At 43.5% G+C, this 144,179-nt stretch overlaps 1 protein-coding gene across 3 annotated transcripts; it reads left to right on the top strand.

Moving 5' to 3' along the window:
• The first annotated feature begins 62,089 nt into the window (after positions 1 to 62,089).
• NEDD9 (neural precursor cell expressed, developmentally down-regulated 9) lies at positions 62,090 to 140,043 on the top strand. 3 transcript variants are annotated; one of them, XM_049824003.1, is made up of 7 exons: positions 62,090 to 62,290; positions 114,713 to 115,153; positions 132,523 to 132,624; positions 133,827 to 133,928; positions 134,369 to 135,592; positions 135,930 to 136,019; positions 137,375 to 140,043. In XM_049824003.1, the coding sequence occupies exons 1-7, from the start codon at positions 62,288 to 62,290 to the stop codon at positions 137,882 to 137,884; spliced, it is 2,472 nt and encodes an 823-aa protein (XP_049679960.1). In that variant the 5' UTR covers positions 62,090 to 62,287; the 3' UTR covers positions 137,885 to 140,043. The 3 variants fall into 3 exon arrangements, with proteins under 3 accessions (XP_049679960.1, XP_049679958.1, XP_049679961.1); XM_049824001.1 differs by lacking the exon at positions 62,090 to 62,290 and adding an exon at positions 97,361 to 97,448; XM_049824004.1 differs by lacking the exons at positions 62,090 to 62,290; positions 132,523 to 132,624 and adding an exon at positions 97,361 to 97,448.
• Positions 140,044 to 144,179: the final 4,136 nt, after the last annotated feature.

The following is a 144,179-nucleotide window of genomic DNA, read 5'->3' as shown; positions in this document are numbered from 1 at the left end:
ATTTGTTCACTGCTTTAATCCAGATGAATTCAAAGGAAGTTGAAAGAGTGAAGGGGAGTCCATTATATGCTTAGGAGAGGAAGGCTCTGTAACAGTTTACTGGCTTGTATTCACCCCCTGCAATTTTTTGACTTAGTCACTGTTAAAGTATTAACAAGATGCATATTGACACACTTACTGCAGATACAGGTGACCTTGCTTCTGTCATACATATTTGTTCCAAGCAGTGCCTTGCTATGTGTCCATTGTCACTTAATGCCTTAACTGCACGGGAGTACTTCTGAAACAGGACGTAGGGTGAGTAAAACCCATGGTATCTGGTCCAGAGGAGGAATCTAAGGAAGTACATCTAAAATATCCAGCTGAAAAATAAGCTTATTTGAGGATAAAGCAAACAAGCATCAATAACTGGTTTGGGGTTTTTTTGTTTTCCCAGGCTTTGCTTCTGATGGATGGATATTTATAGCTGCAGTTTTCAACTATTTTTTTAGGTTGATGCAAGAGGGAATACCCTTTGCTAACCTAAGGAATAGCTAGAAGACCTAAATCATGTTTAACGCTAAAACACTTCCTTAGCCTAGGCCATCAGCACCTGCCACCTGTTATATTAAAAGAGGCAAAACAACCTAACTAAAGTAACCATAAACCAGGGGTGGAGATGGGAGGGTGGGGGTGTTAAACCAACCTACACCTGTGATTTCTATCATGGACAACATCACTCAACACTTAAAGGGTAAAGAAAGCAGGAACATAACCAGGCTACCATGAGATTAAAAGAACTTCAGAGTGCAGCAGACTGGCTAAGGAAAGTCTTCTCTGTCCTCACTCCCTGTTCTTCCTCCTGCCATCAAAGCAGATTTGCACAGCCAAAAGCATTCACGTAGGAAAAGATCAGTGGAAGAGATGAGGCTAGTGGAAAATAACACAAATACAAAGGCCATTTGATGGTGGATGTGGCACATCACGCATACTTTTCTCAGGAAGAGGAAAAATGAAGAAGAGCCTGTTGTCTCTGTTTTTTTACATCTAACCCTTCCTCAGGCATTTACTTTCAAAGCATCCTTTGCACTCACCTATGGTCTTACAAATCCTGTGCAGATCATTTGGCTGGCAAATGCTAGCCTGGAAAAACATTAGCTCTCACCTCTTTCTTATAGCAGCCAAAAGTCCTTTTTGCTGCCCTATCCTTAACTCCTTCATAAAATACAAGACAAATTAAAGTCACCATTCTTACCATCCCAAGATTATTAGTGCTACCAAGTAATACCTAGTTCATGGCTACAAGTTTGTTATTCTATTACCCCTTTTTTGCTAGTTGGTTGACTGGACTCCATTGTGACATTGTGTTCTTTCAGATTAGCCCTGCTGGGAGGATCTTAATCAGAGAAGTAAGCGTATTCTTCATTATATTTTCAGACTGCAAAGAGTAAGTATGAGGGTGATGATGCATGGCACAATGGACTGTGGTCAAAGGGTAAAGCAAGCTGCCAAATCAAGACTACAGAGAAGTGAAAGAGTAGTTTTGGTTAATGCAGCTCTACTTCTTGTCCTATTCTGCTGCCATTGTAGTACTTGATTGTGGGCTAGCCCTGCTCTTCCCACTGGGAGCTGATGCTAGCCCCACTCACCAAGAAGTGGTAAAGGAGCTTATTTCTGAAAAGCATACTGTAAAGATTAATTAACTCTGGTTTGCAGATGTCAGTGCATTACCTGAGATCTTCCCTTGCATTATTTAAGCAATAAGGTTTGGGGTTTTTTATGCTGGCTTTGAGAAACTGGAAAAAAATATATTTTTTTTATAATGACTTGCTAATTGTGAGAGGGTTCAATCCAGCCAGAAACTTTGTTCAAACTTTAACTGTTGCTTGTGAGGCTGCGCATGCAGGTGTCACAGTTTACACCAACAGAACCCAGCTCTACTAGGAATGTGACTTCAGAAGATTACAGTTTTGAAATGCAAAGGTCACTTCTGCAAACATAACCCTTGATTTAAGAACTGTCAGAAAATGTTCTTCCGCCTTTACAGGTAGCAACTGTTATGACAAATTGTACTGCTTAAAATCTTCTCAAAAAATATAATCAAACTGCCTTTGAATTTTGTAACTTTACTACTTTAGAATTACATAAAGCATGCTGATATTGGGTAACACTATAATCCATCTTCCCCAATTTTTTTAAGTAATCAGAAATACATAAGGAAGCTTACAAAATTTTTCAGGTATGTGCCAACACAGTGAAGAAATTATCTAGCTTTTCAGGAAGTCTGCTTTGTATGGCAGTCTTTCAGACTCCTTTTGACACACTCAGTAACTTACTACATTCCCACTACTGCTATTTTCCTGTTTGTTTCCCCCACCCCGAATTCCAACTGCTAAAACCAAAACTTTATGTCAGAACTGCTGTAGGCATCCCCCCCATTGCCACGTCCCTTCAAGGCAGAGGGTAAAGACCCACACAGCAAAACATGCTGGAACTGGTCAGATTTAACTAGTGAAACTTCTTCCTGGAGGCACAACATTTTCATGATGAAGGGCTCCATTTTAATTTAGCAGTACTAGAGCAGAGAAACCTTCCATGGCAGTATTTTCCTGGGGCTTCCTTTCCTCAAGGGCTTTCTTTCCCCAAGGGAGAATCAATACAGAAGAGCCAGCTCAGTTTAAAAACCAAACAAATCAACACAAATTCCAAATACTTAATCAGAGCAGCTCATAGAGCATGGATACCCAAAGCTCTGTTACTTCATGATTCAGGTTTTTGCCCACACTGGACCAGAGATACAGCCTCCATCAAGTGCACTGGAATTTCTACTGTAGGCTTAGGTGTCTTCTGCAGCATCTAATGCTGGATACACAGGGGCATTATCAGAAGAACAACAAGTAAGAAATCAGTGCTTCAGGAAACACAGTAAGAAGAATAACTTGCCAGTTGATATTATTGGATGTGTACAATGCAAGCATTCTCTAACTGCTAGGAGCCACTCAAAATTGCTTTCTTAACAGAAAGTTTCATCAACGCTTACACACATCTTACCCCACACCTACAAAAGCTCTGTCAGTTGTAGGGACTCGTGAATTTTGCTGGAAGCAAAGCCACAGACTATCCCTTTTAAGGCATTCTATCTGTAGCCTTAGGGCATCATCAAACATTGTATCTCCAGGAGGAAAGAGTCCAGGTTTTGGGTAGCTCTAACCCAACACCTGTAGCACAAAAAGGGTCAAATCCAAGCATCGCTGTTTCCTTGGGGGAAAAAGAGGGCACACAGCATGGTCCTGTTTTGCAGTCAAGACAATTATTTGCCACTCTAAAGAACTCTTACTGCCTAGAACATGGCACAATCTGACACAAAACCACATACCACCTCCTCACAGAAGGTAGCACCACAATGCTAGAATTGTAACCCGCTCCCTTTACAAAGTCTCCTTCTGTTTTGCTGTGGTGGGCTGATGCAACTGATTTGACCTGGAAACTGTCGTACTTACTTAGAAGGCAAGGGAGAGGATTTCTGTAAATCATGATGTTTTTTCTTCAGTCTAGTCTTGACTTACAAGTCATTAAAAATTACCTTGATTTGAAACAGGAATTTTTCCAATATTTTGGATTTCCTCCCTCAAAAGCCTGCTCTGTCCCTTCAGGCTTACCACATAGCCTCAGAGGGCCTTCTGTTTCCAGTAGTGTTCATACTGGCAGAACACATGAAAAGCAGCCTTGATGGTGGGTGGCTTTCAGTTGTGAAGTGTGACACCAACCTCCGCCTTCCTCTGGCACTCACACCTGCTCCATATAATTCACATCATGCTCCTAAAATGAGTTCAGAAAATCCTTTGATACAAGTTCATCAAGGTCTTACTCAGCTAGAGGGATACATACAATTTACTCACAATGAACCTGCCAAGACACCAGTCTGCTCAGTACAAAGGGCTGTAGTTGTGCACCAGTGGATTTCAGCTGAGAACCAAACAGGTGTAATGAATCAGGCACAATGTGCCCACCACATCAAAAACAGACACCTCCTGAATAATAAATAGGTCATGGGAACCTTATAAAGCTCTCTATTTGTGTCTTACTGAATGCAATAGATATATTGACACAGCATATTATTGCATTTTGGCCAAAAAGAAACCCAAACCCAACAACAATAACAACAAAAAAGAAGAGAGACAGGCTCTGGCCTGATCCTTCTTCCATTAAAGTCAAACAGGAGTTTTGCTGTGTGCATCAAAGCAGTTTAGCCCTTCATATCACAGAGGGGTTTTCTTTCCCCCACATCACCTGCTTAAAATATCAGTAAGAGACAGCAGGTCAGTTTGAGTAGGGAGGGGAAGGAAGACAGGCCACAATGAAAAGAGAGAGAGAAGGTATTAAAACTTCCCAGGAGTCATTTCAGGTGTATCAACCTTACATCAATTTACAACTAATAGTGAAGCAGGATGATAGGAGTCTGACTCATATGTTCTGTGAACGTAAAATAAGCTAGGTAGGTAGGTATTTGAAGATGCCTGAAGTGTCAGGCTGAAACTGATGCCAGTAATAATTTGAAAAAGGATTAAATCTGTTTCTGAATAATACCTGGAGTAACACAGTAGATTTCTGTAGGTTTTCCAGGGAATATGACTCAACGCCTGTGAGCAATAAATTAGGAATCATAACGATGATTGTCCTCTTAAATTTGCAAAGTAGATTGCCTCTAGACTCATAACTTGTTTCTCTTCCTAGAATATGCTTTCCTCATTCAATTAGCAGATGTTGTTCACTGCATGATCACACCTAGTGTACAATTAAGAACTATTTCTAATTGTTTATATGTAAAAAGATTCAAATTAAAACAAGCTTCTCTTAACCTTGCAGTTCTTAACTTTCAAGCTTCCACCATTTCTTCAATGAATAAACTGATTTCTTAGGACCTGGGGAGAGGGAGGAGGGACCCCCACTCTATTCCTTAAATGCTTGATGAATCTTTTTGCCATTTTTCTGCCTTTCTTCTCACATGCTCCCTCTCTGTCCAGTGCCTTTGCTGAGTGAATTTAAGCACTTTTCCACCAATTCCAAGTCCCACTTTCCTTCTGATCTTCCCCAGCAGTTTCCAACCTCAGATTTCAAGGGGGTCACCAAATTTTCTCCTTGTGAACAAAATTCTCTTTTGCCTCCTCTCTCCCCTGTACTAGCAGTGTCTCAGCCCTTCAGGCTGGCAATGAATCTACTTCTAAAACCAAGCCTGAGGCATGTGTCCCCTGCCGCAGAGAACATTTGGCCAAAAAGCAGATCTGGTGAAAAATATCATAATTTCTCAACAGGCTTAGCCAAAGGCAGAATGAGGGTTTACAGTAGGTTTTGCAGGAACTGGTGCCATGTATTAACTCAGTCAGTCAGGAAGAATTAACCCAGAGTCAGCAAGGTACCAGCTAATTGTACCCAGGCAGTTTCCCACTGATGTAAGGGAACATGCACAGCTGGCTGAAATGAGCCTGTTCTCTCTGACAAACATTCAGTAATGGATTTGCTGCACCTAAAGCAAAGCTTTATTTCAACACCTATTTTTAAAAAGCAGCAACCGGTTGTCCACACCCCAGTGATCTGCGTAATTTGAGTTCATGACATAATATCACAATGTTTACTAAGAAAGTGGCAGATGGTAGTTTTTGTGTTTTTTTTTTAAAAAAGGGCACATACGTATTTCATGATTATACTCAGGGTATTCCTGTTGAAAACAACACGTCTTTAATTTAGTAGAGGATATTAAAGTTTGTTTAAAAAACATATGCTCCATGAGAAGAGTGGCAGATGGAGTTAACAAGCTCACCTGCTGTTTTACTTAAAAACATTGTCTAATAAGAGGTCGTGTGTTTTAAAAAAATGAATTCACGCCATAATTTGTAATTCTTTCCTGGGGAAAGGACATAAACACTCTGAGGAAGGTGGCATGGCTCTGAGGGGAAGGCACTTCTCCAAGGCAGAAGGGCTAGACTTGGAAAAAAGAAAGGTTGGATCTTTATAGAAATAGCTGCTGAATCGCAAAGGGAGAGAGAAATATGGGCAGCCACATCATGCAGGTTTATGCTCAGCTCCATCAAAACAACAGATACAAAGGAGGCACATCTCAGTTGCAAGGTGCCCATAAAGGGCAGAGAATTTGAGGGTGCCTTTGGGCATTTACAAGGACAAACTCCTGAGAGGGAAGTAACTGTCTGAGTAAATCCATAGTGAAATTGCACTGGGCAAAAATTGCACAACTTGCCCTATGCTTGTCCTGGCTCTTCCAGTTACAAGCACCTGTCTGATGGACTGTATTTTCTTAGCAGGTCCAACTAGAAATGCAAAAGCCACCTTTCTAGGGGCCAAGATGTGGTCAGGATCAAAAAGCAGCAGCTTCAGACTGCTTCTTCTGAGTAGTGTTTTGCCACATACCGTAGGACACATGACAGATTGTGTAAATTGCATAGATCTTGGGTCTGCAGACCCTTCTTGTTCCTCAATGATGCAGATGGGTCTGCTCTTTGACAGTCACTGATTCATCTCTTTCTTCCTTCGGCCTCAGTGGACAAAACTGTTCAAACCCCCTCAGGCTGTTTCCATTTGTCCCAGACTGCATTCCCCCTTCCCTGGCCCACAGCAGCTGGTGGATGGAGGCAGTCTCCCCAGTGTTGCCAGCACGCTCATCTTGGTGGCCGAGTGTGTCAGCAACTGCTTTTGGTAACTACTTTTCCACAGATATGCAAGAATGGTGCAGGTGTGGGGTAATTATTTGTACTCCAGAGGCAGATAGTGTAACAGTGGTCAGACAAAGTTATATTGAAAAAAATGTGGAAAATCACATATTATATAATACCATTTTGAGAAAGCTTTCAAGAAGATGCTGATAAAAAGTTGATTAATGTGACCCTATAGGTGGCAAGAAGTTAACGGAATACGTTTTCTACCTTGAGCATTTAAGATGCAATTGCTATTCCAGCCTGGGCTACATATTGCAACATAGGATCAGCATTTCCTGCCATGAAATCAGTGAAAATAATTCAGAAAGCTGGAAGCAGAGAAGATGGCAATGAGAAGACTATCCTTTTATTTTCTTTAAATGACGCAGATGTAACAGAGAAGTATGACACTGTGTTTATGAAAACATCTCAGTTTGATGCTGCACCTGCTTACGTGCAGGCAACAAGAGTATTTCCTTTCTATTACGCCAGCTGGTGCTTACTGCCAGCGCTTGCTTTGCAGTGGAACACGGCTGTCTGCAAAACTTTTGGCTCAGTTAAGTAACATGGAGTTCAGCCTTCAGAGTCCATGTGTTTGTGTATGTATAATGAACCCAAACGGTGGATCTGAACTAATACAAGCTTTTATGAAGACTCAATATGCTTTGTTCCTTTCTGAACTGAACAGTTCACTGAAGACTAGACTTATATAAATAAACCTTAACATCCTTGGAGTAAGAACTGGGGCCTACAACGAGTATTTAACCACCACATAGGCAGAGTCTGTCTTTTGTGTGTGTCTGTACCTTCATAATTGGACATGTAATTACTTTAAGCCTAGAAGAGTTGTAACAAAGAGAGTACCACTTCAGGATACTCTCTAGTTAGCTGCTTACCACATTCTCCGTGGAAGCAAGATACACAAATTCAAATGTACTTGGGTGGTAAAGAGATGTGAGTGTTATTCTCTCTCCTTTCAAAAATGAGTGGATAAAAAGCAGCCACCACCTTTTCATGCAGAGCTCTGATAGAATTGCTGAGGCCTGGAGCTAGGTTTTCAGGTCCCCTAGGACAGCAAAGAGGTTCTAGGGATCTGTGTTTAGACAGAAGCATCTCAAACCAACATTAGGTACCTGAATCCTTTCAGAAAAGAGCCCTTTGTCTACCACCTTAGTCATAACTGTTTCCCTAGGTGAGGCAGATGCTGCTAAAGTAGGGCCTGAGTAAAACCTGAAACATTTTAATTTCAGTGATTTGATTTTTAGAAAGCAAAGATGGAGAGAACCTGTACTACTTTCATTAAACAGTTTTCTTTTAAAAACAGCTCTGCATTCAGCAGCATCCTGTGCTCCATTTAGTGAGCTTCTATTTTTCAGTTTTGCAGATTAGTAATTGCTTGAATTACCAAAAAATGCACTTTAATGGATGGCTCCAAGACAAAGGCAGTGCTGTGCCCATCTGAGTTGCTAGTGAGCAGCAAGAGGGTGTCAAGTGCATGACAGGAGCCATGACTTTGCTGGCAGAAAAGTAAACCCAGCAGGCAAGACTCTGCATGCTGGGCTATTCTTTGATACTAAAAAAATTGAATAAATACAAGCACTTTTAATATTACTTTTAAGGAAAAAAGTAACAGTGGGTGTTGACAGGGAACAGACTGGCTGCCCAAACACTTCAGCAACATCGAAGGAGATGAAAAGCAGAAACTGGAAAAACACCCAGCCTATATCTGATGTGGCTAATGACAACTATTCATTCTATATGGAAGTTGGACATTTGGGTTTTTGCTGTCTTTGCCACCATCTCAGGAACTTGCCTGTGAAGCTTTGGTGGCTTATCACAGCTGCTAGGACAGCACAAGGATGCCAGGACTGAAAGGACAGACTCCAGGGACTGTGAATGAATGTGCCACCTCCGCTGCAGCACTCGCCGCTCTGGTCCAGGGCAGTAAGCATGCAATTACTCACCTGCTCTTATTTTGAGACCAAAGGCTACTGTCTCTAGAGCTCAGTCCATCTCTGACAGGCATTACCTTGGGGCTTGCTGTTGGAGGAGACTTGGGGGAAGAAGATAGGAGTGGAAGTGGGACTTAAGAACTTGAAAGTAATTTGGAAAAGAAAAAAAAAAAGACTTGCTCCATCTGAGTTCAGTTCTGACATTTGTCAATATATGTAAATGGAAACAATAAAATTGAAATAATTTACTTACAAGTTTAGTACAGTCATTCACTATTACAAAAATCAAGTATTTTAGACATCACTGTATAAAAATAGCCCATGACATCAGCTCTGTTTTCCATCAGCTCCAGAAAAAGCTGTGGGCCGTGAGGGATATGTGTGGGTTTTGAGGGGTTTTTTTGGGTTGCATATCAAGGACTGTTGGGAATAAACTTGGTACTAAGTCTGGCTCATTCATGCAGGGAACAAAATTTACTACAGGGGAAGGGAGAAAGCAGAAGCAGCTAATTTCTCTCACACCACCATGCTTTAGACACTTCACCTGCATTGCCAAATGGAGAGAGAGAAGTGGCAGCTCCCTCTGGAAGAGCCAATTCATGTTTTCTCTCAGCTGACCTTTAAGGGAGCCTGGAAAGACTAAACAAGGCTGGAAGAATTCAGGCTCAGAGGCTAAACAGAGAAAACTTTCCAAAGAGCCCCAAAAGCCACACGGTTCCAGCAGCCCCACTGACAGCAGTGTTAGCTGTAAATATCCCATGCCAGATTTTTATTCCCTCCTCCTCCTCACCTTCTCCTCTCCCACAGAAACAAACTGTGTGTGACCTTTTAGGAGCTATTTTCTGTCATGTTCCTGAGCTTTAAGAGATTCAGATTTTCAAGTCTTTATCTACAGCTGCAGTAACTAGGGACTTGGACAACAAATTCTGAAGCCATGTAATAGAAAGACTGAATAAAACTTAGAGCTACACCTTCCATAAAAAAAAAAAAAAGTAGCAAGTCATTACAGTACTTGATTTGTAATGTAATTGATAGCACACAGCACAAGCCTGTTTCATTAGTGAGAAAACAACCACAGTAATAAAAAGACATCTTACTGAATCACTAATCTCCCGTTAAGGGAGAGCTGTGTGTTTTCATGGAAGACATCAGTCCAAGTACTAGTTGATATCACAGTGTATCCATGTACAAAGTTTTAAATCAATTTATGAGAAAGCACGAGCAGGTTGTAATTGCATTTTTGTTCCCTGCAGGAAGCTTCAAAATAATGAGACACATTTTTCAGAATATGTTATGCGAATAGTCTTAAAATAGGAGCTATGGGAGAAAGTAAAGTTGCTAAAGGAAAAGAGCTGTCGCAGTTTGCAGATTATTTTATCAAGGAAGTAACTGCGGACAAAATTAGCTCAGTATACCTCTATTACAGTTACCTTTTGCATGTAGTGCTTAGCTCATGATTTTACGTGCCAAATACCCTGTCTGCACCGAGAGTACTTCTGCGTGCACACCAGATAACAGCTGAGGACAAAGAGGAGTTGTTATCACGCTTCTGACCTGCCAGAAGTCCCACTGCTGCCTGCTCCGCCAGCTGTGAGTCACACACCGACAGAGTCCAGGTGTCACACCCCAACACCCCACCATGCCAAGCTGCAGGTTGTGCTCAAGGCTGGGTTTTTGCTTCCGTCTACCTTATCTTAATTGTCACGCACTAGTGTAAAACCTGGTGGTGCGTGACTCAGTCGCACGGAGGGATAACTGATGTCAAGTATAGCAAACAGCCTCAGAACAGCCCATTTAGTAAACCAGTCAGCAAATACCTACAAATAAGGGAAGAGCTTAAAGGAGTCAGGAATTCCCTGCAAATGAATCACAAACACTAAAACCTGTCCAAATTTAGCGAGTAATATTTTCCAAGCTGAAGTAGCATACCCACGTGAAACAATCAAAGTTTGCAAATGCAACTCACCCCCAGCACTTTTTCACAGATAGCTCTCAAAGCACTTTGCCAAATAGGTCGATGTCATTACACTCCCTTTTAAGCGGGGCGAGAGAGGCTGGCCTGAATAAGGTCAGCCTGCAAGCAAGAAGCACAGCCAAGAGCAAAACAAAGGTCTCCTTTGTCACCCGATAGTAACCTTCCAGTCTCAAAATCCAGATACTCTCTTTTGTTGGGGAGGGGAGGGAAGGAGATTGTTTCAACTTCAGATTTGTGCTTTGAATTTAATATGCTTTGAACTTAATTAATTTAATTATTCAAATTCTAAAGGTTTTTTCCCTTATCAAACGTATATTAGGAAAAACTTCATAAGAGAATCTGTTTAAACCAAACCCAATCACACCTGCTGTAATTAGTCCTTAGGTCCCTCAGGCAGGTAGCCAACAGTTAATATTTAAATGGCCTGTCCACCCTCTTATCAGAATTATGAAAACAGACCATGAACAATTTCATACAATCCTACTGCTGAACGCCACAACAGAATTGTCATAGGACACAGGGACCTTGCAGAAGCCGGAGGAGACGCTGGAAGTGTCCGTCTGTTACCATTCCCCAGCGAAAGGCTGGTTTGTGAGCAATGGAAGTATGACAAAGTACCAGCAGAGCTATGGGAGAGAAGGCAGGAGCAGGGACAGGGCAAGTTATCACAACCTTGGCTTCAGAGAATACCCCACACAGCACATCATAACGGTGACTCCTCTCACCCAGACCTCTTCTCTGGAGCAGACTCCTCCAAGACCACTGTCACCAAGGAAAACGGAGAAAAGTGCAATCAGGCAAAATGCTTGAGAGGTGAAGGATGGGTCTACTGTATTTGTCTTCCTCAGCTGCTGAGAGCAGGAACACAGAATAATTAAAGTAACTCTATGAAATCTGCCAGCAAAACTTTTAACAGTGACTTCTTTGTTTCACTTACTACATGTTACAGAAACTCATGGTGGTGATGGTGAGACTGTAGTACATGAGCAAGATACTCTATCTCTCCACGTTCCCTTTAAATAAGGCTTTCCCAGGAGCTACATTGGTACTGCAGCACGTGTTACTTCATGTGATGTCCAAAGTTGCCTATTTTAGTTTACTGTTTCCACCTTTTCCAGTCCAGATTATTACCATGTTAGACAAATTGCCCATCAAGCATTGATGGTACAAATGGAAAAAGCCCACCGTCCTGCCTCCAGTAGAACTTCTGACTTGGCCATCAGCCTTACGAATGGTTTTACTCCGAGTTTCCTGAGAAGCAGTATCAACAACATCTAGTCCAGCATTAGGTACATTATGTGATTCCTTCCATTATGAAAAGTAAGAGAAACAGTTGGGATTTTTAATGGAAAGTTAAAGTCCATGACTCCCTCTGAATCAAAGCCATCAGAAAGAGCAAATGAATCTTGCTTTTCTAAACCGTATCGGTGGGAACAGCACCACAGCTTGCTTACAGTGTGAAAACATGCTCTTCTCCAACATCAAGTCTATCTTCCTCACAAGCAAGGGAGGGGAGGAAGGGTCTTGTGGACTCTGTATGTTTTGTGCACTCAGAACTAGCCAGGAACTGCTTGAAAAATAACATGTAAAATCCTTCCTTCAGCCAGCTTCAAAGGGGTTAGCGTATTTGTCTGGTATACGAATGAGTGGTCTTTTAGACACAGTTTAATCTACAAAGTAAGAGAGACACAGGTTTTATACAGTGACAGTCACATTTCTGCTCCCAGAAAGGCTGACTGTGCCACCAGGGAAGGTTGTCAGCATCAGAAAAAAAGACAACACTTCCTCCTCTAAAAGACAAGCACCATCCTAGCAACAAACAACTGTGTGGTTTGTTTTGTTTCCTTTTTTTTTTTTTTTTTTTAACTCCTGGCCATTATCAGCTGTCTCGGCAGTATTTATCTAATCTCTGTTTATGATCAGAGGTTTATAATATATTGTAGCACACCAATATAAGTAGATGCAAGACTTGGACCTTAGCCAATGTAGAGTTCAAGGACTTAACCTTCATCCGTTGCTTTTATTGATAGTTGCGATGAACTACACCAGTCAGAAGCAGAAACTTTAAGCTTCCACTAGGAATGGAAAACCACCAGCATGGCAATCCTTATGCTAGCGATCATCAGCTTTTGGGGTAAGAGCATACCAAAAGGGTGCAAAACAGGCCAGGGAAGAGTCACCACTGCTTTTCTCTAATGCTCTCACTCTGCTTTCCAAACACTGTAAGAGAGGGAGTCTCTGAGCTTACAGACTTGCTTGCCCTGTGCCTGGCTCCCTTTCAGCTGGGGAAGCACATGAATACAGCAGCTGGAGACATGAGAAGACTCTGGACAAAGAAAAGAGGTTAACCAGGGACTGTTTAAACTCCTTTTTTACAGCTTGAAGCAATCCCTTGCTAAGGGCCTGAAACCAGGGACTGCAGAACTTCTAAGGGCTCCTTTTGTACAATTCCCAGCCCAGAATATTTGTCCTCCATCTTTGTCACAGAACACAGGAGGGAGAGGATTTTGCTGCTAGATTGACAAAAGACCTTACCACTCTACCAATTTCCAAAGGTTCTGCTGTAATTGGGACAAATTCTTCCTTTAGGCCATCCCAGGGCAGTGCTATTCTCAACAACATCTGCAGATAACGTACAAAGCTGCCTCCCTGCCGGCTGCTTTGCTTTGCTTTGCTGCTCCCTGCGCTAATTCCCTGCAGCTGCAAGGGGAGCTGTGCGGTGCTGCCAGCCTGTGGAAACCATGTGTCTCTTTTCAGTGCCTAGCTGAGGGTTTCCTTTGAAAATTATGGCCATAATCATTATTTGGTGGTTTAGAAAAGCCACACTAAACGTTTCCCTGAAAAGTCAGGAAGTTCGTTGTTACTCGCTGATAAATACTCATCAACCATTAATAATTGTGTTTTGCAATAACCCAGGGCAAGGCAGCAGCATCTCCCTGGTGTTAAGGGCTTTAGAAGTACAGGCATGCCCAACCCAACGCAGCACGAAGCAAACACCGAGTATCTTGCCCTTGTTGGAGGGTCTAATGACAGGTGCATTTCTGACGGGGCTCCCCCCACCTCTCCACAAGCTAGGGGCTGTTAGGGATGAGGCTAACGCACGACAAGGGTGCAGCACGATGTGGCTTTGAGGTGCTTATGAAGCCCCCTCCCCAGCCCCACTCAGGAAAGTGCCTTAAAAAAATCTAGAGGCAAGCTACAGGAGGCCAGTGTTTGGTGCAGCACCCAAGGACCCACCTAGGGGCTTGGCCTGCTATATTTCTTCATTATTTTGCAAAGAAAATGGGATCCCTTTGTTTTTTCAAGCGTCACACCTCCTACTGCCCCAGTTCCCCTCTGTAACTGCTCACTCAGGGGAGCAGCTGGGCAGGTCGGGTTCAGCTGATCTCCCCCAGGCTGCCAGGACAGGGAGCAATACGGGGTTTTAGACCTATGTCAGAGCTTTTGACCACAAAAGTCCTCCAAACCCCATCATCCAAAACAAAACCAGCTAACAACAACAAAAAAATCAAATCCCAGAGCACATTAAAGCAAACTAAAAAGGATAATATTTAAGCTAGTCTCGAGCTGTTATGAAATCAAAAGTGGAGAGCAGCAGCTCGCTGTGAGCAAAGCAAATGAATTGGCCCTTGGGGGTTTGTCCCACGTGCAGAGTCAGAACCAATTCCCTTTTCTATGCTGTTATGAACACGCTGGAATCTAAAAAAAGAATAACTTTAAAAGTTATCAGAAATATCTTCATCTCCCTGCGTGAGGGCTGATATGAAACATTGTGAGTGAAATTTGCTATCAGTGCTTTTGTAAAAATCATTTAGCACAGACAATGATAGGAGGACGAAGTAAAAATCCAGTCCGCTTTGCTTAGATTCTAACTTAATAACTGCTACAATTTCATGCAATGCAGTCCACAAACTTATTCTCTCACTGAGTTTGTAGATTGCCTGTAAACAGCTGAAAAAATAATAGATCTGAGCGAGTTCTTTATTCAGAATGATTTCCCTAAAATTTCTAACAGGAATCCTTGAGCTCTATATGCTTTGTAATAGCATTGCTGTGAATAGTCAGTATTCAAAGTACAAGGCAGACTGGTTAAGTCTGAATGGCCTGATGGGTCACATGAAATGATTTCTGAATAATTTTTGTTTACGCATCTCAGCTGCACATTGCAAAGGAAAGCCCCATTAAGAATAGAAGGTCATAACAGCTATAGAAAAATTACAGCGTGAAAAATAATAAGATAGTCATAGAACACTTGTTCAGTTAAAAAATACTGCTGACTTGACCGATTTTAGACATCAAATCAATATATGCTATAGTGGAAATCAGTATCAATAGATTACCTCCCAGGAGAGTCCTGCGTGTATGAGCAGTCCCAGCAACTAATGTATTTTCCAGTGCCTACGACACACTGGTGTAGAAGGCATGCCCTTCCTCAAAAAGGAAAGCTGGAGAAACTTGGTACCAACCGCATCCCCTGCTGCTGGGGCTCAACCAGCTCCTACCGCTGCGTCTGACATTGCTTCTCTGCTGTGGCAGGGGCAGGAGCAGCGGGGACAGCAGACCGTGGAGCAGAAGTAGCAGAGGTTCGTAATGTCACTGTATAAAATACATCTGAATCCGAAGTCCCTCTTACCCCTTCCATTTCGGGGAGAAATATTGCACCTGTTGTATCAATAAATCTGTAATCTGAATGATATAAAGTAACTGCTGGTGTCAGTACCTGAAGGTGTTTTATTGCATGCTTAAATGCAAATCTATGCTAATAGGACATTATTTAGTTTACAAAGCTGCGGATTTAGAAGTAAAGAAATGCCAATAGGAAGATTGCTTTTGCAATTTGAGATAGCGTCTCTTACGTATGCAGGCACGGGCACACATCAGCATGAGACTGCTTGTAACTCAAGCTCTCTAAGGCTTATCAGAGATACAGGGTATCTCACGTATTGCCTCTATCCTTCAACATAAAAGGCCAGCAGTGAGAATCACACTTTGCTATCTGCTGGGAAAGGGATGGAGTAAGTCCTAGCCAAGATAAAACTTACCGGTAGAAGAAATATTTTTCATTAACCCAATTAGTATAGCTACAGAAAGGAGAAAAACTCCTAGGCAGACAACTCCTTTTATGGGTCAGAAACAGAAATAGCAAATTCCCAAATAAAGTTGCAGGCATTTGCTCTAAAAAACCAGGCAAAAAACCCCTCTACAACCCTGGGATCTGAGCTCCACAGAAGCAACAACTTCTCCTCAGCAGCGGATGCAAACCTCTGTAAGATGTTTGCTTACCTGCCGCGGAGGCAGACCTTGCCGAGACCTGCTTTCCGCCCACGAGCGTTGCTACCTGTCTGGGAGAGGCCCTTGCTCCACGGCAAGCCCTGACTGCAGCCGCAGATGCAGCAGGAGAGCAAAAGCAGGCTCCCTGGCTGCTCTGGGTGGGAGAACAGTTATTGCACGAGCCACAGGAGGATGGGGAGGAAGGAACTAATCCCCCTGCGACAAGTCAGGGCAGCTCCACAACCCGGCCCCAAAATAGGAAACCCTGCAAGACAGGTTATATCCACCCAGGTCTGGGTCCCGAGCTCCCTCCCCACCTAAATCACCTACAGCCAGCCTGACGACGGCCAAAAGGTCTAAGGATTGCCTGTGCTGCATTAAGAAAAAAACCCAACTAGGTGAGTGGAATGGCTAAATGAAAACGTCACCAAAGTGACAGGCCAGGTGCACCAGATGACGAGGTGGGTCTGTTAGCAGTTTGGGCTGCTGTTCTCATTTAGGAAGGCCTAAGCTTGTACCAAGAGTTTCAGATCACAAGTGAATTATCAGGGATTTACTGGAGGGCAGTGGCTGACCTGCCTGCCTCACCAATTTTTTTGCTGAAGTTGCAGTATCCAAATAGTAATTCTTTTCACCTTATCCCTTCCTCTAAACTTCTTCTAAGTATACATGCTTGCAAGTCACCTCAGTGTAGCTTTGTCAGAATAATGACAGATCATTCCATATACCCAGGTTTTGGCTTTTCTGAATTCCCTTGCATGTTGAAAGCTATTAAGTTGACATGTTTTCCTCCATGTGATTCTCCTGGTATGGCTTTGTGGTGGCCTGATGTCATACCTAACCACAAAAGACCATGATCTAATATACCATAACTGTTAAAAAATATAGTGTCCGACACATTGGTTTCCTAACCTCACGGGGAAAATATTTATGCTATAAAACTTCTTAACTTTTAAAAAAGAAGGGCCCTGAAAGATGGTATTTAAAATACCATATGGTATATATGGGGAGTAGGAATATTAAATGGGTGAGTTTGCTTCTTTGTTTTTTTTTATTTTGAGAAAACAGAAGTACTTGGTACTTCTGTAGAGTATGGAAAATATTCTAGAGACAGGAAAGGATGTTTCTTTAACGTCCAGGTCTCTTTTATACCACGCTGGCAGTTCAGCAGTTTGACATTGCTGGAGCGGTACAAAGCAGCCTCTGGGTGAGAATTCAGTTCAGGCAGCATGGAATTGCAATTTAAAAAGTCAATTGTTTGCAGGCTTGAACTGAAGAAAAGACTTACAGGAAAAGACACGCAAAAATGCAGTTCATCAGCTGCAAAATGCTGTTGGTGAGGGTAAGGCAGCAGAAGGCATTTTCAGGACATTATGTACAGACAGGAGACTTTGAAGGGACAAAAGCATAAAAAAAGGCAAACCGCCAAGACGCAGACTTCAGCATCGCTACTAATCACTGTTTTGTTTTCAGCAACTGAGATTCTGTGCCGTTTTACAAACATGCCATTTGTGTTTAGAGCTAAATCAATTCATCTTGAAATGCAGCCCTTTTCCTGAGGGCTTGTGGCCTGTAAAGCTTTCAGCCTTCTTTACATTTTTTTTTTTTTTTTTTTTTTTTCCCCTGGGCCTAGCAATGGCATATAACCACATATAGCTAAGGTGCAAGCTGGCAGCCCCCCACCCTGAGGCAGGGGAAGGGCAGGATTTCCCAGGTCATGCTCAGGAATCCAGCCTTCTGCAAGGCATGGGACACTACCTCTAAGCAGGAAAGATGCTTACAGCTGCTTTCTGGTCTCTGAGACAAGTTTAATAACGTCACTGTTGAAATTAATTCATTCTCTGCAGACCAAGAAATGCAAACTCTGCTACCACTGGTGATCTTTAATGCATGCACTTCCATTTCCCCCTCCCCGCAACAAGGCAAGGAACGGCTGGTGTTCATTTCTTTCCTCGCCGACATCTGGTCGGTGACGGTCCTGCAGCTGGTTGTGGCACCTCAGGGACCCCAAATCCAGAGGTGAAGGCGTGGGGGCGCCCGGGGGGCTTCTGGTCGCGGTTCGGGTCTGGCCGAAGCTTTGCGGGGTGGGTGCAGGCGTTCCGAGCGATTCCTCACTCGCCCCGCTCCGACCCCAGGCTGCAGACCTGGGCTGATGCAGACGAAGATTTGGAAAAAATACCCTGCCTCAGGCCAGCTCCAGTTCCAGTGCCCTCGGGGGGCAGCCTGGGGCTGCATAAGCTGGGAAATCAGTCTAAAAATAGGTGTTTCAGTAAAAGTTTGTTTTTCAGCTCTGTTTTCCTGCCCTACAGAGCATCACGCTAGAAATGCGGGCAAGCGGTTTCTGGTACCGAGAGCTGCCTTTTCATTTTAAAAGAATGTCACCACCAACCACATCCCCATGTAAGGAAAAAGCAGCAACTTACTGGTAAAGCTGTTAAGTGGGAAGGCAGAATTACATTCTCCGTTAAACCTTACTGTCATTTAAGTGGGGCTTCAATAGCTCCTTACCGGGAGTGACGGAGTGACGTGCGCACGGAGGTCAGCACACACCCATCTTTGGGCTGCTAAAAAGCAGGAGCCTTGCAAGGCTGCCAGGCAGTTTCTCTTTACTCCCTGGTGTCTTGTGGTTGTTTAGGTCTGTGTGTTTACCTAAATCAGAGAAAGCGTGGGATGAAATACTCCTTCATCAAGGCACGCTGCGCTGCAGCTGGGGTCTTGCTTTCCGAGTTATTGGCTAGTCTGGCATAACTAACGTTTTGCATTTATTACTTTTTGACTGAAGGAGGAATGTCCCCCTCACAAACTGGAATGCATAGAGAACGTTACAGAAAAAGGTGAAAAGAAAAGTTTCTCTTGCCTCGTATGGAAAGTGTGTCATTTGCAGCTTGATACGTCAGCCGAGGGAAGAGATATAAGCTGATAGGGAAACTTAAAGGTTCAGGAGCACAAGACAGTCACTGCTGGGTATTTGGATGAATAAAATATTGATTATTATCCAAGTGTGACCCTGAAAAGAAATAAAAAAAAAGGTGGAATAGTTTTTATTCTGATTTCGTAGCTAAATTCTGTTTTTATAATGGAACAATCTCAAATTCCAGAATCTGGGGAAACAAAAAAACAAAAGGAAAATTTTGGGAGATACAAAATCTGGACACGGGATGGCATTTTGGAACACAGATTCATCTACTGTTAAAAACAAAACCAAATGCTGAACTCTTTAACCCAACCATAGCATCCCGCTGATTCAAGAAGCCCCTCTGTTCAAAGAATGTAAACTCTGCTATGACAGGAGCCAAGAGCTCTCTTTTATGGAGAGCAGGAAACTTTTCTAAAGGGCCAGTTTATGACCTGGCTGGAGAGCTGGAAATAATTAAGTGTTCTTGTCAAAGGTCAAAGTCATAGGGTTAAATTCCTAGGAACTCAAAACAACCCCCGATGACTGCACCAAGACTGATCATTTGGCCCTTTTCTGCCCGCAAGTGGGAAGGCAGCAAGCAGCCTGGGACTGGAGTGAGCCATGGCTCAGTTATCTGCCCTTTCCAATTCCATGTCTGACATTTTGAGACTCATCACACACTCGTGGTCTAAAAAAGCGTAGCTGAGGTTAAAAAAAAAAATAAATCTGGAAATAAGAATTGCAGCCAAACGGCCTATTTATAGCAACACCAAATACGAACTAAACGCCAAATGACAAACTAAGATACTGATTCATATTCTACTTCTGATGTAACCCTACTGAATTCAATGGGGCATTAGACTCTGCAGCAAGAACCTGCCTCCAGACGAAAACAGCAGCACTGGTCTGGCCCTTGGGGAGCTGTCACGCTCTGCTGTACACATGAAAGCTGCAAAACGGTCTGTGTAGGGATCTTGGTACTTAAATGTGAAGCTGTGCATGGTGTTAGTACTGAGCGGTGCTCAAAACCATAATGAGCTGGAAGGGGGGGATTAACTCATTGGGTGCTTTCTTACCAAATGACAACATTAGCCTCTCGGAGGAGCAATAGTCTGTCTCCCTTTGTGAAACTTAGCTTAAACATGACGCAATAACGAGTAGCTTGAGTTTGCCAACGTCCCTAATGCAAGCTATAAGCACTTCCTCGTGAGACCTACGGAGCGCGGCTCCATTCAGCGCACTCACCGGCCTGAAAGCAGAAAGGCAAGCAGAAGGCAGAGGTGGAGAGGACCGATACCTCCCCCACACACTGTGCGCTGGGGGGAGACATGCGTTGCGTTATTGCCCTGGGAGTTGCTTTCCCCATTGCCTTTCATTCCAAGTCCTTTGCCCTGGCCCCTCCAAAAAATATTTGACTCTTGCTAATGTCCTTTTTGGGGAAAATGAGCATCTTTATAAGGCAAAGAATGCCCCCCAAATCTCTCGGAAAGTGTTTCTCAGCTCTAGTTTCCTATGGGGTCAAATTGTCTGTTATAGGCCAAGCAGATTTTCCTGCTACACCAGGACAGCAGACTTGTAGTTTTACCCCAGTGTTTTAAGTTCAAAAGCATCTTTATTCATCTTTGTGCGAGGAATCAGGTCATTCTCTGTTTGTCTGAGCCTGTTGCTTGATTCAAAGCAAACTATCTGGTATCAAATTTCCCCATAAAATAAAGTAAAAAGTTTCAGGTTGGATCCGAAATCTAAACTTGGTGGACATCTTGCTTCACAATGGGATGAACTGAGGCCAAATTACAACTACTGGTGAGATTTTGGGATGGTCCAGGTCCTGGCACAGTGGGACGCATCAACCTCTACTGCACATGGCCCTTCTGCCTATGCCTCTTCTTGCTCTGCCAGTCTGCAGGCAATCCTGCTCCGTCAATTCATCCTTGTTCATCCCCCCCTCCTTCCTCCCTGTTCAAATTTCTAAACCCAAAGAGCAACTGAGACCATGCACTGACCTTCTGCACCAACTGCTCTGCCTTTTGTGAATCTAAATTGATTTTCCTTGCATGGGAACATCCAGGATCTACCCTTTGACCTTCAGCCTGAGGTTGTGTATTAGGAGTAAGAGAGAATGCGAAAGCGGCATTCGACTGTCAGCATTGGCAAGAAATATGAGCCACCTTCTACTAGAAAACAGTCTGTTTCTGTCCAGTGCCTGGAAATAAGGGAATTGCCAGATTTGCTTAGACACAATATCCTGTCTCTGATGCTAGCCAGCACCAGATGCTTCAGAGAAAGGTCTGAGAAGCCTGTAGCTGGCCGATACGGGATAATCCCATTCTTATCTTCCAGCTTTGGAGAAGAGTATAGCCAGCACGCACACAAGTACAGGCACATACGTGCACACTAGAAACCGCCTGCCTCGGAGAACTCTCTTCCTGGAAATACTGCAGTATTCTGTGTCACCTCAGGTATTGTAAAATACCCATTGCAATAGTGTGAAACTGACCCCAAGGACTCAGCTCTGTTAAGGAAGGGAATGAATAAGACAAGGAATGCTGAGGATTCAGCAACTGTATTTAGCACTTGGCTTTCTATAATCGGTATACAGCTAACAATTCAACCAAAAATGGCCAATAAATGGAACCCTGTTCACCAGCCCAGAGCCAGCAGTCCAGACAGGAGCTAAAATACCATCATTTTGACAGAAGGACAAGGTTGTTGGAAGAAATTGCCAACCCTTCACCCATGTTCCTTTAATCTGGGCATATTCTTGAGCATGATTTAGCGTCCCTTTCCCACCCCTCCAGGGTCAGCTGTTAGGCTTCCTGATGACTTTAGGCAAGTAGTCAATGTTCTTCAAGTCTCTAAGGTGTGCTCAACTCGCAGTAGTGCTCCTCCCAGCACCTTCCTACTGGAAGGAAGACAAAGCGGGACCAGGCTGAGCTCGGATATGTTTCTACACTGCCTTGAACAGATCGCCCTTTCTACCTACAATTTAATAACGTTTTTTTTGCAATGACACTGATCCACAGGGGGAAAATAGGCTTTCTTCACGTAAAGCTGCAGCTGGGGATTTGACGTGAGGTTTGTCAGGGATTCTGGAAAGCTACTGGAACAGCCACTGTGGATTTCCTGGCCCAGTTTCTTTCTGTGTTTTGAGTTTATCTGCTGTTACCTAAATCAGATGATTATAAAAACATTACACTGTTCAATACCCACAGCTCAGATGAAAGGGGGAGGAGGAAGTTTTTGTTGAGACAAAACAAAAACTTGTTTTGTTCTCTGTTAGAGAATTTTGTTACTGACACAGTTCAGGAAAACAGAGATCTCAGCACACATTGCTTGTTTAATTAGTGTCTGTTTCTAAGCCTCAGACGTCCCACAGAACTCTTTCTGTACAAGTAATTAAAATGCATAAAACTGTAGAGCGCTAGAAGATGATAATCCAAATTATCTGATACTGCCGCTATTTGATAGCTCTTCAAACAAAGTACAAAGCAACCTTGATCTTCCTAATGCTCTTTACTTAGAAAGAGGCCCAACACAAAGGGACTTACAAGTCTGCTTTCTAAAATCAGCGGGCATAAAAAATCAGATTGCAGTTTCTTGGCAAAAAAAAGTGTTTCCTTAGTATTAATGGAGTAAGCTATTTTTAGTTTTGTTCTGAAGTCTTTGTGAGGGGCCTCTCTGAAACAGTTCAAAACACAGAAAGTCCCCTTCCTTAATCTGGAGAATATCATACTCCCTCTCTCTTGCAACGTGTGTTATTGAACAGTGAAAGAAAAATCTCACAGGCAGCTTTTTTTGGAAAGGTTCCTTAAATAAAAGCTCCCCCTGCCCTCCCCCGTCCTTTACAGACACCCGTCCATCCAGGGGTTACTAGCCCCTCTGCAAGCAAAGGAGAGCCCTGCAGAGAGCGAGTGCTGAGCCCCAGGGTTAACTCTCTCCTAGGGCGGCTGCGTGCAAGTCCTCAGTCCCCAGCAGGCAAACTCATCCTCTCGTTCTCTCCCTCCTCCTCCCCATCCTTTCTGCAAGTGCAGGCGATCAGCAGAGCTGCTTTTTTCAGGCAGGGCACAGTTTAGGAGAAACAGTCGATTCAGATACTGCTAGTCCCGTATGTGAAACTGCGCGATGGCAAAAGCTGATCTGACATCAATACAATCTGCTGGCTCAAGCTGGTTAAAAAGTGTTGCTGGCTACTTTTGCGTTGGCAAGATTCATGCTGGAGCAGACCTTGCCATCAGCACAAAGCCACCACAAGAGCATGAAATCAGGATAAACCCTGTGCTGCAGGTTCTAGTTGACTTAGCAGGGTCTGGCCTGCCCATCGCATCCAAATGTCACTGCGTGTCCCTCCCTGGTGGGGATCGAGTTGGTATGGATGAGTGACTGCTCCACACAGCCTTGCAACAACAAACCATGGCGTTGGGTGGTCCAGGGCCTCGGCAGGCTTAGCAGCGCTGTCCATCACAGCATGCTGCACCTCTGTGCAGTGATTGCGGGAGGGGAAAGCTTGATGCCCGCTGAGCAGAACACCCTTCCTCACGCCAAGCCGTGGCTGGATGTCTCGGCCAACTGCCCCCCATCGGGTAGAGACAGATGCCCAACGCGTATTGCCCTGCAATACTGGTGCTCGGTATAACCCTCAGCTTACAACCAAGCAACCTCTCCTTAGGGCTCCGTTGATCTTGCCTTCCCCAGGGCGCACAGTCCAGCGCTGGTCCCTTGCCGCTCCTCTGCCAGAAAAGCCGAGCCTCGCCGGTTCAGAGACTGTTTTCTGAGCAGCCCCACGAAGCTGTTTGGCAGCGGCTGCCCTATAACCGATCCCACCAGGCTTGGCACGGCAGGCCTGGGCTTTCCAAAGAGAGCAACCTCAGGATGTAACAGGAGAAATTAGGGGGCCTCACAGGCTCAGAGCCAGTGCCGTGCTGGCTCCGAGGATGCTGTTCCATGTGGTCGATCCCTGCAGCTATTAAGGAATAAATGGCTATATAAAGTCATGCTGCAGCCGAGCAGAGCCTCAGGAACACGACGGTCACCGGAGAGCTGTTTGAGTCCTGGTAGCTACTTGCTGGCTGTTAGAAACACTGCCGAGGTTATAAAAGCTTACAAGGAAAACATAACCCTCCGTAAGCCCTGCCGCTGGGGCTGAGGCTGCGTTAGGTACCTGGTCCTCCTGCCGCGCGGCCTGTCGCCTGCTCTTTGAGCTGAAACAAAACCTTTTTCCACTGCAAATGGTTTCCTATGGAAAAATCAGGGGTTTGGTTAAATGAAATTATCCATCGTGTACACGTAAAATATTACCATTTGGGCAAAAATACCCCATATGCTCCCAAACTCAAAAAAGTTCAGCCAAAATACTGCAGGTTTTGACACGCTGCCCAACTCAGTGTTTTCCATGCAAAATGTTAAAAAAAGAATTAGCGTCTGGTCTGGAGGGACCCTCCACCTTCCTATTTTCTCATCAAATGGTCAGGATCATACCACTGTTTTACTGTTAGCAGGGAAACAAAAGTTTTGTAGGCTGTTCAGAAGCAGCCTTTCTTCTGTTTGTACATTCATGATAAACCATACTTTGAAAAAAAATGAAGGTTTATGATTGTGGAATTGGTTGGTTTGGTTTGGGGATTTTTTTTAACCTGGAAGAAAATAGAGAAAATTGCTTTCTTCTCACCTTGAAATAAGCCTTTTTCCCTGGAGATTGCTGGAAGAATTTCCTGTATTTTTCTGTTAGCAATGCCCTGCTCCACGCTTTTCCGTGGTGCTCCGTTCTCTGGGGCCACATTCACCCCCGTACCAAAGCCCTGCCTTTCTGCCTTCCAGCTTCCTCACTAACTTCACAGAGCTGCAGGAATTAGGTGGCGTAACTGAGAAAGGTGGTTTGGTCCTTAGTCCTGTAAAGTTTTCTTTCAGCGAGTTGAATATCTTTCATGGCTGATGAGGTGAAATGGTTCTCTTAAATTCAGATGATGTCTCCTGAAGAACATCACTCCATCTGTGCTCCCCATCCATCTCTTTTTACCCCTCACCCTTCTCCCTGCCAAGTGAGTCCTGCCCTAAGGATAGTAATAACTTTAGTTTGAATTAAAGAATAACTGCTCCTTTTGTTACCTGTGCCGTTTCCAGAGTCTCAGTTGATTTCTAACTTTTACTGAGCCTGGAAGTTCTTAAACTACAGAAACAAGAACATATATGAAAACTGCAGTGCTCTGTTCTAAACAAAGCCCAAACGCATATTCCTCATTTCTTTATAGCACCATAGTGATACTATTGAAGCTATCACCAAAGTATAACTTGACACTGAAGAATGGCCATTATTAGCAGTACCCCACTGTGGTTTTTGGGAACGAACATCCTTCACACAAACATAAAATGTGAATAATGAAGATACTTGCAGGTATGCACTCTCAAAAGAAAAGCAAGGGTCCAAAAGCACTGCACGTAACTTTTTTTCCTGAAAGTGATTAAATGCAGATGGCTACCAGGAAAGCCGGGTTTTGCAACAGCAGTCATATAGGACCCTTCAGACTATTTGGCTAGTAATTTAAGTTAGGAAAGCTATTCGCAGAATGCGACCCCTGGAACGTAGTTATTCCAGGAAGATGTAACATATTATCAGGGAGTGAATTCCAGGACTGAGTTATTTCTGGTAACAATTGAACGATGACAAAAATATTTACAACTAACGTATAAAACATTCAAATATTTGTCAAGGCGTTTATTTACAATGAACAATTTCTGCAGATCTCATCAGTTTCTACTTAGGAGAGAAATAAATGGATAGAGACATTGGAAATGATCCTATATGTTCATTTACAAGATACATACAACTCCCATTAATTTTAAACATCGGGGTAATAAACCGCAAAGACTAACAAGACACGCAACCCACAGAACTGCCACAAGTGCCCTTGCACATACTTCAGCCGTTCACAAAAGCTCTCCATTCCTTCACAGCTGGTCTCCATATGAACCAAGAGCTCAGTCTCGATGCAGACTTTTACTCTTGCCCAAAGAAACCCAAAGCAAGGGTAAGTCAGAACAATGGCACTCTACAGCTCTTTGCACAGGAGCACAAAACCGTGCAAGCACAAGGCATTAAAAATATGAGGGAAGATCTTAAATACTTCCCATGTTAAACTGCCCACCAACTAAAAAGCTTCTGTTCTCGCCACCAGATATTGTAAACCCTGCTGCAAATGGGGACATAAGATTGGAAAGGACTTCCCTGTCCCAGTCACACAATGCCTTTCCATCTGCACCTTCAAATGAGGTTTTGTTTTATCACACCAATACTCCCTTCTTTACCTTCTCCCAAGGGTAGAGGTCTCCTTCCAGGGCCGGCATGAGCACTTGAGGTTCGTTCGTTCTTGTGTCAGAGCTCTCCGTTAGCTTAAACAGCTCGCTCTTGCTGGTGTGTATTTGCTGAAGTATCTATAGACAGCAGTTGTATCCCCTTAAAGCTTTTGTTTTGCTAAGCTAAACAAACCAGAAGGCTTTTTAATACCTTTCCCTAACAAAAAAACAACCCCTAATCATTTACTTAATGAACCTAATGACCTGTCTCTGCATCTGTCCCAGTATGAACTGATTTTTCTTGGAAGTAGGTGACTAGACTTCTCCATGACATCTTGCTGGTGCTTTACGAAATAGCACTGATATTTCTATGCCCCTCCTGGTAATTCACGTTGACACCACATTTCCCTGTTTTTTTAAGGGCCAGTCATGCTAGTGACTCAGGGTGATCTTGTGATCAACTAGTACACAACTAGTGTACTCACACCTCTCCTTTCCCTGTGTACAAAACCCAAGAACGGAGATTGCACAAGTCACGTTCAGGCTGCCCCACCAATTCCTTCCTCTAAAGCTCCCCTGACACCCTACGCCAGCCTTGGCCCAGAAATGCAGCTCTGGTGGGATGTAGAATATTCCACCCAAAACAAATCTTTGCCTGTGAGCACCTCCCAGTCGTTAACAACCCACAGACCTTAATGCGTGCCACATCCACATTTTTCCCATTTTCTCTTCCGTGCACGCTACTATCTGACGCTTCCCCCAAAACAGGCCTCCCACCCACCCTGCTCACCCCTGTCTTGTCAGAACAACGTACACACGTCAGCCGCTGCACCCAGTCATCCGTGGAGTCAGGTTTGGTCCTGCCTCAGGGCCAGCCTTGGCTGCTTTTCCTAGCACCAAGGAAAAGGGCAAGTGCTTTACTCCCAGATATTCTCTACTGCTCGGCCCTCTTCCTACTACACTAAAAAATACTGAAACAATATCATAAACTCCTGCTCAAGCAATGCCAGTTACGTACTTTGTTATTTTAGGGAAAACATTTTGCAGTAGCTAAAGATAGTCCTTGGGTTTTATGTTATTTACTTAAGTGCATGTTGAGCAATCTAACCTTAGCACAGACAAAGAAAGCATCCCAGAGAAATTTTAGTGAAATAATCTATCTGTCCTGAAAGTCGTGCGTCAGAAGCTTTCAGTTAGAAAGCAGTAAAAAAGGAATTTAAAGTGCAGCTGACTATAAATTATGAAGCTGATCCCAGTCTACCATTTTACAGTAACTTATTTCTATTATTTCTTTTGACTGCAAGCATCCCAAAGGTGGGAGATGAATCAGGACCCTGAGCATAATTGAAATGGATCTATAAGGCCAGTCGCAATGGCTTGGCTTGTGCTATACCTTCTCTCCCCACTGGTCCCAGCCCTGTCTCATTTGCGAAGCACAGCAGCAGCCCTGTCGAGCCGAGACTGCTCTGCACCGTTTGCACTCTCATGCAAACTGCTCCTGTGTTTAATTCACCCTGGCACCGAGATGCAGCAGAAAGGGCTCTGCTTCCCCTTTTATAACCCAGCAGCGTGTCCCTCAACGTGACTGTTTAGACCATGCCCAGAACCCACCTCTTGGACGTGTATTTTCAGTTTTGTAAAAAACACCCAGAAGCCACTGTTGTCTTTTCTCTCAGAGCCACCACTTTAGTCAGCTTCCAAACCAAGACAAGTCTGGGCTATTCTGTTTCTACTGGGTGAAAAACAGCCTTCCTGGCAAGACACAAAACTCTAAATTGTACCCATTTTCAGATTGCAATGTCAAACCAGATGTGGGACCAGATTTACTGTAAAAGGCGGCTTCTGGGCCATAAATCTTCCAGCAAATCTCTAACGCCCCGAGCACAATTTTGAGCAATTATTATAGCCTCACTCGTAAGCCCAGTGAGACTTATCATTTAACGTAATTTTGACATGAGCCCCGTTGAAACTCAGTGGATGGTTTTACTTTTCGGTATCTGCTGGTGCTTCAAGACAGCTTCATTCCCTCAGCAGAGAAGTGAACTCAGTGCCTTGAAACGAGAGGGAGACCCAAGGCAGACAGTTTGTACCTGGTTTCAATATCTCTACATTTGGGATTCTTCCAACGTAGATTTTTGTTCTGATGAAAGAGAAAAGAGCTTTTTGGAGTGTTTGGTAGGGTCAGACTCAAACCCCTGAAACAGATGTCTAAAACAAAAGTTTTTTCAGGAAAACCAAAGGAAGCTGCGCCCAAGATCTCCCTGATACACACTGATGCAACTGCAGATGTCCATGAAACCTAATTGGTGTTTCTTAGGACCAAGCGTCTCTAGTTCCTTCCTCTTTATTGCTGTCATTATTCAAGGTTTGTACTGAGGATCACTTTAAATATGTCCATCTAATGTACAGGCCAGGGGGAGAGGAAGCAGGCTTTAATGGCGCTGAAAAAAAAATAAGCCAAAAGTCAATCGTGATGCAAAGGGACTCTGCAGTTGATATTGCCAAGGAGAAGAGGAGAAAGAAGGTATTGACAGGGTGCCAGAATATCTTATCAGAGACCACACTCCATGGCAGAGCTGGGAAAAGAGCCACAAGCACTTTTGGCTTTCAGTCCACTGCCTTAAAAACCTTTGTGAACCTCTGTGAACCCCCCAGCTTACATCAGAGCAGCACATCCCCCTCTCCCTGAGTATTTGTCCTGCTCGCAAGCTTCGTCACAGGTGAATTTAAGGCAAAGCAACTCCTAGAAGAAAAAAAAAAAAAAACCAACAAAAAGACACAAGCCACAACCAGAGGCTTGCTCTGTTAAGCTTAACTAGCTAAGAAGTGCTCCAGGAGCAGCTCAGAGATTGCAGACCCCAGCTCAGAGGAGCATGGGGCTAAACAGGAGCGCCTGCCAGGATGGCTGCATGCCAGAGACAGGGAAGATGGGAAAGGAGCAAAAGTCCTCAGGCCTGCTGCATCATTTTGTGCAACATTTGTTTCATGTCAGGTTTCATGCAACAACTGTGCTATGTAAAAGCAATTTACGTAAAACATCCTTTTCCTGAGGAACTGGGGTGCAAATACATAGACAGCTTCAGGGGCTGAAGCTCAGACAAAACTTGAGGAGTCTAAGAATTACAAGGCATTAATTACCTCAAAGGGGGCTATAAACATACAGATTCATGGCACTGTTGGAAGATAATTTGGCAAGAGAAGGATCTTTAGAAAAATAGAAAGAGATGACCACCGGACTTAGGGAAAATGATTCCAGATTACTATAGCAGGGGTGCAAGCTACTATCTGGGAGAATAAATGGACCCATTGGACCAGTGCTGAATAGGGAAAGGATTTCTTCTTAAGGTGGAATACCTCTGGAAACAACTTTTGCACTGTAGGCTGTGAGAGTAAAAGAATTAACAGAAAGCAAATTGTTCAATAGTGAACTCACTGGCATTTGTACCAGGAATCTCTCTGGAAGGAGAAGGTTCTGCGAGTCAAAACACAGCAGTAGCTGATGTCTGTAATGTGGATGCAGCCTGAAACGTGCTGAGGCTGCCTGAAAGCAGGAGTCTGTTTTCTTTTGCAACACTTTGTTGGCATTTTTCACCAACTCGGTGACCATCAGGAAGGACTGCTAAATTTCTTTTTGGGACAAGTAAGCCTGGAACTATTATTCAACAAAAAGTTTTGGAAAATAATGGGTTTCACATATGGAAGGACAAACTGATTTACATGTCCATCCCAAGTAACAAGACACACAGCTGTCATACCCAAAAAGGGGGAGCACCAATCTGGACACACAGCATCAGTCTGTCTAGCTGAGAAAAATGAGAAGCTGGGAATGAAGACCTTGTCTTGAAAGAGATAGGAAAAACCCGAGTAATTATTTTGATATGCTCAACACACTGCAGCAAAAGCATTTGGTTCTTCCCTTTTGTCTAAAGTTAACCTTTCATTTCTGGATGCAGGAGGGCCCTCAGATATGTTTCCTTGGATTTACTGTAAGATATCTATTATTTGACTTACCAGGAGCATTTATCCACATCCCAGCTGGGATTTCCTATTTGAAATTACCACAGAGAGTTTACAAACCTATGATGAGAATTACGAGGACCTGGCAAATGCTTCACCTCTCCACTGACACAGAAACAGCAATCTTCCCAGTGCAGCAGAAATTAATATGAAAAGGCTCATACGTGCATGCAAAAATATGACCAGTTTTCACCAGTAAGAGGCACCTTTTGTCAATATGTCACAGTTTGCCCCGAGGACTGGGTAGGTTAAGAAAATAATACTCATACCTCATCAGAATAACAACTCCAGCCTGTTCAGGTGTGACGTAGTCTAACTAGTTGGATTTTCTAGGGTTTCCCAATGCCTGAGGACCCCTTCTTTTGGAGGTAGCACGCACACACAGCACTAGTGCATGGCTGCAACTCCTGTCTTTGCTGAGGAAGGTTCATTTCTGCGGGAAGCAGGCTTTCCAAACACGGCCCACAGAGGCACTGAGCTGCCTGCAGGCTCTGGTTTGCTGTCCGAGGAGGAAAAGGTGCAAAAGCTGGAGGATTCCTTGTTGCTCGAGCTTGACACCTGCCCCTGCTTCAGCCACAGCAGCCCAGTGCAGCAGGGATCGCAACCCAGAAAGCTCAGCTAATATGTTCTGCGGCCAGGTTGAAGCTGACGCAAGTCCCTTCGGTACACACGGTCATAACTAGGAACGTAGGAGCAGATATGTTAGCCAGGCTGCTGCTTCTGCAGAGGTGATAACCTCTGGACCAGGGTAAGGCAGGCAATCCATTTTTGTGGACCTGAACCTGAAGTCCTGACCTTGCCACCTTGAAATAAATTAGCAGATACTAGCACCCCTGGAGTTAGGAGCTGCAGCCAGCTTGGCTCATGAAGCACAAGAGAAATACAACTTCAGGAAGGAGACCAGCATGACCGGCTGCTGGCTATTAGTGAGCGCAGAGCTTGGTCTGGATCCTCCTATCTCAGGTGCAAAGACCGCTCTTTGGCAAAATGTTCCACCAGCAATTTAACAACTGTGTTTACGTAGGTGAGCAGCCGATTAGTCTGGAGATGAGAAGTATTTGTCAATGTTAAAAATATGTTATGGGCAGAAAAAGCTAGGACTAACAAACAGGCTGTTTAGATAAAAATGTAAAGAGTGCTTGCTTCGTAAGGTAACTGATCAATCAGCTTTGTCTGCTTACCCCTTTTCCAGCAGAATAGACCTGGGGACAGATTGAGAGGCTTCTTTGTAGCTGTGAGGCATACAGAAATTGATAAATTTACCTTTTGTATGACCTTCCCCCAGGAAGGGCTTCAGCACGTACCCCACTCTGAATTCGTGTGCACTGACACTGAGAAGCTGAAGTGCAACGAATTAGCCTTTCTCTCTTTCTCACCTCTCCTTCTCTTGCTAACTCCAGCTTTCTTGCCTGCAGCCCATCCGACCCTGGTGCCTCTCACTTCCCCCCTGCCCACCACTTTTGACCTCAGAGGTCTGGCTCAATTTTCCCACTCATTGACAGCGCTTTTTGGATCTTGTCTTGACAAACAAATTTGTATAACTTCTTTTTTACTGTTTCACATCATCACTTTCTCTCTTTCCATACCACCCTCTCTCTCCCTTCAGCCATGCTCCATCACACAACGAGGAGAGTTTAGAGACTCCTCAATGCTGACTGATATTTCAATATGGAGAGATCAGTTAGTATTATTTGCATGATAGACATTAGTGCCTTTCTCCTGAGTTAATTAGGTTTACCCCTGCCTGCTTGGCCAGGCTGGTAGAAGGGCAACATGGTTGTATGGCCCCTGCTTGACAGCTTGTTCCCTTCAGGCCCTGCAAAGAGCCCCTGAAAAGCCTACGATCAGCATCGCATTACAGCTGTTGCTTCTCTAGAAATTACGAGCACCTGTGGTCAGGACGCCCAAAACACCTGCGGCAATGTCTCATAGGACACGGCAGCTTCCCTCACACTCCCTCCTCCATTAGACGTTCTTTGCTTTGTGACTGACGGGAATTTTGCCATCGGAGAAAGGGGTAACGTACCTAATTGTACTTTCCCACTTTGTGGTTTTAGATGAACACCCAGCTCCACACCAAACCTCCATCACTCCTGATCCATACCTCCATGGGAAGGAAACCTCTGTCTGCAGCAATCCCACTACTCCTTAACTTCATTTTTTAAAGCAACTCAGGCTCTTGGCTTCTTAATTTTTTGCAGCAACGACAGCAAGTGTCCTGAAGCACAGAGGCATTTCTTACTGCCCACGACTGTAATCCATGGAGGTGCTGAGCTGTTGGAGCCAGCAGCCGTCTCACCACGCACAGTACCGCTGGGCTGTGGCATGGAAAGCTTGAAGGCCACAATCTGATTTTCCAGAGCTACAAAGCTCTTTTTTAGCACTGAAGGAAGGTTAGAAATATCCTTAGGAACTGGGACTACCAAGTAAATCATCGCAATAAAATGAAATTATTACTCAGCATAGCTCCACTGAATTTGGTCCCTACAAGACAGCCACAGACCACCACTGAACTTTCCCTGGGAGTTCTCTTGTTAAAGGATCACTCAGGCTGAATATCTGAGAGATCCTGTCAAAAACTAAGGTTTGCCAAGTGGAGGGGAAATGACTAAAACCGGAAGAAAAACATATGTAGTTTCTCTTTTACAAGAAAGAGGGGAGACGGAGTAAAAAAGTACTCCGACAACCAAGCCTTCCCTAACGAGCCAATGGGCAGACGTGGTTTCCTTGGCCACGTTAACCTTACCGAGGACGTGAGAAACCTGACGAGAGGGGTTGGTGGAGGGCATTAGGAGCAGCGTCCCTGGCAAGGTAAGTGCTGCCCAGCGAAACCTCTCCGTTGTGATTGTTGGTGTTTTGGAAAGGTGCTGCTGTCTGATACCTGAGCCTGCAAGTCTATAAACAGTCTGGTCCCTTTTCATTTAGTTATGCAGTGACCTTCTTGATTTTTTTGAACAGCTCTATCAATTAGTTTGAACTCTACGCTTGTTAAAGGCTAAATTAATTGCTGATTTACTCCTATGGGCTTTTTTTTGTTGAAATAATATTTTCTGTGTAACAACTGACCATTGCAATTTACCTCCTCTGACTATTTGGATGCTGGTAAGTACTTTAATGAATGTGCATTTCATGAGAAATCAGACAAGTCCTGCCCCATTTCCTAAGGCAAATCAGGAAGTTGGCTGGCAGCAGTGAGTTTATCTGTAGAGTTGCCACTTGTGTTCAAGAAAGGGCCAAAACCCACATACCCACTGTTTCCCGAGAAGAAACACATTATAAACTCTTTTGGAGAAAGACCATCCTAACTCTAAGCTATCTTTCACGAATTCTTTGCTTTATTTAGGCAATTCATAGTGATGGAGGAACGTAACATGATTGCTATTTTGCTGGTCTGTGGTGGTGGACAAGCTGTTTTCTAGGGCTGGTGGCATTTGATTTAAGAAGCAAAAAAAATTTGGCAAGAAAGCATCCGTGAACATTATTTGAATAACGACTACAAATCTGTGTCAGCAGTACATGACCCTCTTTCACTTTCTGCAGCTGTTCACAACTGATCTGTGATTGTACAGAGACCAAGCACAAATACCTGGGAAATATTACATGGTGGCCCATACCAGGCAGCCCAGCCTCTTTGAGATACACGTTCAGGGTGCGATAGGATATGACGAAAGGATCTCATTTGAGTCACATTGCACACTGTAAGCAGAAAATGAATTGTTCTGTCCTCTTTTGGCCTATCTGAAGGAATCATTTCCTGGGTTAAAAAACACGCTTGGATAAGATGCTTGTAAATTCAGCTAAGTAATTTGCAACACCCTCTGAATTTTTAAAGAGGGACTATTGCTTCTCCTGCACCAAACTGTTCCCCAGTACTTCTCTTTTTGAGACCTGTCCCTGTTCAGCCAGGAGGACAAGGAAAGGCTGGAGACACCTGTGTAGTGGCCAAACCTCACTAAAAGCAACCCTCAGCAGCCTCCCTGTAGGTCTCTGAAGTCCAATCTACCAGATGGCCGTCTCTAAGCCAGGAAACAACAGACAGAAAATCCAACTCAGTGCTGAGGCTTCCTCTGAAGCAATGTTGCTTCACAGGGTCAGTTAAAAAAAGTTATCCATGCTGGTAAAAGCATCACAGAAACAGTAGGCAAAGCTTAACCAAGGATAGACATGGGATTGTTGTGCTGAGGCTAAGTGTCTGGAACATGAAATTTTTTGTCTGCTTCTCAGGAAAACAAAACAAGGCTGATAATAGCAACATGTGTTTCATCAGACAAGCCACACTGCCCCTTGGAAAGAGCTTTGACTCTCCTTTAGAGCCAGGGGCCCACTGTGGCTTAGAGGGCTAGACCGCACCTGATAGCAGAGATAAATGAACACGTTGGGACCAAGCTCTGAAGGTGGGCGAGACGATGCCTCGCAGCAGGAGCATTCAAAATTCAGGCCTGTGACAGAGGAGTTGAGTTGCAAATAAGGAAGGAGGAATCTGGTGTTTCAAGGGGGAAGGGAGATGAGGAAGGGTGAAGTAGTTTGGGGAAGGTAGGGCATTCTCCATCACCCTCTTAACAGCCCATGAACTCCTTTTGCCAGTCGTCCTGCCTATCCTTTCCCCAAAAGTGAATTTTCTCCTTGCCACTACACCATGCGTTTTGATCTGCTTGGTTTCCCAGAGAGCACAAACTTGAAGGGGCTATTACATAAAAATGTACCGATTGCTGCACTAGCACCCCCTAAAGCACTAAACTACATAGCTAGCCTATCCTCCTAAGTCCAAATTTACGGGCTTTCTCTGCTCCTGGAGAGTTTGTCCCCAGTAATCAAGGTGGGCTAATTGCTAATGGTAGTTAAGATGATTCCATAACTCCTCAGAATATCATTAATTGTAGGTTACATGTTTGTGTTTTTTTTAAAAAACAAACCACAAAAAATTTAATTAGCTTTCTCTCAGCTAAATTTGTTCTTTCGGAGCAAAGCATTCTCTGAGTGCTCTACTATACAAGCTTAGTGGCAGACATTTTATCAGAAGCAGCAGATTTTAAACAAATATTGGCATTTGAAAGAAATTTTAAAGTTGTACTTTCAAGAATTGAAACTGGAAACTGTTGTTCTGGTCACTCAGTGGAAAAACAATTTGAATGAATCAAATCCTAACCAAAGAGTATGTCATGAATACCAAATACTGAAAACACTCCCAACAGTGTCTGGGGAAATAGCCTGAAAAGCAGAGACTCTTCTGTCTGTGAGTGGCATAGCAAAGGGCATAATACATGCCATTACTTGGTTTGAAGCATATAGTCAGCTGTGCTCAGACCCTCTGACATCCTATGACCAAATCAACAGTTCTCCTCTGTCAGCAGTAAAAGAAGAGATCTAAACAACCAGATTCCCAGAAGATTTAGGCAGACCAGTACATTATGGGGCAAAAATCAATGATCTTCAATTAATCTTTGCAATCCCTGTGATCTAAAACTCAGTGGTTGCATCTACATGGCAGGCCAGAAAAAAAGCTGTAAGTGCAAGGTGCCCCATAATTCATCCACCCTGTATTCTTGTTGGAGAGACTCTCAAGGTACTGCATAGACATCTTCCCTGCAGTAAGGAGCAAGCAGAGATCAAAACCAGATGTATATTTGTGTTCTTCCCTCTGTCAAATTACTGATCAAGGTCCTCCTGTCCTGTGCCTGAAGTGCACTGGGATCCTTGCCCAAAAGGGCATCCAAACAAGTGCCCATTGCTGTATCTTCTCCTTATCTTTCATAGACAGCCTAGTGTTGGTCTCTGGATCTTACTTGTTTTTATGGAAATGACTGCAATATCCATGCATTCAGCATGAGCAGGGAATGCTCCACAGGATTTTGTGGCCTTTAGGGATGCTTAAACCAGAGCTGGTCTAAGCTCTGTGGCATTTTCCCCTTCCCTAAGGTAGCTTCTAAACCTGTTGGCTCCCTCCCGCTGGCTGTCTGCTATTAGAGAGGGACCAAAGGGATCTTCTAGAGAGTGACAAGGAGTACTAGGGACTGAAATATCTGAGGAGAGGATATTTGTTCACGTGGTCATGGAAAGAATTAAAGAAAGGAAAAGGAATCTTACTTTATAAAATCATCTGAACTGCAAGAAATTACCTCTGTTATCGTGATTCATAGGTTGAGGGAGGCTGCCTTGGCTAGCTGGGCACCGGCGCATCATTTCGTCACAAGTTTCACATGAGGTGTTGAGACACACCACCCCCCACAACGGTCTGGTGCCAGAACTCAGCCATAGGGAAGTAGGGAGTAGGTGGCCATGAAGCACCCACATCCCTATCCCCCTCTTTGCCCCAAGACCACAAGGAAACAAATCCGCTTTCACTAACTACTCCCTCCGAGTAATGGTTTGTTCCACCAGTGCCATTTCTATCCGAGTAGATGAACTCTTGTTTGCCAATACAGCATCTCTAAATGTCTCACACAGGACACTTCAGCAAGACTTTATTTTGCCTTATATTACTGTTGTATGGCTTTCTCAAAATAGGACACCCTTCTGTAATGATAGCACTGATTGTTTCTACTCACTTTTCTGATTCAAAGCAGTACAAAAAAGATTTTCTAAGCTGTAACCAAACAGACCATTGTTGAAGAAGAAGGAAAGAAATGCCTAAGCAGATTTCCTGCCACAATAATTGTTGAGTTTAGACCCCTGCAGCCTGGTTTAAATATCAGAAAGCGATCTTGTGAGCTGCACACCCTCAATGCTGTGCTGAACTCTTATTTTGAGCATAAGTACTCTGGGTAAGAAGCCATCACTGATGATGAACTATCCCACATGTATTTCCTAGGAGGAGCTGTGCTTCAGAAAATCAAGGTTTCTTCTTCCTCTAGCATGAACAGTTCGGTGTTGCTAGACATCAGTAGCAAATTATGCTGTTCCCACACTAATTAAACAGCAAATTAAAGGTGGCACAGAGCTAGGACTCCTGTCACTCCCTGCCCAGGCCCTACAAAAACGTTCCTCTTAACCCAGGACACCTTGATCCGAGGTGCGAGAGGAAGAGGAGGAGGAGATTTTACGGTTATTTAAGCCGCCGTGCAGGTACACAGCTCACTTTGCAGCCCAGCTAGGGATGTGGCCCACTTCAACGGAGATGAGAAAAGGGCTCCTTTTTTGCCTTTAGCGAGACAGACATTCTTCAATTTATTTTATGGCCACAGATGACATAGCTGTCTAGAGGCACTCTGGTGAGGAGAAGCGAGGAGGACAAGAGCCAGTGTGGGGGTGGAGAGCTGCAGCTCTACCCCTCCTTTTGATGTGGTCTCTTTTAAAGGTCACCCACTGGGACCTGACATCAGTCAAACTATTTTTGTAAAAACAACAGTGATCCCAATGAAGATTTATATAACACATTTGTGCTATAGCTCTTGGTTCCTTTTTCTTAAATTACTTAAAGCAATATAATAACTTTCGCAGGCATATCGTAGGAGACTGCCAACATTTCAAACATTTCCTTGATGTAGGATGATCACAATTGAAAGGAATGTGAATTTTATCCAGCCGTCGGTAAGGTTTTGTTTTCCTTAATCCCTGAGACTAAATCATTGGATAGTTTTTAGCCTCCAAACTAAATCTTAATTGAGGCTTGCTGTCATTTAGGTTACTGCATGACTCTTCTAACCAAAGCACCAGGGCACCTTTGAGGAAGGGCTGGGACAGGGACCCTTAGCACTTCTCATTGCTGCGAGCTGGTTGTGCAAGAGAGCTCTTTGATACTTAGGAAAAAGCAGTCAAAGTTTCTTTTCAGTAGTAAAGTTTCTTTGTTTGAAGAGCTCTCCTAGTCAAACCTGTGAACAGTGTAACCCAGCCAAAATTCCCACAGACTGGAAATAAAACTGGTGGTTTGTGTCCCAGAACGCTGTCATTTTGCTTTGTGCTGGGTGATTTTCCCGCCCCCCACAAGAGAGTTCAGTTTCTCTCTCAAGAACTGTACAAAACAAACCCCAAAACCTTCCATCCCCCACCAAAACTCACTAGCAGGTGGGTTTCATCTAGTTTGTGGAGGTGTTGAAGAAAACAAGCAGTTCAGCTGTATGACTGTCACCGAAATTAGTAGTAAAGACCCTGACACAGGGGAGAAAAATCAAGGGTATTTTAGTGCCATTTCTACTGAAATAACTTGGGATACCTCCAAGCACTCTGGCAGCTAAACGGCAACATTTTCCCCAGCAAAAAAAGGTTAGGTCCCTTTTCAACAGGAGCAGAGGGCAGTTTCTTTCCCCATCGCCAGGATCATCCACAGATGCGAGGAGACGGGAATGGAAACACCAAGTACAAGCCCCTGTTTGTCTCCCCAGTGGCAGCGAACCCATGCCAACACCAACGGAGGGCAAATGTCCTGCCAAAGGCGGAAGCGAGGGAGGAGGAGAAGAGCCTGTTTGCCATCTCCCTGAGCCCCCCTCCTTCTCCCCCACCCCCCGACCTCCATGGCATCCCTCAGGCAACATGAGGGATGGGCTGGAGGCTTTGTTTAATTTGGAGGAAAACCTAGAAGCATTCACAGTTCTCCGTGACTAGTCTGGGGGAGAAGCACTTAAATGGTAAGGCCAAGGGTTAGCTTTAACTAGGATTTTAGCCCCAGATCTTGGTTAAAGACTAACAATTTAGACTGACTGCTCAGGTTCTGCCAGCGTCAGTGAAGACAGGCCATTTCTCACCCTGAAACAAGCAGGGAAGAGATAAAATCCAGGAACCTCTGGAGGGACCCGTTTCTCCCTTTCTAGAAGGATTGTGGGTTGCTAGCCTGGGACTGCCTGTCTAACTTTGTGTAATTAAATCAGGTCAGAGGTGTCTGGGTTTCTGCACCACAGCTTCTCCCTTTTAAACAGCGAGTGTAACTCATTCCTCCTTCGCAAGGGAGTCACAAGGTTGAAAGCAACAGCGGGCACACATTGGGCACACAGTGCACTACCAAGTGCTGAAAAGAAAATAAAAAGCCTGTACACAACCAGCCTGAGTACCTCGGCGCTTCACAGCTTTCATTCCAAACAGCACCAGCATCTCCCAGTAATATAATTCACTTTTCTTTTTGAGCGGTTGAGAGTTCCCACATCAGATTCTTACTTCTATTTTGTACTGGGATTCAGCTAAATAATGAATCCCAGGGAGCATTTTGCTTTAGGGAAGTATTCCCAATAAATAACAATGGACTTTGGATTTTTTTAAGCTATTCTAAACGCATGGCTTAATGATAATTAGTAATAAGATTGACTGCTACTTCTTAGCACAGCTCTCAATCGCTACAAAATTTCTGCCAAAATCCCGCTAGGTTGGGGAGCAACTGGCTGCTGCAAAGGATGCGGGAGCCCTGGCAGAGAGTCGGTCACACACGTGCCAGCAGCACGCACCAGCAGCAACAAAAGTGAACCGAGCACTGGGCTGCACCGACAGGAACACGGCCAGCAGGTATGGGGAAATGGTTATTCCCCTTCGCTCTGTGCCCATTAGAGCACATCTAGACTCTGTGTCCAGTTTCACGTACCGCACCCCCGATACAGGAAAGACACCGATAGCCATGGGCAAGTTCTGTGCGGGGCCACCACCTTGGTCACGGCTGGAGCACCTAACCTGTAAAGGGAGGCTGAGGGTTCAGGGCTCATTTGGCCTGGAGAAGCGACGGCTTTGGGGTGGTCTATCCGCAGCCCTACAGTACCTGCGAGAAGGTTGTCACGAAGACTGAGCCAGGCTGTTCAGAGGCGCACGGTGGGAGGACAAGACACAAAGGTTGTACATCGCAACAACGGAGTTTCCGACTTGACGTGAAGAAAGTCGTCCTCCCCATGAGGATAGACAAGCAGCAGAGCATGAAGTCTCCATCCTTGGAGGCATTCAAGACCAACTAGACAAAGCCCTGAGTGACCTGGGCTGATCCCATAGCTGGCCCTGCTTTGAGGAGGAGGGTGGGCTAGGTGAGCTCAAGAGGTCCCTTTCTTACCTGAATTATTCTGAGATTTTCATATTGTAAACTCTCATTTGTCACTGAAGGTATAGAAATGTTGTCAGTCATCACTGGATAGCTCTTGAGAGCACACAGGGCACTTAAACTATAATAACCTGTGGGCCTTCTCTCCAATAGCATCATATCCATTTAGTTAGAGATCCTCTGAGGCAAGAACTCAAAGGTTATCATCTTTATAACTACGTGAGTGGTCATGACTAAATAAACGCTGATCTGCCAAGACCTGGTCTGGAGCCAAGTGAAGCAACTGGAAAGTTTGAGGGTACACATCAGCTGACTTGAGATGTAGATATCCAACCCTGAACTCATTACTGGCAGCTGAATTACTCTCTGTGAAAAGACATAAGTCCACATACTTAGGCAGAAAGCTAAAATAGGTCAGACTGATTAGTGCCAAAACACATTTACTCTTATCTGACTACAAAGGGAGTCTGACTACTCCAGGTATAGCTGCGTATAGTGTACACCTGTACTACCCCTGTTGACTTCAGTGGAGGCGGGGGGAGAGGGATTATGCTTGGAGCCTATCAAGGTCAGCACAGACTCAGCAGTAAAATATATAAACTCCATGCAGAAATACATTTCTGGTGCATTTTCCAATTTAGAGTTTTATTCCCACAACTTTGTGTTCACAATGGTTATTTATTGGGGAGATAGTTTCCTCTTTGACTATCAGGATAGAACAGTCTTGAGGACTATAAGAAGAGATTGGGTGAAATTTCATAGTGAAAAGCATGAGGAAAGCAGAAGAGAAAAATACCCGACTCCACTAGCATATCTTACAAGTTATGAATGTACTGCAGGATCCAATAACTTTTCACTGAAGCCTACGTACATTGTGCCGGGCTGCTTCCCGAGTCCACGACAAAGGCAATAGGAGCCTGTCCTCAAGTGCCAAAGCAGTGGAAAAGGCTGGTCCCATCTTCCACGTTGCCAGGGGAGATGTTTCTAGCAGAGGGGGATGAGCTGCCCAGGGCGAGAAGGGCTGCGGGGAGCCTGAACAAGTTGGGGTTAACTCTGTAGTTTCACAGCCTGTTTCTATTGGCAGAAGAAGGAGGCCACAGGGTGAACTGAGACACCGACCCGGGTTAAAAATAACGGCAGGAGAGGGGAGGGAGGTTGGAGGGTGAGGAGAGGAGGGCAGCAACCGGCTCTGCTCCCAGCCAGGCGAACGCCCGGGAGGCGGCGGCAGCCCCGATGGGAGCGGGATGAAGGGTGGGATTGCTGCTCTCGGCAGCCCCCAGCCCATGCTGGCTGAGACCCGCTGCGGTGGAAACCCAGCACACGGAGGAGCTGAGCCTGGGCGAGGGAAGGTGGAGGAGAGTCCGACTGCTGCCCAAAAAAACCCCCAGTAGGGAAACACAGCAGAAAAGAGCGAGGGACCAAAGATGAAAGACAATGTTGTTCCCACACCCTGAAAATATGTCTATCCTGGTCAGTAATACGTGTAGGTTGGAAATGAGAATGAGGTTTCATTTCCTCTTCATTTCACTTATTTTCTTCAGTCTTCAGCATTTTTGCCTCCACAAATAAAACAATGCCCAAACCAGAATCCCTTCGGTATCCGCCCACCGTTAACATTCCCTGCAAAATGACTTCTCTGCCAGCAACCTAGTGACAGGCAGAGCCACAGTAGCACAAGGATGTAAATGACAAATGTCTCAGAGAAGCAATAGCTTGCGTTAGGCAAACGGAAATTAAGAAAACAACAGACAAGCTTTCAAGTACACAGGTCTGAAGAAATGCTGCATGCCCAAATCTTACTTGTTTTCTCTTAGCAAATATGCCAGCCTACTAAAATTGTGGACTACCTCTATCAGCCTTCCCTCTCTTTTCAGTGTTGTTTAGTTTCCAGCTCCCACTGTCCTTGTTTCCATTTTATTTTACTTAGTTTTATAGTGGCTGATCACTCCATTCTTCATATGTTTACCAAGCCACCTCCAGGCACCCACCACCTCTGTACTCACACAATGGAGCTCATGAGAGAAAGCATTAAAATGGGAAAGACACGATCAGGAGGGACGGCATGAGCCATAAAGGTCCTCCGTGCAGCCAAGACATTTGTCTTTCATACTTTGAAAATCCTTCGATACAGATCGGTCCCTCAGTGTTCAGGTCTCATCTCCAGCTTTCTCCCTGCAGGTTTTCCCCCTCTCCTCCTGCTGGTATGAGAGCAGATAATCCCTGACATTTGCTCTGTAAGTAGCTGGCAGCAGCCGCCCAAGAAACTGTGGCTTGTGCTGCAGACATAGCCACAGAAAAACACACACTGATAAGCCACATATCTAGAAACACCCCCCACCCAAAGGAAAGTATTACAATCACCGTCATTAGCCACTGCCTCATGTGGCTCTCAACTCCCAAACTCCCGGTAGAAAATTCAGATCCATTTCAGACCCTCTCTTCCCACTTTTAGAAAGTAGCTTTGCAATTCTTGTGTAATTACTCAGGAGAAAAAAAAAGAAAAAAAGAAAAAACCCAACCACCAAAAAAACCCCAACCAATTATCTTCTTCTTGAGTCATGCCACTTGCTGGCTGAGTGCTGCCGAGCAGCAGGCTGAATTCCCCAACAGACCCAAATGAGATGGCTCTGTGGAAAGCTGACACGGTGTTTGGGAATGCCAAGCCAAGCAAGCAAGCAGTTTATCAAAACAAGCTTTTCTAAACCTGTCCCATGAAGCAGAACAAACATGTGGGCAATGCCCTTGCTATGAAAGGAAGACATGTAGGACCCCAGTCCTCAAACCTACTCCATACTTTGGCTCCAGCATAGCTGTGAAAATGAATACATTAAAAAAATCACCCCATAAAAAATCTTGATCATATCGAAGGCCCCAGTGTAGATGCAATCATACAAACACCAGAAGTTCTTCTTCTGGTGGTAGAGTTTATTCCATTTGGGAAATCAATCTGAGCTACAAATGGATGTAAAGTCAAGGTTCTTCCAGCCTCCCAAGAAGTCAAAGTACATCAAACAAACACGAGATGCGTTACTCACTGCCTGTGCAAAAAAGCCTTGCTCTGCAGTGTTTGTGCTGGAAGTAAGGGAAAGGCCTTACAGTAGGAATCAAGAGCTTTTTGAGTGTATTTATGCTGCAGACACTCACTCCTGGCCCATGGCACCTTAAGCAGGGTTGTTCAGGTGCAAAGCACTCACATACAGGATGGGTACTCACACGCACACATTTTACTGCACCACTGCAGCTCACGTGTGCAGGACAAGTGTCCTAAATTGCCCATGCTGACTTCTGTGGTAGTGGAGGGAGATCCTTTATGAGAAAGCCAGTTATCTCTACATTAAGTAATGACCCTCTATGCCTCTCATTCAACTCCTGTCTCCCTATCTAAGTGATTAGTGAACCCCTGCCCCTCACTCCTACTTTACCCCCACCACACATCACACTCTCCAGGGTGCAATTACTTCATATAAACCATATCATGAAGCTAGGTGTGCCTGTTAGCCTATTCCTTCCAGTCCCCTAAGTTAGCAAGGAATAGATTTTCAGGCTGCATATGCTACCTAACATAAAATGCCTCTTCTTGCATCCAAGTGCAGCCAAATGTCTAACATTTCTTTTCCTACTGCACCTATGGAGGAAGGTTGGTGATAATGATTCTTACTTTACATGCATCCAAGCCAGTACTTTCAGTCACTTACAGGTTCCTGCTGTCCCCAAAATAGGATTCAGATCCCACAGTAGACCCAGAAATTCATCTTGATCTAGACTTTCCTACGTATATACATACAGTACATCTGTTACCTCTCAGTCTTTAATGTATTTATGCACAGTTTGCCCAATATTGTGTTCTACATGATTTATATTCTGATGATACACGAAATTTGAAAACCAGTTGTAAGTTGACATAAACATTCAGTGCCTCGTGGACCCACAAAAGAGCCATCCTGCTATTTTCCTTCGCATTCCTTTGCATCGGAGATCCCGATCTCATCCTTGTTCGTGTTTTGAACAGATTTGAGATACTGACCCAAAATCTGGCTTACCCTCTCTCCAGGGAATTTAATCACTAGTCTAGCATAAAGCATCCATAGGGCCAGACCTTCCTCCCTTAAGGCTCCCACATTGCTACCGCCGAACCATCCCAGCGACCCTTCTGCTGGGTCTTCTCACACCTTACAGCTCCTGAGCACAGGACACCCTTCCTCGAGGGACCAAGGGAAAGCAGCCCTAAGTTAAGGACACAGGGGGGTACCCTGCCTGGGTATGGCACCGAGTTAGCAGGTGAACTAAGCCAAACACGGAGTACTGGATGGCTCGGTGGTGGTTACTGGCAGCGCCCCAGAGGAGCTTTGCGCTTGGTTGGCAAGCTGAAAGGTGACACTCCCTGCCTGCTCTGCCCTTTCCACCGGAGATGCTCAGATCAAACCAAGCTGCCCTACACTACTGCCTGCAACAATCGAACATTTGATTGTTTCCAGGCATTCGGTGGTTTTCCTCCAAATTGCTAAAATTATGTGGGAGAAATCAGTTCTTTCTGTCTAGAGCCACTGAAACTAGTAAATTCACTTAGACTGACCTGCTTCAACATTAACAGCCATAGTATTTTTATCACAACGCTCGTGCCTCAGACAAACTCTTGTTTACCAGCATCCTATCTTTTTGAAAAAGATTCAGTGCTTGCTTAGACTTCATGTAACAGGCAAGCCCCACATCCTGACTTAAGTGGTTAGCTTCTGACACTGAAAGCAAAAAGCATTTTTAGTTGCCTGTCTTCTAATCTGAATTTGCCCACCTTCAGCACCTAACCACCTTGCTATATCCAGAGACAGTTTTCAATTATTAATTGTCTCTTTGCTTTCAGGTGCTAGTGGAAGAATACAAAATCTCATCTTCGACAAAATAAATTGATTTATCTTCTCTTGCCTCTCTTTAGACAGCATGGTTCGACGTATGCTTGTGCTGCTCAGCCGTTCTCTGTTCTGTGCCCATCTGTTAAGATCCTTTTAAAAGCGTAAACACCCAGAGCGGACTCAGTATTTCAGTAATGTTCTCATTAATGCTGTACACATGGAAATATCACCTCCTTGACCTTTACTCAGCAATCTGCTCTAATCCGAGATAGTAGCCTTTGCTTTCAGGTATACGGTATCACACAGGGAGCACGTGTTTAGCTGATTATCCATTATAACAATGAGCCTGAGTCACTGGTTTCCAAAACACAATCTCGCAGTCAAATGGCATGGCTCTAAAAGTGTATTTTTGGTCTAGAAGTACCTTGAATTTGACTGAAGATTTAAATAATTATTTTTTTTTTAATGAGATTAGTTTATCAGACAATCCAGAAGACCCTGAAGAACAGTTCTGTCCTTGACATTGTCCTTTATTACTTCATCAATGGTTGCATCATCATCATCATTGTCTTTGCCTAATGAAATATGACATGTGCTCTCAAGTCAAAAGCCAAGTGACTGAATAGCTCTGAGCCTAAGAATGAGCCCTTTGGTATATCTGTCAGGACCAGCCACTCTGAATGCCTCCTCATTTATAATTACTTTAGAAAGTGTGACTATTAGCCAGATTGCAATTAATTTAATGTTTTTAATTAGTCTTATATATTTATAGTTATGGGGTTTACTCAGAATCACGCGGAACAAAATCATATGCCTTATAGAAATTTCAATAGATGTGTGTTAAGTAGATATCAAAACCATTACCTCTACCAACCAAACAGATAGCATCTTACAAAAATTACATGGCAATTATTTGACAAGACAGTTTTCATAAAACCACATTGATCACCATGAATTTTCCTACCTTCTTCTAACCCCTTCCTAACTTCAACTCCACATCAGCCTTCTTGTGCTTTGGCCTAGAATTTATCAGGTTGCCACCTGCTCTTCCACTATTTGAGTCATCCCTCCCCTCTTTTCCTTATTTGACTGAGCTGGCTGGTTTTGGCTTCAATGTCTTGACAACCAACTTCATTATTTTCCAAATCTTGGTGCTGAAATATGTTGGAGGTACCTATGTAGTAAACGACAACACATTCTTCCTCAGACCACAGTAGAGAAAATGGTGATTTTGTCTTGGCCATTCTGACTTCCTCTACCCATTGTCCCCTTTGCCAGGTTAGAAATAAAATTTCTGCACACAAGCGCAAGCATGGTCACTCTTAAAAAAAAAAAAAAAGTAGAAAACTTGGTTAAAACTCTCAAAACTTTCACTTTTGCTCTTCTTTTGGTCAGGGGAAGGAGCCTGCTGTGAGAGGTGCAGGTGGAATCTACCCCTTCTCACATCAACCTCTTACCGAGTTTACTTGAAGTGATGCAACTCCATCACTTCAAACCACGTCATTTGTTAAGCTTTGTGCAGCACCTAAGACAAAGCAAGCCCAATCTGACAGATCCCTTCAGCAGCGCTGCAGTGCATGTGACCAGTAACAAGATGATAACCCTCCTGCACTCTGTCAGCACCTTCTTTCCCCAAGAGAAGCCACGGGTTTGCTCAGGGCAAGGAAAGGTGGCAGAAGCATTACGGAAAGAAAAAGCTTCCCTCTCTAAGCATCTCAGCCTTTGATTCCTCTGGTTCTTTCAGGATAACCTCTCCATTGCACGCACTAGGCAAGGCAGGCACTGAAGGTAGAAGGAAGGGACGACTGACCTTCAGGAGATGTCCATGTGTGCTTGGTGCATCTCTGTGCATTGCCATTACCCTGGGTCTGCCCAGCTTGTGCTATTTAAGGAAGGGATAAAGCTGTGATAATTTGAGAATGGCTGCCTGTGTAAAATGATAGCAAGTGACAAGAACATCCCAGCTTGGGCCCAGTAAGATGGATTAGTAAAGGCCAGTATCCCAAATTCCAGGCTGGAGTCTGCTGCTGTTTCTAATTACACAAATGGGAACACCATGCTATCTATCAATTCACATACCAGTTAGCATTGCTACCTCACACTAACTCACCGCTAAATGCCTGCAACGGGAGCTCAGGTGACCTTCCAAATCCAGGTGGAAGGTTTTAAGAACTGAATTATTACTTACATACCACAGGAAAGTAACTGATACTCTGGAGTGTCTTTGACTAATATATTTTGCCTAACATTTCATCTGCCCCAAAAGTGTGTCCGATTTATCACTTCTGGCAAGAAATAGGATCGCCTGTGTGGCAAACTTTACTGATTACGGTTGAAAACAATTTGTACAATGTTATTGCCACCTGTATTGAAGAAGAAACAGCTGCTACCCCTCACACCAGCTTTAAAGGGTAAAGACGGATGGCTAGAAAGCTGCAACCACATTCACGTGGGAAGCACGAGGAAGGGAAAATGCTGGCAAGACCCATGCTATAAGCACATCTGGGCTCAGAGAACAGACATCCACTATTTAAGGAATGGCTCCCTGATGCTCAGCTTTGAAAATGGAACAAATATTTAGTGCTGGCTCTGAATTTTCCAGCTTTCAAGTTTAAAACAACATGAAACGGCCTTTGCAGCATGGAGCCATTCCACACCGATTTGCTCATTGGGTTTAGCTTATGGAGCTACTCTGGGAATGGCCAACCTTCAAGAGGTGATCCACTATGCCTTGGCTGGCTCCAGAGTCAAGCCACCAGAGATCAACTCAAGGTTTCCAGAAGCCCCAAGAGCACTTGGTTTAAGCACCATTTTCTTGCTGATGGCAACACTTGGGAAACTAAGTAAGAGTTGAGGACTTCCTGGAATTAAACAGGAGACACCAGGGGTGTGACACAAGATGATTTAAGGGGCTTTTGGGAGGTGGCCTCGCGCAAAGTCTTGGTCTCCACCTTCTTCTTCCTCTTCGTCAGGGGTATGCTTCCTCTCCCACAACCTGCCCTGGCATTTTCCCCTTGACAAACACGCTCACTCCCAGCAGGAAGGGCAGCAACAGCTATCGCAACAGGAGAGCCGCTCATGGGCAGGGAAAACTTGCACTGAGCTAAGTTGTTTGACATAAGGCTTGTTTATCAAGAAGCAGCAAGCATGCTGACCTGCTGGAAGGGACCTCTTTGGTCAGCCTTTTTTAATTCAGGAAAGGGTGAGGACCACTCCTCTGAAGTGTCAGGGGAAGCTGGAGAGAGCAGGATTACATAAAGCCTCTTTCAACCCAGCCTGTGCTGTCGTCTCTGAGCAAGTCCTCTGGGACTTCCCCAGCAGCTCTACTGCCATGCTCCCACCTCTGAGATACTCCTCCAAAAGTTTAAGTTGGAAATTTAAAAACTTCAATACGGAATAAATAACAAAGCAGCCCATAATTGCAGCGATGGGTGGATTTACTCGGGCTCTGTTCACAGCAAGTCCTAGGCTGTGACTGTTCTTATCATTGGCTCTCAAAACACAAAAGCAGCAGAAAGCAGGCAGGGGAAAAATGGTAAGAATAAAACTATGAAGGAGGGAAACAGAGTGGAATAAAGCACCAAAGCAAAGGGACAGAGAGAAGAGTTCTTGAAATCTAGTCCTACAGGAGGTGGGTGAGCGGAGGAGTAGATCAGCCTCTACCACCTTCGTCCCCATCAGCAAACAAGTCATCACTGCCAGGACCTTGTCCAGATTATTCACAAGCCCGTCTCCCAGTGGTGCCAGCAACCCTACAGACCACACAGTGTTACTGGTGGCTGCGGGACAAGAAGCAGGCAGGGAAGGTGAATTATTTCAATCCCACTTGGTGATCCTGGACTGTTGAAAAACCCTTAAATGTGGGACACCACTGGCACTACAGCCTACTTGAAAAGCCTTATGTCCATCACAGAGATGCTCCACCTTACCGATATGCATCTTTTATGGTGTGTGGGGAAAACACCTCCAGTTGTTTCACCCCACTCCTCAGCGTGGCACAAGAGGGTCTGGGCACAGCTATTATGGCTGGGTCCCCAGTACCTCCAGGGAGGTCTCGTCTCTTCTCCCTTCCTGTAGGGTGAGAATTTCAGAAAAGGCTGGAGGGAGAAAGAGCCACTAGAAGAGAGCAGTGGAGGTAGAATCGGGGTGGAGCTCAACAAAACTCAGTTTTCATTTTGCCCAGCCTCCAGGTACATGGTCACGCATTCAGCGGCGATCCACCACACAGCCCAAACCTCTCCACACCCTTCTGTTCAGAGATGCCATCCCTTCTTCTTTATGAGTGCTGTCTGGAAAGCATCAGAGAGAAAGCAGATGCCCATAATATCATGTAGGAAAGGCCTCTGGTTTGAGTAATTCTACTAAGAGACTGGGTCAGATCTCCTTCCCTCCTCAAACAGTATTTGCAAGGTTATCTATTGTGGAAGACACAGCTTTACTACTGAATCCATAATAAACTGGACTAGAAACTATCATCCTATATGGGGGAAAATATTTGAGGCTTTGAGAGAATTATTCCAAAGAAAAACCTAGATTTACAAAAATTGAAAATCTGAAACACACTTATCCCTTCTTTCACCCACTGTGGTTTTCTTTAAGCTTTGAGAACTTAAAAATATTTTTAATTTTTTCTTGTTTCAAGGTTCTTATAACTAAGTCAAATGTTAAAATGAAGGTAGTTTTGAGCTAGAGTTTTAGTTTTGAGCTATATTTTTCTACCCCAAAATATCAAAACAGGGTATTTAAATTAAAAAAAATCTGAAATATTTACAGCTAAGTCTCTTATAATTGTTAATTCTCACGAAAAGGGTTAGGTTTAGACAAAGTAGGATTTTCTTCTGTTACAAAAATGATTTGGAGAAAAACATTCCTAAACAACTTATCTCTAACAAGGCTGTCAAATGCCTTGTGTTCGTGTCCCAGGGAAACTGTTTTGTAAACTGAAACTTACTGCTATTGCAAAAGCAGGAAGAGACTCCTCTGACCTCCCCAGCTTCCACGCTTAGAAAAGCACGTTCCAGTGCCACCAAAAAAAAATGACCTGTCATAACACTCCTTTGAATGCACGATCTCCTCCTCTGTCATCCGTCCAACAAAAAAAATGATTATATGCAACTATGAGTCTGTGACCGCTAGCAAACTGAAGCAGATATGCTGAAACTGCTTTCTGATTGCCCCTGCATGCATCTGAGTGCTACCAAGGCCACCAGAAGATTATGGATCCCAATCTTTTCCAGTGTTAATCACTTCGCACATTTGAAAAACGTGCCATCTGACAAAGGGCAAATCCATGTCCTCTCTCCCAAGGTTTGAATCTGCTGCCAGAGCTGGCACAAGCAATGGGATTCCCTCCTCTTAAGGCAGACGATCCCTACAGAACCAGCGGAACAACTCAAGAAAACATTGAGAAGTGATATTTTATACCCGTTTCCCATTTATTGCATGTAAGGGCAATCACACGTTTTTATGGATGCAGCCAGGGCAGCTGAGACAAGCAAACAGATTGCCACTTTTTCTTTTCATTTGCTACCAACTTTTTCCTTTCAAATCAGTCTCTGCTGCCACCGAAGACATGGTTTCCAGAGGCAGATCTCTGGAGGAGGGAAACCACAACTCTCCACAGTGCTGCAGTAGGTGACTTTTTCCTCCACTGAACCGTTTGCAATGGAGACATGACACCCTGTTCGAGGTTCTGCCCCGATTAGTTGCCCACAGCTATATTGCAATGAACTGATCGGTTATCAGATTTATGGGTAGCCGTGGACCACATGAAATAACTCTTCCACACACAAATCACTGTTCAAACTGAGTCCAAATGGCCCAGAGATCAGAGCAACAGGTACAACAGCTCTTATTCCCGCTCGGAATAACGTGGCCGCGTGTGGTCCTGAACACACCAGGTGAAAGGGACGGTCCTGCCCCGTAAGAGGAGCAGAGGACCTCTGCGGCATACTGCCGGACTGAGCCCTGAAGACCCCATTCTGCCACGCGCCAACGTATACGTGGAGTAGGGTCATTGACCTGGCAAGGGAAATACCCTGGTTTGATTATCGGACTCTGAGTGATTACAGATTCGCACTGCTGTGGGTGAGAGCCGTGTTGGCCCCACGCTGGGCCGCGGCCAGGGCTCTCACGAGCTGAATTCCCCTGGAGCGGGCCCAAGTCGAGGTCGGGCGTTAGTTCCTCATACCGTCTCCTAGAGGTGGTACACTCTGCAGCAGAGCTGACGAAGCATGAAAGCCTCAAGAGCGGCTTTTGTACACGAGAAAAACTGTGAATACCGGGGTTATTTACCCAGGCTGCCCAGCCACCTAACGCGCCACGTTTCGTTACGGCGTGGGCAGCCCCGCTCGCCCACCGGTGGGCGTTCGTCCCGCGTCCCGCTCGCCTCCCCGTCTTTGCCATGAGCCCATCTGACCCCCGTGCCGGCGAATTCTGGGCGAGCCTCCCGCAGAACAGCGCAGACCTGGCTACAAACAAGTGTTTTGCATTACTGTTGGAGTTTAAGGAAAATGGTTTCCAGAACTTAAAAAAAAAAAAAAAACAACAAACAAAACCCCCTTATATATAAAAAATTTATGTCAGAGGCTTGCTGAACTTTGAGAAGCATTTGCTGCCAAGTGGTATGCCCTTCTTTTTGTCAGCAAACTCAACATACACATTTGGGCTTGGATGACCGTCTAACTGGTATGCTAGTGAGATGTTTATCTAGGGATGTAACTCACTGATTGGGGGAAGAAAAAAAACCACAAAAACACAAACCAAAAATAAATGTCTTAAAATGTCACAAGTGGTGTTTTCATATTTATCCCAGTGCTGAAAACAATTACCCTTTGGCAAATTTTCAAATTCTGATTATTTGATAGTGCTGTAAGCAAGCCAGGGGAAAATAAGCATGAAAGGGAATGAACTGATATTCCTGAAGCAGAACTGGATTTGCACTAAGAGGAAAGCATACCTAAGAGAACCTCCAACTATCATATGCACATCTAATAACGCAAAAATGGATGAGGTACTATTTATAGGGCTTCAAATGAGTAGTTGACAACTGACCCTTAACTATGCACATTTAAATATGTATCTTTCTCCTGCCTTTCACATAAACACATTTGTTTTCAATAAAAAGGTACGCTTGGGATTTTTTTTGTTTGGAACACTTAAGAGTCCAAACTAGTCTTGTCTGCAGTTACCATCCTGACAGCTCAAACCATAATTGACTTCATTAGCAGTCATTCATCTCATGAGACATGTCAGTAATAAACTACTGTCCCGTTGGATGCAAGTCCCTTCCACTAACATTACAGTTTCTCAGATAGTCCAGCAAGTCTCTTAACCTCGTGTGGAAAATCATTCACAGCAGTGGAGGGAACCAGAGTATTTTTGCCAGCCTGCAGGTATAGGAGCATTTGGTCCAAGGCAGCTATTCCACTGTAACACACAGTATTTGGAAGATGGACTTTGCTGGCCAAGACCCTTGTCTGCCTTGTATAACACATCCTGTCACTATGGCAGGCGTTTTTGTGCAAAGCAGGAGTGGCAAACATCTCAGGCGACAAAGTTACAGCTGAACAACCTGCTGGCTTGCTCAAGTTCAGATTTAGAGGGGATCCACAGACTAAGACTTCATTTGCCTAGTTTGTTCAAGAGGCCCAGTTTAGAAGAGAACTAGAGCAATTACTCGCAGGTTTGCATAAAACAAAACTGGAGGAGGCTGTGGTTCTCCTCGTACCCTATAGCTCAGCTGCAATGCAAGGAAACCAGTGTTTAATTCTGTTCCTCTGCCTCACTTGATCACCCATGCCTCGACTCTTGTGAACATACTTAAACCACCTAGTTGTAAAGTCTTGCAGGAAAAGGAGGAGGGAGTACTCATCTGGTCTGCTTTCAGCTCTTTAATATTAACTGGCTGCAAGTCTAGCCTCTCGATCCACCGGTGCCCTGGTGCTCAGGCCAGAGTCACGGAGCAAGTCATTACTGACAGTGCAAAACCAGGAGAGCTATGCTGAGGTTCCCAGTTCACCTGGTGAGGGAACATAGGCACTAAATTTAAAAACTTAATTAGCCAAGTGATGAGATTAATCATTATCCTGCCAACTACAGCAGCTTCTACATTTCAGTATAGCTCTAATTTCATGCTCCTTCCCCTAGAAAGTTCATATTAGGCCAGACCACTACCCACCCCAGCATCTTAAAACCAGACTATTTAACTAGATTATTTGGCCTCCTCCTGCCAAGTCCAAGTGACATTTACAACTACTAATTCAATAGCTGATGCATCATTGCCGAAAAAGAAATACGAGTTGTAATGAGCTTTTAATGGCAATTGTAAAAATAGTTCTTGAAGCAATGTAAGTGCTAATTACTCGCCCAAAGCCATGATAAATTTTAAACTTGGGTGCTCTGCTGTGGTTTTGCTTGGTTTTCTTATATGCTTTGTTTAGAGTATGGATTTAGGCAGCCAAGAAATCACAAGAAAGCGGGAGAAGACAAATAAAAACAGGAGCTGGGAAGAGGTGGAGTCATAATATGGGAAGTAAATGGACCAGGAGGTCCACAGGTGTCTAAGAACATAAAGCTTTTAAGGCAGGAGGAGGGACTGGATTTCAGTGATATCCCCTAACACATGACTTCCAAGCAGGGATGACGAAGCGGGTGCCTCAGAGCTGGGGAAGAGGTCTGCGTAGCAATTATTATACTTCCCATAATATAAAACTGCTGAGGTAGACCAGGCAAAGTTGGAAGCAATTTGCAATCCCTATGGACTGAAAGCTGCTTCTTGACCTGCCAAAGGGCTGGATAAACTTCAGCTACTACTGCTACAACAGAAATATCTGAAGCACGGCTCTCAGCAGCACGCATCGGAGCCCAGCATCCCCCCTCACCCCGGCATTGCCCTCAGCTGGTGTTAGCGTGTACGGCTGCAAACTGCCTTGGGACGAGGGGAACTTGCTGCTTCTCTTCTTGGCTCTGCCACGGTGGCCGTAGCTTCTGACAGAGGGTTTGGGCACACCAGCGTGGCAACACCATCATCTGCTGCTGCAACTAGACCTGAGAGGAACTGCAAGCCGTGTCTCAAACTCAGGAGGGGGGGGGGGGGGTGGTGTAAATTTAAGTGTTTGATGTTTGTCTTGCCTCGACTCAGAATGGCTTATTCACAATGGTTAACTGAAGGAGGAGGGTGTGTGGGAAAAGGCACTTCTTTCTAGAATCAGCTTTGAAGCCAAACAGAGCTACTGACCTGTAACCTTTCCTCCTGCCTTCGGCACGGCATACAGCAAGCGTAAGCTAGCGTACGGTCAGGTGGAAGATCACAGCTGCAGTTCTGGGCGATGTTCGCATAGACACCAGCGGTTTGTGACAAAGACTTCCTCAAGGATCCTCTCCTTATGCCACAGGTGCCAGTCAGAGCGTTCCCATCCTCCTTACAAACACGTGGGCTTGCACAGGGTGGACCGCCATCCACCTGACGGCTGCCCAGGCAGAGCCCAGCGAGCGCCTGCAGCTCCTCTCCACTGCCGCGTCAACCGCTCTTGCTCGTTCGTTGCCCCTGGCCAAGCAGGTCCCTGAGAAACTGAGCTTGTGAGCCAGAGGCTGCAGAAGGATCCGGGCTGATGCCCGTCTGCCCACCGGCAGGCACCGGGGGGGCTCCTGGCGTGCTCATGGGAAGAGCGTGGGGCTCTGGGAGGCAGCTCCGGGCGTTGTTTCACCTCCCTGAGGCTCTGCTCTGCTGCCTGTGACTAATTCTTCACTTAAACTGGAACATGGGGACTCCTGCTGACACATGCACTTCCAACAGGGCAGCCAAAGCTTTATTTTTCTTTAGCTTTTAACTACACTACTTACTCTGCTTTTACTCACGTCTGCTTTGCCTGCTGTTCATTAGGCTCTTTATTACCTCCTGTTCCGTATGACTTGCCTCCTCCTAACCCCATGCACAGTTAAAGACTCAGTGGGTGGCAAACATTATGCCTACAGTGCTACGCATGGGATAACACGAGTCTGTAGATTTGCCCAGCAGCAAGTACATGTATAGGTGTAATAATTTTCCTTAGGCAACTCATTCAGCAAGAGCACAGGTCTGAACCCTAGCGATGAGGCATGCCTCCAGCTTTTCCGCTACCAGGTTGTACCTCCCAAAGCGTGATGGTACCTGAACGTAGAAAGTGGCATTTACTGGTGCACACCGAGCACTTACTGGTGCAGTATTTAATCCCTATCAATCTCTTTAACATTGCTCCCTATTTGCTAATATGTTGAGAGGCCCAGAGCAACAGCTTATACCTGAAAGTTCACCAAACTGCAAAGTACAGAAGTGTATCTCAAAGCTTGCATCCATCTGTTGTAACTGCCCATGCCAAATTTTCCAACGTTTCCCTACTGCTCTGCGACAGAAGGGAAAAAAGCTGCCAAATGCTCCCAAGACTTAGCCCAGCTTGTTTTTTCTGAGCACTGAACTAGCATTACTTAACAACAGGCCTGGCACGGTTTGCTCAACCCCGGAGCTAGAGAGCATGCAGTTAACGGAGCGTCAGCTGCGTTTGCTGTGCCACACAGCACGCAGAGCGAGGCTGCAACGTCCATGCTCATCTGACGCGGAAACGCAAACAAATTTCATCCACCTCCAGGAGCAAAAGGCTAGAAAAATTAATCTTCTGTTTCATTTCCTCCCTCTCGCTCACCTCAGGCAAGGCACTTACTATCCTGGTACAACTCGTCACCAGAACAGAGCACCCTGCATCAGCAGCATACATGCTGCCCGCTAGGTTTTTTTGTGAATTAACGAGGCTAAATAACACAGGCAGCCACCAAAACGGCTCTTCTCCCTTGTCCAAGCGAAGCTTCACTGCAAGGGCAGTCCTACTCACCCAAGTAGCTTGTCTGCCGTCCTGCGTGCCACACGCAGCTGGTACTGCAGCGTTCTGCATCACAACTTGTACTTGCTCGCTTGTACTTCTCAGGAAGGCTGAGGAGTTCCATGTCCCCGCTCCCTCAATTCTCTCCACGTAGACAGAACACAGGCTGGAGGAAAACCAAGCATGGGGTTTAGACCAATAGATATGTTTTAAATATGTGCATATATATATGCACACACACATCAAACCTCCCTGCCACATGTCAGTCCAGCACTCCTAGCACCAAAAATTATTACAAATTAAAAGAATACTATTGCTACAAAGTCAAGTACACTGAATCCAGACTGCGCAAACAGCTTTTTTATCTGCATTTCTTAGCTTTAGTCTTCACCATTATGCATTTTATCGCATACTATTTTTCCATAAATCCCCTGCCTCATTCAGTGCCAATACTTTAAGTGTTAGTCAGGGGCTGTGCCCTAGTAAGTGTCCTGTCCAGAAGGCCCCTGCTTTATTTGTTTTAAAGCCATAATGTGCTGCTGAAGTAGTGAATGCAGTTTGTTGAAAGAAAAATCATGCTCTCTTGTACAAAAAAAGTTTCCATAGTCTCAGATTGCATCCATAACATTTGCACAGTTCTTACAAAATGCCTATTACCTTATTTAACCCCAGGCTTTGAAAATAGATACTTCATGTTCATCTACTTCCAATTAATTACACTGAAACATTTTTGGCTTGCTTTGCTAGAATGATAAGCATGCACAACAACAACCAAAAGCAGAGGGCTATACTTAAATTAATCAAGTAGTAAAAAAAAAAAAAAGTTATGTACAAGTAAGAAGGTTTGGGATTTTCTCCTCTCAATTTCACGGTTTGTTTTGACCTGAAAACAAATCTGGTTTTCAGTTAAATGAGCCTGTGTGCAAAGTTGTGTCAAAGTCAGAAAAAGGTTGTCAGCAAATATTATCAGAAATTCAAACATTTGGCTTTACTGTTTTCCAAACCAAAACTGTTTAAGAACACAGGTATCTAAATTTTGATACGAAAATCATGCTTTAAATGGAAATGAAAAGCAATATTTTGGATTGCATATTTCTCCCCACCCAAAAAATAATTATGAAAGAAGTAGACTTCAGCTGAAAAGAGGTTTTAGAAACATCTTTCTCCATCCGTTGAGAAGCGGCTCAGATGAGATGCCTGATGGCAGGTGGAGAACATCCTGCCCTGGATGATGCTGAATTAACTTTCTGTGCTTCTCTGCTCCTTCCAAAATATCATCTCTCATCACTAGGCAGATAAACACTATATGGACATCTACAACAGCAGTACTACCTGACAGCCGAACATAAATAAAAATGTAGTTCAGGGCTTAGGAGGATGTACAGTATATACCAGATAATGCATGGAGCCATGCAGCATGAAAAGGAAACAGAAAGGGAGTGACTACACTGAGTGATAAGGAGAAAAGTTTTACGATTTAAGCAACTTAACCTCAAGTAAATGTCATACAGATGGCCTTGATTCATTTTTAAAAGTACCATTAGTATCATCAAAAACCACCAATCAAACAACATTAATAGGGTGCCTCTAACATCACTTTCTTAGTATTTTACAAAAATATACTGAAACAACAGATTTTCAATTGTAAAATGGGCTCTTGGGAGCAACATTTATATCTCTCTAGTACAGCTAGTGCAATAACCCATCATTATTGCCTTTATGGTCCTTCTCCCAGAAGGTGAGCCAGCCAGCTTGCAGCAGGTTTGCAGCCTGTTGCAGAGAAAGCATAAGCAGCCCAGACCTCTGCTCCAAGCCCTGAAGGAGAATGACCTCTGGGGTAATGCTCTTCAACCAGCTACCCTCCAGCTCACTTAACAGATTGAGAGGTGTTTGTGGTTTAAGTGCGGTGGTTAAAGTTGCAGTTCAGTAGCGGCCGTCAGGCGAGGGCCATCCCACGCAGCCACGGCAGGAGCAGATCTTGGTTCAAGAACTGGGACTGATTACAAGACCTGTGCCTGTGGTTTGACCCCAAAGCCATCAACCCACCCAAAGCTGGGCAGACACGTGAACACCTTCAAGCAGCATCTTTCAAGGGAGAAGCGTCAGGCAATTCTCACTGCAGGTTACTCAGGAATTTGGGTACATTCCCTGTAGTTTAAATCAATGGCACCTCTGCAATCTCTCAGCTCCCACACACCTTCTGAACAGCAAAACCAAAACCATCAAGGTTTATGCCTCGGCCATCTATCCTGCTCTTCAACTTCTCCCAGTTCTCTTCACCCCTACCTACTAATAGTTTCCTCTTTGTTTCTGCCTCTACCCAGAAGAACTTTTCTGACCAGTTTCCCCATGAGCAGAGCAGGTTAGAAGGTTATTTCCAGCTACAACAGTGACTGTTTTCTGGGGTCCTGAAAATCCTGCCACCCAGAGCTGTCAAAGATGAGACCCTCCTGTGAAACAGGGGCTCTGTTCCCAATGCCACCGCAGATCTGCTCGGCTCCTGTACAAGCCACTTCAGGTCCTCACACCAGTGCTTACTCTCTCACTGTTACCTTACCTTGCAAGGACTGCCTGTGTAGCCCGTCCTCAGGCTGTTCTCCTAATTAGGAATTAATAACTTCCTGTAGCACTTCATTCAGCACAGAGAGGCATTTTTTAGTGCTAGAAGAACAGATACCTGAAAGAGCAACTTTCAAAATACAGTGGTGAAAATAATACAGCAAATAAAAGGGGAATTCAGTGTCAAGCAATAAATAATCTGTTTGTGAAGCAAAGGCACAGAGCGTTTGTTCATTATGGAGCAAGAGCGGGGGGGGGGGGGAAACACCTTGTGGCAGATCTGGAAGGCATGTGGGTTGTACCTTACTTTCTTTCCTCAGTGCTATGAAAGTGTACAAAGTAAAATCATGCAGTATATAGAGCAGCAGTTAGCCCTTTCAGTACAATGTTGTCCTTCTTTAGAGGAGCAGGGCTTAAGATTTTATGTTTGCCTTTCTTCCTTAAACACACCTGACAGGGATTTCTTTAGTGTTTTTATTTAAAAAAGGATTTTAATTGGATCTGTCTTTCCATCGTTTTTTAGTACTATGATTTACCCTGGTAAACCACATGGATCATAGAAGGGTAATTTTGCACTTGGTACCATTTGGCAAAACAAATGTTTTCTGTATGCCTCAGACTGCGCTACAGGAATGAACGTATTAATTGAAATGTAAGGATAATAATCCCAAAGCGCTCACTTGAGAAATGCTGTTTTATTTCTGGAGTACTATTTGGTTGCCTAAGCTATGAAGTCAAGTGCTGGCTGAAAGCTCAAGTGTCCTGCAGCCTTTGGTTCATAAGATTTAGCACAAGGTTATTGCTCCCTAACATGAAAGCAAGTAACGCAACTCCCTTCGAGATTGTCTTAAGCAAGCAAGAGGGATGAATGCTGTAGGCTCTTCATAGGCAGGTTTCACGCCTCACTCTTGGACAGTGGAAAAAAACCCCAACACACCAACAGATGAAAAAACATGCCAACAGACTTCAGACTCTTACTTGATGCCTTTAGCAAAAGGCCATCCTGCTTTACTCCGTTGTCCCAACCCCTCAACTCGTGACTCCCCCCAGCTATATGTTCCTTCCTGGCTGAGCAAGCGCCAGCAGGTCAGTAGCGGATCTTGGGAAAGCAACGGCATTGCTTGCATCAAGTACCTTGCCTGTCCTGCCATACTCGAGAGTTATCACTTCAAAAACAGCTCAAACAGCCTGAAATACACTCTTGATTCACAAGTAGGAAAGGAATTGACACTGGTATCTCTGCAGTGGCATAACTGCTCCCTACAGCTATGCCTGTAAGATTCCCCACGCCTAGACAAACCCCAGCAGCGTCAGCACATCTCCCAGGTCACTGGAGACACGCACGTTCAGCAGGAACAAGAAATCCTGCGCGAGCTGTTTGACCCCATCGCTCCCCTGACGGGAGACGAGGCAGGCACGGACTGCCCTTCCTCAGGGTCACACCCGGCGGAAGAAAAGTTGGTCTGATGGGAAGACAGAGATGGGAATAACATCCCTGCCCTCCACTCCGAGAGGAAGAGCCACAAGCAGTACAGGGCTCAAACCACAGGGGCTGGAGACGAGGAAAAGGAGAGCAGAAGCGATTGCTAAAGCTTCCGCAAAACAGAGTACAGAGAGATGAACTAAGGCCAACACCGGCGGTCCTGCAGCAGGGCAGCACATACTGCTTTCATGAAAAGTCTCCCTGAAGTTGTCTCCCACCTGGCCAAACTCTTTAACCCAATGTCTGATCACAGCTCTGGATGCATATGGAGCTAATACACTGGGCTCAGTGCAACAAGACAGCTCTGGCCCCTTCATCCTTCAGGACACTTGCTGTATTTGGCATATGGGGAATTTTTTTGATCCTCTTCCTTAAATCCTCTGCAGGTTGGATGAGGGGTGAGAAATTGGGCTCAACATGTTAAACGCATTTTAGAAGTCGGGGGGCAGGGGGAATAAACAACAAAAACCACAACCAGCAGCCGGCTGCTATTTGCACACAAAAGTATAATTTCTCTTTCTTCCCTGGGAAGTGCTGCTTCTGTGCTTAAGACCCAGACAGACAGGAAAAGTCCTTGCCAGGACATCAGTTTTCCTCATTTGTTGGGAGCAGAGAAGGGAGACTGCTGTGCAACCTTTACCAGCAGTCGCGCTGTCAGCTGAAGGACCCTACAGCTCACTCAGTGCCTTTGTTATAAATCTATTTTAGTTGGGAGCAGGGGCAAGTGTTAGTGCCATGATGTGAGCGTATTTTAAGGCAGCAGCCAATTCTGCCTTATTTTGTGCAGTTGTGTCCTCTGTAATTTTTGGACAATACATTAATGTTGTCTAGAAGAACTCGGGGGCAGGGGGCAAATCGTGCCTCCTGGGTTCTCCACATGCTACCAAGAGGATAGTGAAAGCATTCTGAAGTTCAGGAGCTACCGTCATACCTCAGAGACCCCCCAACAAGTCAAGAGAAACAGCATCGTTTGTGACAACCACTTTTCCGCATTTGGAAGTACAAATAGCGAAAGTTACTGAACTCTTCAAAAAAATCAAGTGCGCTCTGTTTCCAAGGTTTCCTTCGGACTGACTCTCCTGGCAAACAGAAAAGATCCCAAAGCCAAGTAACTCTTCTCAAACTCTAGCTCATCCTGCGCATCGCATGCTAGAAGGATTACGTTATAGCTTACTGCAGCCGTACCCCGAGCCCATCTAAAACTTCACACCCTCCATGCGCAGCATAAACTCTTCACATATTCCTTTAACTCACAGTTTTCTCACACGCTTGCTCAGCTATTTCCTGACAACTCCCACAGGGTTTTTTTGGTTTAGTTTTGGTTTTGGTTTTTTTTTTTCCATGCAGTTCAGGTCTTTCTTTGAAACATGAAGTGTCTCAAAAAATTCACACAGAGGAACTGGTTATCAGTGTACAGTCACCTATATACCTGAATGCTCAGGAGGCAAATTCCATGCATGATAGCAGTTTTTGTGTCCCTTATCAGAATAAGGGCAGGGCCTCAGCAATGTTCTGTTTGGGTTACTCAAGACAACAAGCAGGTTTAAAAAACAAACCAAAATGACCTCTCAAAGCACAACTCGTCATTTTAAAGCTAGATTAATGATCTCCAGTATAGGGATCAACCCTTTGTTTTATGTTTGCATAATCCATATGGTGGTCTGGCTCTAGGCACTGTCCCAATATGAAGAGCAACAAAAATATTTTTTAAAAAGGCTAAGCTACTCCAACTCATAAAATATTATATTTTCAATCTACACTGTGGATTGGTTATGCTTTGGTTTACTGGTTGCATTTCTCTCAAAGCTTGTTCAGCAAAGCCCACAAAGTAGCTGATTTCACCCCAGATGAGGTCTGTTTGGCCTTTTGGTTCTCCAGGACAAAGCTGCAACATTAGACTGCAGATCTGCAGATTAAGGAGCTGCTGGAATAAGCATTCCAGAGCTATTGAAAAACTCTGGATATCAGCCTTCCTGATAAATGCATTGGGAGCAGTAAAGTAAGGCCATGCAGCATGCATCAGTTTATGATACCTGCCAAAATTCCTTAGCCCTTACCAGGGATAAAAAAAAAGGCCATGCTGTTGATTAAAAACACATATCGCTGACAGTGGCAAAGTTATTGAATCATATTTTTAGAGAGAATCGGAGTTTTTCCCTGAGGTCAGTCTTGTGCATCATCAGGAGAGGCGTGTGGGGAAACCCTGCGCAGCACAGAACTGTTTGAATTGGCAGGACGGTAAGTAAATGGCAAGACATTTTCCTCCTTTGTTGATCTCTGTTTCATCGACATTTTCTTTCAGAAGAAGAAAAAAAAAAAAAGTGCTTGGGTTTATGAAGAAATATTTGGAACAAGGAAATCCTGCAAGTGAAAAGAAGTCCTACAACTGGGAAAGGCAAAAAACCAGCCAGTGTAACCACAATGCTGGATTTCCTATGGAGATAACCATCGCTGATGCACAAAGCTCCTGTGTTCCTTCGACTAACGTACTGTAGGTGGAAGCCAAAAACACTGGATAATGGTAAGTTTCACTTTCTACAAAGTCGAAAGCTGTTTTAATAGAAGCATAACTGCCTTTCTTTTCAGTTCAGTAAGAAAATACTCTCTTTCTCAGAGGCTGACCGAACACCCACGTTGTTCAGAAGTCAGGCAGAGCGCTCCTTGTTAGGCTGGGTCACAACCAGTCTTAGTGCCAAAGCTAGCAAGAGCTGGTATCCTGGGTAGGGATAACGCTGCAAGTCTTGGTACTAAACGCATCTTTACTGAACATACTGCCAGGAGGATTTTCTCCAGTGAAGAAGAGGGAGGCTTGTCTCTAGTAAATGATGTCTCAGGGCATTAGTACAGCATCTAAGTATGAAGACGTGAGAGACTTCATCCACCTCTCCGTTGGAGGAGAGCTTTTGAAGATTGCACTGATTACTTCTCATATTTAAGGGAAATTTCTAGACGTTGACAGAAAGAATTCAGCATCTCCTATGGATAGTCTAAGACCTTTTAGGAGGCCTTGTACCCCACCACTCTGAAACCTTAACAAGTTCCTGACTTCACACTCCCTGTTTGTTGGTCCACAGCACTATAGCTGCCGAGTTTCTGTGCAGAGGACACCACCACAAGTAAGACGAGTGAGCTCAGGGCTGAGACCGTGAAAGACAAGGAGATAAGAATGCTGCTGACCTACATATTTATGAAGTATTTCTTCTATCAGCCTAATATGCAAATATATAGGCATGTCTATGCATTACCACGTAGCTAGTCTCCAGCGTTTGAAGTCTAGATGGCCCCTGAGGCAAGAGTCACGTCATGCAGAACAAAGCACATGTCAACACTAACTGCATGCCATAATAAACATTCAATCAGTAATGAGACCAAACTGGAGCCAAACAACAAGCTTAACTTTGCTCCTTAGCTTTCACCCCCAAAGAACAAACAGTCCTAGAAGCTACATCCTTACGCGGGTGATAGAAAAGATAAAGCAGCACATTTATGATGTAATTAAGCAAATCATGCCAGCCTCCCAGTAATGAGCCTATTTCTAATTATCCTGGAGTCTTCTTATCTTGCATGTGCTGCTTGAACACTTGTTTAAGGTGCTGCCAATGTGTCTGTCAGTAGGACAAGGTTGCCAGCAGAAACTTTGCAGCAGAAACCTGAAGACAGGCTTGCATACTTGTCTCTTGGTCTCTAGCACCATGTTCACCCTTGAGAAAACTATTTTAAAAGCAAGCCACAGCACAATTTTGAAAGGGGTCTGGGTGAAAGAAATCAAACAAGAACTCGGAATCAATGGTTTCATAAGCAACATAAAAGAAGATTCCTTCACTTGTTACTGCTTTAAGAAAAGAAACGTTTTCCAACTTTCAACATCAAACAGCCCCATTGTAAGGTTGTTTTCTGCCTTGATTTGATAGGGGACAATAGGAATCTTGAAGTTTTTCTTGGAACCCCTTAAGATCCCAAATCCAACCTGCATTTCTTCATATTTTTCAGTGATTCTTTTCACAGAGGTCCTTTTCCAGAAGCCATACTATTTTAAGGTTTACTCCTTGTCCTTCACTGCGTTTATATTCCTCACCTTTTTACTGTTCCCACTGTAAATGAAAGTCATGGGACTTTAAATCCCTTATAAAGAAGATAAGTGCATAAATAACCACCAAAAATGTGCCCTGTGTAAGTCATGTCAGTTATGCAATTAAATATTTTCTCCTTCTCACGATGTGTTTTATTGAGGTATAAATCAGGACTAAAAGGCAATTTAGCACAGACAGGAATTTTATGGAGGGGGGTGCAGATCCCCTGGGCTCGTCTGGAAAATGAGAAACATACTCAGAGATGATACATCTCGCCGGGTGCAAGATTCACAGGAGCTAGCGAGCACTCTGTCTAGACTGAGATTTAACTTTCTCACTTAAGTCAAGTGAAATAGGACTGCACTGGATGCAATCGCATAAAACCTTTCTGTGTTGGATTAAGGAGGTTTTTGCAAAGCCCAGTCACACTGAAGAAATTGTGCGGGCAGAATGAAGCGTTGCCAAATCACAGGGAGTAAGCAGGAGCTGAAAGGTAGCAAGCGACTCCCTACGTTTAGCAAGGTTTTAGCTGTGCTCACTTTCTTCCACTAAGCAGAAACTTTCCCTTCTCCCTGTTACTAAGGCAGGTAGATAGATGCTTGTGGCAGACTGCTTTCTTCCAGTCAGGACTCTCAGTTGCAGACCCTCCTCATTTCTCTCTAGGAAGGTATAAATTGAGGTCAAATTAGAAACCTAGGCTTGCTTGCATCCAGAGCGTGCCTGGGATGAGACAGCAGGATTCAGATACAGCTTTTTTTCCTTACTCTCAGGAACCCACTGCCCTGCACTTGGGACAAAGTGCCCAGCTAGAAGGGTGAAGGGAATTCTCTGCTCTGCAGTGCTCCCCAGCAGAGGTGAAGTACATATCTCACAGGCCACCAAAGAGAGGAACAGGATCATTCCATCCTCAATTAGTCAACGGCAAGGGGGCAATCACATTTGTCTCAGTGTCCGCCCACGCAGACATCCCCTCCCGCTATTTCCACCAACTCCCTATTCGGGATTTACAGAAGGAAGTGTTGGTCCTTGGCTACCTTGCTAGCACCAGTGTTTTATTTCTCCAGCCAACCCTCACCCAAAGATGTGGGACATAAGCATCCACCTCACCTAACAAAGACAACTAGCCTAGGTTGTTTTCTGCACGGTCAATAGAAACTGGTATTAGAGTAATAAGCCCTGGAAATACCTAGCTCTCAGCATCTCGGCTAGGCAGGACAAACTTCAGCCTTCCTGCCCTGAGAAGTATCATTTGTACCTAACACTGGTGCCTTCCAAACATCAGCCAATTCAGCTCTGCCCATGCATCTTAGTGCTTCCATGGTAATGGGGCAAGGGCAACATTTTGTCCTCTGTGCACAACCCAACCCACTTGGCAAAGCCATACCTATGCCTGGATTCAGGGGAGCTGTGTAACTAAATTAAATTGTCCTCTTAGCTGCTCATTTGGAGGTAGATGGCAGAGAGCAAGGCATAGGGGTTAGTAACAAGCTGAAACAGGCTCAGACGGCCCCCAGGCAAGTTCTGTTTGAATCAAGTACCTCTTTCCTGATGTGCAGCACTTTAAAGCAGACAGCATTAATATTTTATCCTTTTGAGCCTTGCACTGTCCAGCACTGCCAGCTCACAATACATTTTCTGGAGCACAAGCCTACAAATGCATGCTGGTTTCTAGAGTGCCCTGCCAGCTCCCAGATTTTGTAAGAATCCCAGCATTCAATTATTTTTTGTTTAGAGAAAGCTATGTTGTTTTTTTTTTTTACTCGGCCCTCAGGGCTTTATCTGCTTCTGCAGTTCAGGCAACAAAGCCAACCCACCTGGTTTGCGCAGGCAGCTGCAGCACAACGTGCCCTTCCTGAGCATGTCCTCTCCCAAAGTGTTATCAGGGATTTTCACTCCACAGCCCCTGATGCTTTGCACTACAGTAAACTGAGCTGCTCTGTGCCACTTGTCCAGCAAATCACCCCCGCTCCCCAACCTCCTGCACAAGATCATTGGCTTCCAGTGGAACATATACACCCCTGCCTAATTGTTAGGGTTTTCAAACAGTAGCTAATCACAGGTTTGGCAGCAGCAGCAGGTTCTGAATCAGGCTTCAGTACTACTGTCTGACCAAAGACTGGCAAGGGGAGAGGCTCCCTGCCAAGGGGGGAGGCAAACTGGGATTAATAACTGTATTAAAACCCACAAAGACTGGGAGGGCTGGAAGAAATCCATGTAAAGAGGGTGAGAGCTGACAAGAGAGCACAGTACCTTTCAACCGTCTGTTTTGTTTTGTACTTTAAAGGTGCAGTAAAATGTATTTATACCCAATTCCTTAGTTTACAAGGAAAGCAAGTTGCCTTACAGGTTTTAAAAGTGGCCTCAGCTGAGCAGCAGTTCTCCCAGCCTGGATTTTGGGGATTACATCTCACTCCATGAATAATACTTTCATTCATGGGGGCCATAGCTTTCCATCTATAACCTCTACCTCCAGTTGATATAGATGGTTTATTTTCCTCTCCATTGAAATACAGGAAGATGAAGGCCTGAAGTAGCAACTGCCTGAAATATACCCAATTACAGGAATGTTGTGCACAGAGCTTTAGGTCATTAAAAATTACCATGGAGAAGTTTGGGTTTAGTGTCCAGTGAAGCAGCAAGAAAAACAGAGTACCTCATAATGGATCTTGAGGAAAAATACCAAGTGCTTGGATAATTATTTTTTTTAAGGGGAAAGAAAGAAAAAAAAAAGAGCGCTTTGGACAGGATTAGAAGTGGAGGCAGAAAATATACAAACTTGTGATGTGTATAGAGAGTTTTGCAAGCTTTCCATTTGTTTCCCATCTGCTGTGCAAGTAGTTCATCAACACACATTGGCCACAGTTTACCTAATGGAATCTTTCAAGGAAGCCTGGCCTTGGGAGCAGCTCCTACATTTGCTGTTCTTCAATGCAGCAGTAAGGCCTCAGGGACAACTCCTAAGTGGGAAGTCCATCCCCTGACAATCCTCACGCGACACAGTAGTCCTCAGGAGATGCTGGCAGACGAAGCGTGGAAAAAAGCCTAAGCCCACTCTGTTTTATGCCTGCATCCAACCCAGTAACTCCTAGACTGCAGCCAGGCACAGGTTTAAAGCCAGTTGAGTCCTCCCTCCTTTCCAAGTATGACAAAGTGCGAGTGAGGCACATCTCAAGCTTTAGCCTACTGGAGAGTAACGAGAACCAGAGATTTAGCTGATGTCTGGATTATGGATTAACGTGTCCTTGACCAAATGGACAAAGTATCACTGATTGACAAGGATGAGTGCAGAAGGGAAAGCCCAGGGACCTGGATGACATTTTCATCAGCTGTTGAGTAACCTGGTATTTAAAGGCTGGGCTGTTCCAGTTTCAGCGACTCCTCGTACAATTGTTTAATATTACCTTGCCCAATTAAAGACAGCCTCTAGTCATTATGTTTCACCATTGTGTAGGGTTACCACAGTGCGTATTGTAGATCACTAGGATTCATGTTAAAGCAGCCAAAGTAAACACTCTTTACAGCAATATATACCATTTTTTTGGATGGCTGTTTTACATAAACCCCTGTGGCGTGATCACCATTACTATTCAGTTGGAGAAGGGGGGATCCAGAATAGCAAACTAAACACAGATACATACAAAAGGGCTGGGATAGATCAGTGCTAACATTTAATGCTCAGAACCAACGTTTTCATGGTCAGCGGCAGTCAGACACTGGAGGGAAGTCAGGGAGAAACCCCTTTTGCTTTTTTCGATTTTGATCTGGCTGAAGCCATTAGCGCTGTATAGCAGGAAGGGAAAACCAGAACAAAACAAAACCCCTTCCTCTCACAGTTTCTCTAACCTAATCCAAGCCAGAAACACTCAGATTTTGACAAGAAAGACGGATCTCTAACACGCCCAGCAAAGAACGAAGCTAAGCTGAGTGCAGTGAGGCAGGCCACCCTGAAAGCCGCCTGCGTGTGAGCAGGCCCGTGCAGGTTAATAGGGCCAGCCCCAACACCTGCAGGCTAGGCTCAGACTCAGGGTAAACATTTGCCTTTCAAAACAAAAACAAATGAAAGGCTTTGGGTTGCCCCAAATGAACATAAATATTTTCCTCTAGGAATTCTTCTGTTTTGTTTTTTTTCTTTTTAAACTAACAAAGAGCAGGCTAGAAGCGAAGGGGCTCTCTGAAAATACCTTAAAGCTTTATTTGCTTTAATCCTGAAGCAAGAGGATCTAGCATCTACTTAAGTCCCATGAATACATGCATTTCTTATCAGCAGCATTAGAATGCCATTAAAGAACATAAATTCCCCAGTCTGCTAACAAATTATACTGTCTTTGCTCACAATGTCTGTTCATTTCCCAGAATATTTTTAAGAAGCCTTATTTCATTTTATTCTCCTACTCTCTTCCCTCATTCATGACATTTCCTTATGCTCATGATTATTTATTTGGCATAGCATTTTGTTGTAAGAGAACAGCCAAGCCCTGTGTGCATACATAGCACATAATTTCCACTTTAAGAGAGCTGGGGTTTGTAATTTGTAGATGGTGCAAAAAAACTAACTTAAAGGGTGAATAACTTCAGGCCTAGAAAAGTTGAGAGGTGTTATCTCCGTATGGCTTTTGGCGACTCAAATCAAAGTCATCTCATCACCTTCAACTTTTGACAACTTTTGCACTTGACCCCAATCCCAACATTACATCTTGAGCTTCTCTCTGCTAGTGAGCCTGAAAAAACCTCTTGACTATACACAGCTAGCCTGCCTGAGGGGACCGCCTTGCCACCAGCGGTCGCACCCCAAGCCTGCTCAAGGGGAGATAGGAAAGGTAGCTCGTCTCAGGCTCTCTACTTGAGAGCTTAGAGGCAGCCCCAGCTCCATAGTTTTCCCCCAGACCCTGGCTGACTTTTTTCATGGTTGAGCCCAAAGCCATTTGCAACGAGCAGAAAGACTTACTCTTTTCACTGGGTTGCAGAGCTTGCCTCACTGTTATAAGCACACCATCCTTGCCCAGGCCACGCAGCAGAGAGATGCACCCTTCCCTCCATCACACGAGCAAAGAACGACAGCAGCAACATGGGCTGTTCGTGCCTGCCTACAGCTATGTAAACCCTAGCTGCTACTGATACCTCGAAATGGAACCAGTGGCTGCTTCCTTCCCAGTTAATGAAGCATTTGAGCTACAGCCATTGTTTATTCAAGGACCTAATAAGAGATGACTGTGGCTATTTTCTACTTAACATCATTAGTCAATCACAAATTGATTGCAGATGGAGAGCAGCCATTGTGTTTTATTACCAATGATTTGTTTCCTGGCATTTAAGGGCAGACGTACAGGTTGGCAGATCTGTTCCCTCAGGCTGTAGATGCTGCAAGGTGTGGTTGCGCTCTGTGTTTACAAGCTATTATCACAGCTCATCCTTGGCTTTTTCAACTCCAGGCATGTCAGGGAGACTTAAAGGCTCTGTGTGAGGGAACACAAGAGGAGCTTGGTTTGTCTGCTATCGGCCCAAGATTGCTGACATGCTTTAACGATCTCTTGATAGAAAAGCTATCCACCACAGGCAATCAGTACTTGCTTTCAACAGAAGTCAGCAGCCTTGAACAGGGATGAGCAAAAAGGAACCTAAGTGGCCTTTATACGTTTTAAGTCTTTCAAGAGAAACACAAAAGATAGCCCCAACCCACAAAGTTTAATTCAGCTGGGTTTTGGCTGCTCCCCCTGTGCTGCTCCAGACCAGACCTGCGGAACTACTCCTGCAATAATCAGGATGCAAGCTTGAACTCTGTCAGGCCCATCTTTCTGCATTAATACCGAAATGCATGCAAGACCTCACTCAAAATTTTCATCTGGTGCCTATTAAAAATGAGACCGAGCTAATTAAAACAAGCGGTGGGTGTTCTATCAAGCAAACATCTTCAGAAATCTTCACTGGCTCCCAGAACGTAGTGGGAAACAGTGCAAAATACCACTGCTGAAAATCTTCTCTGGAGCTTGTGTCAGATTTCTTTGCCATCAGATTTCCCTGTTCTCTGGCTTTTCCCCTTTGCTACTCAAACAGCAGGTGCCCCAGGTTCCCGTTCTGCAAGGTACGACATACCCTCCATTTACAAGGACAAATGGCAAATCACAGCACTGGTAGGGCCTGATTCTCAGCATTTAACTATACGGTATATATACCGTAAGCTATTGTAAGAAGTTACTGGCAGATCTCTCTTACAGTGTGCTTTCACCATCTGACAGAGCCTCCCTACCCAGCCTGACACAGGAACCACTCTATTTGGTACAATCAACTGTCCATCTAATCCATGTGCTGGTTTTGATGTAAAACCAGCTGCCTTGCTAAAATACAAATAATCCAGCAGTTTCACCAAAGGAGAAGCTTGTCCTTAACCTCCATCGGTTACACGTCAGTTAATGCCTCAAGTCTGAAAATTTATAGCCCTTCCAGTGGCTTCTAAACCACACCTACCATAAAGCCATCAAATACCTGCTGGTACCCAGATTACCACTGGGACAGATAAACTTGACTGAAGCAGACTAACAGATCCTCCTTCCAGACTCCCCGTGGTCCACGTCACCAATCGCTGCCCTGAACTTTGCCATCCTTGCTCCCCATGGCCATCCACAAAGTCATACCTTCATAAAGCCCAGAGATGGCAAAGGTGTACTTAACTATTTCTTTACCTTTTTTTCCCCCCAACAGAAAATTTCAGGGAAAATGTTTTCAGACAGGTACTGAGTCCAGTTGCAAAATGCTTTTCCTAGTGCCATACATAGCAGCTGATGTAGTTAATGCCTGACAGAGATTGTAATATTTTAAATACAAAGCTCAATGTTCTTCTGACCATCCCTAATATTATGTTACACTTCAGTCAAACACCTGACTGATGACCCAATTTCAGATCAAATTTGCAGCAGGTGGTATGCAGGGCATGTTTTCCAGCAAATCTAGTTAGCCCAACTAAATCCCCCAGATTTTTCTTTCGCATGACTATTTTCTAACCAGTGCAATGGTGAATATCAAGTGCCATAACGGGAATTTTTTCGCTTGTGAACCATTTTGTATTATTTCTCAATAATAAGCAGCATAAATAAATTCTTATTTCTCAAGACTAAAAAGTATATCTGATGTCACAATCTACACAATTTGGTACCATTAACGAATCTGTTAGCACTGCCTCCTGTGTGAGCTTGTACAATGGTATGTCATTTGTTAGCTTGTTCAATAGCATTACAATCAACTTGTAAATTCAGATTTCATGAGAGAGTTTTTGTTCTTAAGCAGCAGGACTGCTGGCAGCATTGAGTATGCTGTTGTGTGCAATATCATCTGCAAGACTTTATTTTAGATCATCCCCCCCGTCTTCCCCAAAATGTGACTAGACTCTCTAAGGGTGAGAATAGATTTTACAGTAGATGATTGAGACCTAAAACTTCATGGGGCCTCAAAATAAAACTCCATCTGTAAAGAAAGAATCAACAATCAGCTGCAAATACAGTAAGATTAATGTATTAATCATCTGCTGGCATGGAACACTCTGGGAAAGAGGCTAATTAAAAGGGATTTGTGGAAGGTCATCTAGGATTACCTTCTACTAAGAGCAGTGGCAAGATACCTAGGTTATCAGTGATTTTTGAAAGCTCTAATTAAGGTTCTAGAAAACAGAAGTTGTACCAAGAAATTGCATCCTCCAACTTCATCTGCACTGGAAATATGATCTTCATGTTACTTCTGCAAGCATTTATGACTTTAGGAAACTTGGAAGAGCAAAGACTGGAGCTCTATTCTCTCTATACCCTAAATCCTCTTCCCATAAACTATTGGTGTAATGACTTCCATTTACATCAGTGACATGGCCTGATGAGTAAAGATCTGCTGATTTTATCAGCTGAAGCATGTGACACGTAGGACTTGTTTCCTAGCAAATTAAACTATCAACCAAATTAGGGAGCTGAAATCCCAGCTCTGCTCTTCTGATGGCAGCAGGTATGAATTTTGCCCAAAACACATGGTCTCAAGTTTTTAAAAAGAAAACAGAGAATGAGTCTGAGGAGACCTCCTTTTCCATCTCTTGCCCATTTGGAGGCACTGCTGTGCACTTCAGAAACAGGTGTTTCATACGCCTGGTCTTACTGGCTACCAAGAAAAGCTAGCTCTTGCCTTGCATGCAGGGAAGGAAAGAGTTCACTTACAAAACATCCCTACGCATGATCAAAATTGCATCTAACAACAGAGACAGATGCAGATACACATGTTTTCAGAAGTAGGTGTCCTTCAGAGTGCCAGCTGTAAGAAAAGATACAGACTGTGTCACTGAGGGGGAAGCTCCTGTGAAAAGAGCTCGGGTGCTCCCTCAAGCCAGTCCCAGTCAATCACAAGTGACAACGTCCCTGCAGGAAAGCTGCGTTCCCACACTTCGGACCATCACGGGACCTCCTGCCTTGGCTTCAGAGCAAACGAAGCTGCATTTTCAGGGCCACCCCAGCCAACACTGCAGCTAAGGAGCAGTGAGGGGTGGTACAGAAGAGTAAATTCAACAGCTAATCCTTACAGAAAACACAAACTGTCATGATAGAGCCTCCTGTTTGGAAATGTGTCTCATATCCCGGCGCCAGAAAGAGTAGGAAACCTTCCTTACAGAAGCAGCAAGAAAGAAGACAAAGAACCCTTTTTCTTTGCTCAGTAACAGCCAGGAAGAGAGATACTTCGTGGTGTCATAATGCCCTGAGAGAGCAAAAGTAGCTTCATGCACAGATGTGGTTTGGTGGGATGAATGATGTTGTGCAATTAATTTATATTTTGAATTAGTGAAGGATGATGACTAGAGAGGGTCATCAGCCATGAAGTTCAGATCCAGGTTTGAAACAGCTCCAAGAATTTCAGAACACAGGGTGATGGGCATGGGGCTTGGGTTTTGCTTCAGGTCACTGGAGAGAAAATGGTCAGTGACACGATTTAGCTCTGGAACCACCCCTGAATTTGTCTAGATTCATGGCCTTGGCTTGGACCCATTAGTGGTAACAACTGTGAGAGAAAGCGCAAAGAAGGAAGAAAAGATAAAATAATGGCATGAATTCCAGTAGCTCCTGGAAAAAATACATTTGACCTTTATTATATACAAACTTCTAACTCTGATGCTTAGCTCTGGGTTTTGCTTTTAAAATATTGTCCCTGGCAGAATGGAGTCCAAAGAGAAAATAGACTCTGGAAAAAGTGTGAGACTCTGGGGAGACAGTTATTTACTGGCAGTTTCACAACCGCCCCTGCACTTCTAATGAAATTTCATTTGTCAAATTCAGTGCAACTTGGTGACAAGCCAAGCTTATTCTGCCTGCCTTTTAGCTTAGAAACATCCTTTTGGTCTCCTGCTCCCAAGCAGTGCCTTTATTTCATTTAAGAAAAAAAGAGTTGCAACTTGTAGTTAAAATGCCAGTCTCAAGCTCTCACGGACACGAATTCTTATTTTAATATGAAAAAGGAGTTAGAATTTTGAACTGGTGTTAACACCATGCATAGTAAAACATGCTCCTCACCAACAGTACTTCAAAGGGAAATATATTCAGCTTTGGCAAAAAAAAAAACCACAACCGGTTGTGTTTTTATATGGACTCACCACTGTCTGGGATGAGGCCACCTAACAGGAGTCTGGACTCAGCATCCTTCCAATATAGGATGAAATCCATAGCTTCTAAAGAAGGGAATGGATCTTACTTCATACTGACATTTTTTAATATGTGAGGCCTGGTTTGTGTACATAGCTTGCGTTACATTTCATTGGTGGGTAAAACAGCTAAACTATTTTGACTTCTCCTGGTTAAAATACTACTTTAAGCCCATTGAAAGGTTTTGCATGCTTAGGTTTTAGGATAGAGTTGTCAACAGAAGGAGTCACAGGTTTTGTTTGGTTTTATGGAAAAGGAGAATTAAAAAAAAAAAAAAGTTAGCACAAACGAACTGATCACACTTCCCCCATTGTTCAGGGGAAAAAAAAGAAGAAAAAAAAGACAGTGATTTATTTTAGACAGCCTGAATAGCTGGAGACAGAGAGCTGAAATATGGCAAGGAAATTGCCACCCTAAACAAGTTCCTTTGAGCAATTTGATGATTTTTTTTTTTTTCTTTCTGCCTGAGTTATGAGTCCTTGGAATGCACATACCATTGATTTGCCTGGTAATTTGCACAAACAGCTCTTCCTGAGGTCCTAAAGCCACTGTATATCCCAGAGTGGAAATATTTACATGAAACAGAGAAATAGAGTATGATTGTTTGCCAGTGTCAGGCTACCTAGGCTTGTAAATGGACATGAGTAGCTCTGCCTTCTCCTGTGACCGAAAAGCATACCCATCCTGCGACTAAAATACATGTGCGCTGTCATGGACACAGCAGTGAACATGAGGATATATATATATATATATATATGCCCACCTACCCTTTGCTGAGGCTTGAAACTTCTGTTCTAAACTACCCAAATTCTCATGGAAGCCTCATTGCTGTGGTATCAAACACCTCCTGGCTGCACATCAGGCGGTGTGACCACCTCTATCATATGGGGTCCCTTCTCCCCAGCAGAAATGTTGTTTGTGCAATGAGCTATTTTCTTTTGGTAAAGAGGTTTGTTTGCTTTTCCCTCTAAAACATAAATATAACCATAATTATAAACAGACAAACACCACAGTTTGATGGGATGAGATCTGTGTGGGTGGATTAGGTGCCTAATTGCCATGTTCTGCACAAAGCCTGTGGTTTGCACCCTGAGCACCCAGACCTCAGCCTGCAGACACTGAACCTCGGTTTTTCTTTCATTCAGCTCCAAACTGCTTTGTGCCTAATACATGTTAAATACCGGTCTTACAGCAGGCTTGTTCATGACAACCACCCAAAATGCATTTTCAAGAGGAGGCTACAAGGACTATGCCTCTCTTTTATGAAAAGGCTAAATCTTATTTCTAGGACACCAGAAGTGAGGGCTCAAATTTTTCTTTGCCTGATGTGAGACAGGCGCTTGACAATGGTTTCTCAAACTCCTAGGAGGCCACCTTAGCCACTATGTTAGATGTTATTCTGGAGTGGTCCTCCCACTGTCTCACCAGATGGACTCATTCCGCTCTGCTCCCTCACCTAAACTGGGACAGAGATAACACATGAAATAAGGGGCAGACCAGTAACCCAGCGAGTTGGATGCTCACCTGGGATGTGGAAACTGGGCATCAAGCTGCCTTCCAGCAAACATTCAATTACACCAGAGACGCCCACCAAGTCCCAGCAGGGAGTAAGAGACCCAGACTTTAGGATCTCTCTTCTTTCAGCCAGGTTGTCATCTTCCCCAGGGAAGAGAGGGCAGACTCCCTTCAAACTCTTCCTCTAATCCCTTGCCAGTCTCAGAGGCCAGGGGGGTGACCCACTGTGGTTGGCACTGCTCACAGCCTCCACCCTGGGGATGTACCACCAGTGTCCTCTCATCTCCATGCCTACCTCCTCCTACAGCGGCGCAGGTCTCAAACGGAGGGTCTGCTCTTACCCTTCAGGGCGCACAGTGGGAACCCTGATTTCTAGCAGTAGTGGATTAAGTTCAGTGACTCACACAGCTCAGCCCCCCGTCTAATTTGAATTTAATCTTAGAAAACTAGGGCTAAAAGAGACCTCATAAGATCATCTAATATAATTTTTCGCCCAGATGGCAGGGTCTGATATCCCTACACCAACGCCAACACATTTATCTAACATGCTCTGGAAAGCATAGGAGAAAGTACAGCCCATAACCATGTTCAGATACCTGCATCAGTACTTTATACTCCCAGAATTTATTTTTTTTTGTCTTACAGTCAACTAACTAATCTTTGCTTCAAATTTGTTTTCTTCCTCTCCCACCATGTGTGAAAGAAAATATTAACTTGGTCTAGAAACACTGAAATTTAATTTCAAAGTTAAATCTTCCCATTGAAGCTAGTAGTTAGTAGGCAATTTTGCAAAGAAAAATAAAAGGGAATTGCTAAAAAAAAAAGTCATTTCTTAATGCTGCGTCACTGTGTATGGGGCCTCCTTTTGGAGCTTTGCTGTGGATGTGGCAGCTCTGTTTATTTTGAAAGGATAAGTTAAGCAGTCACTTAAGGATGGGTAGGAAAAGCCTGAGGCTGGAGATTACCATGTAGCTTTCTAATTAGACTGGAATGAAAATAGGTCGAAATCCATTGAGTATACAAAATACGCTTGCATGCTTAGTAATTGATAATAATTATGGTTCCCTATAACAACAGTAAATGCCTAGTTGTTATTTTGTAACCTAAGGCAAATGAGTAGGGTATTTGTTTTACTTAAGCTGACAAACTTGTAAAAGAGGCCACCGCAATGACATTCCAGAGCACAGGGAGAGCTGTCATTTTATCTGCTGGCTGGTAAAAAAAAAATATATGATTTCATAATGTTATCCTACTGAATACTTGAGGAATTGCACATCTTGCTTGCTGGAAGGATCCAAGAAACTAAACATTAGTTGAACAGTCTAACTCAGTCCTACCTCAGCGCAGTATAAATAGTCATGTACACCAGCAGCCACAAAAGAATGAGCTTGAGAAACCGATGGAAAAGTCTGACCCTCATTTCCTTACACAGAAGAAATCGCATAAAAGCAATCAAGCTGAGATTCAAAATACTTGAGTACAGACACAAACTATATGATGAACATGTGTTAACTGTCAGCCGAAAAGTACCTAAAAGTCCATCCTACTTATCTAGGGAGGGAATGGGAAAAAACATGTGGACATTTTATATAATGGATGATTGTTAAATGCTGACCTTTTTTGTTGGGTTCTGATTTTAATGGCCAGAAGTCAATTATGCAGGAAAAGGAGAGATTTTCAGCTGCATGAATAGAATTTATGCAGAAGTGCTACCAAACCCATAAGTCCAGTAACACGTAGAAAAGTGGAGATTTGCAAGAAGATGTATGTTGAAAGCATTACAGCAATAAGACGTATTCCCTTGCGTTTAGTTCTGAAAGTCAGCTACCAATGCAGCCTATGTAAATGTACAATAGAAAAAAATAGCACTGCAGGGACGAGTACAGTTTGGTAAACTTGTCAAACTGATTCTTAAATCGATCAACAAAATGTCTATTTGTATGTGTGTGCACCTGGGGGAGGGGGTGGGTGTGTGTGCCTAGTCTCCTAAGGAAATGGAAGCTTAAGGGATAATACTCTGTGCGTGTACATGTATATATTTCTTAGAAAAGTTAACTGTGTGCATGGATGACCATTTATCTGAACTTAAAAAACTCATGATTCGACTTCCAGGGAGCCAAGGCTGGTAGCTCATCCAGAGTCTAGTGAGATGAAATTCCAAATTGCCTGTGAAGTCCCTGATGTACATAAAGCAATACAACCATGAAAATAATCTCTTTGCAATGCAGAAATCCCGTTTGTAGCAGTTATGCAGCTGCAAGTTGATTTTGCATATTGAAAATGTCGGGGATTTGTCAGGGACTTTGCAAAAGCAGATGATCTATCTGCACATAGGAGTACCCCTGCACACCTCATGAGCCAGCTTCTTTCTGCATTTCTGGTATTTGGGATTAAACTCTGGCAACAGATGTGGTTTGCAGGTCTGGGAGATATTTAATTTATGGGCATTCTCAAAGCAAACTTCTCAGATTTTCAAAGATTTGGAAGATTCAGATGTATTTAAAAATACTTTATTGCATTTCTGTGGATGAGTTCCAGATATTATGGTATCCTGCAAATGTTTCTAGCTACCTTCTTTATGGCAGCCTGGATTTTAGACAAGGTCTTATTCACAACAGGCCTAGGTTCTTTACAGTATTACCTGAGAAAGCAAGAACTGAACTGTTTTGCTAGGTAGTGGGACAGAGCCTTAATCTTGTTTTGCTAATGAGAATTAATAAACTCCTTCAGCTGTAAGCAAAGCTATGATGAGTAATAAACATGAAGTTTTTAGTCTTCTAGTGGATGTGTTTACAGTGGTGGACACTCATAAAAAGATTGGCCTAGAGGAATGAGAGGTGCCAGCAGTCCAAGTGCTCCCTGGAAGAGGGAGAAGGAGATCAAGAGCTTACTTTTCTTGACATGTTTTAAAAAAACAAAAAACAAACAACAAACAAAAACAAACAAAAACCCCCAAACCCACAAACAAACCTCAGTTATTATAGAGGTTTTATTCTCTGTCATTTAGAAGTGCAGGAAAATATGTTTAAAATCTTAAAACCCAAAGGGAATAAAACACTTTCACACAACATCTGTACTCTTCACAACTGGAAATGGGGTACTTTCTCAAACTTAGAAACCCCACAGTTTTACCCTCCTTTTGTGCATTAGAGAAAAATGAGACAAATTAGGTAGAAATACCCCAAAATATAAGCATGTTGTTTCTCTTCCCAGAAACTAAATAATTACATTGAAATAAATGTCATCTGGCTTTCTTGTAAAATTCTGCCAGCAAAACTTAAACAATTTCATGTAGAAAACATGGGGATTTTTTCAATCTGCCTCAATATTTTTACCTACAGTATACAGATCATTCTGAATACACAAACCTTTTTTTGCCATTGTGTCACTATCCTCAGGATACTACATTAATTTGATGTCATATACCAACAATCTGATACACCACAGTCACTAGCTAGGCTCTCATAAAGAGCTATATGAATGCTATTTCCCATCCTATCTGCCTGCATTTTCAATATAAGGGGACAACATTAGTAGGAAATACAATATTCATAGATATAGCATGGAGCAGAAGGAAAAGAGGAAATACGTTACTCTGTTGTTTTAAAGGCTTCCTTCAATAATGAAGTAGGAAATAGGTAATTTCTATAAGGTTAATTTAGCTCACAGAAAAATATCTTAAGATATACAAGATTAAACAGTTTTGTGTCCTAAAGTAGCAGTCATTTGTAAATCTGCATAGAGGAACAACACAATACAGATATATTCCCAAAACTATGTAGCAGTTGGATATGAGTTGTTCGTATTCCAGGAGAAATGGAGGCTTGCCATTCTAAAAACACCTGCAGAGGCAAGGGGAAATTCCCAAGTTCCTTAATATTCTTTTTTTGCTAGGCAAATTGCAATTCTAAAATACTTTTTGAAGAAGCATGAGAAGGTAGGGAACAATGACTTTCAGCAAACTAGTTCTTAGCTTTAAAGAAAACCTAGAGGGAAAATGGTGACCATCTTGATGTTTCCAGATCTTCCTTTGTTCTGTCACCCAGAAGGGGATCAAGTTAAATTTCTTCACATCCATTTACTGCTTTTTAAATGCTGAACTAGAATGATGGAAAGATTCATAGGTGCAACTTTCGGAAAGGGGGCAAGGAGGACAATTTTTTCTCAGTAGCCACCCAGAAGCCCATCCCATCAAGGACTAGAGAGAGGTTCTGACCAGAAACAGCCGTGTAAACTCCATCTGATTTTTGTCCTTTTGAAGAGGATTAGCAACAACTGCAAAAGTCAAAGATCAAAATGGAAGTAGAAGGGAAAAGAAAGAGAAGTTTTTTGCTTGGATCTCTAAGTAGAGGCAATTGAAAGCTGGGAAGCAGCGTACACTAGAGGTCTGGTATCTATAGCAATCTAGTAGAAAGACACTGGACCTTAATCCAGTTCAAATGAATGGATAGTCAGTCATGGATACGGTGAAAGTAGAGGTCATTTCACACAGCCACTTCTAAAGGCCAGATCCTTGGTTAGTGAAGACGTGTTGATTCATTCTAATCAGCGGAACTAGGATGACTTGTGCTAAACCAAGGGACAAGCCTGAAATCCTTACACTCACTGTTCAGTCTGCACTTGACACCAAGCGGGGTTTTATTTGTATTTCAGATAAATCAAGTTCTAGGGGTTGTTTAAAAAAAACCAAAAAACCACAACAAGAATTTTTAGCCACTTCCTTACTCGGGAGGATAATTTTTAAGTTGCAATCTCCAACTCAACCTTTCAATAATCAATGTAATATGGCACAAAATAGGAAATAAATGTGTCAAATTGATTTCACATTCTTTTTTTTTTTTGAGGTGCTTGCTGCAAAATTACATACTACATTAATCAACACAGGTGCTTGGGTCAGACTTAGTTACTCTTTCTCAACCAGAATATTTACTTCATATACTTACATCCAACACAACATAAGTTGGACTTATGAAAGATGATAGACATTTTAAGATGAATGACATTACCCAACATGAGTAAAGAAAGGAGGTACCAGTGCTTTGAATGAAGCATGCAGTCAGTACTTAGTGAGTCTTTTAGGTTACATTTATGGTATTTAAAAAGCAGAGGAATGTTTTACCATATTACTTGTAAACAGGATAAACTGTAAAATGAGTATCTTTACAGGTGGATATAATTGGCACACATGCAGACATTTTAATATCCATTATCAATTAAAAACTAGATTACTGAAAGCAGGAATCCTTTTTAGAAGGTACAGAATCCAATATTTTGTTATTCTGAGTGAAAACACCTTGGTTGATGAGTAGCATCATTGAAATCAGTTATGATACTTCACAAATAAAGTAGAATCCTCCCCTAGAAATATTTTTAACAATCTGGCCTATGGACTTCTGTAAGACTTCTATAAGAGCTGCTGCAGTCATCACCACTTAGGTATACATGCCAGGCTGGTAGGAACAATTTGAAATGTAAGTGTTCAGAAAATATTCAGAGACAAGAATGACCTGGGAGCAGATCCTGAGGGTGCTATTCAAGGCGAAAAGCATCCAGTTCCCCTTGCAGCCTTTGTTCCATGTGAAATAAATTACACTATTGGCAGAACAAAACATAGCTAAATGTACATAGAATCAGGCTGGCTTCAGACTGTTAGAACGGCTTACTAAAGCACAAAAATGGAACACCACTGCTGGCTTGGTAGAAAGGTCAGGGCCGTTTTCATCTGTGTTTGGTATTCTTTGAACTTAGAGAATTATATTAGAGTGAGAAGAGACGCCCGCTTGCTCGCACCTCAAACTGCCTCGCTGTTAAACTGGGGGCCTGGCACATGAACCACAAGATCCACCCATGAGTGGGAGCCCCCTTGAAGGTCTTTCACTGTTCCAGGAAGAAGGTGCACAGTTGCAGAACGGGGCTGTAAATATCTGATTAGATATGCAATACAAATACTGCATACTGCCATGGGTAATCTTGGAAGATGGACTGTGAAAATTCAGCTAATGCAAGATTTTAGAAACTCTCCATTGTTGAATGTTATGAATGATTCAGCAGACCTGAGGCTATGTTTGAATTTAAAAAGAGGTGGAGAACTTATCTAGTTCCTTTGGGTTAGTGCAAACATGCCCTGAGCTAGCCCTTTGCTTTTGCAGCTCCCACACTACCATGTCCGTCTTGACTCAACTTGGGGTTTTTTCAGTATGGGCTGAAATTTTGCAGTAACATCTTCTGTATGTAAAACATTACCTTCTGTTAGAACGGGAGAAGATACCTGAGATCCACCCAGCAGAGTGTATCCCTCTCTGAAGATATATAGGCACTGATGACGAACCATGTCTGCCTTCCAGCCAAAACGAAAGATAATCTTCTTTTCTGTGTTAGGACATTTAGCAGGATTGGGTTGAGCAAATGAATAAAGCTTCTTCAGTGACACAGCTAATCCCTGCCAAACTAGCCCTGTGCTCCTAGAAATAGGTAGCCCTTTTGGAAGAGGCTTCAGAGGAGCCACTGCGTCTGCTTTTCACCGTCGTCGTTTGGTTTAAGAAGCAAATGTCCCCACCTACATTTCTTCCATGCTCCTGGGAAGTCTGCTAAGCCTCTCATAACTGAATGAGAGCTGGTTGTAGAAACTAGCTTTTGCAGGCACTGTGAGGCCCTTTGCAGACTCCAAATCTGGAGGGCTCAGACTAGACCTCTTAAGCACTGACAAAGACTTAGCAGATGTTTCGCAAGCAAAAAGGTGGCATATAAGGATTCCTTGTACAGTGCAGCTTTGTGGGTATGGAGTCGAGCCAGGATGCAAAGTCTACTTAGGTACCTGACACAGAGGATGAAAGAGTCAAGATTTATTGTGGTGGCACCTTCAATATGAGCAGAAGCCAAAGCAAAGCATAAGTAAGGGCCAGTTTTACTAGCACTTGGGGGACAATCATTGTGCTTCATCTCCATTTGTCCTTCTAGTTATTGTCCTATTGCCCTACTGTGCCCAGAGTGCAAGTTTAACCTGAGTCCAGCCTTCCCAGCGGGCTAGCTACAGTTCAGAAAACTAAAACAGTGGGTTTCATCCTTTTGTGAAGAATAATGGTGAAGCATTTGCCACAGTGCAAGCTTTCTCAGAATTCGTACTGTTGCAGCTCTATGTTGCAACCTGCGGAACAGGCAAACCACATCCTTTCTGAATGTGAGCATGTGACCTAGAAACTCCCAGTGTGAGGTGTGATTTCACTCTAAAAAACCAGAAAGGCACATTTTGTCACTGCCACTAGCAAGGTAGTTAGACTGCTGGTGCAGAGAGCAGGCTATTGATGCAGCAGTTACTGAATCAGTAATGGATTTAGGGGTCTTTTGTTTTTAAGCACAGCACAAATTAGTAGAAACAGAAAACAAAGGAAAAGAGTGGTTTCTTTCTACCTTATCTTTGCCTTCTGTGTGCATTCCATCAAATGAATTGGCTTTTCAGAAATCATGGGAAAATCTTACTGGCTACTCTGAGCACTGAGATGCTTGACTGCAATGAATCATTTTCTGTTCCTTGCTGGACCAGGGAAGAGGCCACTTTGTATTTACAGGATAAAAGTGGCAGAGGTCATGGCCGCCTAAGCAAGCAGGCTGTGACAATTTCACAATGGATGAATTTTCACTTGGCTGAACCTTACGGACTGGAAACTGGTCCAGATTTTTCTACTACTATTACTCAGACTACCAAATCTCCCCTGCTCCCAGAAATCCTGGACCAAAATTTTACCTGGAAACAGCTCAAACATATTTTGAAGACCTGATGATTATTATTTTATGTGTTTTCTCCTCTGCATGTCTGGTTTCTGCCAGAAGAAATGCAGTTGTGGACAAGGGGTCTCAAATGCAGGTCTCAAAATCCAGCTCAGCTTTGCTGAGGATGTTCAGATATCTTGTCCATGATCCCAACAAACATTCAGGGGTTGGATTCAAAAGGCTCAGGCACCCAACTCTCAACCATCCATGCAAGGATACCGCTGTCTTCCTGGAGTTGCAGCTATATGTCAGCTGGGATATCCTAAGCTAGACCTGTCCATAGACTCCATGGTCACTAGTGGGGGATTTACTTCTGAAAGTCTAGCCCTCAAACATTCTAAGCGAATGCCTAAGTGAACCAAACCGCCAAACCACTTTGATTTTTGAGGACAAGGATGACAGAGGCCCAAGAGCGAGGGAAATCCAGCTAGGTGCTATTTGTAGCATTACAACACAGCCAAGAATATAATGGGGGAGATTCAGTGAAGATACAGCAACCCCATCAAGCAACGTCTGTGCTCCAAGCAATGTTGTCACAGCCAAGCAGCCAATTCTCCCTGCCATTCAGCTCACCTGCACCTCAGTTGTTTTGCATTTCTTGTGTGATCATGAGCAAATCACAAAGTGCCTCAGTTTTCCTTCCTGCAAAATACTGGTGATACTACTACTCTATCTCAAAGAACAGCCAGCAGTTCAGAGATTGCTGACCTACCACATACACCAGGGAAACACCTGTAGTAGAGGATACAGTAAATTTTCTTAAATGCAAGGGACTACGTGATCAAATAGGTGCTTTACATCTCTGCCATATATACTTAGGTCAATATATATTTAAACACTGGAAGATGTTCTTTTAGCCAAAATTCAACCGCAGTGTGGTCAATAAACCACTGACAGACTATAATGTATGTACGCCTTCCCTTATTTTCTTCTGCTAAAGAACACAGCTAAGTGAAACAATTTCTTGTCCGGTACTCCTTTTCTATTGTCAGTTGTGGTTGTGGTCCAGGGATGGGTTCATATTAGCATTTCAGCACTTGTTTTCAACCTCATCTGGTCCAAAAGTGGCACTCTGCAATCAATTAATTTTGAAACCTTACAGAGTCTTGAACAGCAGGAAAAAAATTCCAGACATTATTTTTCTCATGAAATGGAGCCATGATATGAGCAAAAAAGCCCCAAATTATTTTGAAAAGAAATCAGCCAACCTGAGAAATAGTACAGATTTTTTATAAATAAGTAATATAGAGAGAAGGAAGCAAAATTCATCCAGCTCATATTAGCTATCTGGCTCTGAACTTTGGAACTTAATATTGTTATAGCAAGACAGATCCTTGATTAGAGAGGAGGTAGTTGCTGCTTTGAAGGCTGGACTCACTTTTAAGTTAAATGTTCTCCTACCCTGACAGATTTTCTGTATCTAACTACATCATTCATGGTGAGCATTTAGAATTAATCTGCATGAAGTCATCTCTATGTAATAAGTCAGAATTATTCCCCTATGCGTATGAATGTAACTGTCACCAACTTCAACATAAGCTTTATCAACTGGACTGGTCCCAAGAGGCAGTAATCACTCATAAAACTCAGCAGCTTCAGTATAGCTTGCGGGTTCTAAACACCACCAAGATCTTGAATGAATCAAAGACAGATGCGGTCTTTAGGATGCTAGTTTAATTAAGTGGTTATTTCATATATGTCTATAAAAATGGCATGCCTGATATATTTTAAATTATCTGGGGACACCTGCTTACACACAATACATCTGAAGTCTAGAACCATGACTATATAAACATGCCACGTGTGTGTTTGTTTTTGTTTTCTGAAATGCAGAATAAACCCTGCAAGAGAAAACAGCAAAGACAAACATTAAAGCAGAGCTGAAAGCTGTCCAGAGCTGCCTGTGGAAAAATTCCTCTCTGCATCAGGTGTGTTTCATTGTATCACTGTGCAAAGAAAAGGCTGAAAGATGCAGACGCACTTCTTATTTACCCAAATATTTAGGTGAAGTTGTGATAAATAGCAAAAAGGGATATAAATTCACAAGGTTTTAAGGACCTTTTTTTATTTTTCTAAAGAGTGAAACCTCAAAGAAAACTGAGGTCAGCAAACAGAGCAGGCTCAAAGCCTGAGGGAAGGGAGCAGGAGCACTTGCTACTCACCATATGAATGGCAGGCAAAGAGAAAAGCAGACCTGACCTCTCAGGGAGATCTGGAAACAGCCCCAAGAGCACTGGTCATTAAAACAAAACAAAACACACAAAAAGGCATTAAGAAAACCTCACTCCAATGGGAAGAGGAAGTGGTTTAAGGGGATTAGCTCCCAAAAAACAAAGCTCCACTCTTCCTCAGACTGCCGAGGAGTCCCAGAAATATTCTTCTATAGTATTGATGGGGCTGTGAAAACGGACAAATGTTGGCAACCACTCAACAAATGATAGTAATGGGAGGCGACATCTCTGGACCTCAACCAGCTAGCACACAATTGTCTCATTTTCATGGTGTGTCAAACTAAATTTAGACTTTAGCGCTTTGCTTGTCTTGCACCCTTGTCTCCTTTCCAGAGCAGAACATGGAAGAACATTTACAACTTTACACTAACTTTGACCTGCAAACACAAATGCCAGCCTGCAAAAACTAGTGCTGAATCATTTCTTTTTCCAGCTGCGACCTTTTTACCCTCCTTCCCTTTCATGTCAGTCCATTTCTTCATGAGCAGCTCTCATGCATCTATATCACGGAAGTATTTAAGAAGATTCAGTGGATTTGTACTCGATGAGGTGCAGGGAAATTTTCTCAGCCAGGAACCTTTCATGTTGGATAACAGACACAGTTCCCCTTTTCTGACAGTCCTTCTCCAACAAGCATAACACCACCTACAAAAAACACAACAGCCTAGTAACCTGTTTCACAAAACTGAAATGCCCTAAAATCTTTGGATGTTACAAGCAGACACAGTGGCAAGGCATTCATGGATACAAAACAGACATCAATTTTGCCTTGGCACTGTAATACTGAGATCTTCTCTATCTTGAGACTAAACAGATGATACCATGGAGTCACAGACACACTTGAATCAGCTTTGCAAGGACCAGGTTTACACCCTCTCATTCTTTTACCGAAGTAACAGCCTCTACAGCTGTGCAAACCCAACTCATCTGGAAGTACTGCTATTGAGACCAGACACTTTAAAAGCAATGATGCTTTTTTTGAAGCTAGCATTAAGAGTCTGATGTCTCGCTGCACCAAGGCAAAAAATATCAACCCCTTGAGCTTCAAAATTACTCAGAGATTTGGGCTTTAAAATGGGAGGGAGTTTATGGACTCAAAACAAGCCTGAAGTTAAAGTCCTTGAAGTTGGTTAGTTGGTTGTGTGATTTCAGGAGACTCTGAATTTGAATCTAAGACTCAACAGAGAGCAGTTGTAGAGATGGATGAGGAAAGAGAGGTATGAAAATGAAAGCAGGCAATACAAGTTTCAGGTAACTGCATGGGGACTTTTGAAGGAGAGGTATTGGTATGACTGCTAGATTAGACCTGAATTAGTCTGAGTTTACCGCAGAAGAAGAGGAGATGTCTAATACCACCTACTTCTGCTCAAGCTGGAAATACCAGAAAAATTCCCTCTGCTTGTGGTATTTTGGCACTTCTGGGTTCAAAAGATCAGTATACAGAGATGAATAAAAATTAGGGAAAGGCCTGAACCAGAGCTCCGTCCAATATCCATAAATTTGAGAACTCATTGCATACAGTGCAAACTTTGTGGATAAGTTCAATGGGAGATGGATGCAGGAGAAAAAAAAAGCTATGGTGACTTCTCAAAATCTTGAAAAACATAACTCTTCTGGAGCACAATTTTGTTGCACAAGCAGACAAAGACTCATCAAGGACCCATTTCAGTGAAGCACGCACATACAAATAAATAAGGAGGGACTTGGGCATGTGCATAAAGTTAAGCATGTGTTCAATCACTCTGCTGAACACAGGGCATAGGTTCTACTCCCTAGAAGTCATTTCCCATTTGGAAACCCTTGTCAGGGAGAGAAAGGGGAAAAAGGAGGGTTGTTTAGCATGATATTTTTAGATAGATTTTTAATGGAGTATTTGTTAAGCTTTCTTCCACTCCGACACCCCCCCCTGCCCACTGTCTGGGTTTCGTGTGTGTTTTTTTAATAGTTAGCAATGCATCACAGTACGGCTGCTGTTTAAATATTTGCCTGAAAAAAAATGTAGTCTGTGCTTAAGAAAAGTGGTTTGGCACAAACCGGACATTTTCAAACATCCATTTACCAGATGGATCACTTTGTTCAATTACAGAGAAAAAAAAAGATGCTGAAGGAGTTGAAAATCGAGTGGAATGTTCCTAAGCACACAGCATTGTTTACTATCTGCATGTCTCCTGGCATTCTATGAGAAACTATCAATAAGCTCTTCAAAAATGTTCCTTTCCTTTAAAGAAGTCTGCATTTTTAACAATAATAAAAAGGCAGTAAATATACTCTACAATAGCCTGATGGAAAAATGTGCTAAAGTATTTCTATAAATCAAATGTAGCAGTTTGGCATTAGCTCTGAGGCAGTAAATTTAGTAAATTAGGACCAGATGATTTTAAAATAGAATCTTACATAACTTTCTAGCGTGATATATATATTTTTTAATTTAACACAAGTTTGTCTGTCTTCATAAAGTTATCTTGGCTGCTACCAGAATGTGGTTCAGTCTTTAAGAACCATATTTTTTGTTATTTATCAAGTGCAGAATGTTTTAAATATCAAAGTAAGGAGGGGAACAGATTTCCCAAAAGACAGAAAAGGCTATAATCTGTACTGATCCACATAAGGTGTGGGGTGCTTTGTATCCCTAATGCCCCTGACTATTTCTCTCTCATTATCTTGATTAATAATAGTCTATTTCTCTATCCATCTTCCTTTTCTTGCCCTCTTTCCCTTTTCCCACAACTGCAAAGAAATGTCTCCCTCCATTCCTCCTCACAGTGGTTACAGCTCCTACAAATGCAACTTGGTCCGACAGACTTTTCTTTCACCCATGTGCTTAGGTCAGGAGTCAGCATTTGGGACCTTGAATTTCTTATGTTTCCCCACTTCTGATCTCTGCACCAGAAGATCCATCTCTGAGAAATAAGGAAAATGAAATTATAAGACCAGTCTAAGGAGCCTATTCCACCAGCTTTAGTCCAAACCTTTTGACCCTACCTACACATATATACCTGAAACCTGCTCTCCCAGCACATCTTGGACTTTCATGTTTCTGTGCCAGTGTTTACACCACTAGATAGTCATGTCAGACCACTGCTTATGTTCTGGGGAGAGGGGATAGCATATGTATGGCCTTCCCGGTCTTCTTTTTGGGCAAACACTCATCCATACCATGGTCTTTCACTGGAATAGCTACTGTGGAGCCATCCCATGGCAACTGCGCTCACCATGGCATGCTACAGGGCCTTACTTTTGAAAGTATGACTAAGGTCCTTTTACAGTGCCTACTTACTGTCTGGAGAGCCAGAGCCAACACACTCTCTCTCAGAACTTTAAAGTAAGAAGGGGAGCCTCTCTGGTACCCTGACACTCCCAGGGATTTTTAACAATGCCTTCCAGACGTACATTCTCCAGGACCTTATGGCACAACAAATGAGCTAAGCCCCTCCTCAAAAGCCATGAGTACACGTGGAGACAGATCTTTACAGCTCCCAGACAGGGCTGAACTCTGAGGAGGTGAGGAGTGAAATCCTTGTGTCAACACTTATGACTCAAGCCCTCATCAGACTTCAGGAACAAACACCATGAGTCAACTGGGATGTGAGGGAAAGGGCAGACAGAGTAGAGAACGTAGGTGTTGAAGGAGAGACCAGCAAACAGTTGTGTGTAGCCTTCCTTTCATGTGATCCCAAGTCTGGTGCTTCTATCAGCTGCGCAAGTGTAAGTATCGAGACTGAAGCAAGCAGAAGAATAACTGTGGTGGATACTCGTGAGAGCAGAGTTATCTGCAACCACTGCCTCCCTCAGCAGAGACAAGTCTACTATGAAGAGCCAATTTAGTCAAAGCCAAGGCTCGGGATGCTACGCAGTGTGGGCCAAATCCTGGTCCCAGTGAAGTCGAGGGAAGCTTTGCCAATGGGAACATGCTCTGTCCTTTTCACCCCGTCTTTGGCTAACACGTTGCTGGAAGCATTCAGAGTTTGCAAATGATAGCAATGGAAAAGAGAGGGAACAGAGTTCCCACGTTCCTTCTCTTCTACTATTGTTTCCTGAGAGTCCTGCAACGCACAGTAATGCAATGATCTTTTCTTTAAACGACATTGGACTGAATTGCTTGTTAAAAATAACAGAAGAGGAGGAGGGGTTTGGAAATCAGTCATTTTCCTTTAAAGAATGATTTTGGGAGAGTAGACCATAAACAGATTTAGATGGCAGCAAAGATAACCATTTTTGGCAGTTTTATGGAGATGCAAATTTACACTGAGTATGAGATGAGAGCTTAAACACCAGCACCCAAAGATGAGAAAAATAAGTCAGACAGTGTGAGACATTTCATGTGCCATTCTCTGTTGTTATGGATATCAACTGACCTCCACAGATCTGGTTGAGGTGAAAGAGAGAAAAGATTATTGCTTTCCTATCATATATCCTCTCTCCAAACACCTCCAAAAGAAGCAAATTCCCCTGAAATTCCTCGAGCCTCAAAACACCTCCAGGCTGAGTCTTCATTGGAAGCTTGGTGGTAAAGGCAAAACAGAAGTCTCTCCTCTAGATTGATTTTTTTAAAAATCTCTAATTTGTATTTTATTAAATTTTAATTTTTGCTTACCCTCCTCCCACTGGAAAGAACTGGTAGCTGGCTAGTGGACAACAACCGAGCTGTGAGCCCTGCCAGGGAGAAATGCTTTTGGTGCTATGAAAGAGTTGCTGGTGAGAGATGGGAAGAGGCAAAAACCAAGGATATAAAATATAACAACAGCAGATTAACTTTGCTAAAAGAAGTGTGGGGGATATTGTTGTGGTTTAACCCCAGCCGGTAACTAAGCACCACGCAGACGCTCACTCACTTCCCTCCCACCCAGTGGGATGGCCCCTGAGCAATAAGTGATGCACAACGCAATCGCTCACCACTTGCTGACTGATGCCCAGTTAGTTCCCAAGCAGCAATCTGTCCCTCCCGGCCAACCCCCCCCAGTTTATATACTGGGCATGGTATGGGATACCCCTTTGGCTGGTTTGGGTCAGCTGTCCTGGCTGTGTCCCCTCCCAACTTCTTGTGCCCCTCCAGCCTTCTCACTGGCTGGGCACGAGAAGCTGAAAAATCCTTGACTTAGTATAAACACTACCTAGCAACAACTGAAAACATCAGTGTGTTATCAACATTCTTCTCATACTGAACCCAAAACACAACTCTATACCAGCTACTAGAAAGAAAATTAACTCTATCCCAGCTGAAACCAGGGCAGATATGCAACAAAAGCTTCCTAAAACCAGACAGAACTAAAATAACGGGCTTTGCAAGCAAAATGGACACAGTTGGCTAGTCCAGTTACAGGACGATTCCTTGGATGATGTGTAAAACTGATGGACAGTTCACAGTCAGGAAAGATTGTATTTCGGGGTCAGTTTGGAGTTTCTGCCATGTTAAAGTAGTGTGCATTTTGCAAATCAGGGGGGAGGGGAGGTTTATTTGGTCCTGGCTCCCTGAGATGGGGCTAAGATGCAGAAATGCTCTGCACAGAGGATTAATGGGCTTTGAAGGATTTTGATGCAGTATTTTAAATCTATCTAATAGATGTGTAAGGACTTCAATGCACACTCCTCTTTATAGGCCATTTTGGAGCTTAATGTTTCTGTACAACCTGCTTCCACACAAATTCAGAGGAAAGTGCTGGCACGTGTGTTTGAAAGTGGGGCTCTCCACCCTGTCAACTGCAGGACTGGGAAGGCAGGAGGAGGGGAAGGAGAGGCAGGGAGGAAGAGTAGGCTGGAGCAGGGCACCAGAGACTGGAAAGAGCAGAGCCATGTGCTACCATGTTCAAGACAAAGCTTCTGGGGATAGGAATTGCTGCAAATTACTCTGTGTGTGCATGTGTGGAAGTGAGAGAGATCACATTTGCTGAGAAAAAACTTGCTGATGCTAGTCTACAAAACCTTATCCTTCTAGATGTCAAACAGGATGTCACAGGAAAGTGAACCTTCTCACTCCAGACCACTGTTTCCTACTTAATTGTCCACACTCACACTCTTGCTTTCATGAAGGAACTCCTTTGCAGGTGGGTTATGTGCTATTTGACTCAGGACTTCACTCCCACAAAGGTAGTATGCCAGACGCATGTATTCAAAAGAGCCTGGGGTGTTTCCAAACTGGGATCACAGTGCTGTGGTGGGCTGGTTGGCCTCCACCAAAAAAACCCCAAACCAGCCCAAAAAGAGAAAGAAAAGAAAAACCTTACTCAATTCACTCCTATTTTAACAACTGTAATACCTGGTGGAATAACGTAACATCCATTGTGGATCCACGCGGATAAAATCTCAGCTCCAGAGTTTCACCCAAACTGGGGAAAGTTCAAGTAGAAAGTTCAGGTAAAGATCTGAGCTTTTGGATGCCAGCACTGCAACTTCTTACGACTGCATGAAAAGCTTAACATGCCTAAGCTTTGTGGCTAAGTTCCTTGTCTGAGGCAATTCCGGTTCCAATTCTGGATTCCTTTCATCTTAAACGAGCTGTGATGTCTAAACATACATTTCCTCTTGAGCAACCTCCCTGTATTATATTTATCATACTTCATCTGCATAATTGTGAGCCAGAGAGAACAGAAGCCTTTTGCAGTCTCTCCATAGTTATGCTATTTCTCAGCTTTTCTTATGAAAAACAGAAAAACCCTCTTTTGGCATCAGTAGGTTGAATGCATGCATGCCACACGTCTGGAAGCAAGCCTGTATTTTTTAAGCCTATGTATTAAAAATATTCAGTGCTGGAGGGGAAAATAAAGGAGTGTATTCTGCGAGCACAACTGTTAGACTGGTTTGTTTGTTTGGGAAATGAATAAGCCTTTGACAGTATCCTTGGAAGGAATAGGCCAGTGCGTGCTCCATCCTGACATTCTTTTCCCTCTCCAGTCTTCCCCGCATACCTTACGTTCCTCTTGCCTTCCCAACACCACTGGTTCGTGGGCAGGCAAGCACTGGAGACCCAGTCTGCCACAGCCCTGCACCCATCTTGAAGCCACCGGCTTCTGCCATCTCTCCTACCCAATGCACCAATGTTATCTGCACGAGTGCACATATCAAGGCTTGCAGAGCTCTTAACTTGCCTTGGCTTTGCAAAGTGCATGTGGCAGCTCAGCTACGATTGCTGCCATCTTCCACAAATTCCTTCCAACACTGCTGAGAACATGAAGTCCCCCTGACCCACGTGCTCTGCACCAGCTGGATGGCTGAGGAGCTGCTGTGCTGCACGGACCTGGAAAAGCTATTCTTTTTCATCCTCATCTGCAGTTAGTATTCAGCGTTGGACCAGAGATAAATTTACTTCATATCAATTTTACATTCTTTCCTTTCCTTTCTCCAGGGTGAGATGGGTCCGTCCTGCTGTTTTAATAGTGATTCCACTGTTTCCCTTCCTGTGTTCATTTTCCCCTGACAAGGTGACCACCTGCTTCTCATAACAAGTGAAAATTGTAGTGGTATTTATCCTCCCCCCCCCCCCCCCCTTTTTTTTTTTAAACCGAACAGACTTCTCTGTTTTTATTTGCAGGGTCAGGCTGGTGGCTTAGTGATAGCCAGTTCCGGAATATGCTTTCCATGATTTCTCAAGCTAACAAAGGCTGGATTCAATTTCAAAACCTTTTGGGTGGGAGGATACCAGCATGTTTCTTTCTGGCTGGCATTTGAAGCAAAACAGAGAGGACAGAGGGAGCTGCATTTATTCCCTTTATCTGAAGGAGGGTCACTAAACAGGGCCTTGATGGTTGACTTACAAAGTTAAATGAGCGATTCCTTAAGAAACACTGCATAGAATGCCCTTCTTGAGAATGTGAACAGCTTTTGTGCTTTATTGTGAAAGGAGGTGGGATGCCTGTTAGATTAGTTCATATATATTAAAGGAAATGCAGAATTCTAGAGCAAGGCCAGTGAACTAGCTCTGTGGTTAAAAGGCATCTTAGGTAGAATGGCAAAGGACAGTCAAACTTAAAAAGATACTTCTATTAACAATTTTTATTTTCACAATTTGACCCTTGCATTTAAACCTGACGACTACAGTGATTGCTACTCACCCCTCTGTCTGCCAGGACAGACTTCTGTTACTGTTAAATGGAATAGACCACTTGCTTGAAAAGATTTCCATCACTGGTCAAAGAAAAACAGAGCAGACTTTGTTTTGGTTTGCTGAAATGCAAAATATTCCCTTCTTTGGGTGAGACTGAAATATTTTCTCATCATCTCGTAGTGAGGTGGGAGAGGTGGCCTTTCTGTGCAGACAGACACAGAAGCCTGCCCACGTCAGTGGTGAATTTTTGTTAACGTTCTTTTCAGGAAACAGCAGCGTTTCATCTTTTTTAACAGATTTGTCCAAGCAAGCAAATTCCACCACTCTGAGTGTGTATAAAACCATTCTACACTGAAGAAATTCCATCCACTGCATATCCACTGAACCAGTCTGGGTAGCGTTGTAGAGGTGGCAGGACCAAGGCTAATTACGACTCCTTTGCTCGTAAAGTGCAGTTGCACTGTAACTAAATTAATTTTAATCCCAATTCCCTGGCCAAGTATCACAGCAAGAAGTGATGCAGATGCTGCACAACATTATCCAAAGGATAGTCGGGGCTTTGTGCAGAAAAAAAAAAAAAAAGATAGCGCAGTGTTTCCCAAACACAGAGCTCACAGACCCTTCCTGAAAAGACTCTCTCAACTGTGAGGGAGACACTCTGCTGTGTCTCTCTTTTCTCAGGTTGTGTCATGGGGAAATAGGAACAAGGGATTTTTGTTTGAGTAACCTTTCAGAGCAGGATATCTGTCTCGTGTTCTTCTCCTATCAATTGTCACAGGGCGATAGCTGGCTGATATGCTTCAATGGGTATTCCCTTCCCAGCCTGGCTGACAGCTGCGTTTCATGTTGTGTGCTGAGTGTTGTGGTGGCAGAGCCGCAGAGCCTGGCTGACAAGCAGTCCCTTTGGCTGCCCTACCATTTCACCTGCTGCCATCTCCCAAATACCCCAGAACCCCAACTGGCAATCAGGAGGGCACCAGGAAGACACAGACCAGTGGTGCAGTGAGAAATAAAGCAAGTGATAAGCTCACCAGGTTGGTGTATGAGAGCAGGAGACAAGCAGTAGGTTGCCCAAATGAGCAAAGAGTAATATTAATTGCCCTCGGCAAAAGCAAAGAAACAAACAAAAGCCATTGATGCAGGCACAAGACGAAGTCACAGAACCCATTTGCTACTCAGCTAGAATTGCAGTGGCACAAAGTATGAGGCAGTGAATCAAGCCATTGCTGTGCTGTGAAGCAAAAAGTCACATTACATGAATTACCCTCCTGAGAACTTCAATAGGACCCTGTAGTTATAAATCCTGGCAATATAGCTCAAGTTGCTTCTACAACACAGACATCCAGGTCTTGGCTTCCCCTTCAGCATGTTCCATTGTATAATTGAGCTGATTATCCAAGGCAACCAACTCAAAACTTTCCTAGACTATGCCTGAAATACAATATTACATAGTAAAGGCACAGCAGTCGGCAAGGTCATCAAGAAAAGCCAAGTGCTTGCACTAACCACAAATGCGTGCTTGCCACAATCCTGACTTCTTATAATAATGCGTCAAGGTTCGAGGATCGTATTTACAAATCTCTCTTTCAAGGTATATCTAATTCCTGATATTCGTGATAGATTGGGGAGTTCCACCACACTGCTAGCTCTGCTAGAAGTGTTGCACTAAGCAGGAGTATTTCACCCTTGGGGAAATTAAACCCCCTCTCAAAGTGCAAAGAAAACCTAAGACAGTAAACAGAGTAGGTGAGAGAAGTGGGAGGGAGGGTGCGTGAATAAAATGAGCAGTGGGACTTGACTGAGGAGGTGGTGTGCGATGTCAATCTCTCTTTCTCCCTGTAAAATACCAATTCTTGTATCTGCTTCTTCAGAATTGTATAGCTACCAACACCGATAGACTTTGTGCCCAAAGTGTCGTTCCAGTGGCATCTAATTAAAAGTTTTTAATATGAGTTATGGAGAGCAATAAAGGCAAAACAATATATACAAGGGAACAACTCAACTAGAATTCTACATTAACACATCTGTTACCTCATATCAAGATCAGTCAGGGACATTTTACATACATTAAAAGCAACGCAAGCTAAAACAAAAGCAGAAGGCACAGCTTTTCAAATGTGTTTAGATTTCATAATGTGATTGTAAAGCATTCTGAAAAAGGAAAAACACCAATTACATTAAAAGTATCACTGCTGGTCAGATGACTGGAAACCAGATGCACTCTGCATTTAAATATAGGTGAAGTCAGAAGTATGATTCTACTTTTCTTATTTTTGCCTCTGACACTTATCCGGTTCTTACTAATGTGGTTCTACGATCTTTAATGCATTTATCTTCATGACAATGGTGCCACATAAAGAGATTATACAGAGCTTGTTCAGGGAATGGGATTTGGATGCTAGTCGAATACCATGCAAACACATTAGCCATCCCATCCTCTGTACTTAGGACGAATTTTCTCCTCCCAGGAGAAATTTTTATCCTTGGAGTATGAAGGGCAAAAACACACAAAAAGAAAATCCAAGGTCAAACTCCACAGTTAAGAAACACTCCAAAGAGAATCGCGCTCTTCTAGTAGTAAGCTGGTTATGCATAATCACTGGAAGAATTATTTCTTAAATAAAGTGTCTAAGGACACAGCATACAAATGAGCTTTATTCTCTCGAAACTACCCACATTTATTTTGATGCTACACTTAAAACAACACTGCCCCAAACTCAGTGCATATAAAATATTATCTATTTCAAGTACCGTCTTGGAAAATCAGAAGAACCAACAGCAACAACAAAAACAGAAGGAAAAACCCAAAGAAAAACCCCTGGGGAGGGGTTACAGCCAGTGAAGCTACAGCACTGCACAGGGATCCCAGTCACAGTGGCGTGCTCTGCACTGCAGGAAGCAGAAGCTCGCTTTTCTCACTGAGACATCTTTTGTGCTGACAGGAACTCATACCGATGAACTACTAGACAGTATAGAAAAAAATTATTTTTGCATTCATTTAGTAAATTTGTATAGTACAACCACATATTTTCTGCTGGAACTAGAGAACGGAAGAGATTGCAGATAAAAAGTATGACATTCCTTAGAAGCCATGAAGCCATTTTAGCAATAGGATCCTTCTCTAGAGGATTAGTCACATGAGAATTTAAGGATATCACTGTACTATGGAATGAAGTTATGTTGGTAATCTGGTAGTACAAGATTATTCTTTGCTGTGTTTCCTTAGGCCATTAGAAATAGTCGAGTCCATCTGTGACCTAGAAATGTTGGGTAAGATCCAACTCGGGCAAAAAGGAGAGAATTTATTTCCTGTTCATCTCAACAAGCTGGAGTATGTCCCACACACAAAGATTCCTATTATGTGCACCATATTAATCATGCCTGATTAAGGGGTCTGACTTAAAAAGCATGGAGGATCGCCACACATTTATTTTCCCTGCTCTTTCCTGCCCCCAAGATACCAGAGTTAATTATTACTCTCTTCCAAGTAACCCTTATTTGCCATGGTCACTCTTTATAATGGACATCTCTAGATGATTAAAGCCATCTTGGCCTCTGGTGTCTGACCGGTGTTTGAATAGCAGGCTTTCCCGGGCAAAGCGAAGGCTGGGCATTTTGATTCAAGAGGTAGAAGATCCATCTTTTGGGGACAAACGAGGACAAAAATCAATTGCAAAGACAAGAAGTGCCCAACCCCTCCAAGAGCTGCCCAAGAAAAAGGCGGCTACAGAGGGGACGGATGGGGAAGGTTTAGCACCAGGCAGGTCTGGCAGCAGGCCGGGACCTCTGCGCAGCCCGGCTGGTGGGGCAGGCCCCGGCCCCGCAGGCCCCAGACCAGGCCAGACTGCGAGGGGGCATTTTTGCTTCCCCGCCGCTTTGTCACTTCAGAGCCGCTCTTCCCGGGGTCTCCTTCAGTGACAGCCCGGGCGCTTTGAACCTTGCCAGGCCCAGAAACCCCCTCAGCACGGGAGGCAGCAGCCGGGGCGGGGGCGGCAGACAGAAGGCCTTTTGTTCCGAGCGTCCCCGTCGTGCGGGGAACTCGAGGTGAGCGGCTTGGGAGAGGGCACGGGCGGACCCGGTGGCTCACCAGAAGCGGGGCCCTCGGCCCTCGCTCTGTGGGGACCCTTCTCCTCGGCCCCACAGAAGCGGGGCGCGCGCCCGCTCCCCTCAGCGCCCCGAAGGGCGGGAAGCAGAGGGCGGAGCCTCGGGGGAGGAGGGGGAGGAGGGGATCCACCTTGTGCCCGAGCGTGGCCAATGGCGGGGGAGCTATGCAAATGAGCAGGGTAGCCTGGCGGCGGTGGCGGGCGGCGGAGAGGAGGCGGCGGCGGCGGCGGTGATGCGGCGGGAGGCGGTGTAGCTGCCGCGCGGGCCCCCTCAGCGCTCCGCAGCCATGAAGTACAAGGTGAGCCGGCGGCGGGCGCCGTCCCGGGGCTGGGGCCTTTGAAGTCTCACGGGCTTGTCAGCGGCTTCGCCGGCGGCAGCCGGGCGGCCCTCGCTGAGGGACCGCAGTCCTGACAGGAGGCGGGCGGGCGGCTCGGGGCTCCCCTCGGTGCCCCTCACAGGACAAGCGGGCGCAGCCGTTGGCCCGGGGCGGTGCGGCCGAGCCGCCCCGATCCCGCTGCTCCGTGCTGTCTCCGGGCACGGAGCCCTAAGGGGGGTGCCGGGGACGGGCAGCGAAGGGGGGCAGGCCGGCGGAGACCCCCCCACCCGCCCCGGGTGCTCTGGGGTGTTGTGGGTGGGGGGAGAAGGGGCTTCCCGCCCGGTGCCTCGGCCCCTCTCCCGCTTACGCCGGCGCTAGCGAACGGTGTGAGCCCGGTGTGTCGGGAAAGGCGGGTTTGTACGGGATGTCCAGCGTCGGTTCGGGACGGGTATCGCTGCTTCTCCCCGTTTTCCAGTCCTTGGTGAATGTCTCGTCATCACAGCGCAGTTTTTCAGGGCGGTCTGTTCGGGTCACAAGCAAGAAGAAAAACTCCCAAACCCCCGTATATTTAAAAAAATGGGTAGCCTATCCCCCTTTCCCAAGTTAAATAATATAAGTGATTCTAGCTTAACCTTTTACTAGAGGTTTTTCTTCAGAAGACACAGATGTGGAGGCTTTCATCCTAATATTACTCTACTTAAAAACGTCTGGGCAAGGTACTGAATTGCCCACGGGGCATTAGATTACTGTACAGACATACCATAATCTTGTGCGATCGGAAAAAAAGGGGGAGGGAAGGAAAAACTTTACTTTCTCTGCCAAAAATAACTTCAGCATCAATAAAAAAAGTGATTTGGAAATGTGACCCGTTATATATACTTACTTGGAGACTAACTTGCTTTGGAAGTGAAGTCTATCTTCTTACTTAATTTAGGCGGTGTAGTGTCCCCTGCTTGGGAGCCCTAATGCTATAGCATTGTATAAGGCTTATAAACACGGGCAGAATGAGATGTGCGAGTGATACCTAGGTAAATATATGCAGATTTTCATGCTTTTCCATATATGTCTGAGCTCAGCCCAGGCTTTCAGGATCTCTCATACCCAAACTTTGGGAAAGGTCAGAGTTAAGTTTTCAAAGCTGCTGCCAGTTTCTCCATCTTATGGTGGTTAAGAATAACCGGGAAAAAGAAATTGTATAAGATACAGATAGACAAAGATACTCTGTGACTTTGAATTTTTTTTTTTTTCCTTTAATTCTGTCTCAAACAACTGATCTGAAGTCTGAGATCAAATTCATCTCCTATCCCTTTCTACTCCCCCTCAAATCAGTTCAGGTAGACTTTATACCTGCTTAGAGAAGCTGTGACTCTTACCACAAAATGTCAGGCACTTGGGGGTAGAAGAGCAGTGTCACTGTTAGTCCAGAGCTCGTGAACTGCTTTGCAACTGCCCATGACTAAGTGACACTTCTGTCACAGTGGCAAAATAATGGTCCTGCATAGTTACACAGCTTCCTGACTTCTGGTGTCACCATCTATCCTTCCTCTGATGCAAGGAGATCATGCTTCATATGTAGCCCAGTGGCACTGCAAGAATAGGGACTGATAAGGTGGCTCAAAAGGTGGAAGTCTTCCCTGCTCTGTAATGTTTCCTTTGCCTTGTCTGTTTGGAATGAGCATTTTGGTTTGGGTTTGTGATTACGTAACTCTAGACAGAGAAAGCTAGACAAAGAACGTACGAGCCATTAAAAAAAAAAAAAAGACTGAGGGTTTTGGCCTTCTTCTCAGACTAAGGTGTTTACTTTCCCTGGGAAATGTCAAGTAGTTACACTGTTTAACTAGGACAAACATTCTTAGATCTATTTCTTATCCCTGGAGTAACACAGAAAGAAAATACCTGCTCATTCAGTGTCTATTATTATCTTTCTGTATTTGCTTTCTTTCTTTTATTTTTCTATAGAAAAACAAAAGTCCTGTAGTTTTTATTGTATACAGAAAATAAAGCAACAGAGCATGCTTACAGGCTGCCTGGGGACATACCATCATTTCAGAGGTGGCTTAGGTTCCAGGTGCAGAGTTGAGTCTATTTAACTGTTCCTGGTGTTATATTGGGGCCTGTCATTCTTTACTTTCATTGTGATAGTCCATAAGATAAGGCCTCATTTAATGAAATGATTGAGATTCTTATTAGAGTGTAATTAGAGTATTAACAGTTGGACAGAACAGGAACTGACATGTGTGAGACCCTGAGTATGTGTCTCCATCACTCGTGGCTTCACTTTCAGTGTGACTAAACCCAAGATCATTGCTGGTCTAGAAATCCTTTCCGCTAGTCAGTCTACCCTTTTTTCACTCATAAACATTTTGAAGACTTGTTAGCTCTCTTATTTTACCTAAGCTTCTTTTATTGTCCATCCCACTCTTTAAACATCCTTCCAACATAATACTCAAGTCTGAATCCTCTGAAAGCCACTGGGAAAATCCCTGTGGATTTAAGCAAGTTCAGAATTTTACCTTATATATGTCTTTAGTATGTCTTTACACTTCTGTCTATCTTTTGCACACTGTGTGAAATTGAGTGAAGATATGACTGTTTAAAGCAAAGACAAATTTAACCCCAGATTAGGTCCTCTTCTGCCATTCATGTACTAGTTAGATACTGGAGAACACAAAAGTTACTCTGAGCCATGAAAAGATAGGAAATGTTAGCATAACAAATACTTCTATGTTGGTTGTGAGCATTTCTTAGTCCTCTTTGTCTGAAAGCTACTTTCAGAAACTAATTCCTGTAGGGTGCAGTTGTATTATGGCGACACCCCAGTTCTTCATTTGATGACAACAGCATCCTTTTGTGCTAAATCTCCATGTACCACAAAACTGTATCCCATCAAGGTCTCGCAGGATGCTGTTCAAGTAATCTGTAATCTGGAAGGTAGGATCAACCCTTTCTGAAACCAAACCCAGACTGTGATTCCAAGGATGAAGCAGTTAAAGCTAAAATGCGCTATACAGGAACAGAAATACCAGTGGGTTACCATGATCAGAGAGGAACATGGATGGGAGAGGATGTATCTGGCCAGCAATTCCAATGCCCTTATCTCAGGCAATAAAAGTGTGACAGAAGTAAAAGGGAGAAGACATTATCATAACAAGGCTTTTGTAGCTTGTTGGCTGTTCACAAGACAAAAAAAGAGGGGGAAGGAAAAAGGGGGACTTTTCTGTTTACTAAAAGATACAAACAGTTAGTGAAAAAGGAGAGAAAAAACAATAAAAAACCCTGCATTCCTTACCTCATTTAAGCCAAAAGGAATGACGTAGATGTAAAGTATGAGGTCTTGATTATCTATTTTTAGATAATTTGTTGGGCAAGAGAGAAACCTAAGTAAATAGGATTTGAAATGCCTGCCATTTGTGCTAAGGCACAGTCCTGTAATATATAGACTTGGTTACAATGCCTGTATGCCAAGACAAACAAAATAGTGTCACTGGGAAGAAATACTATATTCCCAACCAGGAATGCTTGTGAAAAGCTGCTTGTAACCCTGGCAATGAAAGACTTTGAGTATTGGGCCATGTAAAAGGAAGAGAACTGCCTGTACTTTACTAACCAAATCCTCTCTGTTTCGTTTATCCCTCACACTCCTCTTTATTTTCCTTTTTTTTTTTTTTTTTGCTATCTCAGCAATCACAGGGTGACAATCAAACTTAGGAGTAAATAGGAACCGTAAAAGCTTGTAAAAGGTAGTATTAGAGAAACAAACCAACAAAGGGGAAAAACTGTACAAGTTTGTGCCATCTCTGTTACTGTTGTGAATTTGCAATGGAAGTTTCCATGCTTTTTATCTCCTCCATGCATGTATGGAGGAAGGTGACAGAAGTCTAGCAGGGTCAGGCCTAAATCAGCAGCAACACTAGTGACATGTAGCAGTAGGACTGGCTCCTTCCTAAAGCCTGGAGGGCCACTGTCCTTTTCAGATTTCCACTCTTCCCACTGTGGCTTCTGGGTTGCGCCCCACCCCCTCCCAGCCCCTGGTAGACTTATGTATTGCTTATAAGCCTCCAATTTTGGGTCAAGTATGTATTTGTATACTTAATAGAGGTAACTGCCTCAATACCTCAGGGCATTTGAGAAACTCCCACAATAGAATTTGTTTGCCCTACCAAAGGCTGGGTAAGATAGCAAGGTGCTGTTCATTCTGTTTTACAGAAGGTGCTGCTGCTGAAGGTGGGGGATATTACAGGACTTGTTTCAGAGGAAAAAGAAGAGCCATCACAAAGCATTACAGCTAACAGCATGCAGTTTTTTTGCATGATTTCTAAACTTCTGTTTTTATGCTAACAGCTGTTCCTGAGTAATACAGCTGTAAATCTATTTCAACAAGAACCTGGTAGCCTAATCTGTCTCTGTCCAGTAGTTCCTAGTACATGATGGGGAAGCAGAACTGCCAGAACAGTCTTCCTTATATTTTTGATAGTTCCAATTCCGATTGATCGTAGATAGTACAAGAGGTATTGGATACTAATCTAGGGGTTTTACTCATGCTTTTAAGATTCTGCTAGAGGTTGCAGTCAGTCACATTAGACTATTACTTTGCCCTTAGGTATCTTGACTCAACAGTAGTCATTGCAAGCACTGCCGTACTATCAAAAGACCTGATCAGAGGGGCACCTGCCAGATCAGAGAGCAGGAGAACTGCCTAATAGGAAGATTTTATGGAACATCTTCTGCAAAGCAAAAATGAAAGTACATTTTGGGAGGGTTCTGCAGCCTTTCTAAGCCGATAACCACTGTTTTGCAGAATACAGGTTAGACTTTGGAGAAGTCTCATGAAGCGTTATTTTGAACTTGTTAAGTGTTGGAGCACAATTCCTAAGACCATGTACAAACTCACCTTTGGAATCTTACGATCTCAAGCACAGCAGCAAGTGGGGTTAGAAGAGATTATACTTGCACTGATATCTTATCACTGAACATTGAACTCATACGTGTGGTGGCTCAGGAGAAGCTTATACTGTTGAACTGCCTGTGCTCCGTGACAAATACCAGCATCATTGCAGCAAGGCCAGGTGCGTCTAGTGACCTGAGTAAAAGTTTGAATGAGGCAATTCTCCTGAGTCACACACACCTCCATGCACCACTACTGGAATGGGTGTACCTACTGGCTACTTTGGCCAGCTTTAGAAATGGTAGGAGACAAGAAGCCTTTGTCTTCTCACAGAGAGCTTGCACTCATGGTAGTCCTCAGCCAAGCATGAGGTCCTGCTCTTGCACAGAAGTACAGGAGAAGAGGGCATACACCCACTATCTGGAAATAGAAAACAGCCTTGTATCTCTGTGCATACAAAAAGTAGAAGACTCGCTGGAGCATAGGGCTTCCTTGTTGTCATATTGCTGTTATCAAAGGTGTTAAGGGCATGGGAATGTCTTGTGCATATAATAGATGGGCTTAGGTCACTTAGGGGCCTAGGTAAAGTCACTTTTGTTTTGCTTATTTTATTTGGACTAGCTCGTCACAGACATCTAAGTACTTAAAATCGCATTCATACCAACAGGAATTAGGAACCTGCCTGTCTCCAAGATCTAGAGTTTAATTTCATTTTTAAAGCGACATAAGCATGTAAGAGGAGCATGCACAGGTGTATGCCTTAGCTGCAACAATTGTGGAGAACCCTTATCTTCTACTGTTCCCGTTTCTGGCTGCACTTGATGGAGACAAGTAGCTGAACTTCTTGAGACATTAAAGTCCACACACCTCTGTAGGAGCTCACATTCAGTAACATTTGGAATCGTAAATGTGCAAGTCACATTTCAAGATGCTTCTTTACATAATAGGTGCTCTCTGAGCATCCATGAAAGTAATGGACGTTTACCTATTGCAACAGTACTCTGACCCCTGAAAGATGCTTTATGCTAGGTCTTCAGTAGGATTGATCACAGTCCTCTGGGACTGTACTACAAAAGAATATTTATGGCATGTATTCAGCAATATTTAAGTTGGGCTGCTGCTGAGTAAAGCTGCATTTAGAGGTACTCCTAGCTGCCTGTAAGTGGCGGCAGCTCTCGGTATCAGTGAAGCTAGGTCACTTTATAGCAGCTAAGAGTACAGCCATGAATATTGCTGCCTGTTTATCACAGGCTGCTCTTGGCAAGTGACCTTTTTCTTTTGCCTTTTGGTCTAGACATTACAGTAGTGGAAACTGTCTTAATTTTAAGGAGTTCATTTTTCCACAGAAAATTTGGACGTAGCTTGTGTTTGACAAGAAACAGGACTGCTAAAGCTATAGCTTGCAGTCCTCATTCACACAAGTGCATAGCATGGCAAAAATTGTGTGGGTTTTCTTTTCCTCTATAGGGATGGGGCCCATTCTTGCCTTTCTATTTTTGTTTGTTTTAAAAACACTTCATTCACAGTCAATGGATTAGCCTGCCCGGAAAAGGAAGAGTAATAAGAATGGATTTACTCTACAGGAATGCAGTCAGCACATCAGCAGCCCTTTCTTAAGCAGTCCTCATTCACAGCAAGGTTGAAAATTTTAGCAATAGCAATACTGTGAACCATTTGGTGACAGCAAATCTTAGAAAATGTTGAAGGATCCTAGGAGTAAATCTCAATTCCTCCAGTGAATATCCTGCTTAGTTGAGGGCAGGGGGAGAAAAATACAGATCATGAAAATTCAATTATTCTCTTTCAAAGGAATTTTTTGATCCAAAGGGTTAAATACAAAACAACTGCAAGTGTGCACTCTCTGTTTAACATACAGCTTGCAGTAGGTTGGGTCATGAATGCCTTTGTCCTATGGACTTTACATCCAGTTAAAATGCTTAGGGTAATAAACCAACTTTTACTGTTATAGAAGGGCCTAGTTTACAAGCAGATATCTTCTCTTTTTTCTCTCTCCCTCCTTATACTGATTTATCTTGTTCTCAGCCCAGAAACTGCACAAACCAATCTCTCACATTATCAAGAATACAGTTAAAGTTGTACTTCAATCTGAGACTAAGCATAGTAACTATAACTGGTTAAAATGCACTCACACACTCTCCCTTCTTCAGGGGTACACTTCCCTAGAAAATGTCAGCTTGCCAAAATCAAGCTGTTCTGGAAGGCTTGTTGACTTTTGGCCGCTGCCCTGAGGTATGAAGAAGACCCTGACTGGACCTGGCAAGCCTCATCTACCAGCCGGGCTTTGCTCCCCTGGAAGTGGGTCTGATTCACAGGCAACTTGCAGCCTGTCCCCCCACCAGCCTGCTGAGGGCTGCCAGGAGCCTGGAAACATGAGTTCCCAAGCTTGTTTCTCTTCAGTAAGCTGGACTCTCAGGGCATTCCAAGTTGTGGCTGCTGTGTAGTATCCCAGATGGTGACACTAAAGTGACAGAGAAGGGTGGCTTTCCCTTCTATGGAGAATTTTTGGAGAGAATTGGAGGAAGAGCAGCATGTCCCAGTTCAGCTAAGTTCTAGATTTAAAATTAAATGAATAAATAAATAAAAGAATCAAAGCTGAAAACATCAGACAGAAGTAAGTTGGTGACAATACTGAGGTCCTGTGTCTCCACAGCTATGGTTTCTTGACAATCAACTTGTGATTGTTTTCCCAGAGCTGCGTAGAGAAGGGTTAAATTTGGGAGGAGGGGGTTTTTTGTAAGGAAACTTTGTCTGGGAGAAGACTGCTCGCAAATGCCAGAAAATGGAAAACTGAGAACTCAAAACACACGTTTTGGGATTCTTTCTTTCCATCTTTTTTTCTTTTTTTTCCTTCTGCTCTGCTCCTTCAATTTTTAAGCGTTCAACATCCGATCTCCTTTCATTAAGTTTTTAATTGCTTGCCTGAGGGAAAGAGGTTAGGTTTTCCATCTGCTTTTTGATTTTGATGTACTGCGGTTTAATCACAGTGAGATCATATTTACTCTAAGGCTATTGTTTGCATGCTTTATTTTTTCCTTCCCCCCCTCCCCAACTGATGTCACAGAAGGCACACAGCCCTCAGACAGATTTGAAAAGACCTTTTAAAGTCATGGAACTAGATCACACCCTTCCTTGGGTGGGGGGAAAGGAAACCGGTTACAAGGGTAAAACATATACAGAAAACTTTGCGAGTTAGGTGTGGTGGAATTTCCCAAAGTATTAATAGGTCTTGAAGGTAAGTCAGGGGAGGTAGTTTGCATTCCCAGAAAGAGCAAAGAAAATGGTATTTCAGCATTCCTGTAAAACCCGAGGAACTTGGAGGGCAGGGGAATAAGATCAGAATATGTCACCAGCGGATCACTGCTCTGCTTCACTGTAAATGTTACTGTCACAAACGGTATTGGTCTTCTGTGATAGCTCCAAAACAGGGTGGGTGGTCTGACAACACAGAAGCAGTGTGCATTAATCTCAGGGGTGTTCCCCAGGGCTGAGCGAAAGAGCATTACCTCAGATATGCCCTTTTCTAACGTAGCTGTGACCTGTTGCGTCTCGCTGCACAGACTCCAAACAGAAGGTTGCTATGTAGTAAAAAGGGAGTTGCCACTTCTGTTAAACTCCCCCTACAATCTCACTGAGCACCTCAGAGGTTTTGTGCCATTTAAATGGTGTTTGTGATACAATACATCCATCCTTCACTGCATCAGAAACCTAAGGGGTAAATCAACTCCTTATTTAACATCTGACCTTAAATTATATTTCTACGATTACCTTTGTAATGCCTAGGAAAGCTGAGCAGCACCCCCACACCTCACATCCCCTCTAACTAAAATAAAATAACACCAGCCAAGCCCAAAACCAAAACTCAATCAAGAGACAAAAGAATATCATTCAAATATACAAACAAAGTCTAGCTTGTTGTCCTTCTAGCCAACATAGAGTTATTTCATTGGTCTTAATAAATACAGAGCCAGAAAACTTTTTTTCAACTGACTTGTCCAGTTTGAACTGTCAGGCACAGCAATTAGCTGATGCACTCAGTGCAGAACAAGGAAGTATTTTATTCACACAGGTCAAAGCTTCAGTTAGGATCTCCTGCTCTAACCTTTATTTTCATATTTTTTCTTTTTTACTTCTCCCCCACCTTTTCTACCCTCCGAATTCCTTCTTTTGGATTCGGGCATTTGGATTCCTTCCCTAGTTGCAGGTTCACCACTGTGCCTCAGCTTCACAAAGTACTTTGCTGACTGCCTACAAAAAACTGGATACACAAACATCTCCTATTTGCTTAAAAATGGAGCAGCTATGCTGAAACAAAAAACGTTCTTAGACCAGAGAGCCTTCAGTCTCTCACATGTTTATGTTACATTTGAATCCCAGTCTTGGGTGAACTGATGGACCACATCAGCATCTTGAGCAGGAGTGTGAAGTGCCTGGGCCCTAATCGGTCTGCTCACTGCCTGCCTGCCACCCCTGCTGGGTGGAGTATTGTGCCTGTATAAACTTCAGTGAATATATCCAGAGCATGACAGCCATAATGCCTGCTTCAGCTTATCCAAGTGTGATCCAGTAAGGAGGGGACATTCCCATTTTTCAGCCTTAACTTTCTGTGTAACTGGCCATGCTACAAAAAAACCCCAGCCAGAACAAACTCTGAAATTCAGGCCTCTCAGGCCAGACAAAGGGGCTGGGACAGCTCGGTGGAACACTGAAATGAGACGCTTGCCTTTCTCTCCTGCAGACCCAAGGTTTTCCACATCACAACCTACAGGCAGCTTGGCATGACTGACAGCCTCTGTTCTGGAGATGCACAAGACTAGAGTGCAAGGATACTTAAGGTGGATGAAGACCTGTCCTCCTTAGGGCTCTGCTCAGCCTGTTACCTCATAGCACTCTGACTAGCTGTAAAGCCAGCCTTCCAAATCTGCATGGAAAACTGCCTTAATTTCCATCCAGCAGGACTTGTAATTATTTGGGCTAGCAATGGTTGACCAGAAAAGTATCTGCACTAAAACAAAACTGTGGTTTTCTGGTGAAAGAAACCAAGAGAGTGCCTGAAAAGTGGAACTGTGGGCTTTGCCTCTAAGAGTGAACTGAAACATTACTATGCTGAGCATTTGCAGCCAGGCTCCATCTTTTGTCATTAGCTGTGAGCCAAGGAAGCTCGCAGTTCCCAGAGCCAGCAGGCAGACCTGCAGTCTGAACTAGGTGCTAAGGGCCTTTCAGAGTCCTCCTGCTGAACTTGTGGTAACTGCAACACCCTGGTAGTGCAGCAAGCTCTTCATACATGCTGTGGTAGCGCTTCCTGCCTCCACTACATAGCTATGGGTTACCTGCACACAGCTTGTTGCTGGCGATTAACCATTACAGGTCTGCATGTGTGTGGGGGCTGTTACGGCCAAGCAGCAAGGTGCCGTATCCTAGTCCCACAGGGACGTATTGTAAGAACGTGCCAGTGCAGCTTTGTATGTACCAGATACTGCTTTTGCTGTTCACACTGCCTTCTTCCAGGTTTAAGGAGACCAGCAACAGACATTTTTCAAGGCTGAATGTCTTATTCAGTGACCTCTGTCAACTTGTATTAAGTAGCCTTCATGAAAAGTTGCTTGTTAAAGATAGACCTATTACCTACTGTACCTCAATAGTTTCTTTCCTTGCAAACACAGCACAAGAAATTCTTTATTTCATGGGCAGTGACAGTGAGAAATAGAAAAGGAGATAGGAGCTAAAAAGCATGATGTTAAACTGTTCAATGACCCTTGCACTGAAGCCCTTCTGTCAGGAGGCACAACAGAGCACAAATTTCCCTCTCTTCTACGAGTATGGCTTGTAGTCAAACTGTCTCTTAGAATAAACCTCACTCTTTACTGGGTTTGCTGATCAGTTCTTAGTCTCACAGGCAAATCACAGGCCTACTGCAACTGTACAAGGGTACATAAATGCTTAAGCTTACTTCGGAATGGCAGTCATTCATTTTAAAGAAACCTAAAAGATAGGGAAATCTGTATTAAAAATATTATGTGATGGATAATTAAAAGTGATCCAACCGAAATGAAGCTACTGGTTTCTGCACAGACACTCCTTTGGAGTGTCTTCCCCCACCTTTCCTTCCTTTGTTCCTCTCTTCCTTCCCTCTCCTAAGCTAGCTAAACATAGAAGAGAAGCCATTTGGCATTTTAAGAAACAGTTTGTCCAATAATAGAAAAAAGGGCTCCCACCCTTTTTCAGTTAAGAGCAGAGGTGATTTCCCTAGTTCTGTTTGCACATAAACTCTACGCATAGGAAGCAATATTTAAAAACAAGACAAAGCAGAACAAAACAACACACCCTACCAGCCGAGCACAGAGCAGGGATCAGTATCCACAAGCCCGCTCCACATGCTCTGGAACATCCTCATATTGCATCTCTAAGGGAAGCGACTGAAATTCTTTGAGCTTATGGTTGGTTGAACCTTTTCCTCGAGCATTCATTCATTGCAGAGCTGGCTGAGGAGTCAAGTCGGCAGCCCTCCACTAGGAGCTTGGCACCATGACACTCAGCCCTTAAAGAGTCCATTGTATTTAATCTCATAGCATGTCATTTATTATTCTGGTGTTTGCTTCCATGGCTGTGGGCACCTCACATGCTCATTACCCACATCACTGGATGTGTTTAACAGGAAGAGTAGATGTTTCCACCACTTTCTTTAACTCTTGCCTCTTCCGGCACTCAGCCTCATCAACAAACAACCTTTTCATCCTCCAAACCACAAATTACAGAATTCTATCAGTTCCCATTGCTGCAGGGAAGGCCAACCAGAACAGATCATATTCTTCAAAGTATTTTCATGTATCTTTATTCAGTGGCAGGCACATTAACCATCAAGTGCAGTAGGCTAAGGAGAGAGTAGACACCTTTGACTGTTCTATAATAGACCTCATTTATGCATCTGAATTTGGCCTGCAATTCCTTCAGCATCTGAGAAGAAAAATAGTTTACAGAGTCTTAGGGTTTTTTCTTCAGCTTCTGCAAGTAGAACAGCTGATAGCTTTCAGGACAGCATATTCTGCTCTCAGTCAGGATTTACTAGGACATGCATCCTGGATGCAAAAGTGAGAAAATCTAAGGTGTGCAGAGAATACAAATTGTGCCTTTTATCTAATGGACTTGCAACTGGCATTAAAGGAGAAATCGGATAGAAGTTTCAAATCCCAGGTTCACCTTACCTAGAGAGCTTGAAAGCTTTACTTTTGTCTCAACCAATGTAGAAAGTTGGAACCACAGGCACTGTAATCTACATTTAATCTAGACAATATCCATTTCAGTTTTAGATCTTTTAGAGTTTCTGACACAAGGCATCAACAAAGTCCACTGAGCCTTTTCCTGCAGCACGTTCCAGCTAAAATCCCCAGGCAGCTGTCATTAGGGTCAGGCTCCCTTTCACTTTGACCTGCTGACGACTGGGATAGCACTTTATTTAACAGAAGACTGGGAAACTTCCTTATTTAAGTGATTTTACAGAAGATGCTTTCTACTGCACTCAAGAGTCCAAGGTTAAGAGGAATTTAATCTTCTTGAGAACAAATGTGTTTTTTTGTTTTGTTTTGCCTGTACAGAGTATTACACAGTGGGGGCCTGACCCTGGCTTCGACTTCCAAACATCCCAGTATTGCTAGCTAGGCCTGACAATACAAAAGCTGAACTGAATCTTTCCAGTCAACCATTAGTTGTAGAGAAGCACTCTTTAATTGAGGTATGGCTGCGATTACACAGAGAGCTCAGGAGAATGGAGCTATATATAGACCACAGGTACTTTCAGATTTTGAGGAGAGCATCACTGCACCCATCATGTAGTTAATTTAACTGGACCAAAAGAGAGCAACAGACACTTCCATCTTAATCTTATTAAAAGAAGGTGGTAGCTGCCGGTATGTTCATTTTATGAAGCACAGCTGATTTCTATGGCAAACCAAAATTTTTTCCCTCTCTGGGATAAAATAATTTTTCCCCTGCCATTACAGAACTTGAATTTGTAGTTCTGAATCTGTTGCTCTCCTTTTGTCTCTTTGTATTAGAAATATAAAGGGACTTCTGTGCAACTTCCCAGTTGCAAAACCAAGCTCCAGTACAAGTTTCTCCTCAGTCCCTTCTCTATTACGAATTTGTTTAGGAAATGGCCATGGTTTTTTCAGCACTTAGTCAACAAAAAAGTCACTGATATGCCTTTGCCTTCTCATATCAATGTTAGTGGTAATTTGGTGCCTGTTTCACAGGCAGATGAGTGAAGATCCATACCTCTAAGAGCAAGTCCAATTAATGCCAGATGACCCTCCCCAGTCTCTTAGCTGATAAGACCAGCGAGACTTGCAAGATGAGGGCTATGATGCCCATAGCATCCAAAAATTATTCAAATTTGTCAAATCAATCCAGATAAAACCCACAGGCATTGAGGAATGTCTTCAATCAGGACTTCTTTCTGCGCGTGGAAAAGTAGAGACTACCATCTTGATCACCACAGCACATTAAAGGTACCTCTGTGGTTTTCAAAAGCTTTCCTGATGACCTTCTGTGGTGACAATTTCATTTTTCTCAAGACTGACTCTAATGACTAATGAAAGCAACTGTGACACGAATGAAGTCAGGGAAATGCTCAAAACACAGAAGGCTTGCTTAGCAGGAACAGTGCCTATGTTGCTGGCAACAAGCAACAGGCTTAGAGGTTCTGGTCCCAGTGCTTACTTGCACGAATATTTTGCCTGCTTCACTGCTGCTGATACTTGGTGGCATGGCTCTGCATTATTTAAAGGGCCTTTGGGAAATTGCTGTGAAACAAGTGGCAACCAATTAGTATAATTCACATACTGGTGCCTGAGTTAACACTGACAATGAGAATCTGAAGCTGTTTGCAGCACAGAAGTTCTTGAAGCACACCCAGAAAGTATTAATACACTGCATGCCAGGTGGTGAGAAGGTCACTGGGACAGAGATAATGAGCAACTGGGAAAAAAAAAAAATCACATGGGAACTTCTATCTGTTCTAATTCTACCACCATTCCAGCTTTGTTCTGAGAATTGCTTTGCTGTAGAAGCTAATCAGGCTTTTCAAATACCTTTAATCACCAAAACGCAGAAGAATAAACATTTATCACTGATTTAGCCTGCTTGTTTTATGCCCCCCCATCTTCCTCCTCCTTTAAACAACATCCTCTGCAAAATCCTCCTTTAAATAGTCAGTTGCACAGGCTGAGCTAGTCACATTAGTAGATTTCTCCTGTGAAAGGCACACTAGAAAGAAATGTAGAAAGATAAGAGATTAACTTGAATATTTTGGATTAGGCAGGAGCTTTTCTTTTCTGAGCTCCTTGGACTCAGCTGAGCAGCCAGGTCAACACAGCAAGAGCACAGATGTAGTGTTCAGGAAGAGACCACTGGTTTTGACTGTGCTAAAGAATACTTTTACAGTTCTGCCACCATGGACAAAACTGCTCTCTGCTTTATCTCTATTCACATTTCTTAGCGTTGTTGACTGATGAGCTGAGTAGGCGTACATCAGAGGGAATGGTGGGCCCCAGTGCTCCTGTTTACATGGGAGTTCAAAATGGCAGTCCTGCTTTTCCAAGCCAAAGCTTAATTTAAACTGACCTCACTAATGATGCCGATGAAAGGCAAAGCCAGTGTTTCTCATACATTTGAAAGCTGATCCCCCATTTGGAGAAGATGGATCAGAAAACTGATCTCATGCACCCCATTTCAAACACTACATGTCCTGGGAAAAGCATATTCACCTACCTTTTGTGTGACATCTGAGCTTACCCTTTTTCTGTCCACCAGTCAGCTGTTCATACAACCTCCTGGCCATATGCTATACTGTCCTCGTTTTGGCTGGGATAGAGTTAATTTTCTTTCTAGTAGTTGGTATAGTGTTATGTTTTGGATTTAGTATGAGAATAATGCTGATAACACACTGATGTTTTTAGTTGTTGCTAAGCAGTGTTTATACTAAGGATTTTTCAGCTTCTCATGCTGAGCCAGCAAGAAGGCTGGAGGGGCACAAGAAGTTGGGAGGGGACACAGCCAGGACAGCTGACCCAAACTAGCCAAAGAGGTATCCCATACCATGCCCAGTATATAAACTGGGGGGAGTTGGCCGGGAGGGACAGATTGCTGCTTGGGAACTAACTGGCCATCAGTCAGCAAGTGGTGAGCGATTGCATTGTGCATCACTTGGTTTGTATATTCCAATCCTTTTATTATTATTGTCATTTTATTATTGTTATTATTATCATCATTATTATTTTCTTCCTTTCTGTTCTATTAAACTGTTCATATCTCAACCCACAAGTTTTACTTTTTTTCCCCCCTGATTCTCTCCCCCATCGCACTGGGTGGGGAGGAAGTGAGTGAGCAGCTGCGTGGTGCTTAGTTGCTGGCTGGGGTTAAACCATGACATACGCTTAAGAAAAGTTGAACTGAAGAAGGTCAAATGGAAGTCTGCTGTCTTGATGAAGCACAGAGATGATGGGAAAACATCAGTGTATATCAGTGGGGAAAGATACAACAAGTGGGGGATAAAAAAAAATATAATTTTGATATGTCCAAGAAGGAGGATAAATATGACAGGTAAAAACACTAAACTGTACTTGACACTATCCCTTTAACAGAGGGAAGATAAATGTTCAGGACAGCTGAATATCCTATCTTACAGTGAATTAGCACCATTTCAGTTTGTGTACTGCATCCAAATACTTCAGCTAGAATACTCCAGATCCAGGGCTTCCTATATTTTTTCAAGTGCTTACAATTAGTTTATAACCATCTCTGCTGACTGCCTTCACCGAAAAGCAGGCAGACATGGAGCAGTTCTTGCCAACGCATTTGGAAATATCACCAGAGCCAAGAAATTAAGTGTTCATGGCCTTTGTGAGGGGTCCAAGAATGTCGATACAGCCAGCCTGCCTACTTTCCATTGAATACCTAAGCTTGGCCAATTATTCAGAACTGGATGTGCCATACAGGCCAGCAGAGAAAGAGGGAAGGGAGCTGGTTCAGTCTGCGAGAGGAGATGGCACTTGTTAGTAACACACCTGTACTTCACAGACGACAATCTTACATCTGCTCAGAGTTGGCCTAAAACTTGTTAGCAGAGTTACTGCTGGTAGCATGGCCACACCAAAACAGAGGTCAGGGCAAGCTGCAAAGCCTGCCTGAAACACTAGTCAAATGCTTGGGAATAGACCTGTGTGAAGTTCCCTATACTAATGTTACTGTTCCACTTGACATAATCAAGCAAAATACATTTAAGTATGCTTAAACTATGTTGACACAGGTCAAAGACACACCTTGGCTGCCCTTAGACTCCTCCCAAGTTACACATAGACATACTCTATGGTAATGCTTGGTAACTAAATTCTTAGGTTCTTTGATATAAGGACAGCCCCACAGGGATTGGTACAGCTTTCCCCATGGCAAAGGCATGACTCCAGCTGGGGTCACTGGGCATATTATTTTTTAAATGTTCTCCGCAAAGTCTTTCTACAGAGAGTGGGTCTTTGAGGAACCTTGTCCTTTGAGGTTATTTTGTGGTGGTGGTTTTGAGGCAGCAGGATGGCGGAGAAGAGGCTTTTTACCTATTAAGCTGGTGCTATGCTGCACTGTGCCAGCAAGGAAGTTTACAGAAAGAACGAGAAGGCACAGAGCTACATACCAACATGAGCATCATAGTTCAGAAACTGTGACATTTTGTCAATTTGTATTTTAGGCCGTTTTTTCTCACCAGGTGGTCTACAGATCCCTGACTTTAAGGAGCCTGCAGGTGGCAGCTAAGAAAAGCCAGCCCACTGTCTTTACACTGATGGGATCTGCACCTCTAGTGGAAAGTCTTTTGGGACGCTGCAAATGGAAAAATGTTTGTAAACAAGTGCTCTGGATTATGTCCCTGAGAGTCTTGTTCAAGTTTTATTTTAAACACCAGCTAGCTAGCTGTAGCAGTATACAGAGCACATTTATAGGGAAATCAATGTCAAGACATGAAGGTACAAGCCCCCATTCACAGGAAGAGCATCTCAATGCCAAGGGCAGAACTCTTCTGACTTTCTATCTGTTAGGTGAACAGACCATATAAAGAGCTTCTATCTGACCTAGTATTACTGGAAAAGTTCTCACTAGCAGTGTTGCTAATGCATAAGCCTCTTATTTTTCCAGCTTGAGACAGGGGAATCCTGTGCTGCATTATTTTCCATGTTATTTTGATTTCGTGCATGCTTCTTTTTCAAATTGAGTTCCTCTCTCCACCTAGAATGTGCTTGAAGTTTTAGAAAAGTTCTGGCTTGTTTGTTCATTTGTTTTTCTTGGTGTTCTTTTTCCATAGAATCTTATGGCAAGAGCCCTGTACGATAACGTCCCTGAATGCGCAGAAGAGTTGGCCTTCCGCAAAGGAGATATTTTGACAGTGATAGAACAGAACACTGAAGGTCTTGAAGGATGGTGGCTCTGCTCCTTACATGGCCGGCAAGGCATCGTTCCAGGCAACCGTGTGAAACTCCTGATAGGTCCAGTGGTACAGGACAGTCCTTCTGGCCAGGATATGTCCAATCCAGGATTGATGCATCAGTCCTTCAATCAGCAAAAGATCTACCAAGTGCCAAGCTCACATGCCTCAGCACGGGATCCTGTCTACCAAGTGCCACCTTCCCACCTGAATCAGGGAATTTATCAAATACCCACTGGTCATGGTCTAGTGGGACAAGATATTTACCAGGTGCCACCTTCCATGCAGAGATGTGTTGATGGTCCAGCTCTGACTAACAAGGTGCGTGCATTTGGTTTCATGTCATAGCTCCAAAGCAGATCACTTGTGCTGACCACCAGTGAAGTGGTTAATGTCTAGTTATAGCCTGTGGACTTAAGATGTAGGAAGGATAAATACACATAAGTTACTGCTGTAACTTTACTGCTGTGGGAAGAAGAGAAAGGTCCAGTTCTTAATGGCTTGCTTAATTCACAACTGAGATGCACGGTAGAGCATTTGGGGAGGTATGTGATCTTGTGTCCTCACAGGCTCCCAGGGAAGCTGAAACACATCTGGCCTATGCACTTTTGCATTATATGCTTAAAAGAGAGCTGCTGCAGTAAGATTAACTCTCCCACAAATTAATGAACAGTTACATCACCTGCCCAAGTAATTTTTGTTTAATTAAAAATGATGTATAGTTCTGCTGGAGAAGTCCCAGTGGGTCTAAATTACAAAGAGAAAGCAATGATTAATGAGTCAAGGGCCATACTTGGAAGAGGGAGGGAGGAAGAGGATGATGATGATGAAGGATGTTTTAATACCAAACCTAAAGTTTATAAGGGTGCATCTGATGTTTATCTACAGCTAAATTTCTTGATTGAAAGTGGGAGCTGCAACAGCTCCATGATGCAGCCATTACTGCAGCACATGAGAGCTCCCAAGGCTCCAGAGAGGCATTGCATTATGTGCCCCCCCCCTTATTCCTGCTGTCCCTCTCAGGCTCTCCTCATCTTCTGTCACTCCCTCATTTTACCTTCACAGGGCACCTGCCAGGTACCCTGGTGGCAGACAGTTCCTTGGTGGCTGAAAAGAATTAAGGAAGGTACCTGAGGGAGGAAGGAGATTCTCCTGGCCTTCCAGACCCCTTATTGCCAAGCCAAAAAGAAGTTCCTACAGTCCCTCCATTCCCAGCAAACAGCTCCAGCTTTTAGCATCCCCCTCACCTTTAGAGCTTAAAGCATAGTATTTATGTACAATTTGTGAGCAGATGTCTCTGTCAGGAAGTTCCTGACTGGTTTAAACTTTCATCTCCTAATTTAGATTGGCAAGACAGTCTGTTTCAGGTTTTTCCCCCTGCCTCACCCACAACTCTTTCATATCAGGCCTTTGGAAGACATCTTCTAATGCTTTTATTTCCTTGTTATAATTTCATTTTCCTTGATAAGAATAATGGATTTTTTTTCCTTATGAGCAAAAGACCTGTGAAATCATTCCAAGTCAACTTATAAAGAGGTTTGATTGCTTAGCTTTTCCACAATTATGCTTTGTAGGGTGTGCAGGAAGATAAAATGAGAAAATTGCACTTGCTGCACAGGTAGAGATGGGAGCTTTGTTGGAGTAATTAAGTGAGTTTTCTTGAGAAATCTCACATTTTTTTCCTCTCATTTTCTCCTTTTCCTATAGACTAGATATAGTGAAATCTTTTTCAGGGGCAGTATAGTTTACTTATCCACAGTAGCATTTAGATACCCTCCAAGGTAGTTGGTGAACACCTGGTAAATAGCCTATTGATGGGACACCACTGAAGAGATCGCATTTTAGTGTATTCTGCATGAACCATGACAGCACTATGCAGAGATGCCTCAGCTAGCCAGCTTGGGCCACAGGAGATGCACCATACTGCAGAGCTGCCCTGAAGTCTGTTGGGAAGCCCAAGATATTAGCTTGGAATAAGTGCTATGTACTTTAATTTTAGGACCTGCCCTGCCTAAATGATCATTAGCTTAGCATAATGCAAGTGTGTGTGTATTCTGCACAGTGTAAGCCTGAAAGGAAAAATTCTCCAACTGCATACAAAGTCTCTTCTCCCTCCTCCCACCCCGAGAGCTCCACTGAAACTAATAGGACATTCTGCATAAACCTGGTTGCTACAGGGACTGTGTTAAAACCCTAGGTACATTGAGAAACTGAAATCTTTGTTTTAATTTAAGTACAAACTTCTTGTTGAGATGCAAAAATCAGAGGCACTAAAGCACCCTGTTTTCTCCAAGTTCTGCCTAGAAATTTTTCAGCAAGCTTGAATATGCATTTTTCTGAATTCAAGTCACCTTCTTTAGAAAACTAAGACCATTTATTTGGCTGACTTTTAACTTGCTTCATTCAATTAGTTGCAACCTATGAAAAGGTCAGCTATGCTGCATAAAAACAAATGGCTATGCTGTCAACTGTAGAATAAACTAAACATGCACATGTATGAAGCATTTTACCCTCAGCAAAGTAGCTACCAACCTGCTTAGCACTACCCAGTTTTTGTTACTTAGGATAGGATTGCTTTAATCCTGATTTTAAATTTATTTAGCCTAAGAGCCCTAAGTCTCAGGATTCACTGTGTATGAGTAGCAGGCTTCCTAGATGGCACACCTCACGGCAGTGTCCTGCTTTGATCAGAGGCAGGTATGTCTTTAGTCCCTTGGAATTGTTCAGTTCTACACTAAAAAGAGCCCATTGGGATTGAAACCATGGTAGACAAGAGAGAACTGTAGGGTTATTGGTAAGGGAGGACTCAGTGAGTTAACACATACTCCATTCTTTAGCATCGTAATCTTGCAAAACTGCTTTTTAGTGCTAGAGCTGCAACTATTTGTTAATGCCTTTGTGAAAGAAAAGCCTAATTGAAGGGAAGCACTTTAGCACTTGTCTCTGTCCGAGCAAACAGTCTGTCCTCCAAATCCTCCTCCTCCTCCTCCTCTAGGGATAGTAAAAACAATCCTTAGTATTAAGGAAAGCAGGAAATATTGAAGATTTGACTTTGGGAATCTTTGCTTTGACTTCCAAAACGATGAATCTCTTTTCTCAGACTTGTGACACCTGCCCAATAGCTTAAGTGAGCCACTCTGCCTTCTTCCATCAGCAGAAACAGCTGGTTAGCAAGTTGTGCATTTTGGCAGTTTTAAAAACATTGAAGGGTTTTGCTATGAGGTCGTCCCATATGTAAGCCTTCTTCCTTCCCATAGCGGTAGCTAGTGAAGACTGTGGCCTCTAGACACCATTCTAAGCAGGACCAGCAGCAGTTTTTATCCTATCCATTTCTGCACACATTTGCCCATTTTCTTTGTGCAAATGTGTGGTTTGGCTGCCATACAAGTTTTACAGGCAAAGCTTAGGAACTGCTGTCAGGCAGGAATTGTCTAGCCTCAAGCAACAGTAAATCAACAGCAGGCATGTTATAAAGCTATGCTGAGGTAACACATCTTGTTAGCCAGAAAGGCAAAGCAACTCAAAAAGGAGTCCTGAGGCAGGTAATTATAATGATGAATTGATTCTGGCCAAGCTAGTTGTTGACAACAGAGCTGTATCGGCTCCTTCTATCAAATAAAAATACCACCTTCTAAAACTCACCATACAAATGACAGAGATAACGAGGGATGGTTTAAAATTAGCCTTGGTTAGCCCCAAGCTTTTATAGCTGTGCTGCATGTTTAGTCACAAAATATTTACACCCCTAAGTGTGAAGAGTGTCTGACGAGCATAAAGATACAAAAGCTGTATCTTAGAATTTATTCCTTCTTTCTGTGCTCTGCCTTCAAACTTACTCTCTTTTCCTACACCAAAGAGAAAGAATCTTCAGACAGATCTGACATTCAGGAAACCTGGGGTTTATCCTTGCCACAGACTTCTGCATAGTCTTGAGTGGTGTTTTTGCACTTCAGCAATCTCATCTGCAAAATATGTGGGGTAGTTATGAGGGAACTCATTCTGGACAGACTACTTGGAGCACATCCTTTGGGAAAGGTGCTGTCAAAGCACAAAGTCTCTTTTGCATCTGTGATTAATCATTAATTCACACATGAGCTTTAAAATAGTGAAAGTGACATGGAAAAAAAGACACCACTGTAATTTAAACACTCTTTTTCTGGTTCAGTATTTCCCCTAACTGATCTGTTGTGCTGTCCCTGCCATCCTGAAAATAGCATTGGCCAAAAAATTTAAAGGAAACATTTCCTTGTTGGAAAACAGTTTTGACAAATTCTGAAAGCTTTCTGTAGGAACCAGTAGCTTTCAGGAGAACTTTTGATCAAGGTAAATCAGCACAAAACAGAATATGAGGCTGATAGGTCACAGCTGTTCAACCAGGGAAGAGGCTGCACTGCAGGGCTTACCAGCCCTGAACTACAACTCCCACAAGGCATGGACCAACTCAGGCAAATAGAGATCAATGCCAACTTGGAAGACATCAGCTTTTTTTTGTTTGTTGGTCTGTTTGAACTAGAGTTTTATAGTTCAGGAAACACTCACATTTATCCATCTTTTAAAAGTGGATAAAGCAGGACAGGGAAGGAAATTATTCATGCGTGAACATCCCTGGCCTATTTCCAAGTATAAACATCCCCTTGACAGATCAAGGGTTTCACACCCTGACATCCTGTGATCTCCACCTTCTTCAAGAGTTCACTGCCTTCACCAGGAGGTTTAGGTAAAATACAGCTAAGGGAACAGACCTTGTTCCTTGGTCTTTATTTGTATTAGAGTCATGTTGGTTGAATCCATGAGAAAGTGGAAACACCACCCCACAAGCAGCACCACCCTGACAATTCTGGCACAGACTTCAGTAGCAGAAGCCAGTTAGCCACGTTACGATGTTTTTCCTTCCAATTAAACAAGTACTGTCTTAGCTAGGAGGAAACAAATGGCTGTATATAACGTTTGTTCCAGAAATAAGCCTGCCTTTACATTGTTATCTTGCCTATTTTCACATTTATGGAGTAAGAAGAGACATACACTAAGTATATTAAAGAGTTGTGTGGCAAACACAATTTGCCAACAAACTACAAAATACTAGATACGGTCCCATTTTTTTTGATGACAAAATATATTTACATTCCAAGATAGAATGTCCCCATTTACCCTCAAGTCTGAAATACCAGGGCTTCCTGTGATGCGGTTTACTTAAATGGCCCAGTCATCTTCTAGTCCCTCTTCTGCTTTCACATTACAAATTCTACTTTGGGGATTTGTATCCCTTGCAACAAAATATTGCTTCAGTGTTAGAAGTGCTGAACACACAGCAAATTTGCTGAGTACAGCAGGAATGGTAACACATACCTCAACACTCGGTGCCCTGTTTCACAAAGTGCAGTCTAAAGGGTGAAATTCTCTCAAATTAAATGCAAACTCAATGGTAAAAACAGCACACAGCCTTTTCCTTAGACTCAGGAGTTTCACTTGTAACTTTCCATGTGTCACTAATAGGAGAAAAGCCGTTTTACTGATAAAAAGCCTGTGCAGTTAATCTATCCTCAGCGGTCTCCATGAAAACCACTGAGTGAAGAAACCCTCATCCCCAAGTTAGAGTAAGCAGTAGTTACTGATGTGATTCGTAGAGAAGTATTTTAAGAAAAAGACTGCATTTTATTAGGCTGAGCAAACATATGAGCTCAGCATTACTCCCTGTTTCTCCCTAAGCACAGGGCTCTTTTTAATCAGTTCTATTTGTAGACCAGAGGCATGCATTTTTTCCCTGTAGTATCAGAAAAAAGGCCAGTCCTGCAATCTCATCCAACAACTGAGGTCCCCAGGGACACCAATCAGCCTGCACAAGCATAAGTACAGCATCAAACCTTAGCAAAAAAAAAAAAGAAAAAGAAAAATGCAAGCTTATAGACTGTTTCTTGATGATTAGAAATCTAACTGGACTTTTGGTTACATCTGAACACACACTAACCAAACACTAAGTTTAGGTAGTCTAAATTTCCCTGTAAGTACTAAAACCTAAGCACAGCAGCAGAGCGTTTTAAAGAAACGTGAGTGGAAAACTGATTATTCAAAAAGTGACTGTCTTCGTAAGGAAGAAGTGTGGTTTCTGCAGATAGGAAATGGATAGATGAAGATGGATTGCTAACAGTCAGAAAACATACTTCTATTGAAATCCGAAGGCTTTGCAGGCATTCGATGATTTTTGTAGATGTTTTGTTTTGAAGGAAGACTAATTAGTCTCAGAATATCATCTTTCCACATGTCTGGCATGAAGTGTTTCCATTTTTCTTTTTTAAATAGCAGTGGTAATATTGCATCAGTTTTTAAAGTAATCTAAATTAAGCTTTCTCCCAAAACAGATCATTAGAATGGAATCAAAGTGAAATTGATGCAGTTAAGTTCTTAGGAGACAAATTTTCCATAAGACAGTCCATCCCTATCCTTAAAAGACACTAAACATATTCCCATTGTGTCTTGCCATAACAACTTTTTTGTATGCACAATCAGTCCTGACTGAGGTCTGGTATATAATAATTATATAGGTGCAACGGAGAATTAATGATGGAGTTTATATCTGTTTAAAATGTGTCTATAGCTTCCATAAACTTGCCAAAGCAAGCTATGCTAATCTAAACACCAGTTAATAGGAGCACTTGTCCATACAGCTGCCTTGAGAAACCCCTACCAAAGTCAAGCCAGAATATAGCTTGCGAGCCAGAGAACCTCTACAAATCACATTAAATTGAGCTTCTTCTTAATGGAAGGTTTTCTATGCCTGCTTCTTTCAGAGCAACATAGTTCCCAACCTAAATGATTTAGGGACACTTCCATTATTTCTGCCCAAGTGTACCTCCAAGAGCACTCTTGTGGAATTGAAACTCTTTGGCAATGCTTTATCTCAGCCATTTTTTTTGCCTACTGGGAAATGCTAATTCACCAACACTGAAACTGGTGACAGGGAAGGATCTCTTCTGAGAAACATCTTAAAGGAAGAAAGAAAATATTTGAAGGGAAACAAGAACTCATGGAAATACCCTACTTCAATTCCCAAATGAAGCTTTTTTCTTTCCCCTCTCCAACTTTCCATCTAGAAATTCAATATAGGCAGGAAGAAATAACAGAAATAAGATGAAGCTCCTCAAAAGAATTGAAACGAGTTGTTTGGGCTGAACCAAACTGGTTTATTGTTTGTGAGCCTTTAGGATTTCATGTCATTCAAAACAGTAAGACCACTCTCTGCCCTACCTGTCCCAGCACCTCATCTTCTCATCCTTTTTCTTCATTTCCTCTCCTCCTGCAAACCTGCCCTAAATTTAGGCTTCTGTCTTTGAGATGAGACAGTCATAGTATTACTAGCATAGGAGACAAGTGCGTGTTTGCCAAATGATTCTTCATGCGACAACCTTTTTAAAATGGGAAGACTAGACAGATTGGGGTGGCAAAGCAAGACACTGCTTTAAGTATTTATCATGGGCAAGATACCAAAACACTGAGGTGCTGAGTTTCACCACACACTTCTCATTAATCAAAACTCCAGCTCAAATTGAATCACAGGTTTCCAGAGAGTGCTTTATCAGATAAACATCTTTCTCCACTAGAAGAACTTAGCACACAATAATTTGGGCATTTTGTTTCTCCTTAATATCCATCCACAGACATTTACTTCAGAGCGCACGCCTGTTCTAACAGCAGTACTGCAACACAAGCTCATTAGCACTGTTGGCCAACACATGCAGAAATGGTGATGTCACTGTCTGTCTAAAAGCGAGTAATTGTCATGGGGATGGCACTAGTAAAAAACTTTTAGCAAGAGTATTGGACAAGCATCCTCTTTCACACTTCTCTTTAAAATGCTGATAATTTAATAATAACAGGTATGTTTTATTCGTCCCTCTTGTTCTCTTCCTCTCAAAAAACGTGACAGCCTCTGAAGCGTTGGTTTGACTCTTTTTAATCACATTTTGTAAGCAAGAATGACTCCACCAGAAGCTAGGAAATACCCCTTCCCAGTCAGCCTTGCAATTCAAGGCCAGCCAGCACCAAGCCTGTTCCACTGACGCAGGCAGAAATGTTGCTCATAACACAACTGGCAGAAAGCCCTAGAGTTGATGCAAGAGCAGGATCAGGTCATGAAAGCATCATTAAAAGAAAAAAAAAAAAAAAAAAGGCAGTAAAGTCTTGTCAGTGACAAAACTGTTGAACTTTTTTTGTGCCTCATACTACTCATTCAGTAAGGTCTGCAGAGACAGAGACCTTTGTATCTGCATTTAGTTTGTGATCATGAACACCAGCAGCAAGCAAAAATTGAACACCATAATCCAAAGCTACAGCAAGTCACCACCATTCCATTACACTTAATACAGCCCTGTCATTTTATGCTAATGGGAGCTTAGGTTATTTATGTAACTCCATAGATTTTTTTTTAAAAAAAAGTAATATATTTAGTTGTTTAGAAAGATAACAAACCTGCACTTTAGATTTAGGAAAAACACAAAACTGAAAAACAGTGTAACGAACCTGCGTTTGTGTGCTGGTTAATAGAAAGGGTCACACCAGAAGTTGACAAGTCAGGATTAGGCTAGTTGAAAAGCAGTTGGCTATACCTATATCACCAGCAGTTGAGAGTTTGAATCATGGCCAGCTCATGATTTCACATTTTTTATTTTAAATCATTTTCACACCTTCTGCTGTACATCTTCAAGACTCACAACCCAAAACTTGCATAAATCTGGTTGAAATAATACGACCTCAGAAGGAGAAAAGTGTAACACCCATTTCATTACTTGTTATTTACATTCAGATACCACGGGGGCATTTTTTAAGACTGGGCATCTACTGGTGAGACACTTCGTAACCACATTTAAAAGTTTCCGTTTAAAGCCCTGAGCCTGCAAAGTTAGGTATTTTTAATTTAACACACCATTAATCAGTGACATCTGGACACGCTTTAGCCATGAGAGCATGTACAGTTACAGCAGAAAAGCAGATCTTCATAGGCATAGCTCTTGGACAACAAATGGACATAAAGCATAGGAGAAAAAAAGCAGGTATTTTGAAGATGGAAACAACATCAAGAACTATAAATCAGTTCTGCATCAGGGTAGTATTTGTCACATATCCTTATCTTCACACATCTTGAGTCTTACTTCTTAGAAAAGTCACTGGGGAACACCCAATCAAAGACAAGTGGCTGTGTCGCTATGTGCATCGATACCACATTTCTTTCCGCCACACAGTAGAGCTGATAACTCACTCAGCCCAGGAAAGAAGATGCAGTCATTTTTGTTGATTTCCTCATACCTTTCAGAAACAGCACTAGAAGCAACTCATAGTTGCAGCTACAAGCCTGTTGCATTAGAAGAAATGCCTCTAGGTTTCCTCCCCTCTCTTTCAGCTTGTGAGCTTTGATCAAAAGCTCTCCAATGGTTCAGTCTTGGCAGAAAATACTCTACTAGAGCATTTTATAGCGGCCTGATGTTCATACATTATTTAGGTTAAAATAAAGTGTTATGATTTGATAATCCTTAAGACCTACAGCAACTTAGAAAACCAAAACATTTATAAGAGCAAGTATCCTTAGCACATATGAGAATGAAACCCCAACCTTTACTCACTGACAGCTGGGGAACACATTGCATGTCATCATATATATCAAATAAGTAAGTCAAGGCTACTGCTTCATAAAAACATTTTTGCTCTTTTTTTACACCAGACAATATTGAGTGATACAATGGGTATTACTGTCAGGAAATCCATTATCAGTCACTGGAACTCTTGATGCAGCCTGCGAAAGACAGGAGAGGAAACACTATGTGCTTTCTGTGAAAGAGACAAGAGTTTTAGCCAGCTAGCCTGGTTCTTTCAAATACCCAGATTACCTTAGAGACTTTTTTCTTTAACACCTTTCCCAAGAAAAAACATTTAGGGAGACACACCTAGCCTCCTAAGTACATACAGCAAAACAGAAAGATGGGACTGGGAGGTGGCTCACTACCTGATCGAGCATTGTTCAGTATCCCCTGTCACTGCCTTGCAAAGGACTAGGAGTTCAAGAGAGGAGGGATTAGTTTTTTTCCCCCTAATTCTCTCTCTCTTATAATTTCCCCACATTATCCTTGGCTATTTCATTCTTCTTACAAGCCTAAGAGAGCCCAGGTAGCTGTTATATATCCACCTAAGAGGCTTAGGAGCAGAATTTCAACAACTAGAGTTTTGTATTACATTTACAGAAACACTTTACAACAGAAAACAATCATATTCTTTTTCCTTTACTTAGATTTCATTCATCCCCCCCCCCCCATCCAAGCTTTATAACAGCCCCACTTTATGCACCACCGCTAGGCCTGCTCCAGGGCATGACTCTTCCCAGGGTAAGCTACAGCTGATTTAAATAGATACAGGACTGACAGCTGAGATTAGCAGCAGTTGATGGCAGTAGCTCATCAACTGCTGAGAGTTACCCATGGGGTGAAGAGGAGAGCATCAGGGGAGGAAATATATTTTAATACAATTCTTCATCCAGATTTAAAATAAATATGTAAATTTACCTCACATGCCTTCTTTTTTCCACCTCCAAAAAGCATTGATCTATTTTAAAAGCAGTCAGCAGGCATCAGTATGTTCTTGGGGTTAAGAGGCTGTACTGGGAAAACTCCAGCTGCCCTTTTCAGCTGCCCTGTCTGCCTGTGGTTTGGGTGGGGCAAAGTGTTGCAGAGGTGCAACATACCTCTGCTTCAGTTCTTTCACCTGTAAAACTTGACAAAGCTTGTTTCCCATCATTCTGCATACAAGGCATTGCTCTTCCTGGGAGCAGGCCGAATTCTGCCCTCCACAGTGCTGCTATGAATTCAGAGTAATTCTGTTGGCTTCAGTAGGTTTATTTGCTCTTTGTCCTTGTTAAACAATGTAAACTACAGTGTTGTGCATCTGCTGTAAGCACAAGAACCGTCCTGTTGCTGCCTTAGTTAGGAATGTTCTCTGTTGCAGCCTAATGTTCATTTTAATCCTAGAAGAAATAGAATGGATTTTTTTCCCCTTATATTTAGGGAAGAGGGATTTAATGAACCACAGGACTGGATATTTTTGCAAAGTACATGCACATTCAGCTCTTTTTCTTGGTTAGGAACATGCCATTGGCATGGAAGAGACCCAAGTAATGGCTTTTGGAAGAGCATGGTCTTCAGCAAGAACAGAACAAACTTTCTGCTCAATTGTCTCTGTTTTGCAGTCCTGAAAGTTTGAAGTAGTCTCATTACATGTTTCACCAGAGCCAAACCTGGTCCCCGTTAGTTGCTCTGCATGGATTAAGTGGCTAACTATGTTTTGAGAACGTTGGGTTAGATAGTTTGTGGGAACACCATCTGTTTCCTTCAATGCGTAAACAAAGAAAATTGCTGGTTTGAAATGCAGGATTATTTAAACTCGGATGACCACAGGCATTCTTAAAAGAGAAGAGGTAAAAGGAGAAAGAATCCTCATGAGGTCTGAAGTTCAGTGACATTTGTTAGGAAATAAATTCCTAAGTACCAGACAGGGCTGCTATCCCTGTACCAGATGTGGGAGAAGGGGAACTTTTCTTTTGCAGCTACCTCCTTCCTTCTGAAGTCCATCTTCAAAACTAAACTGCCATCAAACATTCAAAACCATAAGAAAGGGTTCAACAATGTGTTGAAAGGGCTGAGCATCCCAATTCAGAAGCAGCAAGTTAATTTAATATATTTATGGTTGAATATCCAAAATCAAAAGTTACTTCTGAAAAAAATGGGTTTGGTACCTTTCTTACTTCACCTACCCAGCTACCTCCCTCTTCCTCATACAGAACAAGCCGTGCAACCGCATGTCCTGGCTTTCTGTGTAAGGTCATGTCTTGGGGACTTGAGAGTCAGAACAAATGCTCCACATTTTCACTTTGTCATGTAGCATGGGTATTCTTTTAATTACTGTTACAAAACATTCACTCAGGATATGTTTTGGTGGTGAGCTGCTTCTGTTCTGAACTGACTGGGAACAAGCAGTCTAAGAGCCACGCTTAACCTAATGAAAATTGTTGGAAGGGAAGAAGGATGGAGGAACAACAGGAAACGTTCTTGTACTCAGTGCAGACCAGATCAGCCTTTGTAGAGGATTTTATGATGAACTTGCTCAGAACATGTTGTTACTGGATAATAATCCTCTGCACAGGAAAATATACCTGAGTCACTGGGAGAAAAAAGTTCTCTTTCATGTTATCAACAAACCTTGGTTGTTAGTGGGTGTTGCTGAGTTTCTTAAAGTCGTATTTTCTGTCTTTCATATAGCTTTTTCAGAAGCTTAAAAAGGAGCAGACTTAAAAGCCTCTGATGCTTTTTTATTTGGAAAATAAATGCCACCCTGAGTGCACTGCTAAGCACAGCACTGCAGACAGCTCAGGTCTTCTGTCCGCAGTCACCCATGTAGGTGAGCTGTACTCGTGAATACACAGAATCAGGCACTTCGTGTTTAACCTCTCACTTCCTTTGACAACAGCAGGAAGCACCCAGAGCAGGGGTTTGTTTCACCCAAATAAAGGAGGGACCCTGCTTGGTCACTACTTCGGGTTAGTCTAGCCTGGGAAAGAGTGAAAGTGTCAAGATACATGATAAAAAAGTCCTGCAAGCACTGAATGAAACTGGCTTCCTTCATCTGACCAGTCTAGCCGTAGTGTAGTTATTTCAGATTGTATCACAGCACAGTAAATAAAAACAGCAGCCTTGTAGTACTGTAAGCCTTTCATATAGCATCTGGTATGTCAGCCGTTTTTGAAAAATGGGAAAGGTCTCTAAGGATGAGCTACAAGAATAACTGCAGCTGCATGACACTCTTGTATGCAGAGTGAGGGAGGATCTCTGTAAATACTGGGCATGAGCACATCTTCCACGTCTGTTCCAGGCTCCATGGTGTAAGGATATCATCTGCTTTGCCACCAGGGCTTCTTTTTACAAAAACAAAATATCATGTTTACCTATAACAACAGGAGCAAGTGGTTTTACTTGTGCGTGTTTAGGGACATGGTTTAGTAGTGGACTTGGCAGTGTTAGGTTTACAGTTGGACTCGATGATCTTAAAGGTCTTTTCCAACCCTCTATAATTCTATGCCTTATTACCTGTGCTGCTCAGATCAGCTCCTTTTTTTATATTAGAATCATGGAATGGTTTGGGTTGGAAGCGACCTTAAAGATCATCTAGTTCCAACCCCCCTGCCATGGGCAGGGACCCCTTCCACTAGACCAGGTTGCTCAAAGCCCCATCCAGCCTGGCCTTGAACACTTCCAGGGATCGGGGCATCCACAACTTCTCTGGCAACCTGTGCCAGTGTCTCATCACCACCATCACCATGGTAAAGAATTTCTTCCTTATATCTAATCTAAATCTACCCTCTTTCAGTTTAAAACCATTACCCCTCCTCCTATGACAACACTCCCTGTTCAAGAGTCCCCATCTTTCCTCTGGTCTCCCCAGAGCTTTCTCTTCTGCAGGCTGAACAACCTCAACTCTCAGCTTATCCTCATAGGGGAGGTGCTCCAGCCCCCTGATCATCTTTGTGACCCTCCTCTGGACCCACTTGAGCAGGTCCATGTCTGTCTTACACTGGGGGCCCCAGACCTGAACACAGTACTCCAGGTGGGGTCTCATGAGAGCAGAGTAAGAGGGGGAGAATCACCTCTCTAGACCTGCTGGTCATAATTCTTTTGCTGCAGCCCAGGATGCGATTGGCTTTCTGGGCTGCAAGCACACATCGCTGGCTCATATTCAGTTTTTCATCCACTAATAACCCCAAGTCCTTCTCCACAGGCCTGCTCTCGATCTACTCATTGCTAAGCCTGTATTTGTGTTTAGGATTGCCCCAACCTATGTGCAGGACCTTGCGCTTGGCCTTGTTGAACTTCATAAGGTTTGCATGGGCCCATCTCTCAAGCCTGTCAAGGTCCTGTGGGTAGCATCCCTTCCCTCCAGAGTGTCGACCGCACCACACAGCTTGGTGTCATTGGCAAACTTGCTGAGGGTGCACTCAATCCCACTGTCCATGTTGCCAACAAAGATGTTAAACGGCACTGGTCCCAATACCAGCCCCTGAGGAATGCCATTCATCACTGGTCTCCACTTGGACATTGAGCTGTTGACCGCAACTCTTTGAGTGCGACCATCCAGCCAATTCCTTATCCACCAAGTGGTCCATCTGTCAAATTCATGTCTCTCCAATTTAGAGACAAGGATGTCGTGTGGGACAGTGTCAGATGGTTTGCACAAGTCCAGGTAGATGACGTCCATTGCTCTTCCCTTGTCCACCAACACTGTAACCCTGTCATAGAAGGCCACGCGTGATTTGCCTTTAGTGAAGCTATGCTGGCTGTCACTAATCACGTCCTTATTTTCCATGTGCCCTAGCATAGTTTCCAGGAGGATCTGCTCCATGATCTTGCTGGGCACAGAGGTGAGACTGACTGGCCTGTAGTTCCCCGGGTCTTCCTTTCTTCCCTTTTTAAAAATGGGGGTTATGTTTCTCCTTTTCCAGTCAGTGGGAACTTCACCGGCCTATCACAACTTCTCAAATATGATGGAGAGTGGCTTAGCCGCTTCATCTGCCAGTTCTCTCAGGACACGTGGATGCATCTCATCAGGTCCCATGGACTTGTGCACCTTCAGGCTCCTCAGATGGTCTCGGACCTGGTCTTCTCCTGCAGTGAGCGGTTCTTCATTCTCCCAGTCCCTGCCTTTGCCTTCTGCAACTTGGGCGGTGTGGCTGGAGCACTTGCTGGTGAAGACCAAGGCAAATAAGTCACTGAGTACCTCAGCCTTTTCCATGTCCTGGGCAACCAGGTCTCCTGTATCCTTCCAGGGAGGGCCCACATTTTCCCTAGTCTACCTTCTATTGCCGACATACCTGTAGAAGCTTTTCTTGTTGAGCTTGATGTCCCTGGCCAGATTTAATTAATAACAATATTAGAGGCCTGTGACTTTTCTTTGAGTTTGCTCATGGAAATGAATTCTCTGAGCAAGGAGAGAGTGGTGGTGTCTTGTATCCTGAATGAGTTTAGGCATGAGATGGGTAGGACAGTTATTGCTGAGCCTGTGTAAAGGTGCTTCTCTAAAGGGCTGTGAAAACCTTGGAAAACTGAGTGCCATAAAGCTTCTGCAGAGGTGCCATACATTGCCTCCATGGGCAGGACTGTAAGAAGAATCACACATCTGAGGCCTGGAGATCTGGTCAAATTTTACTCCTGCTCTGGATTGAGGCTAGAGTTCAGCTTCTGGAGTAAACCACAACTGAGAAAGGGTTTATAAAAATTTCAGACTGAGGAACCAATACCTGTCTTTCTGGAGCCTGACACAGCCTGACTCCTGCCTTGTCCACCTAGGCAATGATCAGGTAAAGCAGAGCTGAACTGCAGGGCCTCCGGCTGCCTGCTATGAACAGTCTGGCTTTTTTCTCTGGGATGGTCAAGCAGTTTCCTAGCATGTTAGCAAGCAGCCTAATGACACAGTGTTCACACTAGCAGCAAGGTTAGTGGAGATGGGCTACCCAGGAAGCAGCCCTTTGTTTTTACTGTGCATTGTCTGTTCTCCTGGGGATCATTTTTAAACACCCAGTGGCTCATTATTGAAGCAATGACATGATTGTAATTTTAGAGCCCCTGGAAGGAACCTCTGAGTAAACATAGCTTAAAACCAAATCCTTCTGTTCCTGACTTGGGTGGAAAGCATTTGACTGGCAGCACCCAACTGAAGAAAAAAAAAGGGGGGGCAAAAAATATATGGCAAAATATGCTAGTCTAATCACTAGCCCTCACTGGCAGAAAAAGTATGAGGAAGCCATGTTGACACAAGTTTTAAGTTTCTCAGGCAAACAAAATAATCCCAGTATTACATGAGAGTGGCCTAGAAGGGATAATATCTGGAGTGATCTGTTGTGGGAAGCTTCCAGTAACTTAAGGGTGAACTTTCTTAAAAGTTTTGCCTGTAGATACCTTTTACAATGTAGTAGGTGACTCTGTGGGAGAGGAACAGTCTGTTATAAATTCAGTACATTTTTAGATTCTGTTTAAAAAACTCTTGACATGTGTAAGCCCTATTAACCCCACACCCAATTCAGCAGGAGTTCTCTCATGGGCAGCAAACTGACCCAGAGCTCTGGAGACCATATCACTTCCAATTCCTGTCCTCTGATACTAATTCAAGGAAAAGCAGCTGCAAAACCCACTGTCTTCCCCCACCTGCCAGGCATGGATGTTCCTCTCTCACCTAAGGCACACACAGTCAGTGCAGTGGCTGGTGCTACCAGTGCCTTGGGCTACTCGCATTGAATCAGACCTGTACTGTATACTGGTATGGCATCTCAGGGGGAAAATACAGCAATTGTTTCATGGTACAGAGCCAGAGATTACACAGCAATATTTGGGCAGCAAGTAAAAAGAAGAAAAGCCTATGTCGTTAACATGGCAGAGAGGAGATAGCAGGTTAGCATCAAGGACTTTCCCTGCAGACCTCAGTCAAACAAAACTCACTATGAACTCTGGCCAGGATGCTAGGATTTCTTACAGGAAAAACTCTTATAGGATCTTTACACAGCATTTGGTCAGGTGGTCTGTTGTATGTCTTGCATACATTTCTAAAGACAGTTAGGTAGCTCTGATACAGAATTCTCCCCCGCTGAGTACAAAGCCACATCTGGGAGGGGCCTATGTAATTTGCCATTGTATGCCTTTGGGTTATAGTATTTATATTTTTTTTGTTAGAGTTGAATAGCACCAGCAGAGGTTAAGATGTCAGCATTTCCACCATAAACCAAGCTCTTTCTTGGAGTTAGGTAATGTTTCTTTTATACCGCACAATACTGAAATTCTGCCATGCAGATGCTGTCCAAAACATAAGGCATTTATTTTTCACCAAATTTTATTTGAAGTCATTATGGTAGTTAATGGTTTAGAAAAATGTCAAAAAATGTAAATTCTAGGCACTTTTTTTTTTTCCAGAGGCTGTTCTTGCATTATATACTTCAAGAATGGCTTAACATTTTCTATCTTTTAGCTGCTAATATAGACAAACCAAACGGAGACAGCAAAATTGAATGTCCTGCTTTGGGAGGTTTAAGCATAGCTTTTCTACGTAAAGAATTTCCAAAGCCACAGCTCACACTCAGTTATCCAGCCTGTTGTACTGTGGAGCAGTAACACAAGACGTCCTGCTGGAGTAGGTGAGAAATACCTCCACGAGAAAAGGGGTGGACTCCCAGAGCCTGAACGCAGTATTTTAAGCCTCTGTCAGCAAGTGGGGACACTCAATACCTCAGTAGGATCAGCATGTACATAGCCCTGATCTCAGTGAGTGGGTGGTGTAACCATCACCTCATGTGATCTGTGCTAATGGGTGGTCAGTGGGAAGAAGGGACCAAACTCTCCTAGACCTGCTGGAGAATCTGTACTTGACAAATAGAAGATACCTTAGCGCTAGAAAGCAGCTGTGTCAGAACTGGTCTGGAAGGAAAAAAATGGTGCATTTACTAACAGCCACTTTGCAGCGTTCAACTGGCAGGAGTATATGTAGACTTGTGTTACTAACATTGCCACATAAAGCACGAATGTTAATAGTACCGAGTTGTTTATACCCTGTGCAGTTACAGAGAGAACGTGCCAAGATCCTCAGAGACTTATGTTTCCTCTTTTTCTTTTATCCCACAGGTAATAACTCCAGTCAGGTCAGGACAAGGTTATGTTTATGAATTCCCTTCGAAATACCAGAAGGATACCTATGATATCCCCCCTGTTCGCCCTCTCCAAGGGGTAGGTACCAATAAAACTGCCAACTGACAGGATACAAAAGGTGATGAATTTCTACCAGAAGTTTATGAGCTAAGCAAATTCTCTCATTTCAGAGAGAAAATATGTTTTAATTAGATGCTGTGGCTTATTCACAGAGCGCAGAAGTATTCCAAAGTTGTATTTGATGTTGACTAAGATTTGGCAGCACACCAAATGCAAAAGTCCCATTTGTTTTCTGTGTTTTGATCAAAGAGTGTATCTAAACAGAATAAACTTGCTGCCTGGGAACAATTTTTTTCCCCTTACTTTGTTGTTGCATAGTTGACAGTAATTCACTCAGTAAGGGTAAAATTACCGCCTAGATGAACAGCTAACTATGCAGGGAGTTGTTTTCACCACATATCTACTGCACTATGTCACTGAACTTAAAATATATCTTTGTTCTGGGGAACACCCTTAGCATTCAGTCCCTAAGACCACAGACATCTAGAGTGGATGCTTGCAGGACCTGTACCTCAACAGCCCTGCATCTCTCCATGGCTCTTTGACCAAGCAGCTCCTCTAGGGAACAACATTGAAGCCTAATAGGTCATAACACAGACTGACATCAAATGGCTGGAACTGTTGGGAAGTCTGGGTTAAGAGACATTCAGACAGTGGCCTTGGACCACGTGCAGAACCCGCTGTAATGTAAGACACGCTACCAAGTGTGACACTTCAAACATCTGACAGCTGTATTCTCTGCTGAGTAAGACAGCTCACACTGCACCCAATAAAGCAGATAGGTGATACTGACAGGGGCAGCCTTACTTTCAGAGAATTTAGTGTGTACTAGTAGAAGCTTATTCCTCAACTCCTCTAATCTCAATCAGTAAGGGTGTGATCAGTTCTGGTCACATGAATATACTGCTCCCCTGTTCACCCAACAGGTATCTGTAATAGACTGGCCTTGATTTAACTCTTGGGATTCAAGTCAGCTGTGACTACATCTCTACAGCCTACTGTCCACACAATTGCCCAGAGGGGACCTAGCAAAATGCATTTCCCCCTAACTGTCCAGAATACCAGGCATATCCAAGCAGCTGTCCCATATGATACAAAGTTGAAGAGCTCTGATCATCTTCAGGCTGTTTGAGAAGAAACATGGAAACCAAGAAAACTCATCTGAGATCAGAGCTTTCCTGAGGTGACTTGTTTCTGTAACCAATTTATTCTTTCTTTAGATATATGACATTCCCCCCACATCAGTTAAGGGGCCTGCACTTCCAGCTCCCATGGGAGAAGCAAAAGCTTTAGGAGTCTATGACATACCACCTGCCAAAGGGGTAAGTATTACACTGTTTCCACAAGATCCTGTATTTTCATGTCTGACCAGACATGTTTAAACAAAAGTTCATGTATGATCCTGAAAGAAGGGGAGATTCAGTGCTTTGAAGATTTCCTTAGGTTTTTAAACTGTTAAAACTGGTAAAGTGAAGCACTGCATCAAAATTATTAAGATTATGGAGCGTGAATTGATAATTAGGCCTACGTTATCTTTGTGGAAGCATGCTGCCTTTTTGGATTTTGCTGCTTATGAGAATTTGCATCAAGATGAATGTGAAAAAGTGAGATATTAAAACTGACACTCAGACTCACGGTAAGTAGCTGACTCATGAAAGTCAGCAGCAGATCCTCCATTGCAGCATTTTATAGGCCATATGGAAAATGTAAAACATTCTGCTGTTCTAACCAAAGGTTTCATGGTTTGCTTTCTGTGATTCAGGTCTATGCTACACCTCCATCTGCATGCCGAGATGATACAGGCCTGAGGGAAAATTTGCAGGAATTTTCATCTCCAGGGGGCCATAGTATGAGACCAGAAGGAGCATATGATATTCCTCCTCCCATCACCAAAGCAACTGGGAAAGAGCTTAATAAATTTTCTCCTGAAAGCCTTTTATTGCCAGATGGAGTGCCACAGAAACAGAGTGTTTATGACATCCCTATGAACCATCAAAACCATTTTCTTGGACAGCAAATTGCACCTCAAAAAGATGTTTATGATACCCCAAGGGGAATTGCGTTCCCAGGACAACAGACAGGAGTCAGTGACAGTCTCATCCCAGACGGAAAAGAAGGTGTATATGATGTGCCACCACCAGTCCTCCAAGACACTAAAGGCTTACAGGATGTGACTGATGGGATAAATAGGTTGTCTTTCTCGAGCACAGGAAGCACAAGGAGTAACATGTCCACATCTTCAACAACATCAAAAGACTCTTCTTTCTCAGCATCAACTGCACAGGACAAAAGACTAATCCTTGATCCAGACACTGCTATAGAAAGGCTTTATCGCCTCCAGCAGATGGTGGAGACAGCTGTCAATAACCTCATGGCCTTCATTACAGCAGACTGGCGGTCTTATGGATATATGGAGAAACACATCAATGAAATTCACACTGCTGTGGATAAGGTGGAGCAGTCGCTGTTGGAGTACCTCCAGTTTGCGAAAGGATCAGCAGCCAACGCTTCCTGCCTATCCGAGTTCAGCCTCCTTAACAAAATGAGGAGGGAGGTTCAAAGGCTGGAGGACTCTCACCAGATCCTTACCCAAACCAGTCACGATTTGAACAGCTACAACTGGTCTTTGAATGTTCTAGCTGTCAACAGACTGCAGAACAAGTGTGATGACCTGGATCGGTTTGTTATGGTGGCAAGGACAGTCCCAGATGATGCCAAGCAACTGACCACTACCATCAGCATCAACGCAGAGGTGCTCTTCAAACAGGTGTCGAGCAGCTCACGTTTCAAAAACTTACCGGAGAACATCATGAACACTCCTGACTATGTATATGACAATCCTCATATGCAGCGTCATGGAGAAAAAGCACAGAACCACTGCAGTCCCCTTCCTCCACTCCTGAGTAAAGGTCAGCACCCCCACAATACCCCCAGTGAGAGCTCAGAAAAGAGCTGGATGGATGACTACGATTATGTTCACCTGCAGGTAGGTAGATCCAACACCTTGTTCTTCACAAGGCCAAGCGAGGTATCTGTGGTTTTTGCAGAAGCTGTTTGCAGGAAAATAGCAATCAGATTGTTACACTAATAGATATTCAAGAGTAATTTCACAAGGGTGATTACTTCCTCTCAAATAAGACTGTTGCATACATAATAGCAATAGCCTTTTGCTCTGCCACGCTATCCTTTTCTTCTCCATACTCTTAGTGGTGCATTACCAGTGAAAAAGCCAACACAAAGAAGCCTGTTATTTGATTTATGAGTTGTCATTTAGCTCAGGAGTGGTTTTGATTTAACACAGTGTCTTACGTTTTGCAAAACAGGGGAAAGAAGAGTTTGAAAGGCAACAGAAGGAGCTGCTGGAAAAAGAAAATATCATCAAACAGAGCAAAATGGAGCTAGAGCACCATCAGGTATGTTCACTCAGGTGCAATAATCACACTGAAATGCAACGTTCCTTGCACATAAGGAATACTGATCAAATAAAACAGGAGGGGCCCTTCCCTTAGCAGTGTGCAAGTGCTAGCATCGTGGCTGTGAGGCATGCATGAGTGCCAGCACATGCAGGTGGAAAGTCCCAGGTGCTAGATGGTGAAGATGGCAGGTATTAGGTCTTGGCTAAACAGCAGCTCCTGGTTAGTTTCTTTCCAAGTGGGATTTGTGCCAGTCAGGCTCCAGCATAATTGGATTTATCAGCGCAAAGGATGAGGACGTGCACTGTCATGCTGCAAATAGGAAGTGGTGAGCATCAAGATTTTAGCACCTTCCTGGCCCTGTGCATCTGTGTCAGCGATTGCTTATGTCAAAGAAATCTTAAGTATTTACTGCAGAGTAGCTACGCTGAAGATCATCATCTCTGCCCTGTCCATTTCCTTGTTGCCACTTCGTAACAGAGTGGAGGCACAGCCACAGCTTTCAGTGTTTAGAATGACATCTCTTGTGGCAGGAATAAGCTTTTCCCTTGAAAACAATTTCCAACCATCTCAATTTAAGAGACTAATTATTTTTTTTATACAATGCACCATTGTGGTGGGCCCAATGCATATGTGTAATAAAAAGCAGTCTCTGTCTCTAATTTACCACAGAGGAGAAACAGACTTACACAATGTCTCACAGTGGGTCAGTCACAGTGTCAGCTCAAGAACTTAGGTTTCCTGACCCGCAGTCCAGTGCCTTAATCACTGGGCCACACTGGATGCACATGCCACCTGTACACCTGTTCAGTGAAGATCAATACCATTAACTTAAATACTGTGCTTAACATCACTTTAAATGCTAAAAAAGATTGAGGGCTTCACTTTGCCCTCATGTTAATACTTCAATATGTTGTTGCCATACTGTATGGCAGAAAATTGTACAAGCAACATGGAGGTGAAAGTTAAAGGTTTGTCATCTCAAAATCCCACAGAGATGGCAGCTTTTTAAAGACTGTGTAGGAGTCATTGCCACTTGGATCCATCTCTCTCACTTGCGATTTCAGAATATTCCAAATGAGCAACAGCCTGTAAATTCATGAGGATTTGTTTTTTTTAAATGCAAATAAAGTATTTTAGATGTTTTTCTCTTCTGAACTCTTGTGTATTTGGATTTCTGGTAACCAAAGCGATTGATTGCCCCTCACTCTCCAAAATAAAAGATCTTTGAAAACATATACTAGCATAAGGTCAATCTATGATACCCAGAGGTGTCCTGAGGCATGAAGTGAAATTGAATACATAACATCTTAGGAGAATATTCTTTGAAGAGACCCTTTTTATTTGCCTTTCAGATCAATCAGTTTCAACGTCTGGAGCAAGAGATCACAAAGCCAGTAGAGAATGACATCTCCAAATGGAAGCCGCCTCAAGCTCTCCAGACTGCAAACAGCACTGCCACCTCCCGTGACAGCCAGCTACTCTTATTCTATTCTGACCAATGCGAGACTCACTTCAACTCCCTCCTAAATGCCATTGATGCCTTTTTTGGTTGCGTCAATGCTTCTCAGCCCCCCCGAATCTTTGTGGCTCACAGCAAATTTGTCATTTTGAGCGCTCACAAACTTGTGTTCATTGGAGACATGCTCACAAGGCAAGTGACAACTCAGGACATATGCAACAAAGTGATGAATGCCAGCAACCAGTTGTGTGAACTGCTGAAGAGTGTCGTTCTGGCTACAAAGATGGCTGCCTTGCATTACCCCAACACAGCAGCCCTACAGAAGATGGTGGACCGAGTAACAGAGCTGTCTCGTCACGCACAGTTGTTCAAACTCTCGCTGGTCCAAATGGCATCCTTATGAAACCCAGTGGAATCCAATCCACAAGCAGCAAAACAGAAAAGCAAACAAACTGGAGCTATTTTTATGTAAATGGGTTTTTTTGTTTTGTTTTGGTTGGTTGGTTTGTTGTTTGGGGGTTTTTTTAGGTTTTTTTTAATGAAATTTTAGATACATTCTTATGCATTAGAGAATCTAATGAAATCAGGGATCTGGGAATATATCTGGTTCTGTATTATGTTTCTAATACACATTTAGATTTGTATACACTGCATATTTGTATATGTTGCTACTTTCTCTAAACCATCAATTAAGCACCTTAAAAACTATGTGTTGGGTAAGCAGTGCGTATCTTTTGTATATACTGCCTGTTTCCTCAGTATATTTGTTAACTGGATGCTGCACTCTTCGTGTTTCATTCCATCTTGATTTTGGCACATGGACTTGGTTGTGAAACCTACTTGTAGCAATCCATGAAGCAAGTGTAATGGTTCTCATAGAACTCCATTCCCTTCTTAGAAATTACTTTCTATAGTTTAATTCCATGAAATTTAACTCCCCTCTTGATGTTACTTTGTTATGTACAGCATTCAATCATTCTGACTAGCATATATGCACAACTGCAGCAAGCAACGCATCAAGCAAGGCGTACAGCATTTGGGAGAAAAGCATTTTTAGGCCATATAAGAAAAAGAACCTTCTAAGAAGGAAGACAGAATCATATATATTTAATATGGCATTTGAATTCTGCTATTTCTAATAACTATGCAACAGGGGATTTAAAAACGTGGATGAATTCCCAGCAATGTAAATTCATACATGTTTACCTTGTACGTCCTTGCATTTGCAATTAAATTTAACAGCCAGGCCCAAAAGCCTTATGGTTCGTGGACTCAGTTACTTTGAGAGTATCCCAGGATCCATCGGGCTCATCTTTGAGGCTGCAGATGAGCAACGTCTCAGAATACCAGTCCCTTCCAGAGGAATTAACATACAAATTGTAATGCATATGGAAAGAAAACAGGTAAATTTGAAGTGACATATTTAAACATCTCTATAGCATATACACAATTTAACGAAGAAATAGCACTTAATTTTGTAGGACATATTCTTGAGAATTAATTGCATCTATGGCAATTCTGACTCCATTCAAATATTGGGCTTTTTTTCCAAATTCTATTACATAGGTGCTGGTCCTTCTGCACTACATTGTTGCCAAAAAAATGACCTCCTGTTTTAATGGGGCCATTCCATCAGTAAGTACACACAGTCCCACCCAGCAATTTTCAATTTAGACCCTTAAAAATTGTTAGCAGAGTGGTAGACTCCTTTAGAAATTTCATGTATGCTGGCTGTTCCAAAACACACATGAGCATATTTGTCTTCATTGCCTTTTGTGAACCTCCTAAAAATAAGTCACAGAATGCCATTTGCCTGTGGTCCTCAGACTAAAAGCCATGCTTCAAAGTGAGCAATAGCTTAGGTAAATCCCAGGTGATCCTGGCATTTTTAAAGCAGAACACTACTGTCCTTGCATAATTCAAGGTAGTCCCGCATTGATGTGTGCTGAGCGTTTGCACCAGCAAGCAGATCACCGGTGAATACAGAGTCACGAGATCAGTAGCACCTAGAAAACTGGCACTTCTGCCCAATTTTCTCTTTCCCAGTTTGTATCCGAACACGTGCCTTATTGAAATGGGATTTGTTGTCTTAGGTAACAAAACCATTTCAGCAGCGTATGAAATCTTGCAGCCTTAATGTATTGTCTCGGAGTGAAGACCACTCTTAGTTACTGTAACGTGGCTTCCAGGGTCTGCAGACTGTTCCTGGAAGGGCAACGGGAGCCAGCACAACCTCAGCTGGCCTAGAATTGGCTCCAGGGCTTGCCTCTGGTGTAATGTCCAGAAAGTGCAGTTATGCTATTGTAACCGATAGCCAGTTGCCAAAAAGCAATCCACATGAACCTGTTTTGTGCTAGTGTTGTTTGGGATTCTTGGATTTCCTTCTCCATTTTTTTCACTGTATATTCTTAGAAAGTAAAGTGTTTTGAAGCTTAGTGGTTATGTTGATAGTTTGTGCTTTCAAAAGGAAAACCTCTATTGCAAGCCTGTATTACAGTTTGTTATCTTGTAGAGAGCCATTTTAAAATTATTAAATGACTATAGCTTTTTTAATATAAAAAAGGCAACATGTGGTCTTATTTTTTCTTGTTTTCAGAGTCCTCTAAGCATATTAAAAAGAAATATTGCTGCCTGCTAATGCTATCAAAGCCATTCTAAAAGGAGGAGTTCATTTCCATCTTTTCACTGATGAGTGCACGTAGTGTGGAGTGAGAACTTGAGGGTGTAAAAAAGAAGGGATGGACAGTTTCTCTGCCTGTCCAGAAGAAACAGGTTTATCCAACTCAGCTACACAAGGCATCAAGCCCAAAATACAACCATCAGGGTCTACAGCGCACCAGGCCATGCGCCTACCCCGTTCCCGGCGTCTATTCCTGCTGCGTGAGCTGCATCCTGAACCACCTCATCATAGCACAGGCGCAGGTCCTTGAGGTGAACGGGGCGGTTCCTCTCACACAGTCCCACGATAAGGTGGGGTGGCAGGACACAGATGTGACTGTCCACCCATTTTGGCCTGTTCTCACTCTCCAGCATTTACTGGTGAAGCCACGATCCATGCAGGAACTGGAAGAGCAGCTTTGCTCAGTGTAGCCATCCTTCCCCACCCCAACCCAATAGTAAGAGCATCCCTCTTCTACACGCCAAGTTGAGCATTACCTGTGTGGGGGTTCCATCTGAAACAACCACGTGGCTTCAAGGATCGTGGAGGTTTTCCCAAAAGTTATCTTCCCATTTCACTGTTGCCAAGGCACTGCCTTACCTCCTGTCAAACACCTGGGTGTGCAAGGAGGAAAGAAAAAGCCTGGGACTGGCTCTGTGCTTACGCCAGTTCTTGGCTGCCGGTGAAAGACGTTCCTGCCGGAGAGCGCAACTAAAACGAAAACCTCGAGAGCAGAGTGCCTGATCCAGCCTGTTGTGTCCTCACAAGGGGAAAGCCAGCGATGCAGTCTTGCTTCCCAAGAGTGCTCCATTTTGTTCCTCTGCTAAATTTAAAAAGGTCAACTAACAACAAAGGAGGGACTGGACAACCAAAATGGTTCAGAATAGTAACCAGAGCCTCTTTGCTCTCCTCCCTGAGCCACAGTGTCCCCACGCAGTTGCCAGGAAACTACCGCTGTTTGGCAACCAAGTTGATGGCCAGTGTGAAATGACTGCCTGATGTCCAGTGTGGAAAAAAAAAAAGGCTGCCTCGCACTAGTGGCAAATGCAGAGCATACTTGGCTTCCTTACTCCAAACGTTAAGTAAATGCTAATTCATATTAATCAGAAAAATGCTTCCTTTCTTTTCCAGGATGACGAATGAGGGAGAAAGAGGAGAGACAAAAGCCACTCTTGAAATGGGCAGGTTTTAGAGAAATTATCAGCTCATACCGATTCATGACACAGGACACACTTCATTGCACCCCACGTTGCACAACCCCCTGCTGCTACTTTTACCATTTCTCACGAGTCAGGGCTGCACAGCTTCTGCTTTCGTTAGCTGCGCGTTTCTACAACCTTGGCAAACCCACTGTCTGCCGTTCCAGCAAAGGCAACACGGGTGAAGGAAACCAAGTTCCCACACTGTCACCTGATGCTGGATTACGTTCCAGCATCATCACATCCCCCAGAACTTCCAGACCCTGGAGCTTTTAGTACTCTCCGACATGTACATCTGGGCTACATTTCAGAAAAACCCCTCCCACGTCTATTGCCAGTGCTCTTCAGAGCGTTGCTACACCGGTAACACCTTCCCTCTGCCCACGAGCCAAGCATCTGTAGCTGTTCTGCTCCAAATCCAGCTTTTCCCTGTTAAAGCCCACTTCCAGGCTGCCTGCTCCACCTTAACATGCCTCAGTCTCAATCAAAAGGCTTTAGAAACTCATAGGATTTACTCCAAAGGTAGTTCTTAACCCTCCCTTGCTGCTTTCTTCTCTCACAAAGTTCACAGCATTAGTCCACATTCAGACAGGAACGTTTCCAGGGCAAAGACAGGGTCTTGCCAGTCTCAGTCTTGGAGGATGACACAGAGTTCCTCCCAACTCTGAAATGTGCCTATTCATTTCATCTTATACCCATTACACTGGCAGTTTCAAGAGCAACATACACACATCACTCATAAGTCAACAGAGCCCTTTTTCTGCTGGAAGATTTTTCCCATCTCAGAGATCGACTGTCCACATAACGTGGATTTTATTTTTTTTTGTAATTTCTTTTTGCTGTTTGCACCCAAATTCCACCCAAGACGACAGCTTTCTCTGTCTGAGGAGCCCTGGATATTGCTGCGTGGCTTTTCAACATCAGAGTAAATCTACAGTTATATCTAGTGCTGCAAAGTCGCCTAAGAAGTTCTTCCGACTCAAAGAGGACGTTGAATCCGGGCTTGAGAGTACCTGGGTAAAGTGAACAACAGCAGGAGAAACATCTAATCCAGCCTTATCGTAAGCCTGTTGACTTCAGAGAGAGCAGGCGTGACATGAAAGTTAACCTCCTGGGAGCTAGCGTGAGGGCTAGCACAGACTCTAACTCGCACCACCTCAGTTTCCCTCCAGTGAACTGCCCAGAGGCAATTTTATTTAGATTAAATTAGAGCTAAATTTGGAGCACAGCTCACATCGTCAGCAAGACCTGATCATGCTGGACATGCTCCTGGCCATTGGAATCACTTAGGAAGTGCAAGTACATCATTCTCCATTCAAAACCCAAATATTTAGTCTTCGGTGCCCGTGATTTATGCAGGGCATGAACTGGTCGGCAGCCTGACCTCAGAGGAGAGCCATTCCCAGGGCGTCGCTTTGTGCCTCTGGGGAGCTGCCGAGTTCAGAGCGGGGTGTCCTTCATCCCACCGCCTTCCAGGTCAGTGGCTAGGGCCACGTGGGGATGGCCTCCCAGAGCAAAGAACCAACAAGGACAGTTTCAGGTCAAAACGTCAGGGCATGGCTGGGCACGCACGCTGCTGGCTGTTGCAGAGCCCTCCTCTTCAGCCTCACAGGGCAGCAGAAAATCAGGAGTTGGCAGTTCTGTGGCAAGAAGCAAGGAGACAAAAGCTCCTCGTGCCTCCTGACAAACCCATGGCTCTACAGCGATGTGGTCTTGGCTCACAGTTGCCGTGGATTTCTGAGAAGGAAAAGGTGAAACGCTCCAAGGGAGAGGCAATGCTGAGCAGAACGTGACTTTCCCACCTCTCCTGGGGCTTAATTTGCAATAGTAACCTCCTCACAGGAGTTTGTGCTTCAGTCCTGTCTTTTCAGCAGACAGCATTGAGCTAGGCTCAACCCAGAATGGATCTGCAGTTTGCTTTCTTCTTTCTGCAACTCTCTGGGTTTAACTTCTGGCCCCAGACCCCTACAAGCAAAGTCCATCAAGTGAACGTTCCTCCCGGGAGTCCACCTTGTTGCTATTGACCTCTCCATCTCCATGAGTTCTCTGAGTCCCTGCTGAGGGCGAAGCCCAGCGCCTGAGAAACCTGCACCCAAGGAGCACTGCTGAAGCTGCAATGGACTCAGCATACGTACCACCTCCCTGGCAGGGGTTTCTTTTTCCCTGCTGAACACTAAGACACGGTCTCTTTTTCTGTACAAGCAGCAGCTCGATACTTCAGGCTGACTACAGCAAGAACAGAACGGGGGAGCACGAAGTATCAGGTCTACAGGAGATATATAAAGCTCATCTCATCTGCAACGCGCTGCCTCAGCTTTGCGACACAAGCAGCAGCGGCCGCCTCCGCCGCACGCAGCGGGCTCCCAGAAGGTTACGCATACCGTAAGCCCAAACAAAAAATCACGATTCCCTGGTTCCACGCACGCTCACACCCACGGGGTATCAGCTTCTGTCAGCCAAGGGAGGGAAGTAAAAAATCTTGCTGCTAGGGGTGTGTGTGTGTGTGTCCCTGAGATCAGGGGGATTTTTTATTTTTTTTTTTTCCTTCTTCCCTGTAATTTCCCTTAATTACAGGAAAAATGATGAGAGCTCTTTCCTTGATGTAAAGCTGCAGGAAACCAAATCCAAGAGGCCCTTTGCAGCTTCCTACTTAGCTGCCTTTATCTTGCTCAACACTGCACCCAGGGCTACTCAAACCATTGCCAACCAGGAAGGCACAATAACAATGTCCCAGAAGCATCTGCTATTTATATGAAGGCAGACTTGAGCGTGGTTAAATGAAGGTTACAGTGAAGGACAAGCAGAAAAATCTGAAAGAGGAAAGCAGAGAGGAAAGATAA

The sequence above is a fragment of the Accipiter gentilis genome, chromosome 20 (genome assembly GCF_929443795.1).
Source record: "Accipiter gentilis chromosome 20, bAccGen1.1, whole genome shotgun sequence".
NCBI classification, from domain to species: Eukaryota; Metazoa; Chordata; class Aves; order Accipitriformes; family Accipitridae; genus Astur; species Astur gentilis.
This window is presented reverse-complemented; position numbering and strand designations above follow the sequence as displayed.

What these genes read in the sequence shown, in the direction of transcription:
- NEDD9 (XM_049824001.1), top strand. An exon ending in GTCCAGCTCTGACTAACAAG is followed by an intron (nt 115,154 to 132,522) that starts GTGCGTGCATTT and finishes TTTATCCCACAG; the next exon opens with GTAATAACTCCAGTCAGGTC. An exon ending in ACATACCACCTGCCAAAGGG is followed by an intron (nt 133,929 to 134,368) that starts GTAAGTATTACA and finishes TCTGTGATTCAG; the next exon opens with GTCTATGCTACACCTCCATC.